Raw genomic sequence first — 105,888 nt, forward strand, 5'->3', positions numbered from 1 at the left:
ATGTCCTAACACAAATTTAAAACTTGTTTTAATGAGTTGTTTTCTTTATAGCATTACCCATAAAGATGGGTACTAATTACTAAGTACTTTACACCATGTTAAAATGATTTATTATTCAGCAATACATTACATCGCCTTTGCCCACTTTGGGTAAGGATATTGTAATGTATTGCAGAATAATAAATCATGTAATTGTGATGTGAAGAGTGTAAGTAATTAGTATCGGTCTTTATAAATTCAACTTTTTTTTAACAATAAGATTTTAAAATATCTTTATCAATATACAGTATAGGTGGATTTCATTTCATGAACTATACTGTATGTAGAGAACAGTTATTACTGTACAACTTAAATAGAAATAAACAATCACAGAAGCAGCGCTTTGAGTTCACACTGATGATTTCTGAAATACTCAGCTGCAATAAAATTGCAAAAAACACTATCATTGGGAAACTTGAAATGACTACAGAAAAAAGTAGCAAATGGTTCCCACAAGTAATAAATTGAACTGTCTTAAAAAGAAATCACTTTTATCTAACAGAAGATACTGTTGGTAATTTTTACTTTCATCACATGTGCTTGATAGTATTCACCAAAAAAATACTTAGTGTGCTATAATTAACTTTCATGCACAGTAGTTGTTAAATATATTAAATACAGTACATAAAAGCTGAAAATTTTTCATTCTTACTCATTTCATTTTCAAAGGGTGATACTTTATGAAGTTGCAGAAAAGTTTGCAAGCCAAATGTTCGTTGTCAGAAATCTCATTTTTAAGATTGAAAAGTCATAAATTGAACATCTGCAAGCTACTGCTCACTGTTGTATATTAAAATTGATTTGTGGACTGTTTCTTAATTTCATACTTATTGCAGAAAAAAGCCTCTAATTTAAGATGAACTGTTTATTTTACATGTGCTCTAAAGATTGAATTCATGTTTCACAAAATGAATAAAAAAGACTAGAAAAAGTTATTCCAGTCAATATGTTAAATATCTTATTTTTGAATCTTTTATTTACATTGACATGATTTTGTAATAATGTCTTCCATTTTCTCTATTATATATTTACATTATAAATGGCGTTTGTTACAAACTGAAGAAATGTAAAAGTTTTACACCTTTTCTACTTGATTCCAAATTGATTCATATGTGAGTGTGCATTACTTTTGAAACCATCACTTTAATCAATTTTAATACCGTAAATTTTTATTTCAAAAAAGGTTGTTAACAGTCCTTCCATATAATTCCATTGCTTGCCATTCATGTGGAAGCTTCTAACAAGTTCCATAACAGATGAAAGCTAAATCCCTTAACTTTGGGTTACTTCAACTTTGGAAAGAAGTTGATATCTGAGTACTGACAGAGAAAATGATTTGAACTGTAGGAAGGGTGTGGTAGAATTTTCCAGTTGTATTTATCAATTAAAGAAGTTATGCTACATGTGGTCTTGAATTGTCACAGAGAATGAGCACACTTCCTTCCAGAAGTTTTGGATGATTTTACAAATTTTCAAGAGCAGCTTTAATCAAATAGTTTCTTCTTTTGTCCTTCAGTTTCCATCCAGAATTGTGGACAATGATGACCAGAGTATCAGTAGTTGCAGTTACTGGTCTTCCCCAACTTGAGTCATTCAAAATGTTTCTAGTCTTGAAAAAGTTGCACCTATCTACATGCTGCAAGTGGATGCAAAATTTTGATTACTGAAGTGTCACATGCTGTTTCCAACTTCTGAATTTCATTCGAGTTTTTGTCACCATATGATGTTTAAGTTTTGATGTATAAGTATTGGTTTTCACATGTTACTTGATCTGGTCTTTCAGACTGATCCATTTTAAAACTAAAATGGATTAAAAACAATTTATGATAGAAAGCATGGTACTGATACCTCCTCCTTCAAACTACACCTGCAACAAGCTTCCCAAGCAGCTAAACTGCTGAGTCTGATGTGTACATTAATTAAGACCCACTCTTCTAATTAACAACTTTCTCACACTATTTGATCCTTATTACATAGTTTCCATCCAATATGCCCATTTCAGTACTTTCATTTTTATTAAACTATATAAATTGCTGATTTTGAATTTCTGTTCAGAATCTTAAAAACTGTTGTTTGCTGTTCCTAATGTTAATGAAAATAATGTTTTCTGTTTACCAGTTTTTCTCATATAGTGGACACAACTAATAGAAATGACATTAGGCGATCTCAAGTTCTAAATATACTTAAAATATGTAAAAAATAATTGCACATTACCCGTATACTATATTTTCCTGAATGAAAAGAAAGGATATATTATTTGTAGCACATGCTAAAGTATATCCATTAGACATAATAACTCATTAAAAATAAAAAGGAATTATTCGTGTTGCTTGCCGGGTTAAAAATGTTTTTATTTCAAAAATAGGAATTACCTATATGTATGTTTTGATAGGCTTCACTAGCTACTGTACTTTGCCATTCTTAGCTCTATAGTGTTTTGATAAATTTTCTCTTCTCTCAGTTAGTTGCACTAAAATTAATGTTAGTAATATGGAAGGGTTGTGGACTGTTCCCATCACTTGATGGAAATCAAGTTGTATTTGTCAAAAGTGTACTTGTATTAAAGGCTGACAGATCACATTTATATATGTTATACTATCAACTTGTTAGAACTGAGATACTCAATTATCAGTTAAATGTAGTATGCTTGTAAATGTACAAGTAATTTCCACTAAAAACTTATTTTTTTGCACCTTAATGCAAGAGCAGGAAATAATTTTATTTTGTGTGGGAAAATGTATTCAAGGGTATCAGAACAGGAAGGTCACTTGTGTAAATTTACACACAGAATAGTCAAAATGGTCAAAAGAAAACTTTGGAATTAAAAATAGCATTGCCAATCATGTAAGTAGGAAATATTTTCAAATAGAAACCAATTATTGTATAATTGAATAAAGAAATTTTTTTTCTAGATAATCTTAATTCCATTGTTTTGTTTTTTAACCTGTTGGCACTTGTGCAAAAACATAGGTGTATGGGGGTCATTTTAACTCTAATAGATTTCTTGAATTTTTAATAGAGAAACAGTGAAAAAAAACTAATTGAAAGACATTATGTTAAGTGAACAGAGGATTTAAAGTACGAAAGCTATAAAAAATACACAGAAACTGATTACCCCATCACATAAGGTCATCAAAATGACCTCACGTGGTGGGTTAATCAATGACTGTATATTTTAAGTTTTGACAATATATTTAAAAGTAATGTAAATGAATTGGAGAGGCCTCTTAACAACAAATACTCAACATTTTCTGCTCTGATATTCTTAATATTTTTTGTGTTGTATGCATTGTGTTCCTTGCATATTAAATATTGCATAATGCTGTATAAATATGCATGTAGTTGTAATAAATATAATTAACTCTTATGATTTTGTATTTCATTTCACAAAGTATGATTAAGTATTATATGCAAAGGTTCATAGGCATGTGCATATCATTTTGTTTCTTTTTAGTGGAGAATTCTTAAAAGAAGCTAAGGAAAAATTCTTCTTAAAAATATTGCAAATTATAGATGGTGAACAGTAGTTTTAGAATTGAAAAATTGGGCTTAAAAGTGTGACCCCTGTGCACCTGCCAGTGAGTTAAATTATAAACAATACCTGTAACTTACTATACTTCAGTATATGTCCTTTTTTATTTTACTGTATAATAGGAAAATACTTGTATTGAGAAAAAAAAAAAAAAAAAAAAAGACCTGAGAGGTGAAAAACAACAGATAAGAACAGTTTTGAATGAAAGAATTGGGGATAGGGGTGGAGTTTCCAGTGATATAATGAGAAATATATGGAAATGCTGTAAATTGAATTTTGTGTAGCACTTTAACCTTGCATTAAAGAAAAACTGGCAATCATAATATGAGTTGATTCAAATATTCCATGGAGATATTGATTAAAAATTTTACAGAAACAAGTTAAAAACTGTACCCACCACCAGTATGAGAAATTTAATGTATAAATAAATTTTAATGCAATTTTTAAATTTTTTATTTAATTTATCAATTGTATGGAGAAGGTGAAGAGCAGATAACCAATTAGAATATTGTATTCAGGCCTACATTTGAAAAAAAGATTTAACTTCTTGAATGGGTATAGAGATGGGTGGTTAGACTTGTAAAGAGTAAAAAATCATGTCCCTATGATGAAAAAAGACTTCAAAGGCATGGTGTACAGAAATTGGAAACTAGCCAGGTGATGGGTATATGAGGAATTTAGGGGAATGAGGGTAGCCTTTTTTTGCTGGAAAAGGAGACAAAAAATCTAGAAGTATAATATAGATTGGCATATTACCAGCCAGAATTACTTGGGGAAGTAAGAGGAATTGAATGCATAATGAGAAAAAGAGAAGGTTATTTATTTATTTTTTTTATTGCAGAAGCAATAAAATTTAGTTTTTTGCAATAAAAATCTTTTTTTTTTTTTTTTTCCCCTCATTTTAGAGCCATTCTAACAGAAAACAGACATCTATTTGACATCTATCCATCCATCTGGAAAGTTCATGCAACCAACACATTTGAAAAATAATACATTGAAAAAGATGATAGCTGCACAACTTGGACACCCAAGTAGCAAAGGGACTGCAAATTAAATAATGAAAACATTACAAAACTGCTGCAGTAAATAAAAATTTAAGTTGAACTAAGTTGGAAAATACGGTTTTTAAGTCAAAAGAATCACCAGAGGCACTGCACAGATCTTGAAAGCTGGTGAAAAACTTAATTTAGCCTTAAAATAGAAACTGGATACAGGCAACCCCCATATAACACGGTACTTCTACAACACCGTTTTTCTCTAACATGATTGATAAAGTGCAGTAATCCTCGCACAACACGGTACCAAAATAACACGGTTAGAGAATTGTGACAACCTCGCATAACATGGTATTTTTGAGGTTTTGTGCAGGGGAAAACTTTGCTATTGTGTTGGATGTCATTTTTCAACATTTCCATTCTTTTTTTGTGAATCCGCACTTTTGGCCCGCTGATCGTAATGCAAAAAAAAAAAAATTATTGGGAAATCTCCCAATAATTTTTTTTCTTTTTGTGTGGAAAAGTCTAGATTTTAAAGTTTTATTACTATGCTTGCTTGCCAGCATAGACATTATACAAGACATTATATCTACCTTTGAAACTCATTACATCAGAAAATCGTTACAATGGATTTTGGGAAAAAATGATTCCGAATTGAATTGATGGAGGCATCGAAACATTTTTCAATTGTGGACTGTATCGGAATCATAAAACTTTATTGCTCAAAGAAGTAAAACTATCAACATTAATTGCATGTTGGAAAAATGTATGGCCAAAGTCAGTTCATTCAGGAAATATGGTTGAACCAACAGAAAATGGAATCCGTGCAATAAAAATCAAATTATTATATTAGGGTCTCCCATAAATGATTATATATACCCATTTATGTATTATGTCTGTAAATTGTGTGTGTTCTCTGGTCGATTTGCCTGTTTGCTGGACAAGAAAACCTTGCTATCTATTCCTGAGACCGACTAACTCAGCCATGGAGTGAAAAAAGCCTACTAAAGTTCCTAGCATCATCGAGATTCAAACCCGGGCCTTTTCCACCCGGTGTGGGGAGGACGGTGACATTATACCACTGTGCTACCCGCACAGACAATCCGTGCAATAGCAGAACTTGCTAAATTGGTAGGAGGGGAAGGTTTTGATGATATGAGTACTGAAGCCCCTGTCGGTAGCATAGTTGGTAGAATCGTAGTCAACTCCACACTGGGTGGAAAATGAAAGGAGGAATTTTTATGGGTCTCTTTTACATGGCTGAGTTAGTTGATCACAGGCAAGGATATCATGGTTTTTTCTCCCAGAAACTTGGGTTTTTCATACAGAAAAATAGAAAATTGAACTCAGAACTAGGGCTTGCAAACCAGTTTTCATATTGAGTTGTTAAAACCAAAACCGAGCTTCTAAAACCGGATTCGAATATTTTTTTAGTTAGCCCTCGAATATAGTTTTTTGTTTGTTCATTTGTCTGGATCGTTCAACTGCTTTATGTTTTAAACATGTTTTTTATTTTTTTTATGTTTAGGCACGAATCTCATGGGCAAGTGGCCCAAATCTAGGAGGGGTACCTTTTATCTTCCCACCTGTATCATGGCATGATGCAGGTGTACTCGTTTACGACTGAGTGAGTCAGAGCGATAGCATAAAAGAAAATGCTCAACATTCCTCTGTTCCATCTATCTTGTTCGCCAGGGGCAAGTTATGGAATGTGCCTTATCAATGGTTACCCACTAGAAACAGATTCGCTGAATATTGCATCAAATTTCAATCGTTGAAAGTTTTCTGCTTCTTTATTCCTATTAAATTTGCGATCAAATGTTCTCCAAAAAGCAGCTTCACCAAATTTAGCTTTTATGTAATTTTGAAAATACAATAGATTTAATTGGGAAAAAGAAATTGCAAGTAAATAAATAAATAAATTTCGAAACTTGCCTCATTTAGACTCTTCATTCAGTGCTTGCGGGAGTGACGCATAGTATTGTGCCTTTGTTATCTTCAATATTTTTATTTAAAATTGTTGGTGATATAAATTCCTACTAATTAATATTTATTACTCTTAATATGTCTAAGATGAAATCAAATGTATGGAATTATTTTGCTCGAAAAAGCAAAGATGAAGCACAATGTTCGAAATGTCAGAAGATAATGAAGTCGTCTAGAGGATCTACATCATCTTTGATGTTGCATTTAAAGAACATGCATCAGATTGACATTAAACAAGATAACAGTGAACCTCCCGTAAAAATGGTAAGAACATTAGAAAACTTTATCGTTAAAAAATCTATGGAAGAAGAGATTTCAAAATTAGCTGCTTTAGATGGATTTTCTTTTAATTCAGTTGCCAAGAGTGAGTTTATACAATCAAGCCTTCACCTTCAGAGAAATAAATACGATAAATTACCACCAGCCTCAGTGAATGGAATTGAAAATGTGGTTCTGAATTATTATAAAACTAAGAAAGAAGAATTCATTCAGCATTTCGAAAATTCATTGGTTTTGGGTGCACGGTATTCATTGACTCTAGACGAATATACGTCTATACAAAATAAAAGGTATATGAATATAAATGTGCATTCAAAAGACGATCATTGGTCGTTAGGTCTTATTGAGATTAATGGTTCACTTGATAGCAGAAGAACTGAGCAAGTTGTGAATGGACACTTGAAGGAATTTGGTTTGAACTTGGATGAGGATATTGTTGCCTGCACCACCGATGGAGCAGCAATGATGATTAAGTTTGGCAAGCAAATTATGCCTAATCATCAACAATGTATAGCCCATTGTATACATCTGTCAGTTATAGATGTACTTTATAAAAAAGCAATCAATTATGGTGCCACAGTCTCTGAGTCTCCCAAAGACAATGAAGAAAATGAAAATAATGAAGAAAGTAGTAGTGATGATGAAGAAAGACAGCAAGACATGCTTTATCAAACCGACTTTACCGATGAGCTCATTCATTTCTTCAATCCAGTGGCTAATATTGCACAAACTATTAACAAAGTCAGAAAAATTTGCAAGCTTTTTTGAAAATCGCTTACCAAAAATGACATATTATAAAATTTTGTTAAAGCAAAATTTAATGGGCAAGAATATAAACTTATATTAGATTGCAACACTAGATGGGATAGCGCATTCTATATGATTGAGAGATTTTTGAAATTGAAAAATTGCACTCCAAATGCTCTATGTGCAGTACTAACTGAAGCTGTGTCTGACGATGACTGGAAAACACTTGAATTGCTATGTGAAACTCTGCAACCAGTTGAAATGATTCTGAAGGCTATAACCTCAGAAGATACAGACTTACTTAAAGCAGTCTTCAATAGAATTTCTGTTTGCTAAGCTTGATACAGCAGAAAACCCATTTGCTTTAAAGTTTCACCAAAGCCTTTTGCAGTGTTACAGTGCAAGACGAAATTGCCAAACTGTGGCTTTGCTTTGCTATCTACACAACCCCAAAAAGTGTAGGAAAGAAAATTCAGGTTCAAGAACTTTTGATTTTCCAAGTAAGCAAGTTTTGAAAAAGCATGCTGAAGAGATTTATCAGAGATTATTTGCAAAACATTCCGAAGGAGTCTTAGCGTTGAATGAAGAAACTGAAAATAAATGAACTGTTCTTTTAGAAGAAAACGGAGACTCATCTAGTTCCAATGTTGGAGATACACTCATGCGAGAGTATGATAGTGTAATAAAGAGATTAACTGTAGAGCCTTCAAAATATCCGAGTGAATTGGATATCACTCGGATATTTTGAAGCAAAGAATTTAAAATTTTGGAGGCAACTAGCAGTAGAAGTGAAAAGCTGGAGAAAGTTTATAGAGCACTGCTGACCATTAAACCAACAAGTGTCCAATCTGAGAGAGTGTTTTCGATCACTGGTCTCTTTAACACAAAAATAAGGTCAAGTGTATCAGGAAAAATGCTTAAACTGTGTTTTTTAAAGGATCATTTTCAGAAAAAAGCTGAGCAATAAATAGTAAAGTAATTTTCCCAGCTGTTTTTTTTTTTACATTATTTTTATTTATTTATTATTATTGGGCTTATTATTTTTTTGTTTACTATAGGAGAAGATAGTTTTTATTCAAAGGATTTGAATACAATTTGTAATTTTGTATAATCTCAAGCTAGTTACTTTTTTGGAGCATTTTAATTTTTTTATTTTTTTTACTATAAGAGGTGATAGATTTTGTTTAAAAGATTTGATTCGATTTGTACAGTCTACCCAAGATAAGATAAATACCTGTGTTATAAGCTTTTAATTATTTTCCCTAAGTCTGAGAAAATCAGTTTTAAGAGTAAACTTCGGTTAAACTCGGTTTTATGCAAGCCCTACTCAGAACACACAGCCTTAGTACTAAACTGATGCTGCTAAAAAAAAAAAAAAGATATGATTACTGAAGACGTTCAAGAATTACTGGTAGAAAAAGAGGCCGGTGAAGTGGAAATGGCATCAGAGGCAAATCAAATCAATTCAGATGATAGCACAGATGAAAATTCTGAACTTCCAAATTATATGAAAAGGCATAAAGTTAGCCGACCTTTTTTTTTTTTTTTTTTTTTTTTTTTTTAATTCAGATTTTTCGACTGAAACTCAAAGTTCAAAAGGGAGTTTCAAAATGCTTAGTTCCATACGATGAAATTACAAAAGATCTATCAAGGAAAAGCAAAGAAACCCAGATTAATGATTTTTTAAAGAGAGCAAATCTAGAAAACACACAAAATCTAGAATGGTGTATTTTTGTTAGCTCTTGGAACGTAACCCCCCGCTTTTGTACTGGTTCTTAATCCCATATATGGTTTCACACTATGCAAGATTTTATAGGAACCTAACTGCCGTGTTATACGAGGGTTACCTGTATTTGTAGAACACCAAAAAAAAGTTAAAATCGCAATATACTTATAGAAAGTATTATAAACTTTGGTCTTCAACAATTTATGATTTAAACATGCAATCAATGAAGTTTTAAATGATAAGAAAGAAGTCTGTTATTTTAAAATTAAGCCAAATCAAAGGAAATAAAGTATACTGTAGACACCTATAGGAGTTCATGCAACTGGAAAATTCAGGCAAGCAGTTAAAAATTTCAAGCAAACGATATAAAGCAAAGAAAACAAACTGATCACTGACTTGAATTAAAATCCAAACTTTTATCAGAATCTTAAGCCTTAAAATTGGAAGAAATAAGCATAACACATTAAGTTGAGAATTATACTAAAACACTTACATAAAAATTTTACCTTGTTCATATTCAGGCAATTTTTCTTTAATTCTCTCATAATAGAAGTACATAAATTCCCTTATGAGATTGCACATTAGTGTTTAGAATAAATGAATAAAAAAAAATGACTATGGAACATAAAAGTAAACTGTATAGCCAGTGATCTGTTACTCCTTATAGTTCATATTTACTGTCTCCCTTGTATTTCCATTTCCTCCAGGGCCTCACCCACTTTTAACAGTGGAGAAAGGAGCATATTCCATGCTCTCTCTCTCTCACACACTCTCCAGGTAGAGCATTTTAAAGATGACCTTCAGGACTGAATGTCAATTCATCTCTAGAGAGAATCGCTAGCCAAACAGACTGATAACTGTTGCATTCAGCAGGAAAAGAAAATCTACTTTGATGTATTCTGTGCCATGTCAGATTAGCGCATACTTCTATAGTTTGCCTGATTATTAAAGGCGCTAAGTTATATCTCACTATAGGAATTAAAATAATTTGATACTAGTATGTTTCTCTGTCTTGGGGATGCTCTAGTCCTTCCACCAATAGTAACAAGCAGCGCTTTTTTGTAAAAAAATAGGTGCCAGTACTCATTCTTTGCTATCGGGGAAAAATTGAAAATTAAAAGGATATGAAAAGTACTCTAATTCCCCCCCCACCCGATATTGTTACTTTAGTAGTAATTTTTTTTTTTTTTTTAGAATAAGAACAAAAAATTAAGTATATTAACACAGTTTATTAAGCATAAATTTATTATTCAAGTATATAAAAAAATAAGTAAAATGTGAGTAAAATAAGTAAAAATAATTTCATAATAAAGTTTTTGTAGAATATTCCAAATTTTTATTAAGTTCTCATCCGATGCTGACTTCTTTTCTTGCTCTTTGTATCGGTTGCTGAATGATGTTTCCGAAGCAGCCACGAATCTACATATTTTGCTGAATCGCAGCAGGTGGCCCACAATGTTAAGAAACAGTAGTGAAGAAACTGTTTTTGTCATCAACGAAGCGCTGGTTGGCGATCAGATTTATTTCTGAAAATCCTCATTCACATTCACTCGGTGAAATTGGTATCGTGCTCAGAGCATTCATCAAATGCTTCAGTTCTTTGGAAACTTTCTTATCAATCAGATATCCACGAATTGCATTTAACTCTAATTGACAATTTTCTAACTTCATTTTCACCAAATGCCAACAATTCATGTTTAGAAGGTTTTAATACCTTCGTTGCCCTCGTTTTTGTTCTCTTGTCATCGGTATTGTTACTAGTTCTTAAATTTAAATTTTTTTCTTTCTTTCTTTCTTTCTTTTTTTTTGAAATTGTCCAAAATATCGGTATCATTCGGTTCAGGTAAAGTAAAGTGTAAACAGAGATAGGGAAAATTTTTGGAAAAATGTGGATAATGCACTTCCGCGAAATAACAGATGATTATTTATGGGGTAAAAGAAAATCACTTTTCTAATTCTCGAACGGGGCGCTTACAGTTGATTCACATAGGTGTTCAACCTACGACCTGCAAGGAAAGTGAACTAAAACAGCATTTTAAATTTTATAATCAAAAAAATTTTCTCATTAAATGTTTTGTTCAATAATTGTGTATTGTACTTAATAAAATTTTTGAATATTTTCAATTTTACTTTTTCATGCAATAAGATATCGAAAATGTAACACACTAAAGAAACTTTGAATTTTTTTGAATATGGCCACAGTGCTGGAAAAGGTTGGACACCACTGCAGTAGCAGGTGGACCAAAGCCCATTGGGAATACCCCTTGATCTGCTCACTCTTGACCAGCGCGACTTCTTCGTATGTATGTCAGGTGGTCAGATAGGTTTTACCAGGTACTGCTAAGTTATACAATACTAATCACTTTAGCTCTCTTAATTCGCACAGCAGCACTAATTGCCTGAAAGCCAGAAATGTGAACAGGCCGTACCAAGTTAATTCTCTCCTAATCCGTTCGCTATATGAAAATTTTCTTCCCTCAACCGAAACTATTTTAAATGTAACTTCCAAGGGGAATTCAAAATAATTAAACAGAGGTCCGACTGAGTAATTTAGAATTATAAAAATGGTTATACAGTTTTATATAGAAAATATCTTAACAATAGACAGTAAAAAATGCAAATTTAGTTAAATCATTTTAAGCTTTTTTGAATAGTAGGTAAACATGTGAAAAAATTTACGGAATATTATAAATTTCAAAGTACATTGAATCCAAATGTCAAGCGTCACTGTTAATAAAGGTGCCGGTACGCTGTACTGTTGCGTACCATCACAAAAAAAGCACTGGTAACAAGGTTTAGGCATACTCATTTTAGAAATGACATTGTTATCTACGAGTTGGCCTGAAATTACTAATATTGGTTTAAATTGAATGGCACCAGCAAAAGAGGTAAATCTGGTATTAATTTAAAACTCTAAAGCATCAATGCAGCAACCTGTGTCAAGACTTACTGTCTTTCATCAGCCTCCAAAACCTTGTCATTGGAGGGACCTTAGAGATTCTAAGATGGAAAAATAAATTGATGCCATTCTTAAATTTTTTATGTTAATTACATAAAAATAAAGATAATGGGGAAGCAACTTTTATCTTGTTGCTGCTGTTAATCCCCAATGCAGAATAAGTGATATTTTTGATGTACTTATGCCAAGAAAGGCTAGAAGTTGAGTTATTTCCAGTAAAGATGTGCTAGTTCTAGAAAGTGTAAAGTTAACCAAGTTTTTCTTTTTCTTACTGGTGGTAGGCAGTGGATATTTGAGAAATGTTGCAGCTGTCCAAGTTTTCTTTTTCTCACTGGATATTTGAGGAGTATTACAGCTGTTTGTTTTCTAAACTGAAATGTAGTGTATTATCAACAAAACAGTGGTTGGATTCGTGATCAGTAGGAGTTCATTAATGTACAGGAGATGAAGACAGCCATCTACTATCACATGCAGCTAGTAGTCACAGAGGAAGCCAGCTACCCAACTACAAATATCTGAAGGAGCCATAAGATACTTGTGGAAGGTTAATATTGCTTTTATACTAAACAGAGTATAAGATTTGTTGATGGATTTCTCCAATACTTTGGGAAGAGCTGAGTTAAGTTCTACACAAATTCAAGTCTAATGTCAACAAGTATTTTTTCAACCTTCGACCCATGCATGGTGCTAAGTAGGTTATTATTAGTATTAAAAGTATTAGGTTCTGATACTTTTTGTGCTTGGGGTTTTAATTTAAAAAAAACAGGATAAGAGCATTCTATGCAGAGGGAAAAACACCAATGGAATAAGAATACAAAAAATGTTGAGAGTAAGTACTTGAGTTCCTCAAACTTTTCTATGGAATTGGGAGTAGTTATGCTACTTATTTTTGAACAAATACTTGTCATGATAACCTTGTAGTTTGATTTTTCCATTACTGACTTGATGCAATACACTTATGCAAAGTGCTGCATATGGGTAGCAGTAACCCCAGAGTAACATACCAACTGTGTGGTATTACACCCAGGGTATTGGAGAATGAAAAGACCTGGAGTTAATTGTGCAGTTGGATATGAAGTTTTCTGAGCAGTGCAAACAGGCGGCAAGAGGTCTTGTAGCTCATGGGGTTTTGTCGATATATAGGAATTTTGCTAGCAGGGATAAGGAGGTGATTATCTCCTGACCATTTCGTATCTATGAGTGTACTCAGTCTGGGTGATCACCCTGAATCCCACTGTGATGTGTTGGATTGTTTCTGAGGCCAGGCGACATTGTCGACATGTGTCACCTGTGTAAGTACTGCATACAAGTCTGGAGGCCTCATTTTAGGAAAGATGTAGAGCTGCTGGAGCGAGTACAGAGAAGGGCAACGAGATTAGTGAGTGGAACAAAGGGTTGCTGTTACCAAAAAAGGCTTAAGTTCTGCAAATTGCAGAGTCTGGAGACTAGGCACCTTGCAAGATGATCTGATTGAGGTGTATAAAGCATTGAATGGTTTGAGCATGCTCAATGCTGATGGGATTCTTCCTCTTGCTCAGATTTCGCACCTGGGGGGGCATAAATTTAAACTGAGGAAAGACAGTTGTAGAATAGATGCATGGAAATTTGCCTTTAGCCAGCAGGTGGTTGATTGTTGGAATAAACTTCCATCTGTCCTGGAATATACCTTTACTTGGTTTGTTAAAGCTTATGGTTGTCTTAGTTAACTCATTCTACCAATAGATTAATTACTTTGGATATTATAGCTGCCACTCACTAGATGGCAAGAAAATTTCATGCATGATATGGTATGGCAGTGAATTTTTAGTGTTTTTTCCAGATGCATGTGAAATTTTGGAATAGCACTTAGCTGTCATGCCCCAAATGGTATGTACATACTTGAGGTGTGATGCTGTTTACATCTTGCTCTATGTATTGCTATTTTTGCTCTCTTTCCTTTACTATGCATGTACTTTTTTGTTTCTGCATATTTTGCATGTATTTATTTTTGGCTTTCATAACAGAGTAAATTACATTTAAAACGCTGACAATATAAAATTATATAAGTTATTTAGCAGAGGGCTAGTTGTAGCTAAACTAAATAAGGCTACAAGACCAGAACACTGACTTAGAAGTAATGCACTTAAAATTTTTGCTGCATGGTTTTCCAGTGACATTTCTGACTCAGGGTTGAGTCAATCTGGATGGGGAGGGCAGAGACATTTTTAGGCTTTCTTCTCAATATGGTTGAATTAGTTGGCTGCTGGTAAAAGCTAGTTAACAAAAATTTCCAGTCTTTCTTCCATAAAATCAGAAGAAAGTGGTTCTAAAGTTTTAATCCATGCAAGTATAAATTTTTCAAAAATCACTACACTAAATAGTGATAACTTTGAATACTGCAAAACATGCAATTTAATTGATTAAAAAAATAAAACAAATGTTTTTCATTTAGTACCCCAATACAAGTTGGAGCATAGTGTATATTGTATTAAACAAGATGCTTTTTGAACCAATTAATTGCATTTTTCATTAAGAGATAAATGTAGAAACCAATTTGGTCTCCTTTTACCTGAATTCACTTCACTTTTTAGGATAGTGGGAGGAAAGACAAACAACAGCAGCATAAATTACCATTAATCACTTAAAAATGCAGTGAATGCACAGAGGTACAGTCTCAGAAGCAGCTACAGAAATAAAACTGAATGAAAAAAAAGTACAAGGAAAGTGAACTGAAAAGTTGTAGGAGATGTTACAACTAAAAGCTTTGAACATATTTCTTATTATATGTAAAGTTAAAAACACTAATTGATGCATGTGTTCAAAGCAAGCTGTAATTCACATTCACACTTTTATTTACAGAACTGTGTACACTTTACAAATGATAAGACGGAAATATTTTCATACTATATATAAAAAAAAAAAATATACAGAGACTGTACTACCTAATGTACAAATAAAAATTTGTTTCCCTTTAAGTAGGAATAGGAATGGCATTAGCTGCCATTACTAGAATCTCCTCTGTTTTCTTTCGCCAATTAAGAATGTCTTTGGAAACATCACACCAGTGTTCTCCGTGGTGAGGCTCTATTAATGTACACCTTTTCATTACATCTTCTTGTTGATCCTAATGATAAGAAAATTTAAGATTTTAAAATGAGGGTATCTATTTTACACAAGTTTAAAAAACAAACAGGAAACGTCTACAATTAAAAGACACTCCCTGTATTAATTAAAGGTAGTGCACAGAATTGGATTTTACTTACTTTACAGCTGCGATTCACTAATGCAAGGAAAATTCCATGTATGATAAGGTTTTCAAATGTGTGTGAAATTTCGGAATAGCACTGATACAGCAAAATCTTTTACCAATTAATTAATATATGGAGTGGGATAAAAAAATTCAGGGACTGTCTTTGTATCTTGAAGCTGCAGTATTGTAGAGAATTGTCACATGTTCAGTGACTCATCTAGATACAGTAACACGTGAATCACCCATTTAGCTACAGACAGTCTGAATTAGGCACACGCTGAACAGAAGGTATTTTGTATATTTATCTTATCATTTTAGCACAGTTGCTCCAATACACACAGAGCTAGGAGGATTATTCTTTTTAGAATTACCATAATGTCTTGGATTCCTTCAACTTCTTTCATAAATTCAAAATTATTCTTTAAAAGTTTAAAAAGTAAGGTTCAGCTTTAGTTTTAAAAGTGCTTATTTTATGTGAGGTGGGTTGACTGCATCATGACTTGTCACATGTTCGGTGACTTATTTAGACATAGTATGCAGGAAGCGTCCAGTCTGAATTAGTGTGCATTAAATATAAGGTGTTTTCTGTGTTTTGACACATTTTAATATGAGTGATTTTGCATCAAATTAGGTAAAAGTACAAAACCCACAAAATGTTAAAAACACTTTTGGAGAGGATGCCATGCGTTGTTCAAAGACTTTTCAGTGGCTTGAAAAGTTTAAATGGGCTGCTTGTCCATCAAAGTGATCTTTCCCCTGGCTGCCATTCATTTCAAAAACCAACAATTCATTGCTCGTGTTTAGAATCTGATCAGGGGTGATCGTGTTTAACTATCTGCAAAATTGATAGTGAAATGTGGGTTAGAAGCAGCATACTGACATGAGAACTCTGTGATCATCAGTGAGGAGTCAAGCCACAAAATTGGCTCAAATGCGTCGCATTCCCAAATCTCATGGGATAACAATTAATTTAACATGAGATTTGGGAATGCAATGCATTTGAGTCAATTTTGTGGATTAGAGTTCTCATGTCAGTATGCTGCTTCTAACTCACACCGTGTTTCTTCCACTGTTACTGATCATGAAACTATGAAACAAAAGCCCAGTCTTCTCCAAAAAAAAAAAAAAAAAGAGCAGAATAATCTTGACAAACTGTAAAAATCACACATATTCGTATTTTTTGACTTAGAGGGTAAAAGAATGATAACTTTGAATACTGTTCATCATAAATTTGTTCCACATGGTTAAACAATGGACCAGAAATATCACAAAACATTTCTACAGTGATTATGTGATACTGTTTGGAGAAAATGGCTGGAAAAGTGGACTTTAGGGAATTCAGCACTCTCCATTCAAGAATTTCTTACAAATGCACTCCCCCCATACTCACCATATTTAGCACCCTGTGATTTCCCCCCCCCCCAAACGTCTAATGCCTCCTGCAAAGGCCACAAATTTATAATAACCAAGGAAATTATTTAGACACTTGGGAAACAAAAAAAAAAAAATAAATAAATATTAGTTCAGTCCCAAAACTTTCTGATCACAGCCCGTATAAGGTCTGTTCTATATGAAACAAAATATACCAAAGCAGAATTATGCAAATATGTTGTCGAAAAGTAATGCCTACTGAGATTTTGAAAGAATTGTTTGAAAAAAATCTAAGGTGGTTCCTCAGCCAAAATAAATTAAAACAATAATAATGTTAAGAAACTAGCACTGGTAAATTTGTACTTTTACAATTTATATCATAAATGAGTTCTAAAATACAGGGTCTTTATAATTAAAAGTATTTTTATTCAGAAATGTGTGGAGTATCATCTAATGATCAGATTGAAGTAATGATGTAGCTGTAGTCCACAGCATGGGGCAAAGAATGGCAGGAAAAAACTACTTCACATATCCCTATATCAGTGGCAGGAATGGTGCTGTTGTCTGGGGAGGGAAAGGTGTTGGTGGATTATTACTATAAAACTTGTTCAATGTATACATGTTCACCACTGGTAAACAGTTTGTTCCATAGAAGTCATGGCACTTTCAATGCCTGACATGTTATGAATGATAACAGTCAGATGACAAGCGATGCTGCCCTTCAGACTGCATTGTAGTGCCCTGTGCTCCCCAGGTACTCCTCCAGAAATCACAATGGCAATGTTGAGCAAACAAGGTGGCTACAATGTTGACGAGGATCAATGGATCATTCTGTCATCGGTGAAATGTCTTTGCAACAGCTCTTTCATTGACTGAGCAATGTAAGGTGGTGTTCTGTCCCCCATAAACACTGCACTCAGAGGCATCTCTGCTGTTGCAGTGCAGGAACAACAAAGGTTCACAGCATATTCTGACATCTCTATCTGTAGCAGAACAGGTGATGAGTCCTCAAAACAGAATAGTCCAATAAGGAAGGAGGTGGTGAAGCCACACCAAATGGTTACTTCTGGAGAGTGTAGCAGAACTGTGTGTAACACAAGGGCTTTCTGATGAAATTCAGCAGTTATGGGTAATCTACACCTCAAAAGATGTTTCATGCCCACTACTCATCCACCTCCGTGCATGCCAGGAATATTTGAAAATTTTGTACAGATAATAAAAAGCACCTTAAATACCTTCCACACTATGGAAGAAGACATGCCCAACTGTAATGGAAATGATAACAGTGCTGCTCTGTGATTGTTATTTTGCTGTCCTCCATGATGGTTGCAATCTCCTTTGCACATTATGCTAAGACCCTCTTTCTTCAAAATACTATCATCCAGTGGAATGCATATGGTGTTAATGGACACTTTGAAGGTTCCATTAAAACCATATGCAGTTTCCATGGGGTTTTTTTTTCTTAACATCAGCATTCCCGAAGTGCTGCTGCTGTTACATTGTTATCATTCATATAAAATAGTTTCACTAGAAATGTGTTTTGTAAAAATAAAGAGATGTTGCTGACTATTGTCATGATTTTTTCCAAATCCTTTAAACATACCCGAATGACTGCAATATGCAAAACACATCAGTAACTGTTATTTCTGCTCCTGGTGGAGAATATGTGAATTTTTTCCCTCTGCTATTCTCTTCTTCATGTTGTGGACTATAAGTACATCATTAAATAGGGATACTTTTCTCTTCTGTACATTATATAACTACATAACATACAAAATGAATACAAATGTATAGAAAATGCTTTGTGTTAGGAAATAACTACCAAGAAAATATCAATGATAAATCTTGTATAAAAGGAATAACATGGGTTATATCTAATTATATCTAATCTTAACATGTATTAAAAAAACATACACACACACACACAAAATCTAAAAAAATTACAAAAATACTAAGTTTTTGTAGAAAAAATGTTTATTGGTTCTTAAGTAAATGATATTACAAAAGTAATGGGTATGCTACTGCAACAAGATCTAGAAAAATTAGCCAGATGGACTGAGAAGTTTAACATTGACAAATGCAAAGTACTACATATGGGTAGTAGTAATCCCAGATTAATATAACAACTGTGTGATACAACATTTAGTAGTGGAGAATGAAAAAATAAATAAACAAAAAAAGAAGGATTTCCAATAACAGTTAATTGGTGCCCAACTACATTCTCTTTGGAATATGGTATTGTGTCTAAGCCAACAACTTGTTCTTCATTCTTTTGCTGCCAGGGTGAACAATGAGTTATCAGGTTGGAATCAGACTTGATAATGGGTTCTAAAGGGACATATCTAGGCCAGTGGTTCCCAAACTGTGTGCTGCAGCATTCCAGGGTGCTGCAGAAAACTCACAGGGGTTCCATGGAATATTTAAAATTTTCGAAGGAAACAGCAATACTCAACATCTGTTGGACACCACATGAACTACTAGCACGAGGTAGTTCACTTTCAACATTAAGTTTTTTGGACCTAACTACTTAATAAATGGAACTGTTAGGTATTTCTTTTGGCCTAGGGACATGTGAAAAAATTACTGAGACACTAAGGACATGAGCCAAGAAAGTTTGGGAACCTTTTCTGTAGTGTAATTTACTTAAGAACCAATAAACTATATTTTTTGTCTACAAAAATGCAATTAACGTTTTTTATATATATTAAAAATCAGTTAAGAGGATTTTTTAGAATGTGCAACAAATAAAGTCCTAAAAATTATAGCAAAAGTTAACTGTTCTATCTTACTAAGTAATTCAGTTATTGAAATCATGTTCGTTTTACTTATTAATTACCTCTGTCAGAGCAAGTTAGGACTGTACCTATGAAACATAAGATATTCTTAAATGTGTTTAATTACTACTAATCATGCACCTGTTAAGAAGAACTAAATAGCACTGTTTCCAGATATATGCTATTAGTGGTATTAAAATTCCATTACCAGTAAGTAGATAAAAGTGCCTTTCTTTTATTATTGTAAACTCATTGCACTTATATGAAATATGATAAAAATGTACACTGAATAGCAAAGACCCAAAAGTATCACTTCAGGGATACTACTACTCCTGCCTAAATTTGTAGTATATTTTATTTCAAAAAATAGCACATAATTTGCTTAAAAATATTAATACTTTGAAGTTAACTGTACAACTGAAGAATTAGCAGCAGTATAATGGAAATGTTGATGCACGTTGTGTGGGGAGGGGAGTCTGTTTCAAAACTAAATTAGAATTCATATAGTAGGAGCATTTCTGAATATTTTTTCTGATAAATAGTACTACTATTATAAGAACTATAAAAATAAAATTCATAACTCCTAGTAAATTAAACAAGTTTTTGAAAACAACATTAGAGCCTTCCTTCCATAGGTCATCCAAGTAAAAATAATAATAATGTATTTGTTGCACATTAAAAGTTCCTAAATGTTGAGTGCAAAAAAAAATAGTCCTTGCTATTTTCAAAAAATTGAAACTTAGGTTTCAAAATTATTCTTCAAAAAATAATATTTTAGGCTTTTAGAGTAACTCTCTGAATATTGGGAGTATAAGATTACAAGGGAGTACTAATGCGACAAGAATGATTCTAAACATAATTATAAATACTCACCTCTGACCCATGAAGAAGCTCAAATTTGTAGAAATATGCCCATGCATCCCCTAAATCTGGATCAATTTTTACAGTTCGGTTGAACCACTCTCTTGCTTTGGTCATCTTTCTTTCTGTCCAGAAAAGCCTACAGAAAGAAAAGCATAAGTTTTATGAATCTTCAAATAAAATATAAATAGAGTATGAACTTTTTTATTAATTAAACTTATAAAAGAGTATGTATGATTTATTTAGTTGAGCAGTTGATTGTAAGTCTGAATAAATGTGTCTCTCTCTCTTTTTTTTTTTTTTTATCAACAAGAAAGAAAATAAAAACTATTAATCATTGTAACCTACATTAAATAAATAAATAATCTTTATTATAGTACAGGAAAATACTCATTATAGAAGCATTAATTACATTAACCTATTATGTTACATTTTTATAGGTGTCTATGTCCTATAAAAATAGGACATGTACATGCCCTTCCCTTTAACACAAAGGGAAGAGTACACGTGATGTCTCTAGGTAACACTGCACTGCATTAATCAGAATGAGTTTTCTTTTTTTATAGAATATAAATTAACACTAATTTTAATGGGGTTACCACATGTTTTAAGACTTCCTTGTATGTCCTTTTCAGTGAATAAAAACCAAAGAATAATATACCTGGCAGACCTGAGTCATAAAGAGAACCACTCCAGATGTATATACTTAACATGTTAATTGCTATGGGACCGCATTTGTGTTTCAGGGAAAGTTTTTAAGCATTAGGCTGTGTGACACAATATTTATGTAATGGTTCACTTTACTGTTTGAGCTGCACAACTACTTCAGCATCACACATTGCATTCTTTAATATAAAATATATCTAGCTGGCCTGGCAGATACAAATATGATTTTGGTCTCAATCTTTTTTTTTTTTTTTGATAGGTCACGATATAGTTATATTTTTTGGGGAAAAAACAACAGGCCTCCGGGAATAATTTTTTATTAGCATTATGGTGATCATTGTGTTAATTTAAGCTGCTTAATGTTATTATTTAAACTAACCTGTAAAAAATCCACTGAAGAAGACTTACAGGGAGGGTGTTAGGACTATTAAAATAAAAAAATTAATTTACATTCAATAAAAAAAGCTCATTCTGACTAACAGTTCAGCATTACTATGAAGATTGACAAACAATCTGCATTTAATAGAATGCTACAATTAGAGCACCTAATTAATATGCATGTGAGTTAAACATTACTAAAACTTTATTCTAGTTTCAACATTAAAATCCAAAAGCAAGTTAAGTACAGTGGATTCTGATTATTTGGGCCACTGGTTAATCGGGGCAGCCATTTATTTGGGACAAATCTTAAAGAACAGAACCCAATCGAGAAAATAGCCAAGGTTTACTTCACTTAATTGGGACAACATGCCGTTTAATCGGGGCAGGAGATTGCACTACGATTGTCTCCGCCCATACCCTGTGGTTCGGTCGGATTTCTGGAGGTCACTACCATAAAACAATTACCAGTATGGTTGTTTATTGGCGCATTAGCTGCTATGGCTATTGTGCACCTCTTTTCTGTTAGTGCAATCTATCATAAACGGATAATAAACTCAGTCTTATTGAATTTGCGATAATACCAACAGCTGGAATTCTGTGGGTTATTATGGTGAAATGTGCTTACACTTCCATGAAATCTTCAATCACATAAAAAAATTAATTTTCAGAATCTTCTCTTCATTCTTATTTTTAAAGCTTTGTAACTTGTTACTCCAATCTCACACGCATATCCTGTTACTTGCAATTTGTGTGTGCCGTGTTCTTTGTTATTGATTGCTTATCTTTTTACTGTTTTAAATTTTAATCCCCACCCACAAATGTCAGTGCACATAAATGGCAACAACTAGTTAGTATGTACATATTACAGTACGCATTAATTATTCCGATTATCACATATATTCTTCCTATTTTCACGTATCATTTTATTTTTTAATTGGTAAGGTGATAAAGGGTAAATTTGTGCTTAATATATCTTTACTTTTATAGTCTGTGGATAATATTCCTCCTATTTTCGCTAATTAGAATCGCTGTTTAATAGAATTAAAATTTCAATTCACAAAAGTGATCACAATGACCAGCGCTTACTACACATCATACAGTGAATGGTAATTTACTATGGTGAGTCCATCGTAATGTGATTTGATTGTACAGTGAACCAATTGTAAAGTCCGCTGTATTTTTAACTATTTATGTGAAACTTTGCATAATTGGGGCAGCTGCTTAATTGGGCCAAAATGCAGTAGTCCCAATGTGTCCCAAATAACTGAAATCGACTGTACATAAATAAGTACATTGATATTCACAATTTTGACTTTTTTGCAGATTACATTTTGTACATAGGATTTAATATCTATTTAACTTTTGCAATTTTGCTTATTCTTGAGTAGTTTCTCAACAAGCTGGTGTTACCTTTCCAGCACATATATATATGTACTTGTCTCTATTCAGTTATGCAAACAGAGGTATGGACAAGATCCCGATCTAACCCATGAATTGGGGTCTAATCACAATACTTAAGTCATGTACAGTTTCTTTATGTCAGTTAGCGATTGCCTGGAAAAGTACTATTTTGCTGACTATATAAAAAATATAAAGGAATCTGAAATCAAACCACTGACTTTGAATGTATGCTGGAGGAAGCAGTTGCCTGATGTCACAAAAGACCAGAAATGTATCTTGTTGATAGAAAATAATGTGCCAAATTCATAGGTCCTATGAATTTGGCACATAATGTGGGATGTGAGAGTGGTGTGGACAAAGAGAGTGATAAAATTCAAAGGCCTCAGCTGTTGCTTAAGGCACTAGTGAACATTTTGGACATGTCTAAGGTTCTAGGTGAAAAGTGTTTGAAATGGTCACTTTGATGGAGTATAGTCTAGGATTTAAAAGAAGAATGGAGGCCTTTACAGCTATTTATTTTTTATTTAAAAAAAACAAAAACATCACATCTACTTCAGACTCTTCTCTCACCTTTCCAGAAAGATCTCCAGGAGGATGCTCAACCCCCCCCCCTCTCTGTCCCTCTCTAATCCATCCTGTATCACTTCCACCCTCATTGTCTTTTGTCATCATGGGTTAAATATTTTCATGTTTTTAAATGTAATCTGTTTTTAATTATGCATTTGTTATTGAGCAGATATAGAGGTAAGTTAAGAAAATTAAAGCTCATACTTCATTTAAATAATTTCATGTTTGTAATTAGAATCACTGCTGTAATCATTTTCATTATTGGTGTAAATTCATTACAGACACTGTATTTAACATCAATATTCCTTATCAGTATATCTGAACTATATTATGTATAGGGGTGTGTGCCAGTAGGGACTCCAATGTCAGGTTAGGTTTGTCCCCAAGTATAGGCAACTGTTTATTATTACTGGAACTTCACATAAAAAAATGATGTTAAAACATTTTGAAGTAGGCTCACCTTGATATTTAAATCAAAGCCTGAAATGAAAACTACAGTTTAAGAATTTGCCTAACACCTTTTCTGGATATGGTAGCTATGTATGAACACAAAACCAATAGAAAAGAATTTCAGGAGGAATTAAAAAAAAAAAAAAAAAAAAAAAAGAAGAAACATAAAGCCACCTTTCATACCATGCAAAGTAAAAGCATTTCTGCTTGCATTCAATAGGTCCCCTTGATTTATATTTGACTTCCTTCACTACTGCTACTTTTCAACAGTAGTGAAAGAAGAGATTCACTAGGGTATCTCTTACACAATAATTCTATTTCTGAAGCATTTATTGATCTATATATACTGGTATTTCTTTGACTACTTTTTATAGCATGCATTTTTCGATATCATAAATGCATATCCTTCAAATACAAAATATGTCAACAATGAGCTATTACATTCTGATACTACCAATAACAGGTTAATGGAGGTTGTCAAAAGATTACACTAGTTGCCAGAAAAAAAAAAAAAATTTCACTACCTGTTAAAATTCAGGGTGATTCTTGTATATTTAACGCTGCTAAATTCAAATTTGCCAACCATTTTGCTGTAACAACAACCAATTTTAGGGAAGAAAGAATTAAAATCAAAAACTATGTTTCTAGTATAAAAAAAAAAAAGATTGCATATATTTTAAGAAAATGTTACATACAGTACTAAATCTTGATAACAAAACACTTATTTTGTCATTTTTTACCTTTTATAATTGTCCACTGATGTCTCCTGTACGAGATTCCAACATATTTGGACTCCATTTTCCCTGGTATCTTTTTTCCATTTGAGCAATATCTTGGTGAAACCTTTCACTGTGTTCATCGGAGACCACTCCCAAATTTTCAGGAAAAAAGTCTAAATGGGAATGTAGGAAATGAAGCTTTAATGACATGATGCATCCCAACTCCCTGTATGCTAAAATTCATCCAAACATCCGGTCATCCACAATTTCACTGTAATTTTGTGATTTCTCATTGCCTAAAAAGTTCCGGCAGATCTTTTCGAATGCCTTCCAGGCTCTTATTTCTGTAGCATTTAATTTTTTAGTGAATTCCTCATCTTGAAATAGCAGTTTCATTTCTGGATCTACAAAAATTCCCTCTCTTATCTTGGCCTCACTGACCCAAGTAAACTTTTGCCTCAAACAGCAAAATTCTTCTCCTTTTTTGCCCATGACTTTCACGAATATTTATATCAAACCTAGCTTGATGTGCAATGGAGGTAAATGGATTTTTGACTTATCCACCAAAGGAAGATGTGCTACATTTTTCTGGCTTGGTTTAGTTTCTGAACTACCTGGCCATTTCGGTCATGAAAAAGTAACAATCGTTTATGTGGTCTCGAGGTTCCTGCTATATCAATGGAAGAGCAAAAGGCATCGATTTATTACTACCTCTAATCCAACCTGTTAATGTCCTTGAATGTGAGCTATAGGAAATCTTTGGAGCCCATACTTTATCTTGATCTCCAACCTTACATCCAAAATAAAGTTTGTAGGCTTTTCTTACAAGTTGTGATTTTAATACCACTTCTCTGCAAATGTAGCAAAAGCTATCAGGGTTATTTCGGTAAGAACATGACATTTCATGTACAGTTGAGGTACGTGCACATAAGAACACAATTAAGAAATTGTAGATTTTTATTTTTAATTTAAAAACAGTTCATGATTTACATTTATGCACATAACACTTATTTACAAACACTAATTCACTAAACACTGTTCACTTTGGCCACCACTTGCTCTCTGAAACACACACTTTTTAAAATAAATTCTTGCTTGGTGTGGAACGCACTCGTCATATACCGATGGAGAAGTTTCTAGAGAACTCCGTTGAAAGTACTAGAACCTTCCAGAAACATCCTGACCTTTCTTTCACATGTAAGAATATTCTAGAATGTTCTGGAACATTCTGAAATGTCGTAGAAAGCTCCTGAACGCTCTAGAAATCTTCCAAATGTTTTAGGAAAAATAAATAAAAACAATAAATTGATAAAATAGATGGAAAAGATTATTAAACCAACTACAGTTCTGGGTCTTTGGTCATTAACCTATGATATTTGAAAACTGAGAGTGATAAAAAAATTTTAAGCACATATCTGAGATTTTTGAAAATATTTCCTATGAGAATCACTCAAAATGTTATTTCTGGAAGGAAATTTATGCCGACTGGTGTTATCTTATTCATATTTTTTTAAGTTTTCCATTCAACTTATACAAATTCTTAACTGTCATCTAAACAGATTACACAGATACTCACTCACATTACAAACATCATACTACCATCACATACCACAGGAGTGATGGAGTCACATGGTGGACCTATGCACATATACTACTTAATAAACAGAACCACGAAATGCAGATACAGTAAACTCTTCATTTAATGGACTTCAGAAAATAATGGATGCCATCCACTGAACCAGGCTATTCATCTGTACAGTACCAGTGACATAATGGCTCAGTCTGATGACTGACTGTCAGGTAAAACATTTTCACAATAAAATCAAATTTAACTTGTAGCTAATGAGATGGCTTGCCTTGCTGTCGTTTATCAATACAGTCCATTAATCAGGCAGAAAAATAGAAATACTGTATGAAGCATTTCTGTTCTCTCTTATGAAATGTGTTACAAAGAAACTATAAACAAGCCCAAATTCATATGCCACTGGAAAGGATCCAGTTTAGACCGAAATTCATGCATAAGATAAAAAATTTTGCTCTTTTGTGAATTTGGTTTACAATGCTGTAATTAATTAATTCATTATCACCAACAAGAAGTGTGCACTTTTCCCCTACACAGAACTGGTCTATAATTTCTGTCAGTTGCTGCAGTTTGAAAATCTGCATCTCCATTTGTTTTCTGTAATGGCATCATAACAGTCTTCCAACTTTGACAACTATATATATTTCTTTTGAGTGTACGCTGGATTTAACAGAATCCTTCCCCCCATAGAAAGATTTAACTGAGTTGAATAGTGAGATTAACCATTGCAATGCAGCTTATCTGATGTAATGATTTTGCTGACCAAGGTAGCTATGTGTGGTAAATTGCAGCAACATCAGTGATGCTGTTAGGAGAATGGAGCATTCTTCTAACAATAGCAATGAATCACTAAGAACTTGATTATATTTAAACATAATTCATAATAATGAATATGTTTACAGAAATGTTTTTAAAGGCTACTCATAAATGGTATTGCCTTCTTCTAGTACCTTGTTGTTGGGAGACTGGATAGGCCTTTCATCACTATTTATATACTTATGTTCTCAAATGTTTGACTCTACGATCTGGGCAATACATTCCTGATCAGAAGCTTTTCATTTTTTTTTACTGGCTTTTATTTGAATGATTTTTTTTATATGCAGCAGGGTTTCCAAAGGTTGGTAAGGACCACCTAATACAATAATAATACAGCCTCTCCCTGACTTACGTAAGGGTGTTCCACAGAAATCTACATAGGTTGAATTTTACGTAAGTTGGAATTTCCCTAAATGCTTATGCAGCACTCGCAATTATGCACGGTGAATTTGATTGAAGCAAAAAAAAAAATTTCGACCAGCATGTAAATAGAATTATTTATTCAATTATTTTATCTCATGCACAGAAAAAATTACAAAGGTGTGCAATTACAAAAATTTTACTTTTAACATTGTGGAAACCAGTGCGATGCTTGAACCTATTAAACCACCCATTGCTTGGCTTGGGATTTGCCATACTTATCCTTAATATCTTCATAAATACTTGTTGCTTTTGCTTGAATAACCATTAGACCCAAGGGGCACTCACTTCTGAATCTGATTTTCCATCCATATTATTAATAGCTTTACCATCTTTGATATAGCACCTGAATGCTGTTTGGTGATCACTGTTGATCTTAAATGCGTTGATCCTTTAACATGTTCTTTTATATGCGCACTGTCCTTTAAAATAGTACTCGCTGTTGAAGCAGCAAGACCAAATTCCCGTGCAATAGATGACAAACTTTGTCCTGTGTCTACTTCTTAATCATTTTCATCTTCATTTCTAAATCAATTTTGTTTCATTTCCTAGCACCTGCACTTTCCGTTGATCACTTTCCCTTCAACTTTGTAATAAGTAAATAGGAATGAAAAGAAGATTCTGAAAATTTATTTAAGTTTTTTATATGATTGAAGATTTCAATGAAGGGAAAACACAGTTCATCATAATAATGTAAAAACCCACAGAATTCCAGCTATCGGTATCATTGCAAATGCAATAAGATTGAGTTTATTACCCGTTTATAATAGATTGTACTAACAGAAAATAAAAATACCACAAAGGTGTTCAAAACTGATTCTTATAACGGAACATATGATAACGAAGAAAATGTAGTAAATTCGCTGGCCAGACCATGTAGCCCTTCCTCTCAGCCAATAGCAGCATTTGTAAACGTGTTGGCTGCGTGTTTTGTTTTTGCATCCTTTAGTTAAAAGTGATTTTTGTGTTGGACTTATTTGACATAAACTTATATAAAACTAAAAATATGTTATTGGGTTTACATTACATTATTTTCACAATACCTCCATTTATTCCTAAAGGATGCAAAATACTTTTCCATATTTTTTTTCAGTTTGCACCGGCCGGCAAAAACTCACGAAAAGTCAAGTGTTATGTAAGTCGGGGAGTGCCTATAATTAAAGAAAAAAAAAAAAAAAAAGTTTTCTGGTTTTAAATCTTCAGCTATTCTTATGGTATTTAAAATTAATATAAAGGACTTACTTTGAAACAGCCAACAACACATGTGGGTCATGCTCACAACGTTTCAAAGCATCTACACTCTTCGTTTTTCGTTGTGGACGTGATTCCATAAAGATAGCTTCAGCCCAAAGAATTCCACTATTTGGACAGTCTTGCATGGCTGAAAACAAATTTTAATATATCAATATAACAAAATATTTCATCTGACCTAGCCATAATCACAAGGCACTATATTGAATTAATTGGTGAATAAAATAATTTTGCTGATGTCAAGGGTCCCTTCTGATACTTCTTTAGTATTGTAACAAATTAGCTGCCTATTTACAGAGATCTGTGCATGAAAATCAAATTAAAAATAATAATGATAACAAGACCAGTTATTATATTGTTGTGATTGTATGTGTAGGGCTATAATGCTTCCAAGCTACAAAAGGTATATAACTATCATGTAAATAGTGCAAATGCATCATTCTATACATAGCTATACTGGCAAACCAAAGTTTGTTTCATAATATGAGAACTATGTTGCTTTTATGTACAAACATCTGTTTGCTATTAGAGTTTCATGCACAATGATGCAATTGTACTACCTGTACACTATTTATTGTTGTAATTTTTGCTAACCTATGTAAAATTGATTATTTGTCTATGTGCTATTGTTATTTTTGCACTTAGCAATGACTGTATTTCACTAATCTTCTCTTGTCATTTTACCATTTTATTGTAGCGAATTTTTAAAATTTATTGTAGTATTTTGCCCTTTTCATTTTTCTTTGTTTGGACAGTACGTACACCTTCTCTTCCCCCCCCCCCCAATTATATACTGGGAGGAAGGTAAAAGTCAACTGCAGGTGAAGCTGATGTGGATTTGATATTTACAAACAACTCTTTTCTGAATCAGGAGAGTGCCTCACTTTCCATTACAGATGATGTCCCCAACTTAATTTCTCTCTCTACAGTACATCTCTATTTCCAATTTAAAGGTAAATGTACTAGTCCCCTCTTCCCCTCCAACTTGCTGACATTTTTATTTAAAGTTGCAGAAGGTGTCTCAGACAAATCACTTCATAAACTCTCCTCTGGATTCATTTTGTTGATGATATTTTACAACTTTCTCTTTGGGTTTGTTTTGTTGACGATATTTTTACAATTCTCATGGTATGAGTAGTACTGGGGAGTACTAGTATGAGGAGTAAATAATATGATATGAGCAGTGCTCATTTTAAAAAAGACATTGAGCTTCTTGAAAGGGTCCAAAGACGAGCAACTCGAATGGTGAGATCGGACTTCGTATGAGGAGAGACTGTGATTATGTAGGCTACAGAGCTTGGCAACTAGGCACCTCAGAGGTGACCTGATTGAGGTTTAAGGCTCTGAGAGGGATTAGTAAAATGAATGAAGGTGGAATTCTCACTGTTCTAAAGAATTCCAGAACTAGAGATCATAAATTCAAATGACAGGGCTTGAGGTTTAGATTAGATTGTTTTTTTTTTTTTTTTGATTTGGTAGTTGTTGGCGCATCGGCTTCTGTGGCCATATTGCACCTCCCAAGGTTTTTGCAGTACTTTGATCCAAGCCCGAGGCGGGAATCGAACCCGCGACCTTTGGGTTGCCGGGCAGGTACTTTACCCACTCGGCTAGCCCGGTCGGCAGATTAGATTGTAGGAAGTTTTCTTTTAGCCAGTGAGTTGCTGATAGCTGGAACAAGTTTCCCTTGCAGGTAGTTGAGGCTGGCAATTTGAATAAATTCAAAGGTCAACTGGATACTTACCTGTGTGAGGGGGGGGGGAGCACATAATTTGTGTTTTCTTATCTTCTATTTGGTTGGGGGGGGGAATTGTTTTTTTGCCAGTGCAGAAAAGCCTGTGACTTCCTTGAATTATATGGCAAATACTATTACCATTACACTACTCACATTATAAAATGTGAGCAGTACAATCCTTGGGTAATACACAATTGCAGTATTTGGCACTTCAGGATTTGATGAGCCCCCAAATTCTGAGGTAAAACCTGTCAATTTATTAATTGTTTTACCACCCCCTAGTTTTCTGCCTTTTCTCAGCAGTCTGCTGTTACATGCACCACAAATTTGTGATGTGGCAATCAACAACCACACCTCTCTGGAACTCCATAAGACCTTATGACAACTCACACCTATGGCATTTCCTGCACAACTTGTATACCTGTTCTTTTTTGTGTTCAGCTCACATTTTTCATTAACAATGGAAGTGTGTCCAAATACTTTTGAATAAGTAGAGTATTACTGACAGCACAGTCTACATCAGCTTTTGAACTGCTGATGTAGATTATATTATATATAAATCTTTGCTTACCTCTTGCCATAAGAGTCATGGCAATATCTTTCAACCCAGCTCTCAATTCTACACGTACTGCTTCTAACAATAAATCAGGATTTTTGGGATTCCTTAGCCTAGCTTTTTCCAAGACGGCACGAGCTTTGATTAGGGCACCAGAATTTTCCTCCAGCTGAGACAGTAACAACCACAATGGTATAGATGTTGGACATTTTTTTAACTATGGAATAAAAATATTTTAAAATAAGCTATAATGGCTCTAAAATGGTCACTTTAAATATTTCTAATACTATGTGACACATGAGGTAGATAAAAATTATTTCTAATTTAGCCTTATATCAATTTAGAATTGCCAAGGCTATATAGAATAAGTGTAAAGCCAACCTCACTAAATACTGCATCAATTTTCTGAGTAGTTTGTAAATGAGAGATAAAAAGAATGAAAAGAATATATTAAAATATTTTATTTAAGCAAAACAGGGAAATAAAAGTAGAATTCACTTTTTGTAATAACATAATTTCACAATGCTTCTTAACATATTCACTGCCTTTTATATTTGAGAGGGTCCTTTATGTGTGTCTTGGGGCACTGGAACAAGTAGACACTGCTTGGATTCCATCTGTGAAAAATCACCACTCCAAGTAATGCTGATATCTGTTGTTTGTAGCATCCTAACATTGACAGGTGCATCTGAACGAGATTAATAATCTGCATCACTCGAACTGAATTCTATTTCAGTATCTGTTCCTTTTCAGTCCTGATGTCCCAGGCTGTGGATTGATTATAACAACCCCTTTTGGGTAAAATTTTATAGGAAAATGCTTTTTACACAAAATTTTATTGGTAGACACACAAACTAAGGATGATTGATGCTTTGTTTTTCACAGACTAAAGAATTAAAATTCAGAAAGCATAATCATCAAAAAACCTTGCCTTTTATTCTTGTGGAAAATACTAAACTAGATAAAAATCACTTCAACAATATATGAAACTGAACTATACAGCTTTTATAGCACTCTCTAGATAGTGCTTGTAGTTGATACTAAGCAAAGTCCCAGCTGTAATGCAATAGCCCATGGTTCAATCTTGTGTGCTGATATCACTCAGTTGTTCATTTCATGTGACTTTCCTTTAACAGCATTCATTTACTGATCACAATTGAATGGATACATGTGCATTAAGGCGTAAAAATTGCAGATCATTTTGACACAATTTTGCATTCAGGCAGCAAAAATAAAATTCTCTCTCTTTCAGCCCTTGTTTAAATTAATATATATGAGAAAATTTGCTGCACAAATTTTTATCTGTGAATTAATAGTTTAATTTAGATATTGCAACTGTAACAGCAAATTGCATTTTGTGATAATTTTTCCTTTAAAAAATTGCTCTGATAATATCCGTAGCTGAGTGGTCAGGAGCGGGAGTGCAGTGGCACATGCTCTTTGAATAGACCGGGGTTCAAGCCCCTGACTGCTAAATACAGTCGATCTGCCAATCCACACTGGACCAGTGTGGCAGATTATGGTCCATTTCCCTCAGCATGAATTACTGAGGAGGCTTCCATCCTGCAGTGGGTTGATAATGGCTGCAAATTATTTTTTATTTTTATTACTGTATGGTTTTAAATAGGCCTTTCTTTATGCTCTAATGCAAGATTCTCCCAAACTATGACCCTGTGAACCATATCTGGACTGCAAGGGGTTTTATGCAACCCAGAGATTTTTTTTTTTTATCGAGATCTTTCAGAAATTATAAACTTACATTTTTTTACACTGGAAACAGCAATATTATTATCTTTAATTTTATTCTTTCTAATAAGAGTAGATTTTTTATTCTTTTTATTCCAGAGGCAATATTTGTGTGTTCAACCTATCCAAATAAAATTTGGATAGGTTGGTTGGTTGTATTGAGTTTTAGGAGCATCAGCATCAAAGGCTATATTGCTCCGTATATACTGTATGTAAATTGCATGTGTTCTGTAATTGATTTTCTGTTTGCTGTACGAAAAACCAGAGTTTCCGGGAGGCAAAAACCATGCTACCCTCACCTGAGACCAACTAACTCAGCCACGTTGTGAAAATGGCCCGTAAAAATTCCTCACGTCATAGGCGGGACTCAAACTCAAGTCTTTTCCACCTAGTGTGGGGGGGATGGCAATTCTATCAACTGTGCTACCCACGAGGGCATGAATAACTTAGTATGCATAAGGGTGACATAATACTGAATGTTTATGTTAGCCTGTGATTCGTTGATTCACCCAAATTTGGGTCTTGTGTCCCCATACCACCATCACCACAAATGGGCCGATAGAGTCCACTTGCATCAGCTGTAGTTTCCAAAATATATGTATGTATAGGTACCTAGTGGGGGGGGGGGGGGAAATGGCAATTCTATCAACTGTGCTACCCACGAGGGCATGAATAATTTAGTATGCATAAGGGTGACATAATACTGAATGTTTATGTTGGCCTGTGATTCGTTGATTCACCCAAGTGTCCCCATGCCACCATCGCCACAAATTATTATTATTATTATTATTTGCTATATGGTGCAAGGAAGTCTGAGGCTTATGCTGCACCGCCAAAAAAAAAATTTCCCCAGTTACCCTAAGAGAAAGAGAGAGAGAGAGAGAGAGAGAGAGAGAGAGAGAGAGAGAGAGAGAGAGAGAGAGAGAGAGAAGAGAAAAGTAAAAGGGAATCACCAAGAAAGAGAAGAATGATGATAATGGTCTGATAGAGTCCACTTGCATCAGCTGTAGTTTCCAAAATATATGTATGTATAGGTGAGCACTTAATGCCTATTACTCTGAATATTCCCGTGGTCCTAATTTCAAAAAGTTTGGGAACAACTCCTCTATCATACCATCTTAGTTTTGCTTTATGGAAACCTCTATAATATATCAGTAGTGGTCTAGATAGTGAATTTTATGAATTCAATATTCTGAATGTTGTTGGCCATGGAACTGAGTTAGGGAATTAGGAAGATATGAATGCAGTATGCTGTTTTATACAGTTGAAAAATTAAATCAGAAATGCAAGTCATTCTAATTAGCTTTGCCTATATTGTTGAATTTTGTGCCTTTACAAAAGCTCTACACTAATTTTATTTCAATGAAATGTAACCATTTTATTTTGTCATGGAACTTATGTTTCTTCTACAGAGTACAGAGTTTTATTTTTCTTCCATTCCCTATGATTTTTTCCCTGTGACCACGGAATATTACTAAGCTAGTTAGAAAATATTTTTATTTGAAACTCTGAAATTTTCTGGAGTATCAATTTTTTTTAACTTGAAGCTCTCTATTGTATACTTTAATTATTCAGAAAATCTCAAACATGATTACTTACTGGAAACTAATTCCTTGTGGAGTTAAGAAAAATTAATTCAGACTGTTTCCTGTTCCTTTATCACAGGAACAGGAAACTAAATGTACTACTCTTCCTTTATCACAGGAACAGTAGTACATTTAGATATAAACAATTCTCCATTAAGATACATTTCAATCCTCACTTTTCCATCAACTCTAAATCAATTTGATTTCTTGCCCTAGATAAGGTGTAATCTCTCTCTCTCTCTCTCTCTCTCTCTGAACAGTTTGCAGTCAGGTAAATTTTCCTCATGGGTATACTATTTTCATTGTTAAGAACATAACTATCCATAATTTCCGTTATTAAATTTTGTAACTATCTCATTTAGAGCATTTCCTACTATGGATAAGAAATTACTGCTGTTCTCCTCCATAAATAAAAACTTCCAGCTAACCTAGTTCTCCTTAGGTGCATTGTCAGGATTGTACACAAGTTTAAAGTTCATTGCCTACAGATTCAAACACATACATTCACGTACGTGCATGCGTGATATTGATGAAGGTATATCAGGCTTAGTGTCGAAGTTTGCAGATGATACGAAGGTTGACAGGGTTGTTAATGACAGTTATGGCAGTGTGTTACTGCAACAGGATCTAGAAAATTTGGGCAGATGGCCTGAGAAATGGCAACTGAAGTTTAACATTGACAAATGCAAAGTACTGCATATGGGTAGAAGTAACACCAGAGGAAGGTACCAACTGTGTGGTACTACACTTAAGGTGGTAGAAAATGAAAAAGACCTGGGAGTAATTGTGCAGTCAGATATGAAGTTTTCTGAGCAATGCAGACAGGCTGCCAGAGCAGGTCATGGGGTTTTGTCAATGATATACAGGAATTTTACTAGCAGGGAAAAAGAGGTGATTATCTCTTTGTATAAGGCAATGGTCAGTCCACACCTTCAGTACTGCGTACAGGTTTGGAGGCCTCATTTTAGGAAGGGTGTAGATTTACTTGAGCATGTACAGAGAAGGGCAACAAGATTGGTGAGGAGAATGAAGGGGGTCTTCTTACCAAGAGAGGCTTAAGTTCTGAAAATTGCAGCAGCTGGAGACTAGGCACCTGTGAGATGATCTGACTGAGTTGTATAAGGCCTTGAATGGGTTGAGCATGCTGAATTCTGATGGGATTCTTCTGCTGGCTCAGATTACAAACCTAAGGGGGCATAAATTCAAATTGAGGAAAGACAGCTGTAGAATAGATGTATGGAAATTTGCCTTTAGCCAGCTGGTGGTTAATTGCTGGAACAAACTTCCATCTGCCATTGTGGAAGTTGATAGCTTAAATAAATTCAAGGAGGAACTGGACAAACTTTTAGAGGGAATGGTTGTGTGAATTTTTTTTTTTGGCTAATGCTACATAAGCTCATACACTTGCTTTCTTGCATCAAATGCCTCTATTACTATTACTATGCATACATGCACAAGTATAAGGAATTTTTAGAAACTACGAATCTTATAGTTTCTTAAAATCCCTTAAAACACTTGAGGAAATAAGAATGATATCAAGAGATATCCAGTTTTTACAGAATATTTCAGTATTAATAATTTGAAGATAACCTTTAAATCTATGAATTCTCTCTCTCTCTCTCTCTCTCTCTCTCTCTCTCTCTCTCTCTCTCTCTCTCTTTCATTCAAAGTCTTTTGGACAAAGTTCTGATTTCTGTCCCACCAAATGTTTGGTTTATGTGGATCTTTCCTGACTACAACACCAGGGTCCATTTCATTACATCAGCACCTTCATTAACAGGCAGTCACTCTTCTATAGATATTAAATTTTTACAAAATGCACTTGGGCAGCTTGTTTTTACTGGGGGGGGGGGGTGTTTACTGGGAATATTTACTTATGGAAGAAAAAGAAGCAATCTCTATTCTGCAGATTTCCAGTTTTTACAGAATATTTCAAAATACACTTGGCTGGACTGTTGTTTGGGAGAGGGTGCTTGCCCACGTGTGTGTATGTGGATCTCTGAAGATGAATCTCATAATTTCTAAAAATTGTTGGATTATTCAATTTGGTCAAACAAAATACGTTATTTTTACAATGTTTATGATGCAATAATTTATTAACTCTTAGCTACTATGTGGATGACAATTTGCAAAAAATAAACTGAAATCGAGATAATAATCCTCTGAAAATATGACTCAAATATGGAACCTCTTCAGAACATCATAATTTTGGTATGTTTACTTTTTTTAATAATTTAATTTAAATTTTTATTATATTCATTTTTTATTAACTTTTCTAAAAATATTATTAAAAAAGAATTTAAAAGTTGTCTGATATTTATTTATTTTATAATAATACCCCCCCCCCTGCAACATGTGCACAATGTTAATTTTTATCAAGAAATGGATTGTGTACATGTATGTATGCAGGTGACACAAAAGATGCAAAAACTTACCCCTGTATTATAAGCTTCTCTGGCTTCATCTATTTTGCCTTCTTGCTCCAAAATCTCACCTTTCATCATCCATAACTTAGCAAAATCTGAATAGAGTTTAATCCCTTCTTCCAAGAGAGCCATTGCCTTTACCAAGTCTCCAAGAGCCCATTCCAATCGCACAGATTTCATCATCACCTAAAATAAGGAAATGATTCTACTTAGGAGCAGTTAGTCATTCAGCATTCATTATAAAAATAAAATAAGGTAACAAAAAATAACTATTATACTTTAAAATTAATGGTGTTAAAATGCTTTATATTATCAGCATGCAGGTTTCAACAGACTGAAAATCACAGTATTTTTGTGCATATGCAGATCCAAGTTATGCAGCAGCAAATAAAAGCCAGATGACAGTGTACAGAGATGATAGTTTATTAAATTTACTGACAGATGTTGTTTTTTTTTGTTTTTTTTATTGTAGTATCAAATATTACAATTCTTAGATTCAGTGGTCCATATCCTTGTTATAAATAAGTTTCACTGCATTACACTATTTTAACAACATCATTAATTTAACAATGTGGCTCATGGAGAAGACCATAAGCTATTTTTTATTGTCTAAATGTATAAAACTTTCTGAAGGCAAAAATATTAAATAAGAATGAAATGAAATAGAGATTGAATGAAAAATTTGGTACTTTGACTGCTACTCAAAGTTTAAAATAGTACAGTATGTCAATAAATTCAGGAGAAAACCACCTGAATTTAAATGGAGAAATAAGGCTCATCACCCAAAGCATACCAGTCAGTTAATAGCATTCTCTACGAAAACTAATAAGTACACATTTTTGTTTATTGTTTAAATTATTTAAATCATCAAATAATTCATTCATTTTACTTACCCTTGCTGTTGGAGCACTAGCTCTGGCCTTGGCTAACAATAATCGAGCACGTTCATATTCATTATTTTCACTTTCGAGTTTTACGGCTGCAAGCCAGATTTCTTCACTATTAGGATTAGCTTGAAAGGCTAAAGCAAGGATACTACGGGCAGCTGGAACATCACCCTGTCAAATAAAACCAAAAAGATAATTTTTGAATAAATGTGACCAAACCTCTACAAATGAGTAATTGTTTAGCACACAGGACATTTAAAAAAAAAAAAAATTATGACAGGAAGAACCATGTAACATAAGAATAATAATTACATAAGGCACTGATCTCTCATATGGTGAGGCACATGTTATAAATAAATAGAATTTACTTATGGAAATATCAGAAATACCTAGTGTGCATGTGAACATTAATACAGCACCAAACTTTTTCACAAATTAATAACTGTTTTATAAATTTTACCACAGGGCATTATGGAAAAATCACAACACAAAGAGCCACGTAACACAAAAATGACAATTACATAAAAGACTGATATCTGGTGTGGCACATTAAAAGCAAATAGAATATACTTTTGAAGTGTTGATATTGTCTGCTTCTATATGATAAATTTAAAAAGCACAGACCTGTTAACAACAAAGACATGGGAAGAGGACATGCCCAGGCTCTCTGAGGATGCATATGAACAATCATTTGAAAAGTTAAGTTATTGAGAACTATATATGAATCAATTAAAAATTCTTAAAATTGTAAACCCCTCTCTAGTGCACTTACAAAAAAGTCACATAAGCAGGTGCATTGCACAAATGTACGAGGTACTTTATATTTAAGGGAAAAAAAAGACAAAGAAGTTTAAAATGGTGTACTTAAAAATTATATTCTTTATTTTTATCAATAATAAGTACAAATAATATCTTTAGAAAGAGCAAAAACAAATCTCAACTACCTCATTTCCAATACACAGTGTTCCAGAGAAAAAAGAAATCAAAATTTATTTATTTAATAATTAGACCATTGGCAGTTGCGCAAAAATACAAGATTGTTGGTTCTAAGGTGCATCAGTAAATTACGACATATTGCACTACTGTGTCTTATGTCTATACAACTGCACATGCTCATGGGCCAATCTGTATGTTGTGGGCACCACAAAACCTTACTCCCTCTGCTGGAGATTGGCTAACTGCAGTCCTGATTGAAAAGGCTTTTAGGAATTCCTCCAGTCACTGATGAGACTTGAACCAAGATCTCTCCAAATGAGTGGCAAAACCATTATATGGTCATAGAGGATCATATACAACACACTGCCACTTTTAAGATCAGTTTGATTACATTCAACAGATGAGGGAAACTATGAAAAAATGTTTCTTCAAATCCTATGAGTTCTAAATGAACCAGATCATTTTTGACTACGAAATATCAAAAAATTGACCATGCAATCACCAGTAGGTTTGAAGCCTATTTAACTGTAGTGTGTTTATAACTCATAATACAGGATAATGTATTTATCATTGTTTCACACTTTTCCTGCTTAAAAATAAATTCTGGTAATAACATTTAGCAAAATGCTGAAAGAGGCAGTTTTCAAGTGGTTTTCTCTTATTCAATTTTACTGAAAAATTTATTTTCAAAGTAGAAAAAAGTGTGAATCACTGAAAAAGAATTATTTAATTAATATTTAATACAGTGGACCCCCACTTTATGATATTAATCCGTTCCAGAGACACCATCGTATCGTGAAAATATCATAATGTAAACCAATAACATATTGTTTTTTGGTAATTCATTCCAAGATGTCGGAAGTTGAAATTTTTGCTATATAATTAAGCTATTTACTCTCTAAAAGGTGATTGTTATAATCAAAATTGTACATATTGATTACAGCAAAACACAAAAAATCACTTCAACTAAAGGATGCAAAAAAAAAAAAAAACATCTGTATACAGACTACTATTGGCTGAGAGGAAGGACCACATGGTCCGGTCGCAGGTAATCATAAGCCAAACCCATCGTAAAGTGAAATAAGTTAGGTGCCTCTTAACATGGTCACTGGTTAGTAGAATCACCTCTTTTAAAAATAAAATAAATAAATTTTCTGTTTATACTTCGAGACGACCAAACAGTCAGAGGAGTTCACAAGATAGCCAGAATACAAGAAACAGCACCGTATTCAGCAGTCATGGGCTTGAACCCCCAGTCACTCAAGGCACGTGTACTTATGCATCCACGCACTGACCACTCGGCTACGGCGGCCTTTTACTAGAATCAAATTTCAGAAACCCAATTCAAATCATTAACATGCACTACACTTTCATCGTTATCATATGTTCGGTTATAAGAATCAATTTTGAATGCCTTTGTGATATTTTTCTAAAGCACATTTCTGGAGGTCACTACCATAAAACAATATGCAGTTTCCTGTTTATTGGGCTTTTCCATTAGTGCAATCTATTATAAATGGGTAGCAAACTCAATCTTACTGCATTTGCAAGAATACCTAAAGCTGGAATTCTGTGGGTTTTTATGTTATTGTGATGAAATGTGTTTCCCCTTCCTCTTCAATCATATAAAAAAAAAGAAAAAAAAAAAAAATGCCAGTGAACAGAAATATTAGTTAGTTAGCATGTACATATTATAACAGTAAGTAAGCTATGTACGTAATCTGTTTTTTGTTGTTTGTTATTTGGTTTTTAGGAGCATTGGCAACTAAGGCCATATTGCAGTGGTCATTCCCTGACCTTTTCGCATTCTCCGTATTTGGTGGTCATGGGCTTTAACCCCGGTCTAATCAAGAAGAGTGTGCTACGCACTGCTGCTCCTGCCCACCAGGCTACGGAGGCACCATGTACGTAAGCGTATTTTTATTTTTATTTTGCTTACCTGTGGAAAATATTCTTTCGATTTTCATGTATCATTAAATTTTGTTAATTGGCAAGGTAATAAAGTGTAAATTTGTGCTTTATCTTTACTTTTATAGCCTGTGAATAATATTCTTCCTATTTTTGCTTATCACAATCACCATTTAATAGAATTAAAATTCAATTCACAAACATGATCACAGTGACCAGCGCTTACCACGTATCGTATAGTTAACAGAGAGTCCATCGTAAAGTGCAGGTCCACTGTAATTCAATTTACATTTCATGTATATTTGCACATGCACACAAGCATGCATATATCTTCATTACTAAACATAAACCATTAATAATAAAATGGTATCTACTTACTGTTAACCATTTTGATTTAGCTCCCATCAACCAAAGAACTTCTGCTTTTGGACAGTGAGCAACAGCACGTTGCAGAAGTGTTTCCAGTGATTCTCTATGAATAAACCAAAGAAATTCAAATGAATAACTTGAGAAATATGGCATCACATTTATCATGTAAATGTGTACAATAATAATAGGACATATATTATATCCCTTTTATATAATAGACTGATAAACTAAAGTTTTTAAATATTAGCCTGAACCAAAAGGTTTTTTCCCCTAACATTTATCATTCACAATATCTAGGATTTGCCTCAGCATTGCATTACAATTAAATGGCACTTTCCTCCTGAAGAGCATATGACATTCCTCTTTTTTTTTAAATACAAACTTTGGCTTGCAAGCTTGGTAAAGAAAAGCATATTAATTAATTAGAAGAGGAGATCTACTTGACTGTTCATCATTGTGAGATAATTAATTAACCGAGACTACACTATTATATCACATGGTAGATTTAAGTACTGTATTTGTCGGCTTATAAGATGTTGCAGTATGGAAGACACACCCTAATTTTGGAATGGTAAATTTAAGAAAAAAAACTTTTGAAAAAAATTTATTGTTCATAATGGAAATTTAAAATTCAATAAAAATAAAACCCCAAAGCCAATAAAGAAAGGTACAGGATTATTACTCTTATTATTCTGGTATTATTCAACTTCAGATTCATTACTGACTTGATCATCATTATTCTCAGCATCATCCTCTTCACTAATATCACTGGCACTCTCATATAAATCCCCTTCAATGCCATCCATTGCATTACTTATACCACATTTTTTAAAGAATTTGACCACAATTTCAGTCTAAACATCATGCCATGACCTCAGCACCCATTCACACACTTGTGCTATTGATGGATGTTCCATCCTTCCCATAGGCATCGTGTCATGGTTCCCCTCTATCATCCATTTATTCCATTGCTCCTGCATGTTATTCTTGAATGGCTTACTGATGCTGACATCTAACGACTGTAACTGGGAAGTTAAGCCACCAGGAATTACCTCCAATTCTGCTTTCATCATTTTGGCCAGTTGTTTGATGTTTTCAGTCCTATGTGTTCTAAACTGATCCCATACTAGTAGTGCATTTTTACGTAGTAGTCCATCAGGATGCTTGGATCAAATTTTTACAAACCAATCCGTGATACATTCTTCATCAATCCATCCTTGTTCTAGTTCTTGTGTGTAAGCTTAACCCATTTCTTTTCATGAAGCGATAATACCAAAATTCAGTTCCTTTAAAGTCGTGTATCCCAATATCAGCTGCTTGTTTCCGTGCTTCTACTATTATCATTTTAGTACTCACTGCAATACCCATGTCTCTAAGTTCCATTATCCAACTACACAAGTTTTCTGCCAAATCTGGCCATTTAGGTGGAATTTTACAAAGGCTGTGCTTTGTTTTATCAGCTTCTTGTAATAAAACTTCCTGCTTCCTCCACTGACGGATCATCTTCTCAGTAGGTGGTGGTTTGAAATTTTATTCTGCTGCTCTATTCCTGTGTTCTTTGGCATATTGTACTACTTTTAGTTTAAATCAAGTAGTATAATTTTGCCTTCTTGATGTGCCATTGATTAGGGCTTGAACATATAACTGGCCTTCAGTGACTCCAACAACAGCCTGGTAATTAACATATAGTAGTTAACTATCTGTTAACTACTATACATTAACTCTCGGTTTTGCGCATATGCTGTATTGCCACTTTTGGCTTCTTAGATGCAGGGCAATTTTTTAAGGTATTTATAAGATAAAAAAGTGCATCTCATAAGCCAACAAATACAGTAATTTAATGGTACAATTTGAATGACTGAAACACTTCAATGACAAGCAATTAAACAATTCTCGCTACATTTCGGGAACTCACTGTTTCCTGTTTGTTGTTATTATTTGCTTTTTAGGAGCATTAGCAACTGCTATATTGCTCCGGGGATATGCGGTGGTATTCTCTGACCTTTCCGCATCCTACGTATTTGGTGGTCACAGGCTCGAACCCTGGTCTAATGAAGAAGCGTGTGCTACCCACTGCTGCTCCTGCCCACCTGGCTATGGAGGTGCCACCGTTTCCCATCTTCAGGCCTGTGGAGTTAGAACATTGGTTTGAGGCAAGTTTTCTAGAAAGTTTTACAAAATTCTATTAATAATAAAATTATGTTAAATAATTAATTAAAGTTGTAGAAGTTACCAATGGGGTTATAGTTGCTTGGTTTCAACTTTCGGTTACATAAAATAAATCTTTTGTGGGTAATTTTGATAACGTTCGACAAAGAATATTAGTATATATTATAAGTAATTAATTGGTTAATTGATTAATTTATATAGTTTTGCTGGAATCCTTAAAGCTACCCACCTATGCTATTAAGTCGGTAAAGTTTACCTGTTTATATGATCGTGGAGTGGAGTTTACTGGGAATTACTTGGTGTAGCCAATGGGAAGGTTTTTTTTTTTTTTTTTTTATGAGCTGTTTTGGATACCGGAATGTATATTATTATGGGGGATTTACCTCTGGGTGTGCTGGTGACAAGATTATGAAAAATAAATCTACGAATTCAGTTGTTTTAGAGTGTTGGAATCTTCTTTTTTCTTGTGATCTTTTCCAGGATTTCTGCTTGGGATAGATTGTAATAGGCACTGCGGAAGGTGACTCCTTGACAGAGGCTTAGCAATAAATAAACAAGAAGTCACCTTCCACAGTGCCTATTACAATCTATCCCAAGCAGAAATCCTGGAAAAGATCACAAGAAAATTCCAATAACTCTGAACAACTAAATCCATAGATTGACTCTCCTTAACCTTGTCACCAGCACACCAAGTAAATAAAATGTCTCATAAAAATAAAAAAAAAAACCTCCCCATGGGTACACCAAAATCAACCCTACCTACAATATAAACCTTCTCTCAGACCATGCCAAGTAATTCCCAGAAAATTCCACACCAGGATTTCATAAACAGATAAGCTTTTCCAACTTAATAGCATAGGAGGGTAACTCTAAGGATTCCAGCAAAACTATATGCATTAATTAATTAATTAATAAATAAATTAATTAATTAAGATATACTAATAGTCTTTGTAAAATGCTGTAATTATTGTAAATTGGATATTGTAAAAAAAAAATATTGTAATTAAGATTCATAATAATGTTGGATGTTATCAAAATTACCGATAAAAGAATTATTTTGTAACCCAAAACCAAGCAACTGTAACTCCATCGGTAACTTTTACAACTTTAATTACTTAATTATTTAACATAATTAGATTATTAATAGAATTTTTGTATAACTTTCTAGAAAATTTTACCTCAAACCAACGTTTTAACTCCACAGGCCTGAAGAGTTTCATCATTCAAATTGTAGCATTTCAATAATAAATTATTTAACCATATCGTGCACTACATGATGTATTTTAAAGTTTATACTTCATCAAGCACCTGGGATCATGCTCTAACTTTATTTCATGATTGTTTTGTGAAGTTTGCAGTGATTTAGCACTTTCCCCATAATGAAATATTCTTGGATTTTTCTGGAACATAAATTCAACTAATTTTACTAATACAGGAAAAGTCCACATACTCATGGAGTTACACTCACTTGCAGTAGTGCTCAAATTTGCATTATGAATTCCTAAGTAAGTCAAAATTTTTGATGTGTGTATTTTACTATATACTATGCATGCTATTTTGTGCAATAAAATAATAAATATACACTATAAGATATAAATTTAGTTTATTTTTTAAATCAACTATACAAAGTTAGAGTTTCAGAATTATAAAATAGCTGATGCTAATTAGCTTAATGAAATTATATCTCTTACTTTCATGTGTTTTTGTAGCTACTAGGTTTTACACTGTCTAGGGCAGCATCCTGCAACCTTTTTTATCCCTCGATCCCCTTTTGCTTCCTACTTTTCCCAACAGACTTTCAAAATCAAAAAATGTTTTTTATTGTTCTCAATGATAAAACACTGATCACAAAAATATTTCTAACCCCCTTCTGTGTTTCAAAGTAAGCAGATTTAAAAAATAAATTAAAAATCTATTCATCTATCTGTACACAGTCTGCTCAATACATAATTATTTATATCTCAGCTTTTCGAAAATGTTAGAATAAAAAAAAATTGTCTAAAAACTTATGTCTCAGAATTAGTATGATGGGTGAGCTTGTATCTTTTTGTCTAGTATGTAACCCATCTGACATTCACTTAAAAGATGAAACAATTGTCTGAAAGCCTGTTGCAGATCTTACTTGTCCCTCTCAGACAGCAGGTGGTTTTTTTTAAATAAATGGCAGAATTAACCTCTTCACAATGCCAACTATTTGAAAGTATTGCAATATTACAGGCAACTTGTGAAGACAAAGTTTATTCTATTGTGAGTGATAAGACCATAATGCACTAACTTTCTATTTAAATACTGCTAGCTACAAAAACACACGAAAGGACAAGACCTCTTCACAATGCCAACTATTTGAAAGTATTGCAATATTACAGGCAACTTGTTGTGAAGACAAAGTTTATTCTATTGTGAGTGATAAGACCATAATGCACTAACTTTCTATTTAAATACTGCTAGCTACAAAAACACACGAAAGGACAAGACCTCTTCACAATGCCAACTATTTGAAAGTATTGCAATATTACAGGCAACTTGTTGTGAAGGCAAAGTTTATTCTATTGTGAGTGATAAGACCATAATGCATTAACTTTCTATTTAAATACTGCTAGCTACAAAAACACACGAAAGGACAAGACACTCCTTCAAACTTCACAACTGGATGAAAGTTCCTGCATTACTGTTGTTTACAAGCACAGTAATTTTACTATGAAAGATGTATATATATATTGTTTGGTGTTAATGCATTATATTATTTTGTATTAAAGGAGAAAACCTATGCTAAAATGTTTCCCAATGTAAAGAAACATTATATTAAAATTTTAAGGGAGTTCAAAACTCAGAAACAAGAGTTCCCTGAGTGTTATTGTAGCTAGCAACAATAACAATTGAGTCACTTAAGGAGAGGTTAAAAAGTGACCTAGAATATTCTATGAAATAATTTAATTAACATTTAGGTGATATGAAAAACAAGTTTAGATTAAAAGGTATATACTTCCACTTTAGTAGTACAAATTTCAAATGATAACAATCAGCATTCAAAACATGAAATCCCTACCTTGTACCGTGGTTCTTCTCAAAGTATGCCGCTCTTAACCAGATGCTCTTTTTACTCGGAAAAACTGAAAGGGCATGTGCATAAATTGCTCTTGCACATTCATAAGCAGACTGAGAAGCACACTGTAAGATAATTTTGTATTTTATATATAAAATAAAGACATTTTACACAAACATAACATGTATGTGTAAAAGAATAACAGATGTCATCAGTATCATATTTCATCTAAATAATGAAATGGAGGCACATGCATACCAAGCAAAGATAACTGTGGCCCTGCAGAGTGCTAAGTTTGCACTCTGCAGGTAAGGTTTCAGTCACAATTTTTTCTAACACTATAACTACAGATTTTATACAATATAAAAACAGCAAAACAATGAAAGAATGAAGTGTCAATTACTGTAATCTATTCAAAAATTAGCTTAAGCCTAGCATATCAGAACAAATACACTGAGTATCCTGAGTAAAGGAGTTTTATTTCAGCGTGTTGGCCTACAAGTATCTCATAAAACTGCTTACACCATTAAAAAAACTTGGATTTAAGATTTCAGAACATTAACCCCTGAATACTTAAAAAGTCAACTGAAAGGCTATCAATTTTATAGTGATAACCAAAGTAATGAAAGAAATGCAATTCTGAGTAGGTGCAGACAAGAGTTCCTCTTGCAGGAAATAAAAATGCTTGTACAATGTCAGAATGAAAATTAATAAAAAATAATCTTCCTATTTAATGTAGTCTTTTTTAATATATGTATCATCACATGCTTTAAGTATCTTATACCCAGTGAATCAAAATATCAGAAGACTTAAAAATCATAAGATTAGATAGCCTAATTTTTTTTTTATAAATAAAAGCTCTTTTGACTCAGCATCTAAAATGCAACTTGACACTTTCTTCTAGAGCGAGATCAAAGATCTAAAAAATCCTATATCCAGTTATGATACTTACTGCTTCTGCATCTTCCATCCAAGTGTGCTTCCGATCTTCGTCTTCCACACCAATACCAATAACAGTTTTAATAATGGCTTGACAAGTAAGTACTGAACCAGACTTCTCACATTCAATGGCATCCTTAAGCCATTGTTCTCGATTAATTTCAACCCCATTGGCATGCAATGATGTGATAGCTAATGAGAGGAGATAAAAATTATATATTAATTTAATATTTATTCTGCAATCACAATAACAGGGAAATGTAAATACAGTAACAGCAGAACTGAAGATGCTAATTGGATAATAACAAAGTAAGTTTTATAGATATCAAAAAAGTTGTATCATCTAAATACTAATAAATGTGTGCATTGGGGATATATAAAATTAATCTGAGAATTAAATTACCACCATTAAAGTTGACCATTAAATACAAGTTAGTGGCATGTTGAAAGTGCAAAACTGTTGCACCTGAATAATGGTGATGGTTTAGCTGGATAAAAATCCTTCACCCTTTTTTCCCCAACTAAAAGCAAACTAAATTTTTTATTCATTGGCTGATTTTCTCACATTGCTAAAATTATGCTTCTCTCAAATGTTGCTCTGGTTACACTATAAAGATCAGTTTCTGCTTCTTGAAAGGCAAGGTCTGCCATTCTTCATAAAAATTAGTCTTCTGGCACCCCAAGGCAGTTAACAGACAATTGTAGCTGGCATCACTCAAAGGAAATGTGATGCCAGGGCTGCAATTCATGGCTCTGCCTCTACCCTCTTACTTAAAAGTCTACATTTCAACAGCTGTGCTGATGACAAAAAAGAGATAAAAAAACTACACACAGAGATGACCTGCAATCAGCAATTCAAAGGATCACTGAATTGAGGAGCCCGTGGGTAGGCTTTGGCAGCTTAGGGGAGAGAGAGAGAGAGAGGATAAAATTATGTAAGGTCAAAGGAAACTTCTGCTCATTCATTCATGTTGAAGATAATACAAGTACATTCAATTTATTAAGGAATGCAAGTAATGGTTCAACACAAGACCTGTTTAGCCTATTTTGCTCTGTCTGCCATCTTTTTTTTTGCCATAAATATTCTGTAGGATTTTAAACAAATCACATGAATGCACTTCAGAAAAGCACAAAAAAAATATATAAAGTATATATTAAATTTTTTAAAAATACATTTTTACCTCTGTCAACAATTTTTTCTACCATATGAGTACTGCCATGAGCTTCCTCTAATTTGGCTGCAGTAGTCCAGATTTGTCTATCTGTAGGGATGTTTTCTCGAGCTTTATTTAATACCTGGACAAATAGTGCAAAAAAGTGTCACACACACACACACATATATATATATAAATAAATGGGTTTTTCAATGTAACTCTTTAAAGGAAAAGTTTAAAGAGTTACATAAAAAGAGGTATACAGAGATGAAACGGTTTCAGTGAAAGCAAGATTAATAAATTAGGTATGACAGATGTACCTAAAAGTGCAAAACAGCATTAAAGGATGCAAGAGTATATGTAAGTTGTAATAATATTAAATTAAATGAATTATGCCAGTAACTATAAGGGTGAGGAAAGTAGAAAAAGAGGAGTAGTAGATTAGTGAAAGAATATTAATATCCTAGAGGTTATGATGAATTAAGTAAATTATGGGCTGAATTGCCAAGCCAATATAAAGTGGGGGAACTGTAAAGTAAAATTAGTACAACAAAATACTAATAAAATGCAAATGAAAATGGTATAGCTGTCATCAGATATGGGGGGGAACATTTTTAGTAAATGGTCTAATACAGATATTGCAAAAATGCTTGATCTGATGTTAGCCAAAATAAATATTGATACATGATCAGGCATTTCATCAGGGGGCTACACCTGACCATGTATCAGGAACCACATTTCTATACTTGTCCATAGTAGTAGCAGAAAAGTGAAAGGCCAAAAAGGAATGAAATGAAATTAGCACTTTCTAATACTGTATGGACATGGTAGTCCCAACACAGTGTAATTTATTTAGGTAAAAATAAGTATCAAGTTGGGATAAAAATGGTTAAAATTTTTATCCCAACTCTTTCACCTTTTACTAATCTACTACTCTTCTTTTTCTACTTTCCTCACCCTTATAGTTACTGGCACCTTGTGTAACTTTCACATCCATTTATGCATACTTAATTTAATTTAATATTATTACAACTTATATATATATATATATATAATAAAAGTATTAAGAATATAAGTAAGCTTTACTTGTACCTGAGCCCAACTACTTACCTCTACTTCATTCATCTTTCTGCTTTACTTGTTCCTACTTCTTATGTCGTGTGAGGCATTAGTTTTATGAACGCAATATGCGGGATTTTACCTTCTTTCTTTACACAATTTATTTTTCGCCTTAACAAAGTTTAGCTGCTTTTCACTGCTACTTTGTAAGCTAATATATCTCTCAACTATCCTGAGAAGTTTGTGCACCATGTATTTAACTGCGTTCATCATCACATATATCATTTCAATTTATACATCTAGCTAGCTTACAGACATCATACCATGCATTTTCTTTCTTTTTTTTTTTTTTTGCCATTTTCTAATGCTGGGAACCGCTAGTGTACCTATACATAAATATATTGGCATGCCACCATATTGGTCTTTTTCAGTCTTGCAAGGTAACGGTAAGTTCCTTTCTTCTGGCCTATTCCTACATTTCGATATCATTATTTCAGTTTTTCAATTCTTTTTACTTGCTTCTGTAAGGTTATCCATGATCTGTATGCCCTACTAATTATAATTACATTTACTGGCACAATTTATTAGACCTTATTCTTGCTGCGAAATTTCAAATTTCGTTCTAAACATTTTGTCGACAGCACACGTGCACCAAAGCATACAGAGCATGTCGGAAACAGAAGCAAGGACATTGCCATCTTTCTCATAATTTTGGTGGATGGCCTCTGATGAAGACACTGAAATTGTGAAAAACACTGCAATGTAGTCTTATTTTGGTTGTCTTTTCATATCTTATTTTAATTTCTTGCCAACTATCTGTCTCTTTTTCATATCTTACCTGGTCACCACACCCTACCATATATTGCTACATTTCTTATCCATTTTGTCGAATTCACTTCTTGTGTATACCATAGATTCAATAGGTATAAACAAAAAAATCTTCTTCACACTTTCTTCATATCATAAATATATATATATACATAAAAAAACTAGAAAAACTGATAACCAGTAAAATATAGTATATTATACTGTATTTGACTGATAACATACACTATATAATACAACTTTCCAATTCCCATGAATGTATAAGAAAACATTAAAATCTATTTCTCTGTTTTATATAGTATTAACATCAAATAAAATTGTATACTTTATTGCATTCAATTTTCAACAAAGAAATCATTCTACTTCCAATGAAGAATGAAGCAATTTTTTTTGCTAAGGCTTCAGCATATGTTCAATTTTGCGACACCATTATTCACAATCAGCTTAAGTTGCTAATATTTTTAATGTCAAAATATCAAAACAGCTGCCCTGCCGATGTCTCAGATTTCTAAAAGTATGGTAGATTCACCTGTTCAAGTGATGCTATACAATTTTTAAAGATACAGGTATTCTCTGCTTAGGATTCTTAATTGGGGCCAGTGTTAAGTGAATCCATTAAGCAAGGGAGATTTATCCATAGGAAAGAATGTAAATAATTTTAAATGGTTGGGGTGACTAAGTGTTTGTGTTTCTGGCTGATACTAAGGAACTATTTCTCTATATAACAACTTTAAATGTAGCAAAAGCATTTAAATACATATATTATGCAATAAAAGATAAATAGAGTATATTTTCACGAAAATGTGAGAAAATATACCTTCAAATTATGGAATATATGTATTCTGTAATTAAGTTATTTACAATAAAAGCTTGCAACATTGGTAATTTTCAGATTGCTTAAAATCACAAAATTTAATGTAAATCTAGCACTCTCCTGAATCCAGTCTTTTTTTTGAATATCCAGTTTGGCCTACAATGAAATGTTTTTTTGACGACTTTTAACCTTCTTTGCATTATTAGAACTAGCTGACTCACTTGATAATCTTCAAGGCCATTTAAAAAAAAAAAAAGTTGAAACCTACCTACATGATAAACTGAAATCAATCACATGGACAAAAAAAATGCACATAAACAATAGGTAAACCAGAACTGATTGGAACTAAAACTAAAGTGGAGGCAGCATTGCTGAGTGGTGCTAACTATCAAGAAATAGCAATTCCTAATAAGAAGTCTGACAAGCAACAACACTTCAATAAACTTCAGTTAATTAATTAGAACCAAGGTGTAGTGGGAGCACCTACACCTTGGTTCTAATTAATTAACTGAAGTTTATGGCATTTTATAGCCATAAACACAGGAAATTTGCCAATAGACTGTTATAGAAAATTAATACATATGTAAATTATTCATGTGCATAAAAAATAACTTTTTCGATAACAAACAGACTCTTCCAAAGTTTCTTTTTGTCATAAACTGGAAATTCTTTGCAGCAGTTTGCCTGTCAATTCAGCTATTTTATCATTAATTACAACATTGGTTAAAAATTAACTTAAGTCAAAGGACGCACCCTTGAAAGCAAGTGATGTGATTTACAGTTAGCTGGAAAATCTAAATGAAGAGCATTAATTTATTTTATTTATTATTTTTTTTTTTAGCAGGCCGCTCAGGCACTCAAACACCTCTAATGGGTAACTTCTCCCAAGGAATTTGGAGTGATTAGTGCAATTCTAGGGGAACAGAACACAATTCTGGGGAAGGGTATCATAAAATACAAAGCATTATAGTAAATAAGCAAGTAAACCATATTATAGCAGGGAACAACTGTATTAGGCAAATTACACAGCACCAGGGATAATGGTTTGTCTCATAAGCATGAGCCTTAGCACTGGACATTTGGCTTTAGTCTTCAGTGGGAGCAGAATGATCCTTGTGGTGGAAAACTGAATAGTAAAGCATACAAAATTTATTTTATTTCAACTTCTGCATTCAAATATCCCCCCCCCCTGCAATCCTACAATATTAAACTTTTTGCTTTGTTAACTTTCACTGGCTGCATTGCATGGGGGGGGGGGGGATATTTCAATGAGAAATATTCATAATATGTTTTTTTTTGTTTTTTCCTTGTAAACAAATACATGTACCATAAAAATAAAATACTATATTTGTAATGAAAGTAATTATTTAAAAATAACAATTGGAAAACAATGTCTCACAACACAAGTAGTTGCAAAGCATATATTTAATTCCAAATTTTCCAACTTATAACATGCTAAGTATAAATAATTAATGCCTTTCAGGACTAAAAATGACCAATAGTGGTAGGCCCATGTAGTAAAATTGTGCTGCAATCAAGTCAACAATATTTTGTATTGTAGAAACAAGCCTATATTATTAATAATTTCAAAATCAAATGGTAAGACTACACAACCTCTGCATCATCACAGTTTTACAGCATAAGCTTGCTAGCACAAATTTAATTATCTTCCCTAAAATAAATTTTCCAATAAAAAGAATAATTCTTTTTATTTTTAGAGGATAAATAATTACTAAAACATGCCAATACCAATCTGTTAAGATGGGATTGAGATAAAAAAAAAAAATAAATAAAAACAATAACTTTATATTCTATTACCTTTCTGGCATTTTCATATGTTTCTAATCGAGCAAGAGCAAGCCAGAGTTCCACACTAGTAGGACAGCATTCAACTGCCCTGCTCAAAAGAATGCGAGCATCCTCAGGTTCTTCAAGTTCAACAGCAGCTTTCCAGAGTCTCACTGAATTTGGAATATGCTCAAGGGCCTAAAAAAAAAATAATAATAATAAAAAAACTTAATCCACTTATATTTTAATTACGTCACCTTTGCTTTAAAAGTAGTTTTTAATATTTACTAATCTAACACTTAATAAAATAAAATGGAAAATTTATATAGGTAGTCGAAATAATGGATTACGTCAGAAATTAATCTGTTAGCACAAAATGCTTGTAATCTAGAGCTCCGTAGAAACACACACAGCAAAATATATTTACTTAATATTTTCAATGCATGTTAAAATATTGCTTGTATCTGTTCAAATGGATTTTTTGATAAAAAAGAATGGGACATTTATATTTGTCAAACTTTAAACACTACTTTGTAAAAGCATTTGGATAAATGTAATATTCTCCAGAAAAAGATAATACTGCAACTAACAGAATGCAATGTTGGCACTTTATTCCAGCTTCTGGAGCATTTCTATTTCTCAAATATTAGAATCTGAAAGATACTGTATTTCCCCACGTATAAGACGCACCTTAATTTTGGGGCCCGAAATTTGAAAAAAAAACTGTATTTCATAAAGTTATTGAACTCAAGTTTTATTCATCATAAAATTCATACAACTCATCACTGTCAAAACTCCCATCCATTAGCTTGTCCTCATCTGTGTCTGATGACAAATCACTGTTCATATATTGCCTCGTCCTCAGTTCCATCTATGGCATTTGAAATGCCACACTTCTTAAATGACTTGACAACGATCTCAACCTTGATATTATCCCAGGATCTTTTCACCCAGGTACAAACTTCTATACAGTAATACCCCGACTTACGCGAACTCGGAGTTACACGGTTCTTAATTTTTTCATTTGGCAACACTGCCGCCCACTATCTTCAAGGTCGTTTTTCATATGCTATTGATATACGGTGCGACGGCGGCGAGTGAGAGCGAAAGATGAACAAAATTCAACTTTGCTGCCGCATGAGCTGCACACATATACAAGAATTTGCATTCCAACTGTCATATTTATATGTGTGCATTCAAATTCGTGCTCAGCTTTTGTTGGAAATTACATCGTTTTCACGAATAAAAAAACTTTCCACGCTTTAAGGTTTCCAAAGACCGATTGACAATGATGGTCGGCAGGAATGCAGCTGGTGACTGCAAGTTAAAACCTCTCTTAATTTATCGCTCCGAAAACCCAAGAGTTTTCTAAAATTAGCTTACCAGTGATTTGGAAGTCAAATCATAAAGCTTGGGTGACAGCTTCCATTTTTGAGGACTGGTTTTGTCACCACTTCATACCCGAAGTCGAACGTTATTGCAAGTCTAAATAGATTCCATTTAAATTGATCCTTCTTATTAACAATGCACCCGGTCACCCTCCTGCCACCCTAATTAATTTTGACCGATGTATGAAAGTTATGTTTTTGCCTCCAAACACAACCAGCTTGCTTCAATCGATGGACCAGGGCGTCATCAAAACATTCAAGGCCTACTACACGAGGCGTTCGTTTGCACATCTGAGTGAAGCTATGAGACAAAATAGTGAGATATCTGTTAAAGACTTTTGGAAACAATTCAATGTTTTAGATGCTGTAAGAATCATTGAAGAATCTTGGGATGAAATTCACAAAAAAACATTGAATGGTGTCTGGAAGAAACTTTGTCCATTTTTTTCAAAAACGAGATGAAAACAATGCCAGAAACTGATCATGTTGCTCATATGATAGAAGTTGTTAATCTTGCCAGGCAATTAGATTTGGAAGTCAATGGTGATGATGTCAATGAGCTGTTGAATTCACATAGTGAAGAGCTGACAATGAATGAGCTCACAGAGATGCGTGAGCAAAACGTCACTGAATTATCCGACACTTCAGACCCAGTTCCACCAGAAAAGCACATGACAATTGCAAGCTTGACAGAAGGTCTCAGCTCAATTGAAAAGGACTTAAAAATTTTAGAAAACATAGACTCCAACGAAGAACGCGTTATAGCTACAAAGCAAGGAATAAAAAATTATTAGCTTGCTACGAAGAAATTGTGTGTGAAAAAAAAGAAGGCACTGTGTCGTCAGACGAATTTGTTAGATTTTATGATCGACATCGAAATAACTTTTTTACGTAACTCATTTATTTTTTTAATTCTTAATTTGTATTAATATGTATAAATAACTGCAATTTTATTAAATATTTTTCTTTTAAACTAGTGCTTTTGTTAGTCCTTGGTCCCAATTAAACAAAATTTATATGTATTTATATGCAAAGTTGTACCCCAACTTACGCGATTTTCGTCGGACCCACCTATCGTGTAACTTCGGGGTATTACTGTAGTTGGTTTCTTCATTCTTCCTGCTGGTGTCAAATTGTCCCCTGAAGACTTCATCCATTGGTTCCATTCATGTCTCATGTCAGCTTTGAAGGGTTTGTTAATGCTGACATCAAGTGGTTGGAGCTGGGATGTCAAAGTATGACGGCAAGTTTTGTTTTTTGCTCTGCAGCAATCTTCTTTGTGTTTTTTGTTATGTGTGCCCTGAACTGATCAAGCACCAATAGGGCAGGTTTGCATAAGAGCCCACCTGGTCTCCTGCTCCAAACTTTCTCAAACCAGATCTTCATCCCATCCTGCTCCAAACTTTCTCAAACCAGATCTTCATCCCATCCTGATCCATCCAACCCTTGTCACGAACGTGGACAATCACTCCTCGAGGAATGTCTTCTTTTGGCATTGTTTTGCGTTTGAAAATCAGCATAGGAGGCAGCTTGGTTCCGTTGGCACAACAAGCTAGAACAACTATATAATGGCTCTTTTCATGTCCACTTGTCTTCACAGTTACAGTTTTGACCCCCTTCTTATCAACAGTTCTGTTACTTGGGACATCAAATTGAAGGGGGGACTTTGTCCATATTTGCAATCTGTCCCAACTCAAACTGATGTGTCTTCCGACATTGAATGAGAAAACGATGAAATTCAAGGACCTTCTGTTCATAGCTTTCAGGCAAGTCTAGTGCGTGTACGCATGCTTAGTCCATTCCGTTTCATGAACCTGAAGCACCAATTGTGTCCTCCTTTGAAATCAGTAATTTCTTTTTCATCAGCACTTCTTGCCTCATGCTGAACCATCCAAATTTGTGGACACAGGAATTCCAATTGCCCTTTGCTCCTCAATCTATATCTTCAATTCCCTCTCTAAATTAGGCCATTTTGCCGACTTGCCTCTCACGGCCTTCTTCTGCCGTGGCGTTTTCAGTAGGGTTTCTTCTTCCAGTAGCCAGTCTCGGATTGTTTTCTCAGTTGGAGGAGGACCAAACTTACGTTCAGCAGCACGATTTCCATTCACTTTTGCAAACTGGATCACTTTTAACTTGAATTCAGCACTGTACGAAAATCTTTTCTGAGCCATTTCTGGGCAGAACGTGGCAAAACGTAACCTAATATACCGGTAACAAGTGTGAAACAATGAGTGCAAAGACAACAAGCGCGATAAAGTGGGAAATGCAAGTAAAAAAAATCTACAACCACTGTATAAGAAGCACCCAGTTTTTAGACCCCAAATTTTTCGAAAAAAGGTGCGTCTTACACATGGGGAAATACGGTAATTGAACATGACAAATCAATTTCACAAGATAATTTTTAATTTTCTTATGAATCTGCAAGAGCTTCTTGTTATATGTTTCTTGGACATTTCTTCTGTCTGTATTTTTTACATAAGTAGAAAGAAACATAACAGAAGAACTTAACTCACAGGAAAAAATGGAAATCAACAACAGAAAACAAATGAGTCGCTGTTGGAATCTTTTGATGAAGAGAAAAATGGATACTGGTAAACTGTATTTTCAAAAGCGGGAGGAAGGGAGGGAGAGGGAGAGGGAGAGGGGGAGAGAGAGAGAGAGAGAGAGAGAGAGAGAGAGAGAGAGAGAGAGAGAACAAAACATTTAAAACTTCTCTCTCTCTCTCTCTTCCCCCCACCACATATTTTAGAATGTTTTTTGATAAGGTCAACTATACTTTTATTGTTTCCAATGCAACTAAATGCCTTACTTATTGGAAATAAGTAAAAAATTTACTTACTTCCAATGAAGTTCAATTATTAATTGAAGGACAGATGAAACTTCAGAAAATCAATACTGAACAGGTGCAAACATTCATATGTAAACATAAAACATGAGGCAAGTAATAAGACATTATTTCTTCAAAATCAAATATTAACAAAGTCAACTTTGTTTTCATAGTAGCCAAGAGAGAGAGAGAGAGAGAGAAAGAGATCAAGTGATATTTGATCACCCTTTTCAAGCAGGAACAAGAAACTAATACATTCATCACGATCCCCAGCTAAGATCGCCCCACTTTCTAAATTGAAAGGCAGAAATTAAACATAATAGCAGAACACAATCTACATTATCAAATGGAAATTCAGAGTAGAAAACAAACAGATGAGTCACTTGTTAGAATTTTTTTCCAAAGAGAAATGGATATTTGAAAACTGTCCCCAGAAGACAAAGCACCAAAACAGAAAGTTTATCAAAAACAAACTGACAAACCAGCACAAATCCAGTTGTTTGTTGTGGAAGTGGGTAGTCTGAATAAATTCATGGAAGAACTAGACAAATTCTTGAAGGAATGGACAGGTGAGGGGATAGTGTGGTTTTTTTTTTTTTGGCTGATGCTCTTATAAGCTTAATTTTTTTAAATCCTCATACTCATCTATACTCCATGACTCTTTAGTTGTGTTAGCCTGTTCTAATCTCCCTCTGGCTGGATCCAGAAGAGTCAGGAATAAAGGTATGCATTTCTTTGTATCCATTTCTTCTAATTTTCCCCACACCCGGAAACAATCTGCCACTATGTTTTACCTTCAGACAAGCTATATGGAATTCCCCTGAGTTCTTGTTTGGTCAGCTCATCTCAACACTGCCTACTCACCAAAATTCAGCTTACTTCAAAGTCAATGACTAAGGTCAAACCATTCAAAATTAAATATAGTATTAAGGTTGTCTTCTACAAGGAAAAATCATTTGTTTCAAAACAAGGTTCTAGCACTAAAGTTGGTGATTTTATGAACTATATTATTCACAAGCAAGATCTTCAAATTTAATTCTGTAAGGGCACCGAAAACAAAATATTTTTGATCACATCATAATTATATTCCTTAGGAATATAAGCAATGAATGAGAGAAATCTTATCAAACTTACAAAACAGAATATACAGTAGGCCCTCGATTTAATGGACTAATTGGGGGAAGGGATGTCTGCTATTGCCGAAAGTCCGTTAAATCAAAGGTATTTTAAAAACATATATTAATAACGAACTTACAATGTACAGGATGTATTAAAATGTTATTATAACGTATAAGTATGAATAAAATATTATTATAATAATATTTTATATTAAGTAATTTATACACGTGACTAAAACATCCGTTAAAAATATAAAAATAAATTTACGTCAGGAACCAAACTTTATTTTAATTAAATACATCAAAAACTATACAATGTAACTAATGGAGTGTTTCCACCACTTTTTTTTTTTTTTCTTAAAGCTCACACAAAGTTGTTTTCAATGTGAACATTAGTTTTTTCATTCAAATCCATTTTAGAGGGAAAAAAAATATTTTAAAATTCTTAAACTCCACTGAAAGATCACAATTTTCAGAGTCAGAAACAAACTTTCATATGGAAGGAGAGGTGTTAATTCCTTGCTGGTAGAGGGTTCTGTTTCAAGGTCCAGTTCATGAAGTGGTCTTGAAGAAATCATCAAGCTTCAGTTGCTTTACACCTTGGTGATGCATCCTTATTACTGTAGATCGAAATTCTATAAAATGTTCATAATAAGGAAGCACATCAGGATTCAATATAATCCATGATGTCATCCACATGTTGTCTTATAACAGACAATTTAGGATGAGGTGCAATTGATTCTTCGTCTTTGTCATCATCATCATCATCATCATCCTCTTGTTCTCCACAAAGAACATTTTCTGCAATCTCTACCTCAGAAAAAATTTGATAGCCCAGATCACTTTCATCATTTTTGAGCCACTGTTCCACATCATTCTCAGTTGCATTTTGTTGCCAGCTCTAAAAAGAGTGTCCTGAAAATTAGGTAGGCTTAAGCCAATGCAAGCCATCAGCATTTGCACAAAATAAAACTGAAATTTGCTCCTTTTTAGCTTACAACCAGGAGTGCTTGTTTCATGCTTGTAAGCCTGGGTATTTTCAGGAACAGCACGATAAAAAAGCCCAGTCTCATCAACATTATAAAGCTGTGATAAAATGAAGCCTGCATTTTTAATGAGGTCATTTAGATATTTTCTGAAAGCCTCAACTTGTTCTTCATCTGCATCTAAAGATTCAGCACAGGTTCTTTTATTAACAATGCCGTGGTACTTTCGAAAATGCCACAGCCATCCATTACTCTCCTGAAATTTTAGGTTCACGCTATTTGTGAATACAAAAAACAGGTTCTAAATTTTTCCTTTAGGAGAGAAATTTTTTGTCCATTAAATCGAGGGCCTACTGTATTAGCTATATGGCTTAGCTAGTAAAGGATAAATAAGGAAATTTAATATTATGGAGTACTACTCAAAATTATTACCTACTTTTCTATATACACGTCTCTTAGACTTTGTATCCATTTCTAAGTCGGCTCCTTTTATCCATATACGAACTGAAGTGGGAATATGTCGAACTGCTAGAGCTATAACTGCTTTGGCTAAGTCAGTAGGCTGCAATAAAAAAAAAAATTTAAAAAAAACGAAAAAAAAACACAACAACATTAAAATAAGATATGAAAACTAATAGACAATTTTTTTTAAAAAAATATAGAATTCCAATTAATCTTGGCTGTTATTTTGTTATTTGGTTTTTAGGAGCATTAGCAACTAAGGCCATATTGCTCCGGAAATATGCGGCGGTCATTCCCTGATCTTTCCACATCCTCCGTATTTGGTGGTCACGGGCTCAAACCCCGGTCTAATCAAGAAGCATGTGCTTCACACTGCTGCTCCTGCCCACCTGGCTACGGAGGTGCCTAATCTTGGCTGTAAAGTATACTATAAATTACTGAATATAAACTTAATTTTAATGCAAAAATTGCTTTCAGTGTTTAACATAGTACTCCTTTGTGATAGTAATTATAAGTTTCAAACCTTTGTGCAGGATATGAAAATCCTCTAAAATGAGTTTAAGCGTATGTAAAACAATCACTGTTCTAATTAATATAATTATCCAAAACAGATATAATTAATAATAAATATACTGAATTATTAGATAAATACCTGTAATCGTGCAGCTTCTAGCCATACATCCTCAGATTTAGGGCACATCTCAGAGCCTTTAGAAATTAAATTTCTTGCAGTTTGAAGTTTGCCAGTAACTTCTTCTAGGCGAGCAGATGCAATCCATGCTGAAGGATATGATACACTGTAATTACTATAAAGTAACATAGATTTTTTTTTTAATTACTTTACAAAACAGTTAATTTGTATTGGAAGAAATTGCATACAAATATAGAGAAAAAGGCACACCTTTAGAATTTCAAAACTACTTGGTATAATTTTTTCCTACCTGTCACACTCCTTGTTTTATCCTCCCTACTGATGAGTGTGGTCTACATAATTATTATTATTATTTTTTTTAATGAAAACCCCAAATACGAGAGGTAGTACTTAGCATCGTGCATTGGTTGGAGGTTGAGAAGAAAAAAGAAGATATTTGTTGACATTAGACTTGAACTTCTGTAGACTGTAATTTTCAGGAAATACGTATGAAGGAAGGTTGTTCCAGAAAACGGCAGTTGAATGAATAAACGAGAAAGATGAAAAGTTGGTTCTATGAGTTTGAAGTTGGACAGTAAATGGATGTTGGCTAGTGGTGGCATGTGTTCGGACTGTTCTGAAAGAGATAGCAGGAATTATAGAAGCCAATTGGGAAGAACAGTGCCCATGGAAATAACTGTAGAAAAGGCATTCAACAGAAAGAGTACATCTATGAGACAGAGAGTGGAGAGACTCTGTTAGAGATGAGTTATTAATCAACCTAACTGCCCTCTTCTGAATGGAATCTAGAAGCCCGAGAGAGAGGTTTTGGAGGCACTGCCCCAGACGTGGGAGCAATATTCCATGGTAGGGCAGATTTGTGATTTTTACAGAGTGAAATATATAGAAGAGGAAAATAGTGGGGAAAAGAACTGAACCTTGTGGGACACCAGCATTAGTGAAGAAGTTAAAAGACAGAGAGCCATCTACCATCACCCCTCAGTGAGCGATCAAAAAGAAAACTGGATAACCAAGCATTTCCGGAACTATGTTGATATAAAATATTTTTATTGTCTACATATGAGGAACTCATTCCTGAAGTTATGCTGTGTATTTTTGAGACACCCTGTATATTGCCATGGCATGTACTTTATGTTAGAAACAGAGAACACTACTATATTATTGTCTTGTCGGGTAATTCTGATGGATGACAATTGAAAATGACACCAGAATTATGCGATATATGGCAATATAATTATGTATATATTTTGTGTAATATAATATTGACTAATATAATTTTGTGTAATATAATATTATTTTTTCCTCTTCTTTTCTCTTTTCTTTCTTCTTTCTCACTTTTTAGAGCTTACTTCTCTTATCTCCACAACCCTTATTTACTTATTTCTCTTATCTCTACAACTTTATTTATTTACTTATTATACTACTATGGTCATTGGGTCCTTTCAGACTATCAGTTGCTTTTGTCCACAATTAATTCCTTTTTCATACTTTTTTCTTCTCCCATTAATCTTTACTATATACATAGTATTATTTTGTTAAATATATGTATTAGTTTATGGAGGAAGAGTATCGTAAAAGGCATACCTAGATAAATCTATGGAGAACGCATAAGTAAAGTATGTTACATAGACACAAAGGATAATATACAAAAATTATCACTGTATACCTACAATTTGGATTAATTCTTCCAGAGGAAAAACAATAATAAGGGGTTTTCTGTTTCTGTAATGATCAATATGTACTGTGGCAAAATCAATTTTGAGGTTATATAACAAATAATAGAATTTAAGATTATACAAAATATAATAGAAATTAAGAAATTTCAAATTAATATAATGCATGGTACACACTGTTCATCATTGACCTGAAAAGACAACAGAGGATATAAAGTTAAAAACTAAAGCAAAATAAAGCATGTGCTATAAGTAGACTTACCATGTCCAAGCAAAAGAAGTACGTGTGGACCCTATTGTACACGAAAAAGAAAGAGTTGTGTATAATGTGTAGCCCTCTAGTGAGAACAGAAAAGTGGCAACCTCTTTGTGCTGGACATGGTGAAATGTGTGTTAATCTGCATGAAATTAGCCAATGAATAATATATTAAGTTCAAGAATAATGAAACTTGGCAACAGCAAGGTGGTTTAAATGGCTAATGGAGTAGGGTTGACAGTACCTGAACTCCACGAAGGCGAAGATATAGTAGTATGCTTGGAAGTAGTTTCTCCTACATTCTTGGATTGCCCCCCCCCCTGATAATTTCAGAGAAATAAGAATAAAGAGTATAGGATAGTTGAAATTTTGATGCAAGATATAAGGTAAAGCTTGGGTAAACCCGGGATCACAAGTCTTATATCTTGCGTCAAACTTTCAACTATCCTATACACTACATTCTTATTTCTCCAAAATTATTAGGGCTCTCTGAGGACGTAGGAGAAACTACTTCTAAGCATACTACATCTTCACCTTCATGGAGTTCAAGTACTGTCATTCCTACTCCATTAGCCATTTACACCACCTCATTATCGCCAAGTTTCATTATGCTTGAACTTAACATGTAACTTATTGGCTAATTTCATGGACATTAACACACGTTTTACCATGTCCAGCACAAAGAGGTTGCCACTTTCCTGTTCTCACTAGAGGGCTACACATTATACACAACTTCATTTCTTTTTTGGCTACAGTAAGGTCTGCACATGCTTCTTTTGCTTGGACATGGTAAGTCTTCTTATGCTACATGCTATATTTTTGTTTTAGTTTTTAACTTTTTATATTCTTTGTTCTCTGCCAGGTCAATGATGAACAGTGTGTTCCATGCATTATACTAATTTGAAATTTCTTAATTATACTTTATATAGATATTAAATATCTATTATACTTTATATAATCTTAAATTCTATTATTTGTTATATAACCTCAAAATTAATTTTGCCATAGCACATATTGATCATTACAGAAACAGAGAACCCCTTATCATTGTTTTTCCTTTCAGTTTGGGTGGTTGACTCTGGAAGAAGTAACCCAAATTATAGGTATACAGTGATAAAAAAAAAAAAAAAAAAAGTAAAGTGCAGCCATTATCAACCCACTGCAGGATGGAAGCCTCCTCAACAATTCATGCTGAAGGAAATAGACCATAATCTGCCACGCTGGTCCAGTGCGGGTTGGCAGTTCGACCGTATTCAGCAGTCAGGGGCTTGAACCCCGGTCTACTCAAAGAGCGCGTGCTACTGCACTCATGCTCCTGACCACTCGGCTACGGAGGCCTTTGTATCTATGTAACATACTTTACTTACGTATTCTCCATAGATTTCTCTAGGTATGCCTTTCATGATACTCTTCCCCATAAACTAATACATGTATTTAACGAAATGATACTATATATATATATATATATATATATATAGTAAAGATTAATGGGAGAAGAAAAAGTATGAAACAGGAATTAATTATGGACATGATAAGTCCTCTTTTCTATGGACATGGTAAGCTTGCTTATACCATATGCTTTATTTTCTTTAGTTTTTAACTTTATATCTTTTGTTCTATTGGATCAACGATCATCAAAGTGTACTATGCATTATATAAATTCAAAATTTCTTAATTTCTATCTATAATTTTATAGAATCCTAAATTCTATTATTTGCTACATAACCTCAAAATTGATTTTGCCATAGTGCATATTGATCATTACAGAAACAAAGAATCCCTTATCGTTGTTTTCCTTTCAATTTGGTTGACCCTGGAAGAATTCAAACAAATTGTAGGGAACTAGCGATGTTTTTGTATATCATTCTTTGCCTATGCATTCTCCATAGATTTATCTAGGTATGTCTTTAACAATACTGCATATATACAAACGGGTTTCAAAAAGTTTGTGCCCTAACCTAGATAAAACATCAGTAGGAAGATGCCATTTTTAATATAAGTTGTCTACATATTCAATAACTAACACGTGAAATTTCATTCCCATAGGTGATTGTACACCAGAGGTGGAGCTAGGAATCTGAGGAAGGACACTATGGTTGACAAAATGGAGTATTGAGCAGTGATCAAGTTCCTGCATTTGCAGGGCAAGAAAGCTCAGGAAATTGACAAAGAAATGAAAGCTGTGTATGGGCAATTGTTCATCCTGTGATACTGTAAAAAAGTGGAGTTCCAGTGCAGTTGTACAAGTGTCTTTGATGAGCCAAGTGAAGGAAGGCCATCAACATCCACACACAGCGAGACAGTTGCAAAGGTTGAGCAGCTGGTGCTGAGTGATAGACGTGTGACATTTCATTTCATTGCAAATGCAGTGGGAATTAGTTATGGGTCTGGCCACAGCATTTTACATGACCATCTACACATGTCTAAGGTCTGAAGAGGCATCAGCAGTTCCAAGACTGCTGATACCGCTGCAAAAGCAACGTTGAATGCAATGTTCTTGCCAACTGTTGGGTTTGTGTAATGCAGATGTTGAGAATTTTTTTGATCAGTTGGTGACAAATAACGAATGCTGGGTGTATCAGCATGATCTGGAGACTAAAGACATGTCAAAGTAGTGGAAGCACACCTCCTCCCAAAGAGGCAAAGACCACTTAATCTGCGAAGAAGTTGTCTGTGTTTTGGGACAGAAAAGGTGTTATCCTGACAGATTACTTACCTCATGGTTCCACATTTACCAGAGAATACTACAGAAATCTTTTGAAAAAGTTATGCGATGCTTTGAAGGTGAAAAAGGCTTGGAATGTTAACCAAAGGTGTCTGTCTTCTGTCAGCAAGCCATTGCCCCTACCAACTTTGTTGCCCAGTGTGGCTTTGAACTACTGCAGCACCTACCCTATTCTCCTGACCTAGCACCATCAGACATCATCTTGTTTCTAGAAATGAAGAAACCGTTGCATGGACGCCGCTTTGATTTGTCTCAGGAAGTCATCAATGAAGTAGAATCATGGTTTCAGGCAAAAAGTGCAGACTTCTATGATCAAGGCATTAAACAACTGATCCATACATGGGAGAAATGTGTTACTATACATGGAAAGTACATAGAAAAGGATTAAAGTTCCTGTGAAGTTTCACCTTTCTAGGGGTATTATTTCTAGGTAAGGGTATGAACTTTTTGATACCCCCTCATATATATTACATTATGGACATAGTGTATATATTGCCACTGCAATGGCACTAGCCCATAAATTCCATATATTAATGATTACCAGCATACTATATACCTCCTAATATATATATATACCACTTCATCCTCCTCTTACCTGGTGGATGGTTTGGATTTGTCTCCCTTACTGATTTCAGGAGTAGTCTAGCTTTCTTGATATCACTGTAAAAATATCAGATATAACATTAATAGTATTACGTTAAATTTTAGAGAATACAATACATACTAGTTCTAAACAGCTTCCTCATCCCATAAATAATTGGTTTGGTAATCTGATAAATTATGAACAAAAAAACAATTACTTAAAATTATTTAATTTAGAGAAAGGCTTTGCAAAGTACTATACATACAACCATAAATGAATGCCATAAAAAGATCTTGCAGTGTGCCAGTCATGTGGTGTTTCCACTAACTTGCGTAAAGAATAACTGTATACAGTAATACCCCAACTTACGCTACCCCGACTTACGCGAACTCAGAGTTACGCGGTTCTTGATTTTTTCGTTTGGCAACGCTGCCGCCCACTATCTTCAAGGTCGTTTTTCATATGTTATCGATATCCGGTGCGACGGCGGAGATTGAGAGCGAAAGATGAACAAAATTCAACTTTGCTGCTTTTATGTTTTATATATCAGTGAAGGGGAAACACATTTCACCATAATAACGTAAAAACCAACACAATTCCAGCTATCGGTATAATCGCAAATGCAATTAGATCGAGTTTACTACCAGTTTATAACAGATTCCACTAGCAGAAACGCAACTGGATTTTTATTGTTTTATGGTAGTAACCCCTAGAAATGTGAGGTGTTAATAGCGTATCTCTGCCTTTATGGTGTTGTTTATCCAGTTGCTACATGCGCGCAGCTTTGTTTATGCGTATCAAGCGTGCTCCTCGTTTTGTAATTGTGCTTTATTCCCTAAAAATTAGTAAAATTAAAAGGTGTGAAAAGGAAGCGTCCTGGTGAAGACACTGCAGATTCAGAGAGAAAAAGGAAAGCAATTATCGATAAACAGAGGCGGACTGGATCAAAAATTCTTACCCAGGAAAATTTATAGTGGCCTCACACTATGGTTTATGGCCAAAATCACACTGGCCCACCGGGGTTTCCCCGGTAAGGCTTATGGCCAGTCCGCCTCTGTCGATAGAGAAAAACATATGAAATTGTGAAACGCTTTGAGCGAAATGAAAGACCATGTGATATTGCACGTGCTACAGGCCTAAATGAAGCAACGGCGAAAAGCACATGACAATTGCAAACTTGACAGGTTGAAAATTGAAAAGGGCTTAAAAATTTTAGAAAACAGACTCCAACGAAGAACGCGTTATAGCTACAAAGCAAGGAATAAAAAAATTATTAGCTTGCTACGAAGAAATTCTGCGTGAAAAAAAGGAACGCGCTGTGTCGTCAGACGAATTTGTTAGATTTTATGAAGCCATCGACATCGAAATAACTTCTTTACGTAAGTCATTTGTTTTTTTAATACATATTTTGTATTAATATGTATAAAGAACTGCAATTTTATTAATATTTTCTTCTAAACTAGTGTTTTTGTTAGTCCTTGGTCCCAATTAAGCAAAATTTATATGTATTTATATGCAAAGTTGTACCCCGACTTACGCGAATTCGACTTACGCGATTTTCGTCGGACCCACCTATCGCGTAACTTCGGGGTATTACTGTACTACAAAATTCAACCCGAGGAAGAATACGAACTGACCATTTCGTTCTTACACATTGATTACACAATGATGCTAAACTTATACATATTAATTCCCGTGGATACTTATTAATTACAATAGCATCATAAAGGAAAGATGCAACAGTTTTGCCTGTCAGCATTTTTTATATGATTTTTTTTTTTTTTTTTTTTTTTTTTTTTAATAAGATAGTAATGCACTCTAGCAGGAAAGTTCTGTGAGGAAGCTGGAATACACTACTGAGCAGCATGCTTTTATGCAAAGAGGTTTCATGAAATTGGAAATTTTGTTACGGTGAAACATGAGTTTTTAAGAGGGATTTAGTTGCAGAAAGGGTCTAGAAAGATAAACAATTTCAAGATTATTAAATAAGTTTGAACTGTACTTCGGTGATAGACAATATGAATACACACCTACACACATGCAAAATACTGAATGTGTATATGGAGTAATTACTTTTAGTCTTGTATCTGGATGCTTGTGATTATTCCTGTGGGATTCCAAAACAACAATGTCTATAGGAATAATGCACACACTGTTGAAAAATTAAAAGGCTGCAGTTATGGTAAACTTCAATATATATATATATATATATCTGTATATGACCTCGGATGCACAGGAATCACATACTGAATATGTTTTTGTTTGAATAATAAACTTATAGTTTGTCAAATACGGAGGATGCGGAAAGGTCAGGGAATGACCACCGCATATCCCGGAGCAATATGGCCTTAGTTGCTAATGCTCCTAAAAACCAAATAACAAACAAACAAAAGTATATAAGGTTGTTAAAATTAAAGTATTCCTATGTAGAGGACTCTGGAGCGAGTTCTAAGACTCGTACTGAAGAGAAATTTGGACAACAAGTACAATAAAGAATGCGCTCGCAATTTATTGGAAAAAAAATTAATTACAAAATATGTCACTGTATGATGTGTAACTATCTTAGTTACAATTATGTAAATAACTTACGTTATTTGCATAATCATAAGTTATTGCCACAGTGCCACTACTCAGCTCTATTACTACTTTACTGTATAAAAGCAAAGCAGTCTCTTCAAAATCATACAGTAGATGTTTGCCTTCACTACAGCAGCAATGCCAACAACACTGCAGGAAAAGGTGCTATTAGTGACACTGTACTATCAGAACAGCAACAATGCAGCTGTGGCTATCAGAGAATTTCGGCATTAGAAGCGCATAAGGCCCACGTGGACCTATGACTGTTTGTGCTGTCCGCAAAATGATGCAAAATTTGAAGCGACAGGACATTTTGGTGTTCAACCAGGTAGAGGTCGAAAACGAGTGGATTCCTCTCGTGCTGAAGATGTGGCTATGGCTGTCATAGATTTATCAAGTCAATCTCCATGTGGTAACACAAGTGTGCCAGCTGTTTCTCATGAAGTGGACATGCCATATTCCACTGTAAGGCTAGTAATACATCAGGTGTTGCGGTACTATCCTTACAAGATGCACATACTACAGCAGCTAAACCATGGTGATGCAGATATTCATTTCATATACACACTTCAGTTTCTGGTGCGAATGAGAGTATCACTTGGCCATGAAACATCCTTTGGCGTGATCAAGCCCACTTCTGCTTAAGTGGACAAGTGAATACTCACAACTGTTGCATTTGGGTAACAGAAAACCCTCGAGTTATTCAAGAGGTCCCGTTGCATTCTCCAAAAGCAACAGTGTGGTGTGGATTTACGGCCACATTCATGATTGGGCCATATTTTTTTGAACTGGACAGCAATATTATGAAATGTTGCCAAATTTCACAATACCAGAGCTGCAACAACGTGGGTGCCTTCGGGATACCATATTCATGCAAAATGGAGCACCACTCCACATTCACCATTGTGTCTAAAGATTGCTAAGGCAACACTTTACAGACAAATGGGTCATCAGCTGTTGCTTCCAGACATCTTGGCCACCCCGATCACCGGACCTCACCCCATGCGACTTCTGGTTATGGGGTTTTTTGAAGAACCAGGTGTATCGGGAAGGAGGTTAAACTCTAGCAGATCTGAAGGACAGTATTAGACGTCATGTGCTAGCTATTCCAGTTTACATGTTACATTCTGCTGTAGAAAATGCTGTTCTTCGAATGGAAACTGTTGTTGATCAAAATGGAGGATACATTGAACAATTATAGCGCTGTTCAAGTGATTTGTATTGCCACAGTGCCATATAGTGACAAATTTTGTAACTAATTTTTTTTTTTGCAATAAATGGTGAGTGCATTCTTTATTGTACCTGTTGTCCAAATTTTTCTTCAGTACGAGCCTTAGAACTCGCTCCAGAGCCCTCTACATAGGGATACTTTAATTTTAACAAGCCTGTATATATATATCTTTTCTTGATGTCCTGCATACTTATTTCTGGCAAAACTCCCCATCAATAAATGGCCTACTTATTTTACCAATCAAAAATGCCATTTCATAACTAAATTTGTTGGCACTATTCAATTTCTGAAGTATATTTTGCAAAAAATATCAGCACAGCAAAAGAAGAATGTTTCACATATCTTCTATATATTTGTTAATTAGTTCTTAAAGTGCCAATAATATGAGAAATGACTATCTTTTATATATGTAGTCTATGCTAAATAAGAGAATGTTTCTAGAGAGTGTCAAAAAAAAAAAAAAAAATCTACCAGTGGACAATGTATAACATTAACATCACTTAAATATTGAAATCCTGCACATTGATTGTAAGTAAAGGCTGATAAAATGAAATTTTAGTATGAATAAAGCAATAAAAATTAAAATTACCTTTTCTTTGTCCATTTACACTAGTGATCAAATAGGCAGACTCAACAGAATCTCATCAAAATGTATACCAGCATAATCACAACACACCAAATTGAGACATTTTGTGGAGGCAGCATAGGCCAGTTTTTATGCCCACTTTAAAAACGACAATATTATCCATGAGTTGAACTAAAAATTACTAAAAACAGTATTAGTACTTTTAGATTGACTTGCAGATAATGATGTCATTTCTGAAGTGACAATAAGCCCCAAGCCTACCAGAGGGGAAAAAAGTGTCTCCAAAGCAGCAGGACAGAAAAATAGGACACAGAGAAGTGCTTATTATATATATTTATAAAAGTATTTTTCTTTTATGCAACTTTATTTGTGTTCTAAAGTTCTTAAAAGACCATGATTTTAAATACATTGCTTTTGCTGAGCTGATAAACAAAGAATGAAAACAGAAAGCAGCAGCTCAGCAAAAACAATGTAAAAATCTTCAATTGTAAGTTTGAATGGAATCTATGTAATGCTGCATAATGGATCTTGAAAGTGACATTAAGAAAACAATAAATTAAAAATAAAATGATTTTGTATATTTCTTTCTTGTGTTAGACAAGTTCAATGATATTTCATCAACAGCACAACTTTTTATTTTTATTCAGGGAGTTTTAGAAAATTTTAAATAAGAGAATTATTAAGAACACGTTCCCTGATGGAGAAAAAAAGAGGTCTAATGTATTTGAAGCAGTGCTACAAAAATACAGCAGCAAAAATTTAGATTTTAAAAACTGGAAAGTGTAACCACAGATGATGCTCTATTATGGTGAGAGAGAAGAAAAAATGGTTTCCTTGCACATTTATTGCACAATTTTCTTGATGATACCAAGTGTATCATCAAGCCATTGATAAAATACAATATGTTATGCAGCAACAGAAACAGTAAATTTTATAAAATTAAGAGGGCTTAAAGGTAGTATACCATTACAAAATATACTGGTTGAAGCAAGGTTCCTGAATCTACTGGATAAAGTTATAATATTTTTGCATGGGGGGAATGCGATCTAAGTTTTTCAGCTGACATTATTAATTTATTGAATGATCTGAATACAAAATTACAAGGAAAGGGCCAACTAGTATGTCAGCTAGCAAATTATGTAATTGCATTTAACTTTTTAAATTTCAAATCCAGAAAACTAATTCTGTTTATTTCCTAAGCTGTACAATTTTTTTTTTTAAAAACATGAACCAGTGAAGTATAGAAAGTCAATAGATCATTTTCTAGTCATCTACATCAAAATTATTAGCTGCTATAGACCTAAGAAGTAACATGGCTGTGTTTTCTGATCCCCTCTTAGTATCAATGAACCAAACTGAATTAAACATGCAGTTAAAATAACTGATACTAAAGTTTGGATTTGCTTTAATCAAATTTTAAAACAGAAGAATTACTATAACTTTATAGAGAACTCCTGCATGACTCTTATCCACTTTGGATAATATGTTTTTTATATGAATATGTTTGACAGCATGTGTGTATTCAAGAGAATGGATTCTAAGTCTTGAATCTGAATAAAAATAAATCCATAAAACTAGCAATGTCATCGATGCCAAATATTGAGCAACTCATATCTGGGATTTAGTGCCACCTTTCACATTGGCTAAGGATGCCAACATTAGTTCTGAAGTAAGTTTAAAAAAATTTTCTTCTTTTTCTTTTTGACTGCCTTCCTCAAAATGCTAATGGCTCTTGGCAATTATAATATTTTTACATTGCGCAAGATGACCAAAACAGCTTGTGTAACACTGATAAACCTTTGTGGGTAGCATAGTAGCTATCTTTTATATAGCTTTCTTAAAATATAAAGTAGTTTTACCTGATATCAGCTCCATGTGTAGGAATCATTGACTGCAGATCTGTCAGATAACCTTTAGGATCCACAACAGTCTGACCACTTACTGAATCTGAAACCTAAAAAAAAAAAAATAAATGAAAACTGAAAAATAAAAAATTATATGTGAACTAAAACAAATGTAATGATGGATGTCAATTAACAATTTTAATACTAAAAGCTATCAAATGGTGACCTTATGCCACCCTACCATTCCACAAACACCAACTGGCCTTCCCGATATTAATTTTTGTCAAGCAAACTTCCTAAAGCTGGATACAACAAAATCTTGAACATCCCAAATGAAAAGATATGTGGGGAAAAACAAACCCAGTGATGTAGAACTGAAGATCTTTTATATGAAAACAATACTGTTGGCTCTGAATAACAACAAAAAGCAATTTATTATTATAGTATGTGAAATATCTGAATTTTTTTTTATTAGAATTTATTTCTAGATCATATAAATGCATAAAACAAAAAAATAAATAAATAAAATAATAATAACTGATACTGTTTAGAGTTCCTGCATAATATTATTAGCATAGCTGGCACATAAAATAAAATCAGTATAACAGTTGACACTGTGGCCAGAGAACTGAATATCAGTCATGACATTAGTGAATATGGTAAAAATTAAATGAAGGAATCAATCAAACACTAGTGCCAACAGCAACCAAAAAACTGTTATGAGCAGGTATTAAAATTCTAGTGCAGAGATAAGTCCTTAAACTGTGTATTGGAGATATTTAATTTTTTTTTTTTTTTTTTTTTGTTTAAAAATGAAGTACCAGTTATCGGTATGGTTTAAAATAACCAAATTAAAAAATATGCTATATATAATGAAAAGAATTAATTTTAAAAGTTCTATCAACCACTCAAAACCATAAAAAGACAGCATTTTCTTGATGCATGTTATACGTAAAGAATGTATCACACAATAAATACTGGTACATTGTGGTAGTAGCAGTAGCAGAAACAGTATGCTCTTTACACCACAGGGAGTGCCACATTATAACAACCGGCCTGACTGTGCTATTATTATTATTATATTATTATTAGCTATGTATTTTCATGGTGATCTCAAAATTCATGGTGATCTTATATCAACAGAAAATACTATGTATTTTCTGTTGATATAAGATCACCATGAATTTTGAGTAATTTGCTGTTGATAAAGAAAACTCTAGCTCTATGTACATATGCTCAAAACTGAATTAATATGGTGCAACACCAAAAACTGGCAATTGTGGAACCTACAGAATGACAGTCATTTAGATTTTTATCACTTTTTGATAATAAATGTAACCAAGCACAGATAAATTGAGAATATATTAGCAGTTCAGCCATCTAGTTTTTGCCAATTTCTCTATAATGATTAGCTTATTTTTTTATTGACTAATTATTTATCTTTTTATCTCTTTGGGCTATGGTTTCAATTTGAAAACAAGAAACTCTGGCATGATGAAGTTACTGAAGTAATTATCTACAAAATTGCTTTGGTAACATTCCATAAAAAAATAAATAAAACAGCAAAGAGAAAAATAAATAAATGGAAGTTCAAATACTGCATAGAATATTTTATCAATGGCTCAAGATGGCATGTAGAGAGAAATAAAAGTAATGACTTTCAGATTCCCTCCTCCCACAACTGACAAGAAACACTTCTTTATAATAATGAAAAAATAAATCAATTACTCCAGAGAAGAACACATCATTATACATCTAATTCACAGTTGTGTATGTAGTTTGCATGTTTTTTTCAGAAATTAACTGTTTGTGAATATGTTCATAAAGTATATTGTACACAAACTTACAGTTAACAGTTACTGTCAGTGCTATACTATTAATCATCCTTCAGCCTGTCCAACATTCATGATGCCTTTGTTCTTGTCTTTCACTGGTCTTTAATTATGATTAATAGGAAAGGCAGAATTTGTTAATTACCGACTGGAGAGGATGTTGCTTTTGGCTCATATTTCTAGACTTCTGTCGGTAATGCAAAAACTCTAGGACAACCACAAATGGTTAGAGGAGCTGCTATCATCCTTAGGTTGCATTTTTTACACTCATTAGAAATGGAAAAACCTGTGGAACAAGCTCTGCTTTATGGCTAACTGAACAATCATGGCACTCTTTTTCCAAGCATTTATGCAGTCATTACCTTGTTACTTTTATCTTTTACCTGTCCAGCAAAATGACTTAAATTTAAAAATTAAAATATCTAGTAAAGTGATGTCAATGTGAATCTTAGTTTTTCTTCCTTATTGGTTTGACTTGAACCTATATCATTAATTGTTTTGTCATTGAATATATTTGGCTATAAAATAAACATGCTTTTTAAGTCTAATTAATGTAATTACGTAAAACGAGAATTTAAAATTAGTAGCATCTCTTGCATCCAATTATTGAAGCATGTTGGCTTCATTTTTCATAGTAGCATTCTCTAATTGCTATGCTGCCTTCATGTGTTACTGCAGTGTCTAGCTGCCATACAATTGTTGAAGCACACTGGGTTTCAGTCAGCTCTCAGTGACAAGCCATTGCAATAGTGAAGATCACACACAACTATGGGGCATGATAAACAGCACTGAGAGAGAACAATATCTAAAAGCTCCAGAGTGGATATTTTAAAGTGTTTTCAATATAAAAAAAATGGATTTTTCATAGGTGTATTCATAATATATTGCAAACAAAGGTGGCATCAAAAATGAATAATTCTGAATTATTTCTTGCTAATTTTAAGGTTATAAAATGGATCACTTTTTGATGAGAAAACATCTTTATCGGCACATACTAAATTACAGAATGGTAACACAGTGGTAGCGTCACCATCCTCCCCACACCGGGTGGAAAAGGCCCAGGGTTCGAATCCCGTTGATGATGCAAGGAACTTTAATGGATTTATTTCACTCAGTGGCTGAGTTAGTCGGTCTCAGGCATAGATAGCAAGGCTTTTCCCACGGAAACTGAGGTTTTTCATCCAGCAAAACAGACAAATCAACCATAGAACACATGCAATTTACAGACATAAGACACACAGCACGGCAGATGAATTTACTTATCCGGGTGGCAATGAACTAATGCTATTACACTAGAAACCACTTAGTTTTTATCTAAATCCTTAAAACTAGTAAAGATGTATCATATCGTGACAGCATCCCATAGAAAAGCATAGGGAACAATGTTTTGTTCAATACACCTCCATTAATTTCAGTTATTTCTTTACAGAGACTGTCAGATTACCAATTTGTCACAAAAATGCGATGCAGAAATGGTGCAAATTAAGTCACTTCCTAAATGATGCTAAGGTTGTCACTAATGTTAATTCATGATGTGAAAACATCTTTGGTGGCACTTACTAAATTTCAGTCCGACAGTCAATGTTCAGCCCATTGGCAAAAATATGAAATAAAAATGACGCAAATTATGTCACTTCCTAAATGACACTAATGCAGTCACTAAAGCTGATTCGGTTGGTCCACTACATATTACAGAGTAACTAGCAGGGGTGGGTAGAAAAGATTACATTGTTATTTCGGACTGAAGTAAAACTAATGAACAATGTAAGTTGAACGAACATTAATATGTTCATTCAATATTTTATTACATTATTACATTACATGATACTCACACCAGCTACTTCCTAAACGATGTAAATGTTTGTTTAGGAAGTAAATGACACTAACTCAGTCACTAACATTGATTCAGTAGAGTAAGTAGCAGGCATGAGCATAAAACTTTATACATCATTCATAACTTTAGTACGATTTTAAAACAGTTCTGATTTTCGTCAAAGATGTTTTCACATAAAACATCTCTGATAAAAATCAGAACCGTTTTAAAATTGTACTGAAGTTATGAATGATGTAATATTTATGCTCATGCCATGAAAAAAATTAATGCACCAGTTGGAGGGTTAAATTATGTATATAGCTGCTTAAATACAGGGTGTCCACAAACCTCCTTTACAAAACTAAAACATTATTGTGTAAATAGGGTACATGATAGAAAACTGAAACAAATTCCAGGTGATAGAGGATATCTTCAAGGTTTTATTCACCAACCCAAAAATGTGCATGCTGTAGAAGATGGCAGCAAAATTACAAAACTGTAATCATGCCAGAATTTACCAACAAAATTCCATCCTCTTGATTTTGTCACTGATTGACAGCAAAATACAAGCTGTAACATGTATGGTTCCATCCTCAGATGGCCACATAACACATTATACACTTTGATTTTGACATATTAAGCTCGTGACCAGCATGTTGCCAGATTTCCTCAAGCTTTGTGTAAAACTTCCTCAAACAAGCTTCAATGCACCCTCACCATTCAGCCATCACCTCGACTAGAATGAATGCGCGCGCGCACACACACACACACACACACACACACACACAGTCATCCTTTATGCATTTTTTGTACCATTGTAGGTCTACATGGTGGTTTCTTTTTAAACTGTGTTCAAAATTTAGACATAACAGTGGTAGCAGACTGCAGCTCATTGACTCAAAGCATACACTACACCTTCTCAGGGTTAGTAAATTTCACCATGATTATGGTTTTGTGATTCTGGTGCCATCTGCAGGATGCACATTTTTCAGTTGATGAATAACTTATATATCCTCCATCACTTGGAAGTGGCTTCATATTTGTATCATGTACCCTATTCATACAATAAAGTTTTAGTTTTGTAAAGGTTTTTGGACATTGTATATTCATAGCAGAAGCTGTATAGGTTCAGAAATAAATTGAGTAAACTGCCAACTTCACTTTGCATCCAGCAAACTTTCTATTGTAAGCTAATAGAACAATGGCATTTATTTACGACAGTTTAGTTTGCTGACTGCCAAATATAGAATGCACAGTGGAAAAGCAAGATGCCAAACGAATTTTTTCAAATTGTTAATTTAAAAGAATTAATTCACCAACCAATAATGATACTTGAGAACAAGTCTTGCACCAAGGTGAAATCAATCAGTTTCACGGAAAAAAATCTGGTACTAAATTAAGACAAAAAAAAAAAAAAAAACATTACACAAAGTATCTACAAGAAAAGACAAAAGGGTTTCTTCAAAAAACCATAGAAGTTAATTGATATTAACTCTCTCTCTCTCTCTCTCTCTCTCTCTCTCTCTCTCTCTCTCTCTCTCTCGTAAAGCTTTCCAAGAAATAAACCATTCCACCAGTGCCTTGCTTTTAACAGATAAATTTTCTTTGACCTTTATAATTTTGACGGTTAACGACATTAAAATTTTAAAACCAATTATGTTCAATTATATTTAGAAAATTATTTAATAGCGAATACCATATTTGCTACACACAAAAAAGCTGTAACTGTTCCTTTTATGCTACAACCTAACCTCTAAATATGTGAAGACAATGACGACTTAAAGAAAATAACTTGGACTATTTTTTATGTGGTACACAGAAAATGCAATACTTGTCCCACTCCAAGTTAGTGAATTTGATACAGTGCAATAATCATTTTATATTATATCTTTAGCTGTTAATAATTAGTATTAGTAAACATTTTAAAAATGTAATTCAAAAATCAATCCTTTTTATTTTGCCTTTACAGTGTGTAAATTGTCAACTTTGTTCAATAACCTTCTGAAAATGTGGAAGGTGCTGTAGGATGCATAATACCAAAAGTAGAAATTATAATCTATTTTAGCTTCTTTCACCAACTAATTTTTTATGTTTCATATTCCTTTACCGAAGCTCACATTTGTCAGTCAGAAAATTACTGACAAATTTTATGCAATTATTTATATGTTTGCTCATATTAAATAGCATCGCTACCAAACTAATCAAAATATAATTATATAATGAATATAATTTGAAATATTCAAATTGTTTTTTGTATTTGTTGCTTATAAAAAAAAAAAAAAAAAAAAACATACCTGGTTAAGTTTAATATCCATAAGTGTGTTTCTAGCTTGTCCAATCTTGCGCAAATCAAGATCAGCACTTGGTGTTGCCCAGCCAGGAGTCATTAAACCTCCAGGGGTAGCAGCTCCAGGGAATGGGGTAACCAGTCCAGCACCATATGGCTAAGGAAAGAAAATATTACTGATAAATGCAGTATACTGAATGCATACATAAACTATATACATTTATAGTGTACAAAGTTTGAATAGAACACTCAAGTACAAATGAAATTATTTCTTAAAATTCAAATTGATAATTGATTGATAATTTATTTATCCTATTTTGTGTTACACTTGATGGGAGATAACAGCAAGAAGGGAGGAGGAAACATAAGCCACAGGCTTTTTAGGGGGTGTTCCCTTTGAAAAAGATATGAATAACAATATAAACAGATCTGAAATTATAAATCATAAATAAGTCAGACATATTTATACATTTCATTACAGAGACCTTTGAAAACCAACTACATGTGTCACATGGTTTACAACAGTATTTATAATTACATTGTGAACACTTCTACAATAAGAAGTATGAAAGAAAATATGATGAAATAATTGCTTCGAGTGTTACTAACTTTTTTGACAACTATTCCTTCAACTTGTTTACATAATTTCCAAACTGGTATGCATTTCCTCTATGTTATTAAACATAGAGGAAGTGCATTGGGGAATGGAAAGTTCAGGAGTTGAGCGGAAGGTGATTTAGATCAGACATCCCTGGTGATGTGTTTAGTTAGGAGCTTCTTGAACTGGTTTAGTGATATGGCACTTTTGATATTTTTGGGAAGATTATTCCAAGTTTTTGCGACTCTGTATTTTACATTTTTCTGACCTATGAAGGTTCGCTTCATTTCTTAAATTATATGATATTTCTTCTTCTATTGTTATAAAAAAGGATCTGAAGAGAGGAGGAAAGTTTGATGTTTTCAGAGCATTGTAGACAAAGACTGCCTCAGCTTTCTGTAGCAGTTGGTAGATGCCTAAGAGTCTTGCTTCCTTATATCTCAAAGTCACCGATGCATTCCAGGGAAGGCCTAATATTGAACGAACACATCAATTGACAATGGAATTGATTCTCACAAGGTTTTCTTGACGGGTAGTACCCCATGAGATGGTTCCATATGTGAGGTGAGGCTGTATTAAGGAAAGGAATACTAGTCTGAGAAGGGAAGGAGGTTCCCAGGCAAATACATCCATAAATTTCTTAAGCCAAAAACATGATTGGTCAGATGGCAGCACTGAATGAAAAAGCATATCTTTTCTTATTATACTAAGAAATATTCTTCCTTGATAAGAACATTTTATATAATGTCAAGAGAATAAGGATCTATTATAACTAAGATGATTTTTCTCCATTTTCAGGAATTAAAATTAACTTCTACTCCATCATTCTCAGGATGTATCGATTTTGAAGAGTGAAGAAATTATACTAGTAATACAATCTGACAAAATAATAATATGCTGTAACAATATAAACTGGTGAATTATTTTAACAAAAGCCAAATTCCCTTTCATTGCTGTGAAAGTCACTGTGTTACTTATTTTATTATGCACAGGAGAGAATGCTTTCTTTGAATAAAACACAGCTCATGCAGATACCTATTTATACAAGGCTATTCATATACAATCTTAAGTAAACAGATGCATTTACATCTATCAAGCTACATACATTAGTAAAGATTACACCAAGTAGATGAGTACAGAGAACAGACCTTTAACATTCCACTAAAGTTAGTTTATTACCTGATATCTGCAAAACGGTCTTACAAGCTTATTCTCGCAATACTATGTGGCTAGAACTGACTCTGGCATTGGTGTAAACCTACAGAGTAGTTATAAATGGCCACTGTTCTTAATGGACTAACGTTATAAGTGGGATCCCACAGTATTCAGTTCTTGGTCCCTTACTGTTTCTAATATTCATTAACGATACTGATGTGGGTATTTCAAGTATAATGTCTAATTTTGATGATAAAAAGGTGGGCAAGGTAGTTAATGAGAGTAGTCAGAGTAGCTACTTCAGCAAGACTTAGATACTGTTTGGATGAGCTGAGAAATGGCAGCTAGGTTAAACATTGGAAAATGCACAGTCTTGCATCTGGGTAGCAATAACACTTTCTGCATTTTAAAAAAATTCATTGCTTTTTTTTATTTTTTTATCAGAAAAAGGGTGTTGTTGAATCATTTTATAACATTGATTTCAAAAATGACTTCCATTTGTTTCCATCATGTCAAGTTTCTTCAAAAATCACTAAAGAAACTTTGATTTTTCACAAATTTTTATTAATTTTGGCAGAGTTTGTGCACTTAAATTATAGCAAAATGATACTTTTACCAGACTTTTATAATTAAACACATGTTGAAAACACTATTAAAAGGGCAGTGTGGTAAAAAGTCCAACTTCTCATTTCTTTCATTTTCTTGCAGATCCTTCTACTTTACAGTCCCTCTTTGGCATCCAACAATAGTCAGCCATCATGTTGACATTACACCTTTTCTGGTACCTCATTCCATGTCTTTAATGTCTTGGTGAAACCTCTCACCCTGTTCTTCACTAATACTTCCTCAATTTTCTAGGAAGTAGTCAATGTGGGAGCGTAAAAAATGTACCTTGACACTGATGTTGCAGCCCAGCTTCTTGAAGTTTGTCAACATATTTTCAACTATATTCTTGTAGTCTGGATCCTTGTTGTTCCCTGAGAAGTTCTCAAGAACATACCTGAAGCTAATTCATGTCTATTTTTCTCTTTTATTAATAGTTCCTTCAAAATCTCAGTACCTCATCAGTTCGTGAATTTAAGGTCCAGCAAAAATACCTCATTTTAGCTTCTCTTGGGTTATCAATGAGAATTTAGTATAGAAGTAGTTGAAGCAGGGACTTCCTGAAGAAAAGCCTTCACAAACTGTTTCATCAACCCCAGTTTGATGTGTAAGGGTAGAAGGAGAACAACCTTGCAAAGATGGAAGGAGAGAACAGTTGTGGGGTCTACCAGTGATTTATGAACCGTGTTTTTTGATCCAGGCAACAAACTGTCCCTTTCTGGTCAGACCTTGACACTCCAGTGCTTACTCTTTGTCCGACTATCCCACTCACACAAAAATCAAGGCATTTTTGTGTAGCCAGATCGGCGTCCAAGCAACATGCCTATTCACTTTAAAGTCAACATAAACCAACCAACCAACCAATCGTGTTTTTCATACTTAATATTTGTCGACAACTTCAAGTTCTCACATGTTTCATTGGAATTGACCTATATTTATTTCCGTTGTGAAGCAACACACCTTTGAGACTCCTCTTTGATGAGTCAATAAAAGTCTCCATTGCGTAGGATTGTAACTAATCCCTAAATAGTTAATTTAGTCATTTATATTACTGCAAAAAACCATAGAATCATCCTCAGAAAAGTAGGGGACTAGTTCTCATTCTCTTTGTTTGTACCATGAGAAAAATGTTAAATGTTAAAAATTAAAATCACCAAGGAAAATTACCTCACTGTTAGGAAAGTTGGACTGGAGAAAGTCAAGTTGCAAAGAGAGGAAGTCAAAGAGTTCCAAGTGATTAGTGGAGTTTGGAGAACAGTAGAGACAACAGATGAATTTGACACAATGAGGTAGAGAGATTTTAAGCCAGAGAAGATCAAAGAGAGGAGATTCCAAATTTCCAAGTCTCTGACAGGGAATATCAGAACGGACATATGCACAAGTACCACCTTTGAGGCAAAAGGAATCATACAGCGAATAATTTGGGCATCTGAGATGAGCAGTAGTTGAATCAACAGATAACTGAGATTCTGTCAGAAAAAGTACATGGGGTTTGGCAGACTGCAAGTGGAAATGGACATTGTTGTGCTTGGGAGGTTTAAATCTTTTTGCAGATAAGCTTGCTCTATTATTTTAACAATTCATGGTGTATTCAATAGTAAGAAAAAGTGGGTGGGACATGCTGTATGAAGTAATGAAATTTTTGGATATGGTGTACACGTGGTAAGAATATACCCAGATCCTTGACGTAACGTGGCCTCGACAATGCTCCCCGCATACACACTACTCAGACTCCCTCCAGTCACTATCTGGCAGAGTAGAGGTAGCAAGATTATACACTAGCTGATCCGGAAGCCTCCTAGAGAGTTACCAATAGGTTCAGTCCAGTGTACTAACTAGCGGCCGGCCTGCGAAAACCGTTTTAGAGTTGTACCCTCTAAATGTAAGGAATATTGGATCTCGCCACAACGTTCATCATAACCTCAAAAGTCATCAATCATACTGCATGATGGAAGAGATAGGGAAGGGTTGACTGGAACTTAGCTCTAGAGACTAAACATGGGTTCCACAACTTCAAGCCTCCAATAAAGAGATGTTTAGTCTATTATACAAAGCAATGGTTAGGCCATATATTGAACATGCACACAGGGTTGGAGTACCATTTTAGGAAGGATGTGGACCCATTGGAAAGGACACAGAGAAGAGTGATAAGATTGGTTAAGGGTTCAAAGGAGTATTAATATCAAGAGAGACTTGAGTTTTATAAGGTAAAGTGTTTAGAACCCAGGTATCTGGGGGTGGGGGGGGTGACAGATTGTGATGTTTAAGGCCTTGAAAGGTGCAAGTAAACTAAATACCAAGGGAATGTTTATGCTTAGTCATGTGACACATGCAAGGGGGGTATACATTTAAATTGAGGGGGAATAATCAGACTGTTCAACTGAAAACTTTCCTATAATCAAAGCAGGAGTTTATTCCAAAAGGAATAAACTCCTACTGTTGGAATAAACAGGAATAAATTCCAACTGTTGGAATAAACAGAAATAAATTCCAACTGTTGGAATAAACTTCTACCTACTCTTGTGGAGGTTGGAAGTTTATCTAAATTTAAGGAGGGATTGGACAAATACTTGAAAGAAACAGAGTACTTATAAATGAAAGGACAGAGAATAACATCAATTGTATTATTTTATTTTTAAAATTTAATTTAAATTTGTTTTATTTATTTTTTTGCTGGTGCTACATAAGTCTTACCTGTTGACGTGGATCAATAGCAGAAACTGCATCACCAGTCATGGCAGCTCTGGCTAGAACTGAATCTGGCATTGGTGTAAACCTAAATAAGAACACAAAGATTAAAAGAAAACACTACATGAAATCTGACAGTTATTTCTGATTAATTATTAACTACCTTAATGATCATTAATTATTAACATTATCTTAATGAACTAGACCAAATCATGGCTGATATTCATACTTATGCTGAGCAAAATAAAAATCCTCACTTAAAAAATAATATTACAAATAACTCATGTAAGAAAAAAAATCATACAATACAATGCTTTACAGATAACTGCATTAGTTTTAAAAATTCAACAGCATCACTAGATAAATACAGAGCAAATTGGACTGGACTGATGTGGAAAAAAAACAAAGAATTACAGATGCTAATTCAGAAGACCAGTGACCGTGGAAATACCTGCAGAAAAGACATGAGGCGAATACTGAACATCTGTGTCATTGTATATGGTCTAGAAACTTAACAGAGGTTTTGTGGGCGCCACCTCACATCTGGAGTGGTGCTCCCAGAATCAATTTTCCAGGGAAAATTTTTAATTTATATAGTTACCAGTGTATAGACAGAAGAAAAGTAACAGTAAGAGGAAAAAGGAAAAGTCTAGTTTTTTTCAGTGCAGCAGAAAAATTTAAATGAGCATGGGAGCAGTTAACTTTGTTTTTTGAGGAGAAATAAGACAGTGTTTTAGAAGTGAAAGTAACTAGGGTTAATTAAAAATCTTCATTTTAGGAAATGGTAGTGGATATTCAAAAGATTGTAGCAGTTTGTCCATAGTATGGTTTATCTAAACTGAAAAGTAGAGTGTAGCGCAATTTTGCTGATGATAGTATGCAATAGGAGAGTCAATAGGATATTTACAGGCAATAGGAGAGTCATTAATACAGAGAAAGAAAAGAGGGATGAAAGAACAGAACCTTAGAGAGCTTCAACATTAAGTGAGAAGACAGAGAACCACCTATCATCATATGCAAAGAGAAGTCACAGAAGATACTAGTTAATTACAAAAAGCAACTGCTTGAGTTTCTCCAAAGTTTTAAATGGAATCTGTCCATAGATGAGTAGCATAAGCCAAAACATTGCAAGTGAGTCAGCACTAATGAAATCCATAAATATTGGTGATTGTTAATTAGATTTTGTTTTTGGGCCAAAGTAACTATATTGTGTGCCACATAAGTTTGAGGAAGTTTCAGACTTTTGCACTGAAACAGTTTATCATTTATCAATTCTTATATCAGATGAGCATATTACATGATGCATTTTGTCTTGGGGAACCATCAAACTGGCATGAGTTGTAAAAACATGGTAAACCTAATAGTAGGCAGGCTAGGAAATTGTTTTTAATGTTTATACCTACTTGAGGGAAAAAAGGAACCACAAATGAACAAAGAATTGCTAATGAAATTCATGTTGCTAGAGGTATATTAAATTCAATGATTAATTCTATAGTGTCTATTAAGAAAAATAATAATCCTACTGGGACTAGAGCTATGTTCATAATGTTGAGCAAGACATGCTGCCATGAAATTGTACAAACTGATTATTTCAACAGTTTCCATCTGACAGTACTACAGTTCACAATCGCAGAGTTATTTTAAAATGACCAATATCCAACAGTTGCAAAAAATATTAAATCAATTAAAGGGAAAAAATTCAGTTTATTGGTTGTGCAGCTTCACCATATTTTAAATAATAAGCTTAATCTCCAGTATGGAACAGCTGATAACTGGAAGTTCTTACTGAAAGATTAGATATTACTGTTTACTGTCATTGCTATTTAAGATAGATAAACAGTTTTAGACACCAACCATGAAATTTCACAAACCTTGACAAAACCTGGTTCAATGAAAGGCATGGATAATGTAAATAATGGTTTGGCACTAAAAAGTAGAAAATACCAATCAAGATGGGTTGTCGTGTGATTTTAAAGTTGGCATAAATACATATGGTTGATGAATCCGCTCAATGACCAGTTGACAAAGTAATACTGGCCTATTCACTTCCAATAATAAGTTTTGTTTCCAGAGTGAATGATGTACAGGTATTATTTTTTCTTCCAATTGCCCACCAATTGTTCAGTACTGTGCCTTTTATATGGTATAAATAAAAAATAAGTACTGATTTTATTTCAAAAAAAATTTGTTCATTATAATGAACAAACCTTTACTGAAATTAAAAAAAAAAAAAAAGAAAAAAAATTATATTTAGCAAATAAATATAATGTTAATATTAAAAAAAGCAGAAGTTCAAAAATGCTAATATGAAAAGTAACAGTATACTTCACTTTTGAGTTGTCTTTATTAGAATCAAGTTCTATGGCAACTAGTATTTAGAAAATAACATTGTAAAATTGCATACTTTACTAAAAATGATTCCTTTGAAGTGAACCCACATATGTTCAGTGGTCACTACAGAATGTGGGCACATAAAAAACAATGTCAACATACAGCCATGATAAGCCATTTGCAAATGACCTTTATGGTCACAAGGCAACCCTAGAAATCAGCAATTTGAAATAAGAATGCGTAGCTATAGAGTAAATGAGTTTTTGGCACAGATGATATCAAAGTAGAATAAAAATAAGTAAAAACGTTTAAAGTATTCCTGCTTTCAGTTTCACGAAAAAAAACCCATAAGCATAAATAGTTCAAGAAATGCTTGTTCACGTAACAGCTATATAAGACCATGTATATAATACACACATATGCAGTTTCTCCAACTGTAATCTGTGTTTTAATTTTTTTTCACTGAAAGAAGTAAAGTTGTATCGCTTAATTTCATACATAACTGTCTTTTATACAGATCTTGAAATAATACAAAGATATGAATTCCAAGTAAAGATAACATTTCTTTAACATATTCACTGTCGCTGATGTGTAAAAGCATTAAATGGCAATCAATTGATGTATCCTGATGCATATATGCATACTTCTTAAGCAGCTAATAGAGCAATGCTGTAAAAGTAAAAGTGCAAGACAAACTGCTCGATATTGGCACACTGATTGAGGTCGCTGTTATTTGCAGCAATGCTTTGTTATCATCAACTGTGCACCCTAGAGGGCACTGTAAAGACTTGGTACACAGTTTTATTTGTTCTTTTCTTGTGTTAAGATTAGTTTATGTATACTGTAATGATAAATTTTTGATACAATTTTGAGGTTTGTTCTGATTTACAGCTCAGCCCAAAAACAAGTGTGTTTGCTTTTAGCTATGAATTTCAAACTTTTACTTTTTAACCATTATTTATTTTTAGGCAGAAATTAAAGCAGCTGCCCCTTAAACTTCAAAAAATTAATGTAGTACGATACATGAAATCCACTCTCTCAAATATAGGTGGCAGTTAATGCGTTAATATCATGAATAGCCTGAAAGTGGTACTTCAGCACCAATCAATGATAGCTTTCTTTAATCATATGTACTTGAGTAGCGCATATGAAAAATAAACACTGAACCAAACAATACATTTTTCCACATAGTTAATGATTAATTTGGCATCAGATATTATTAATGGCCAGCCATTGTTTTTAATAACCATTTTGCATTAGTTTGGCATGTATGAATCAACTTCTCAATATCATTAATTGATATAATACAGTATAATGCTAAACTATAATAACTGATTCAATAAGCTGTTTTAGAATGTGGCTTGCATTTTGACAACTCCTGATCAATTTTATTCCATAGATTTTCAATGGAAAACACAAAAAGAAAACACAAGGTGATACATTACTTATGAATTACAATATATCAAATTATATATATCAAATAAAACAATGATAGCACCTTACAACTTTATAAAATAAAACCACTTCATTGAAAATAAACAAAATTTTTTTTTAAAAGTTGAGGCAAAACTTTAAAAAAGCTTGACACTCCCCCCACCTTAAGTTAACTGAAACCCAGTTTTAAGAACCCCTATTCTAGTCCATAATAAGTATTACTCACCAGTAATGCTTCTTATGTACTACAATCTATGATGGTTGTTCAATAAAGAATAATCATAATTTTTTTTTCACAACATACCTTTATTAATCATCCATATTTTGATGGTCCTTTTCAAAGTAGTCCCCATTTGATGAAATGCACTTACCCCAACATTTCTGCCATCTTTCAAAAACATGGTGGAAGCCATTTTTCAACATGCATTTGAGAATCGCCTCCAATGTCTTTGCAACATCTGATGACTGGAAACGTTTTCCTCGCAGCTCCTTCTTTAACTTTGGAAATTAAAAAAAAAAAAAATCACAGGGTGCAAGGTCAGGCTGTAGGGTGGATAAGGAATACATATGACATTAATGCTGGCTAAGTACTTGATGACAGTATGAGCAATGTGAAGTTTCGCATTGTCATAATGCCCATCTGCATGCAGTTGTGGTTGTTGGCAACAAATGTGATCCAACAAAGTGTGCAGTACAGTTCTGTAGTAAGGTCCCCTAACAGTCATATGATGTGGCATAACATGCTGAAAAATCATTCCTTAAATGTCAAAAAAAAAAAAAAAAAAAAAAAAAGACAACCATAACCTTTTCTGGAGAAGCCACAATTTTTGCTTTTTTAGGCGTTGGCGTTGACATAGACTTCTATCCAAACAGAGCTTGGATGCTTACTCTCTCACTTACTCTGGGTTGAAATGATAATGCCATGTCTTACCCACTGTTATCACCTAGTACAGAACCTCACTATCTTCAGTAACCATCCATTGTACCCTCTGACAAACGTTCTTGCAAACTTACTGTTGCTCTGGTGGCAGTAGTTTTGGAATCCAGCGTGCATAAACACGTGTCATATGCAAATGGTCATGAAGAATACCGTGCATGCTTCCTACTGATATTCTCAGCATCTCTGCCAGTTGTCTTACTGTTATATGATCTTCCTTCATGGTTACAGAAGCAGTGTTTATTGTTTCTGTGGTGACCATAGTGGTTGGAGCTCCAGGACTGCTGATTTTTGTGATTCAATCATGTCCATCTTTGAGCATTCTAAATCACCTGAAAGGTGTATATATGGAAGCGTAGATTCACCATAAGCTTCTTTTAACATTGCATATGCTTCAGTTTCCTTGAGATGGAAACTAAATTTGAGAGCAGCATATCCTCGCATGTCACATCCATTGTTACACAGGATATTATGTCACATCCATTATTACATAGGCCAAACTGAACAGGCATAAACTTGTCCGACTGTCAAGGTCACACCATGCACACAAGTCAACAATGTGATGTTGCTTGGTTTACTCTTAAATTCTACAGCTCAGCTAGAAACATCAAGCAGCACAGTTGTTCATGAAATATTATGATCATTCTTTATTGAACAGCCCTCATACACAGATCATAACACAACTACAAAATACTGAATGTTACACTCACTTTTCTGCCCTTGGATTTCTTTGCCGTTTGTTCCTGGCATCTCCTACTTCAGGTATGCTTCTCCATTCATCTTCAGATATGACAGCTAAATCTCTCTGTGAAAATGAAGTTATTAGCAGTTCCCCATATTACAGTTCAAATGCAGGTTTAAGCATTTAGTTAACTGAGAAACAAATTATTAAATACTTGCAACAAAAATGTAGGGGGGGGGGGCTGAAATAAACCATTACCTTTAAGTCACTAAATTGTTGTTGTATTTTAGGTCTTTCTTGACGGTACCTTTCCAATTCTCTTTTTAGTTTGGCTTCCCTAAAGACAATAAAAAAAATTCTCCTGTTAGACTGCACAATTATTAATAACAACACTTATTATAAAAAAAATATGCAAATTCAGGGATAAAAAAAACTTTTTTCTCATATAATCCCAGTAGTATAGACATAAATTGAAATTACTCGATAAATATTTATTATTTCACATTACAATAAACTAAAGTTTGACGCATTTCTCACGTTGAAAGAATTTGTTGAACTGTTTAGTATTTAACACAGCAGAAGCTGTACAGTCTTAAAAATAAATTTAGTAAAGTGAAGACAGTTGTCATACTATATTTTTGGCAGCCAGTAGACTTTAACTGCTGTAAGTAAATGCTATGGTCCTGTGAACTTGGAAAGTTAGTCTTGGAACAACTTTCAGTTTCTGTGAGTCACATTTAAATGTGCTACTTTTAAACAAATAATATGACTGAAAGGGTACTGTTATATCTTTAAAGTATCAGACACTACCATGATAGCCTGCCTTGAGACTTAATAGTCTCTCAGATAGACGGTTGTCTCAATTAGCACACACTGACAAGTTGAAAATAATGCAATTCAATGTGGGCTGCCATATATCAAGTTAAAAAATAAAATTATTTAATATAACAGATGTTATATTGCATACGGCCACAGAAATTGAGGACTGTGGTGTTCTATATGCTTGGCATATATCAGTTGAAAATCTGCTGGCTGCCTAGCATACGGAACAAGAAGATGGTCCTCAATTTGCTAAATTTACCTGTATTCTTTCCTTCTTTCATCCATTCGTTTATCTATTGCTTCATATATTGCATCTGCTTCTTCATCATCTTTGTCATAGGGATCTTTGCTAAATAAGCTTCCACCATACCCTGCAAACTATTAAAAAGGCAAGCAATGTTAAACAAAATTAATAACAGAAAGCCACAAAGGTATTTAAAAAAGTATTAAATCTGAAGTATCAGATCTGTAATCTAATCTAATAATCACACAAGGTTACCTAAATGGATATGAAAAGTTTTTTCATGCCATATATGCATGAATGTACTGTACTCAAGAAATTAAAGAATGTCTTGTGCATTTAACATTAGCCAAAAAAAGCACTTATTTATACTAATGAGAGCATATAATTTGCAATTTTACTTATTTACATAACAAAAATAAGCAGACGACAAAGCTCATATCTAGTTTCTCAAGCAGAAATGTTCCTGTAAAAGTCAAGTCAGTATATGGTTTAAAATAAGAATTTAAAGAATTAAATTTTCATTCTTTAAATTCTTTTTCAATATCAATCAACATTCTTTTCTAAGGTATCAAATTACTTTTTTAAATTTTAGTCTTTATAATTACTCTAATCAACTTTGATCAGAGTATACAAACCATACATAGTTTGCTTACTCTGATATTAATCAGTTTCCTTATATAATGTGGCACATTTTAGACCTAGTTGTGATGCACCATTAAAACCCAAACAACCAACTTTATGTAATATAATTAGCTTGCTTATACTATATGACAGGACCTAAAGTAAACTCATTATACTGAGTTTTTTTACAAATGAATTAATTAATTCACATGTAACAAACTTGGTAAATTTAGGGCATAAATCCTTGTGCTTACAAGGACTGCAAAACATTATTGTACATATAGATTCATTTCATATATAGCAATGAGTAAACTAAGTTTACTACTTAGTGTGCATTGCTCTTACTGTGGAGGTCCTTTATAGCACACATGATGTAAAAGAGCTATCACTTTAAAGTAGCATGCAATATTACTGTAAGTCCCTTCCTTTGTTTATTTTACTTGTGTCTTCCAAGCAGAAACTATCCCAACTATAACTTCCCTCTCATTTTATCAACCAATCTCTGTTTCACAATTTTTTTTTTTCTTTTTAAGGGCTTGCCTTCTGGAATCACAGGGTCCCAGAGAGCAGCCCAGTACAAAGTTTCAATGAAGAGAAGAGAAGAAATTGCCTGCCTCCACATGGCATGAGGTGGGAGCTAGCCAGTAAACTTTCATGCAATTTTTTTTGTTGGCTAACTGCTAAGAGGCCAGTCATACAGTTCAACAACATAACCCAACACTAAACACACAACTGGCTATGCAGAAATGCTACAATGTAGATGATATCGGCATATTGTAGGGGAATTCCAGAGAACTGTCTAAAGGAATGAAATTCCTAAATGTTGCTACAAATTGCCAAAAGCACTGCTCCATTGAAGATAAATGACATTGCTAAATAAATTATATTGATTTAAATGATACTGCTATTATTTAAAGTGTATACCATTATTCAGAACATAGTTTTGACACTTTATGAGGTGTCATCAGTGGAAAGTAGGCACTATGAATACGTGAACAGGTCTCCATAGTGCCTGCTTTCTGTTTTCATATGTACAAAATTGTTTTAAGGGGGTAATCAAAAAAGATTTGTATTCACCCATAAGTACTTGTGATAGAAAGATAAAATTTTTTTGCTTGATACCTTGAAAATCTCTATAGCAACCACACAAATTTTGGTTTCAATTTGACAATTCATTTTCTTTATTTTGCTTTTGCACTGAATGAAGTGAAATATCACAATGGATAAAGTGGAATACATATCAGTAATTTGGTTCCTCTTTCTGCAAGGGAAATCCACAAAGAATGCCCAGGTTACAATGTTGTTGCACATTGATATAAACAATTCAAATGTGGAAGAACCTCAGTGCATGATAAAGAAATCCTAGAATGTCCAGCAAAGGCTGTCAAAAAGGAGAGTATTGCGAAAATTGAGGGATTAATCCAGGAAGGCTGCCGTATTAGTATCAAAGAACTAGTTACAGAACTCCAAATTAGTGTAAGGTCTAGATGGGTTCCCAGACCCCTTACCAGGAGAAGGAAAAGGCACAAAGTGCACATGAAATATCGTTGATGTGCCAGGAAAAGCAAGAGGAATGTGTTCACAACTAGTCACTATAGATGAAACTTGGATCCATCACTATGATCCCATAACTAAACAAATGTAAAAACATGGAAGCATACAGAATCAACCCCCCATAAAGGCAAAAGTGCAACTAGTTGTTGTTGTTGTTGTTATTTGCTTTTTAGGAGCATTAGCAACTAAGGCCATATTGCTCCGGGAATATGCGTTGGTCATTCCCTGACCTTTCCGCATCCTCCGTATTTGGTGGTGATGGGCTCGAACCCCGGTCTAATCAAGAAGCGTGTGCTACGCACTGCTGCTCCTTCCCACCTGGCTACGGAGGCGCCGGCTACATGGTGCAAGGAAGCCTATGGCTTATGCTGCATCAGCCAAAAAAAATAATAATAATAAAATAAAATAAAATAACAAAAAATAAATAAAATAAAATAACAAAAATAAATTAAAAAAATAAAATAATAATAATAAAAAAATTAATAATAATAATAAAAAATAAAATAAAATAAGAGAAAAGGAAATAGACAACCTATGCATTTCCCTCCACCCGAAGGTCAAAGGTCAGCTGTTTATCCGGCTGACCTTTGAATTTCCCCAAACTGTCAGCCTCTACCACCCATGTAGGCAACTTATTCCAGTACATGGATGGTAGAGGCTGACAGTATATAGAAAATGAAAGTATGTCCTAACTGTACAATAATGTTTTATATTTAAAATATGAGTTTTAGAAAAATAAATGGAACTAAAAGACAGAAGAAATAGTGGCATCATGTTACAAATGATAAAATAGGAAAATTCTTATGTTAACAAATAACAGATGTAAGAATATAAAATGAAAAATAGCCCATAAATGAAAAAAGAACACGATGATAGAGCCTAAACCTGGATAGAAAACACTTGTCAGCCTCTGTCATAATCAAAGAGCATTAAATGACAATAAGCTAAAACTGCTTTATAGGACTGAGAATCTGTCAAACTAAATTGCAATTTTGGAAGAGATCATAAATGTGTTTGAACCTTAATAAATCCTGATAAAGCAGTAGAAAAGTAAAAAAAAAAAAAAAAAAGGCAGAATTTCACATGCCCTCAAGTAATCTAACAGGTTGTCTAAGGAATGAAGTTGAAAAATAGGTGAAGAGTAATAACTTTAAACTAAACATCTTTTTACTGACATCCTGGGTTTGTAAGGCCCATCCACAATAATGGGCTCCCAGGGAATTACAAGGCGAACATATATTTTTCATCAGAAAAAAAAAATGTGTGGACTAAATAGATCTTTGGACACCGATTCGAAATCAGTTTTCAGTTTTCCTCTAGCATATATAGTTTTGTGATGAGACTGATTATGACACTCACACACCTATTCAGCCAACGTACATGGACATTATTTATTCATTTATTATTGTTTACACATTAATATTTGTGTAATTGTTTGACTATATCTATATCCTTATTATTTAATAATTTAATTAACTGATTATAAACTGTTTCAGGTAAGATCAAATGAATTACAGGAGCACACTCTTCATCACACCATGAAAGTGTAAAAATCACCAACAAATTCTGCTAAAACCCTTCCCATTTCACCCATCCATTAACTCCAAATGTCTGTCTAGTTCTGCCTTGAATTTATTTAAGTTGTCAACTTCTAGAAAGATAGATGGAAGTTTGTACCAGCAATCAACCACCCGCTAGCTAAAGGCAAATTTCCACACATCTATTCTACAACTGTCTTTCCTCAATTTGAATTTATGTCCCCTCAGGCAATTAATCTGGGCAAGAGGAAGAATCCCATCAGCATTAAGCTTGCTCAACCCATTCAAGGCTTTATACACCTCAATCAGATCACCTCACAGGTGCCTAGTCTCCAGAGAATGTAATTTGCAAAACTTAATCCTTTCTTTGTAATAGCAACCCTTTGTTCCATTCACTAACTTTTGCCCTTCTCTGTACTCTTTCCAGCAGCTCTACATCTTTCCTAAAATGAGGTCTCCAGACTTGTATACAGTACTCATGGTGTGGTCTGACCACTGCCTTATACAAGGGGATAATCACCTCCTTATCCCTACTAGAAAAATTTCTGTATATCACTGACAAGACACCATGACCTTGCAGGACCGACTGCACTGCTCAGAAAACTTCATATCTAACTGCACATTAACCCTAGGTTCTTTTCATTCTCTGCCACCTGGTGTGTAGTACCACACAGCTGATACATTACTCTGGGGTTACTGCTACCCACATGCAGCACTTTACATTTGTCAATGTTAAACTCCAGTTGCCACCTCTCAGCCCATCTGCTCAACTTTACTAGATCCTGTTGTAGTAGCATACTGTCATTTGTGTCATTAACAACCCTGCTAACTTTCATATTGTCTGTAAACTTAGACATTAAGCCTGATATACCTTCATCAATATCATTGATGAATACACAAAACAACAATGGGCCCAGCACCGAACCCTGGGGAACTCCACTAATAACATTAGTCCACAAAGAGCAATTTCCATTGATTAGCACTGTCTGTCATCTGGCACTCAATCATCCCTTTATCCATTGTAGCAACTTGCCCTTAATGCCATACCGCTCTAATTTGTACAGCAGTCTTCCATGTGCAACAGTAAAAAGTTTTCCTAAGATCCAAGTATATGATATCAAAATTATTCTTTGCATCCAGTTCCTTTGTGACCACATCATAGTATCCAATCAAACTGGTCAGACAAGACTTCCCCTTAACAAAACCATGCTGTGTCCGAGCTATAACTGAAGTCTTGTCTAGATGATCCTGCAGTGCTTCTTTAATCAGTGCCTCCATTAATTTCCCCAGAACAGAAGTTAAACTAACAGGTCTATAACTACATAACTACTTATGTCATGCTGTGATCCTTTGTGAATTAGGGTCACATTTGCACATCTCCAGTCTATGGGTACCTCCCCTGAGTCCAAGAAAGCTCTCATAATTATGGCTAAGGGTTTGCTTACTTCCTTTGCTGCTTCCTTTAATATAACTGGATAGATCCCATCCACCCCAGGTGCCTTTCTTATGTATATTTTCAACAATTTCTGCTCCACTTTGCTCTCTGTTATTACAAAATCATTTAGCTCATTGCCAGAGTTTAATACACCTCTGGCATTCCCCTCCATGAATAAGGAATGTAAGTGAATAGAATGGACACCATATGTTATTTGTACTGCTTGTTAGAGTACAACTTTAGTACTTAAACAGGGTTTAACCAAGTGTTTTTGCTTTTAGACTAAAGCAGAAACACTTGGTTCAGAAGAATGTCAGCCTTGCTATTGGAAAACAAGTTTTGGTGATATTCTTTACAGTAAACTGTCTGCTTGGTTTAGAGAAAGTGTTTACATCTTTGACAAAAGAGAAAAAGACAGTTTCATTTTTTTTGGCCAATGTTATTCTTTCTGAAGTGGCAAAGGTTTTAGTTTCCTAAGTGCATCAGCTGCAATATTATTAAAATCCCATTGTTTCAGACAAAATCTGTGATGATGTGTGATACACAAAATCTGTGATAAATTAAGCAAATGAGAGGTGGTTTGAATACCCAACGTTTCATTATATTCCAATAATATATCTTTTGCAGGTTGTTGAACAATAGTATTCTCTAGCCTTGTGTAGTGTCTAGCTTCTCTCACATGGGAATAAACTCCATCCCCTTCATTCTTTCTTAATTTGAGAACTAATTCTGTTATTAGTAGTTTTAAAACTATTTTAATGTAATGAACTCCTAGTACTCCTATACAGGCACTTCCACAGTTACTTTGGCAGGGAACAGGCTATCAGTAGATTGTACATTCAAATTCTTTCTATTGTTGCTATGTTTTTAGTTTATAATTTAACTTCTAATTTACAAGAAAACTGAAACAGCCAAAGTATAATTATAATGTCTGATGGCTGTGAAGAGATTAAAAAACAAAATAAAATAAAAAACCTATATATATATATGTTTGAGATGTGTTCATTTTTGTGTTATCACTTCATATTAAGGTACAGTATTAGCATCAGTCATGTAGTGCAAGAAAGTCACATGCTTTTGCTGCACTGGCCAAAAAAAAAAAAAAAAAAAAAAAAAAAAGGTAAAATGAATGGGTTTTATGGCCCTGATTGCTGAAAATGAAATATTCAGCAATCAGGGCTGTAAAAATGAAAGATTCTAACTATAATATTAAATTTTATTGTACCATACCTCATCATAGTTAGAATCATTCAAGTCCTCATCATCATCTTCTTCTTCTTCTTTCTGTTGCATTTTTTTTCTTTTACTTGGAGGAGCATGCCGATCATCTCTGAGAAATAAATCATGAGAATCAGGGTGATCATGAGAAATAAACTGTAACAATTAAACCTAACATTGTAATTTAATACCAAACTACATTATCTTCTGCTATATAAAACATTTAGCAAAAGACAATGAAAGACATTATTAAATGGATACTTTTTGAAGTATCTATTCAATAATACTGTGAAGTAATGTTTGGAAAACAAGTGCTTCTTGATTCATTAGATGAGAAAGGTGTCTAGTTTCATCTTATGAGCACTCTTAAATTTTAGACAGGAATATATAAAAACTTGCAACCACAGTTCATGTAGAAGTGTATGTTCCTGCAACTATAAACACATGCTTTTAGGTCCCAAATCTTTCCTATCCTCTTTAACATTTTCACATACAAGTCCTTGGGAAGCATGTAGACTCATGGTGGAGTTAGTTTTTTGTGAAATTTAAGTTTTGTAAAAATTAACCCTTTGTGCATAAATGCTTTTTAAATATTAATTTGTTCTTATTTTGACTCGGCTGCCCAATATTAGAGTGAAATTGTCAAAAAACAATCAGAATTTAAAACACATAAGAGAAATTGTGAAGAAAAAAAATCATGATAAAACAAGAAGCTTGTCTATTTTTTTTTTTTTTTTACTATTATTATTTATTGATATCATCTGCATATATTTATGAACTTGATTTAATTTTCATTAATTTTCAGACCAGAATTAGAGAAATTAATTCAATGAGGCTTTTGTAAGCCCAAATAAGACAACCGAAGATAACAGCTGAAATTTTTTCTTCTGATTTTCAAAGAAGTTTTTTTTACAATCATCTAATATAAGCAAGGAAGATGGCAGAGAAATGCCTGCAAATGAAAGTAAATAATGCACCTGGGGATAATGGAATCTATTCATTAAAAGAAGCTGCATAAAGAGGTAGTTAAACCTATTTTTGCAGCCATCACAAAAGCATTTAGAATGCACATCTCCAGTCTGTAGAGAAATCCACACAAAGAGGAGATGTGAAAATGCATTTCCTATTTACAAGGGTAACTCAAAGGGCTAAGTAGGTACTTGGAGACCTGGAAGTTTGACCTCTGTGCTACAGAAAATAAATGAGTCAGCACTTAAAGAAGTAATGGAAGGTTAGCTTGATAGGGCTAGAGCCATAAGGCAATTACAGCATGTGCCTAACCATCCATCACAAAGGAACTGGATGTAAAGAATAATTTTGCCATCATATACTTAGATTTTAATAAAGCCTCTGATACTGTACTACATATAATGATTGCTGTATAAACTCGAGCAATTAGGGCAAGTTACTACTATGGATAAAGAGATAGTTAAGTGGTAGGAGACAAAGGGTGGTTACAACTGGCCACTGCTGTATGTGCAACAATGTAAAGAGTGGGAGTGCCATACAACAAGTTGGTGTTGGCCTTTACTGTTTTTAGTATTTATTAATGATATCAATGGTATTTCAAGTTTCATGTCTAAGTTTGCTGATAATACAAAAGTGGGTACAATAATTAATCAGATATTCTATCCCCACCATTAGGCCTATGAGGGATAGAATATTGAGCAATGTATAGGCCTGAAGACAGGAAACAGTGAGTCCCGAAATGTAGCCATAAATAGTTTAAGTTTTTGGCATTCTTTGATTGAGTTGTTTCTGTGGGTAAAAGTTATATGGGGAGTTTTTTCTGGGCTACTCTGTATATATATATATATATATATATCTTAGTACTTATTGGGAAAATTCATCTAGAGTTCTATTTACAGCTTCATTACCAATATAAAAGAGAACAAATAAATTTTTTATATTTGCTGTCACTTATGTTTACAAAAAACAAGAGGCAGGGGCACAATATTCACGAATGCATAATATTCTTTGTTATTTGAGTTAATTAAGGACAGTAAAAAAACACATTTATTTGAGCTTTCACAAGCAAGAGAAATGACAAATTTAATCATGTTGATGATATAATGCAAAGATATAAAAAAATAAATACCTGTAGAAAACTTATTAAGATTTTTTCAGTACTTTAAAAGTTAAATTAAATAAATTTTTACTGCAACTTATTTAGCTGGATTGTGGTACAATATGATGCTACTACTGCCATAATAGTTTGTACTGTTATGGGCATATGCAACAGTTAGCAATAGGAGGATTTTTTTATTATTATTATTTTATTAATTTAGGTTTCCTAGAATGTTTTAAAAAATGGAGCTTCATAATGGTTAAATAAAAATGAAATGGAATTAATGCTCAATAGTCTACTTTTAAAAATATGATTTACAGTGCTCAATTGAAAACACATTGAATGTTAAAAGAATATTTAGCCTGTAAGAATAATTACTATAACCTTAAATGACAAAAGAGATAGTTTAAGGATGAGCAAAGAAATCAGTTTTCCATCACGATACTGACATTTGGATTGGTAAATGTCTATCTTTAACAAAACCTGATCAACCTAAAACTGAAGTGCAACTTGGAAAGAAAAAAAATAATAAAACATAAAAAAATAATTTTTTCCCTTTCCATTTATCATTTATATCCACCATTAATAACTATTTTGTATAATAAAAAGAAAACTTCTAAAATACTTACGGAACATCACTAGCATCTCGAGCAGGACCAATATCAGAACGGGTAGTGAATCCTGTTGCTCTGTACAAAAAAGTAAAAAAAGCAATTTAAAAAAAGAATTTCTTGTTAAACATTATAACTTAATATCCAAGATACACCTATTAACCAATCCTAACAATGGTTAATATGCTAAATTCTGTAATTAAAAAATAGTACAATTATACTACCTATATTAGAGTTAGTTGATATGTTTTAATTCCGAAATATAAATAATTGGCTCACATAAAAAATAAATTTGTTTAATTCTTTAAATAGACAAGGGCAGAAGAGTTTATACATTCATTGTAATTGTATACTTATGGAATTAAGGGCAACAAGAATTTTCTGGCATCATAGTTCATGCAATTTTTGTGGAAGCATACAGGTATGAGCCCACAACATCTTTACTTGTGGCCACACTAACTAATGGCCAGACCAATAAACAGTAATTAAAATAACAAAAGACAAATAAAATAGAAGTAAATACAAAAAGAAAGAATGATAATCCAGCATTGTTTTAAAGGGATATGTCTTTCTGAAATGTAAAGTATTTCATCTTAAAAAAAAAAAAAAAAAGTACCACTCAAGCAAAATTCTTTTTCTCATCTCTAAAAATAAAAAAAAATTAACACTGTATCAGTGAATGAAACAAGTAATCACTGTACACCTATTGTGATATGTTACTGAGAACTCAGTTTAAGATAAATTCTTTAGATTCTAATTTCTTTCTATATTCTAATAAGAAAGTGAAATTTTCCTATCAGAATGGAAAAAAAAATAATAATAAATAAATAACATTAAAACATTAATTTGCCAAGTTAAAGCATAATCAGCATACATAGGCCTCTGTAGCCAAGTGGGCAGAGCGGGAGTACAGTAGCACACGCCCTTTGAGTAGACCAGGTTTCAAGCCACTGACCGCTAAATATGGTCGATTTGCCAACCTGCACTGGACCAGTGTGGTAGATTATGGTCATTTCCCTCAGCATCAATTGTTGAGGAGGCTTCTATCCTGCAGAGCATTGATAATGGCTGCAGTTTACCTTTACCACCATACATCATTATACAGATTCAAGAATTATATCTGAATTTTTAAACTTTCATAAAGCTGCTGCTACAATGTTTATGTGGTTTAAAACTATTGAATTTGAAATTTACTCAGTTCATTTAACAGTTAGAATCTATCAAAAGGGTAGTTCACTTCAATATACTCTTAGTTCAGTGTAAAGCTTCCAAAGTAAAAGAGAAAACAGAATGTTAGGCCATTATCAGGGTCTAATATATTGAAATTATAAACGGCATCAAACAATAAAAAAAAAAAAAAAAAAAAAATCAGCAGACAAGGAAAACTGGAAATCAATTACCAGAAAATTGTATTAACCTTAAGGATCAACTTAAAATGTCAGAATATTCTATTTCTAGCCAGAAATACATTACAGAAATTTTTTTTGCAGAACAAAGAGAAAAATTGTTTTATGTATAATTCTACTATCATTTCAAATGAACATAATCAAGTAACTAATCTACTTTTTATGTTAATTTATAGTTATTTTAGCATTCTAGTTTTACAAGTTTCTTGGAGATTTTAAGATAATTTACTAAAATATTGATTCTGTATTACTAATAACATTAAGGAAAGGTGAGGGAAGAAGGTACTCAACAAAAAATAATAACTATAATAAAAATAAAATAAACAGGAGAAAAGTAAGAGAAAAAGTTACAGGCAACAAATTATTTCATAAGCACACTTACGAGGTGTGTCAATAATGTTCCTGAACTGGTGCAATGAAAAGAACACAAAATGAAGGCACTCAGAAATGGTTTTATTTTTATTCAAAGTAATAACCACCTGATTAAATGCACTATTAAACTCATCATTCTAAGTTTCTGAAAAGAGTCAGCAACACATCCAAGGATATGATGTTCGGTTCAGCAGTTACATTTTTCTTATGTCCTCAACATCCTGAAATTTCTTTCCTTTGAAGGCAGTATTCACCCTGGGAAAGAGTAAGAAGTCTGCTGATGTTAGATCGGGAGAGTAGAGTGGATGGTTGATCTATACAATGCCATGTTTCATTGAATTCATAAAAAGTGCAGAAAGCACCTGTATGTACACACCATTGACTCTCTCCCCTTCAGGTACAAATTCCTTATGAATTACACCATTTGTTGGAAAAAATTATCAGTATACTCTTGATCCTGGACTTCTATAAACAAAATTTTTTGGGCCATGGTGTTGATTTTGAAGTCCACTGCATGCTTTGACGCTTAGTCTTTGGGTCGTACTGAAACACCCAATGCTCATCTCCAGTGACAATATAGTCGAGGAAATTAGGATTATCTCGACAAGTCTAGATGAAATATTCACATGATGGCATTCTTTGTTGCTTCTGCTCATCTGAGCAGCAAAAATTTTGCACAGACCTTCTTCCTTTTCCTTAAATCATTATGCAAAATTTGACAACTCATTTATTCATATCCAAATCATCAGCCATCATTCTGAGGCTAAAACAACAATCTCTTGCCATCACTTCCTGAACATTTCCAACTCTGTCCTCATTTTGAGAGGATGATGGACACTCAATTGCAGATTTTATCAGTTTATAGCAAAATCTGATATTTGTTCATTGCTCCATTGCAAAATCGTGACAAAGAATATTAATGCTACTAACAGAACTGGTTGTTACTTGCAACCTGTCAGCCTATAGTACAATCTCTGTACCACATCTGTTGGAGGAAGTTTGAACTACAACATACCACTTCCATTTACTGTGTTTCCAAACTCATTGAACATGACTGCAACAGCACCAATCGGCGCCTCCTTAGCTAGGTGGGAGGGAGCAGTAATGCTTCTTGTAGCGTAGCACACGCTTCTTGATTAGACTGGGCTTCAAGCCCATCACCACCAAATACGGAGGATGCGGAAAGGTCAGGGAATGATCACCGCATATCTCCGGAGCAATATGGCCTTAGTTGCTGATGCTCCTAAAAACCAAATAACAACATAACAGCACCAATCTGGGAATTTTATTGCCACACCCTGTATTTATTGTGAAGAGCCTATTATTCCATCACAAAGTTTGTCATACACATCATAATATCAGAAACCATAATAGTTTAAAAGTCATATTGAAACATCTGACAAAACTTAGAATGTAAATAATTAGCTGCTTATCTGTCTGTTTTTATATGGCATCAATTTTAATTTATACTGGTCAGTTCTCCTTTCTCTTTTACGCTGAATTTGAATTCTGAAGTAGTACGATAAAATCACCTTTTTCTTATTTTTCCCTCTGAATAATACTGAAGCATTAGATCTCTTGCTGATTTAGATTTTCTATTTTATGGAACTGTTCCAGCAAAGTACTATCAGGGACAGCAATATAAAAAATACCACACAGGTTTCATACCATGATTTCTGCACAATTTATCAACTTAACAAGCAGGTATACTACTGCCAGATGACAATGAAACCTGTTTTTATGGTCCAAATATGATATTTGCACTCTAAACATATGCTATTCCAAGTGAGATTTATTTACATTGTGCATACAAAGTACTGTTTTTCCACATTAAAAAATTATTACATGACAAAACATGACCAAGTGAATCTTTGATAAGTAATATAAATCGAATGTTTCTCTATAAAAATTATGACATTTGCAGAGTGGCCAAAAAGTTGTTCAGTGAATCCTTCATTCTTTTAAAAGTGAATACTGCACAATTATGAATAAACAAAATGAATCTGTAATATCCGAATCCATACCTGTTAACCAGAACATTTAAAAATAAATTCTGTACATGCTCTGTCATTCTCTTTTTCACTCTCTGCATAAATAATTCCATGTCACATCTACTGTGATACATTTTTTTGACAACCTTAAGGATCACTTGAATGAAATTGATCATTATGTGATCCTCATATTGATTATTCAGTTTGTATACAAATCAGGTGCACACCTTCAAATAAGTGTGCTGATAAAGATAAGGAAGTCAAAAAAATGGTGGCAACATTTAGCGTTCACATCAACCCATAACATGATATGTGAAGTATGAAGTGACAGTGGATGGTCATTCATATTTCACCACGTTTTAATTAAACAACAAAAATTGCATACATACCATTGGGGTGATGCGACTGCTGATTTGTACGGTTTTTAAAGGGCTGGAGGGCGGCTCAGAAATTTTAACGAGTGGCGGGGATTTGTAGTTATTTTCTGGGCCAACCTTGTAATCTGTTGCGTTATTAAACAGGCAGAGAAGTACTGAGTTTAACTAGTGCAGCAATTAATGGATGGTTTGCTTTGATTCTGAATTATATACCTCCACTACTAATATAGGTATATAAAATAGGTTTCAATTAGCAAATATCTAATAGACGTTTGAATTGATAATACTAGAGTACAAGTTTCAATTAAAACAAACAAAAATCGTTCAAGTAGCACATCATAGAGAATAAATGTAAACCCAATAAACACCAACTTACCCTCTTCCAACGCCAGCAACGTAACCAAGAGGTGCTGGAACTCCAATAAAATGTTTCTTTTTTCTGCTCACAAGAGCATTAGGTGCAACAGTTGCCATGGCGCTATTAAGAAAAAGATTAATTTTAGAGAGAAAAATTCAATACCAAAGTATTTCTTCAGATCTCAAGTATTACTAGAAATTGTAAACACTGTAAATAACAACGATCGTATGGACAACCACATTCACTCAGATACAGAGCTGACCTCCCATCTATCGGTAAAAACTGTAAACCTAGTTAAAAAAAAAAAAAAAAAAAAAAATTTTAAAGTATTATATATATATATAATACTTTAAAAAATATTTTAATATAGTTTGTATTTTTATATATATATTAAAAATATATATATATATATATATGCAGTACATATATAATTTTTTTTTGTGATGGATTGGATGTGAAAATTACAGAGTACCAGAAACTAGAAGGGTGAGGACAGTAGAAAAAGAAGTGTATTAGATATGTGAAAGGTGAAAAAATGTTATCCTAAAAGTTATGATGAATTAAGAAAATTATGCGCTGAATTACACAGCCAATAGACGGTGAGTGAACTGTAAAGTAAAATTAGTACAGTAAAATACAAATAAAACAAAAATAAAAATAAAAGTCGTACAGCTGTCATTCGATGTGGGAAGAACATATTTGGATAATGGTGGAATATAGGTAAAGCAAATGTGCAGAATCTGATATCGGTTGAAGCAAATATTGATACGTGATCCGGTAATTTCATCAGGGGACTACACCTCACCATATGTCAGGAACTGCGTTTCTATACTTGTCCATGGTAGTAGAAGAAAGGTGAAAGGCCAAAAAGCAACAAAAATGTAATTAGCACTTTCTAATACGGTATGGACAAGGTAGTCCCAACGCAGTGTCATTTATTAAGGTAAAAATAAGGATCAAGTTAAAATAAGATATGGTTAATATAAATATGTAGAGTTTTGTGTAGGATTTAAAAGTTGTAATTTTGTGGAGAGTGGAATATGGTGAGGTATTAAATTGAGGATAGGGGAGGGGAAAAGGAGTATTTAAATAAATAAAGACGAAAAATGAAACGTTCGTATCATCCTCGTATACTCTAATAGTTTTATGAACGGGAAGAATGGTAGAAATAGAAAGCAGAAAGATAAAAAGCAAAGAAAAAGTTATTAATTAACGGTAAGCTAGCTGGGGTTGTGAAATCACAAGTAAACCATGCGTTTCCTTGTGGGTTACTTGAGGTTGCTGCGGCTATAGATGAAAATATTTCTAACCACATTGTGTTAAGAAGACTCAATTCAAGTGAACTTTATGCAAGCTATTTCATCAACTGAAAACCTTTTTTCATCCAATGTAGCATTTAATATCCACTGGTGTTCAAAGAAAGTGCATCACCCCCTTAAAATTGTACTTGTCGTCCGAATAACGTAAGCATATAGCAATATTTCTTACAGATTGCATCAGATAAGATTGACACGCGTAGCTGATTACGTAATATTGCATCAGCTGTTACATTCAGATTTATAAGAACGCTCTGCAACAGTTGGTCATTCCTTGCTTGTTCCAAGATGGCGAGTTACGTGTAGTTGACGCCACGAAGAAAGAGTGCTATTCTTGCTTTACGTGAGGAAGGATGTTCTTTCCATCATATTGCTTATAGAGTGTCTTGTCATCAGTCGACAGTGAGTAGATTTCTTTCCAAACTCAAGAATGCTGGTTCTGCTGATAGGAAAAAAGAGCCAGACGCAAACATGTCTCTGAGTCAAAATAGGACCGCGTTTTGAAGTGTTTATGCCTTAAAAACCATAAAGCTCCTGAAACATATAGGAGCGGTAGCAAGTGCAGTAACAGTCAGATGATGCCTGTTCAAAAATGGACTTGTACCCCTTCGTCCTAAAGCCCCTCCTCACACAAAAAATGAAAAAGGCCCGATTAATTTGGTGAAAGGAGCATGTCAAATGGACCCCCGAGCAGTGGAAGTCAGTTATTTTCTCGGATGAGAAGAAATTTAACCTGCATGGCAGACAAACGATTCGCCGTAGACGTGGGGAAGAATACCATCCAGACTGTATGGTGTCTACAGAGTGTAGAGTGTGTTTAGTGTCAAACGGCACCAGGGGTTTCTCACATCTCCGCGTAGTATACATTGTGGGTGTGAAACAGAACACTGTCAATGCCAGAGGTTTAAAGTTATATGGATTTTGTATAAGTGTAGTGTCGTGTACAATTGTTCCTCTGGTCATTTAGCCGCTGGGCCCCTAATGGGTCTCAACGTTGTTCACACTCCGCCCCATGGAGGCAGACCAGGTACACTAGTATTAAAGTTATTTCCTCTGGCAGAATCTGCCACCTAATTTCCTGAGATTTCAGTGGCTAGGACCTAGGGAAAAAAAAACACGCTACAAATAGGGGTCAGCCAAAAGGAGTACTGGTTATGGGATTTGATGTTGTTATTAAGTTTTTGGGTGTAGGGCTCAAGCAATTTAGAGATGGTTTGGACGCTGGTTATAAGTTAGAGAAGGGAAGGGAGATTGAAGACTGGGGGAAAAAGACAGAGAAAAGCGGACCAGAGAGAAATTGACCCCAAAACAGTGGAGCAGGCCCAAACCCCACCAGAGGGAAAAGAGAGGCGGCAAGGGGGAAGAAGACCGGGGGTAACCTCCCCTTCGCCTGGGTGGTGGAGGAAAAGGACCACGCAAGGGAGCGTGGCAAAGAAAGCTTAATGGCAGCAATTGAGCTGCGCTGGTGGAGTGTCATATCTGAGACGAAGGTCCCATCCTGTTTTCTTTTTCAGAGTCCCTCGAGCCTGATTGTGCTCACTTTTGGGACTCTACGCCATGCGTCCCGCCGATGTATACTTGTCACTACGAGTTTGGAGCTTTCAGGTCTGGTCGTTAGGTGTGTGGTTATCACTGGACTGTGTCACTAGTAGGGGTCTCTCCTCGGATTTTTCCCGTTTGTAAAGTCAAAATTATAGATGTGTGTTCACTGAAGTCTGACTTGGGGGCAGTTTCAGGGCTCCCGTCCATATAGTCACTGGGTCAGCAGAGCTGCATAATATCATAGTTTGTGAAGAGTCCAAAACAGTGTTGTCATTCATGGGACAGAGATCTCCTCCAAATATCAATGGTAATCAAGTTGACAGTCCTGCTTGAATTTGGGCAAGACGAGTTAGTCAAGTGTACGTTCGTTCCAGTGGTAGGGATCTTCTTCTGAAGAGCTCCTGGCAGTATTGCGAGAAAGCCTTGTACTCTCTGTCGCTGTCCAACAAGTAATGCTCC

General features: G+C 33.9%; 1 protein-coding gene across 1 annotated transcript; it reads right to left on the reverse strand.

Annotated features, from left to right (window-relative positions):
• Positions 1–15,171: 15,171 nt before the first annotated feature.
• On the reverse strand, positions 15,172–102,789 carry Prp6 (pre-mRNA processing factor 6). The gene is made up of 23 exons (XM_090388869.1): positions 102,590–102,789; positions 98,086–98,145; positions 95,401–95,500; positions 89,038–89,156; positions 88,215–88,293; positions 87,985–88,079; positions 82,579–82,660; positions 77,536–77,685; positions 71,612–71,706; positions 65,371–65,435; positions 60,122–60,249; positions 59,444–59,569; positions 52,719–52,886; positions 48,230–48,344; positions 47,062–47,240; positions 46,113–46,234; positions 40,907–41,000; positions 37,691–37,855; positions 36,807–36,983; positions 31,055–31,256; positions 28,743–28,881; positions 20,511–20,637; positions 15,172–15,366 (listed from the first exon to the last, which is right to left on the reverse strand). Exons 1-23 carry the CDS (start codon positions 102,685–102,687, stop codon positions 15,214–15,216), a joined length of 2,838 nt encoding a protein of 945 aa, XP_090244995.1. The 5' UTR covers positions 102,688–102,789; the 3' UTR covers positions 15,172–15,213.
• Between the last annotated feature and the right edge of the window lie 3,099 nt (positions 102,790–105,888).

Source organism: Mastigoproctus giganteus, chromosome 14, assembly GCF_048544385.1.
Source record: "Mastigoproctus giganteus isolate SK-2022 chromosome 14, ASM4854438v1, whole genome shotgun sequence".
Classification (NCBI taxonomy): Eukaryota; Metazoa; Arthropoda; class Arachnida; order Uropygi; family Thelyphonidae; genus Mastigoproctus; species Mastigoproctus giganteus.

Bases quoted from the DNA above. Each gene is read 5' to 3' on its own strand.
- Prp6 (XM_090388869.1), bottom strand. From the start codon at position 102,687: ATGGCAACTGTTGCACCTAATGCTCTTGTGAGCAGAAAAAAGAAACAT. The intron at 98,146-102,589 runs GTAAGTTGGTGT...TTTTTTGTACAG, and splicing joins GTTGCTGGCGTTGGAAGAGG to AGCAACAGGATTCACTACCC. The intron at 95,501-98,085 runs GTAAGTATTTTA...TTTATTTCTCAG, and splicing joins CGAGATGCTAGTGATGTTCC to AGATGATCGGCATGCTCCTC.